Raw genomic sequence first — 104,224 nt, forward strand, 5'->3', positions numbered from 1 at the left:
AAAGCCCTCACACACTTCAACTGTTTTCAGGAGGGAAACAGATTTTCTGGATCTCAGTAAAGGTGAGTTACAGATGAAATGCCACTTGAGACCCTATCTTGTTAAGAGTCCTCATGCCAGACCTTGGCCTCACAATCAGGAATGGATAAACAAGGAGCCAGGAAAAGCTCCAGGAGTCTTCCAGCCTGGGACAAGTGCTCCCTCTGCTGGCCAGAAGAAGCACAGCGCTCGCTCTTAGGTGGTTCTTTTCTCCACCAACAGCTCCCCTGGGAACAGAACACTCATTAAGGCGCCGCATGATTTCCAGAAAAGCTGTATTTTAAAAATATTTTAAGAAGTAATATGACGGATTTGTAGGAAGCATGAAATGATAGGAAAGGAGAAGCAGAGCAGGGACACTGTGACTACAGACACCCGGGCACTGGGCCTGGAGGCCTCTTGCTAGGCCCTCGCCTCAGATCCAGGCGGCAGCTCACCTTTGAGTCCGTTGGCTTTTTAAACACTCTCTTTGTTTTCTTCTTGATCACAGGTGGTTGACCAAGGGAATTTTGGTGAACTTTACAGAAAGGATATGTTAAATTGCTTTCTGCACAGCACTGGAACTCTTAACACTGAACGGTTTTAGCTCTCAAAAAGTCCTAGGAAAGAAAAAGCACTTCCAAGGCACATTAAATGAGATCCGTGTGCATATTTACCCTAGTCAGCTGTAGAGAAGAAGGACAAGTTAGGGCAGCAGGCTTTAAAAATTAAGGGTAGAAATTGAAACAGTTCAGGTATTCAATTTCACAGCATTTTGTATTTCTTTAAATTCAGGTTATTAGAATGCCTTTTTAAAGTCTGACTCAGTGGACAAAGGCCATATAAGTCACCAAAGGAAAGAATAAGACCTAATGGTCAGGAGCTGGTGGGGGTCAGAGTTCAGCTCACAGGCCAGCCCTCCCTAAGGATGGCAGCCCTCCCAGGCAGGACAGGCTGACTTGGCAGGAATCAGTAACCCCTCTTCCTGTGCGGTGACAGAAGGGCTGGACTCTAGTTTTGGGTTTTTTTCCAGTGTTGAGAGTCACTGATAGAATGGACAAGTGTTCAAATTAGTCAAGTTATATTAACAAATCAGTGTAGATGATTTTGGGGCTCACTCTCAGGAGTGAGGCTGCCTTGTCTAAGAGCTCAGCAGGAGGCAGAGAACCATGTGATCAGGGGACCAGGACAACTTTCCACCCACCCCCAGCTAAAGCTGCATCGGGCTCCTGTGGAAGCTGAACTTCCCAAAGACTCAGATGCTTATATTTAATTATGGATTCAAAACTAAGTCTGGAATCAAGTAGAAATGAAACTAAGGCTATTTGTATATCTTGTCTAATTCAAAATAAAAATAATTGCATGTTAACTACATTATCAAATTCCATACATACTAGATGAAGGCCTAAATATTGTAGCCTTAAGTAGTGATATAGTCTAGTTCAGTTTGGGGAAATATAATAATCCTGATTTGTTTTGCTCTAAGTTGAAATGCACATGGAACCCTTGACACGGCTCGTCCACAGCAGGTAAATTCACTCTTGCTGCCATTAGAATCACAGAATTTCAGAGTGGGAAGGAGCCTTAGAGCTTGTCCAGATCCCTCATTTGTCAGATGATACAATGAGGCCCAGATGACTGTGTAACTTCCCTTAGCTCTCACCACCACCAAGGGGGTAGTGTCCCTTGGAGACAAACCACTGTACCCAGCAGTTGCTCATTGTGGCAGCCCGCCAGTGAGGAACAAGCCTCCTGCCAAACAGCCAAGGCAGTGAGTTTGGAAGTAGCCTGTGCAGCTCCAGCCGAGCTTCTGATGGCTGCAGCCCCAACTCACAGCTTGACCACAAGCTCGTGAGACACTCCGAGCCAGAAACACCCAGCTAAGCTGCTCCCAGAAGACTGACCCTCAGAAACTGGGTGAGATTATAAATACTTGTTTAAAGCTATTTTCAGGGATTTTTTTTTCAGCAATAAATAAGTAAAACAGTTATGACTAGCATATCTTTTTAAAAGCTTGGAAGGTACCCAGAGTTGAGGGCATACAGCAGAGAAAGTGATGAAAGTGTCCTCCTGTTAAAGCAGCTACTACAGCAGAGATTTCTGATGACAGGCACAACCTATTTGGACCTCTTAAAAAGGGATATGAAAGAATCTTAGAAAATGGGCCAAGGGGTCATCTCTAACATATATAAATTCTAACACAAAGAAGGCAAAGCCTTTCTAATTTTAGGGGTGCAGATTAGGAGACTAGCCACAGTTAGGAAGATTTGACATGGCTGAGTCACTTTCTGCATTGATGCAATATTGCCTCCTGCACCTTTTCAACAACCAGCTTATTATATTCTGGGACACTCTCAATGGAATAGCTCATTAATACAAACCCAGAGAGCTCAGAATCTAAAGTGCTATATTCTATTACTGACAGGAATACAAATAACAGTCAGACCATGTTTAGATGGGTTCAGCCATAAATTCCAAAGACCATTTACTCACAAGCTAAAGGCTACTTTCAATTTCGTTGAGAAGGTTCTGCACAATCAAAAGTGATTGTCAGAGGTGATCTTTCAGACTGATGTGATCTCTTTTACTACTTCTCTATCAATATCAAAAACAGCAAATGCATCCAGTAGAACCTGAAAGAAAATAGCACAGCATTTGCCAAACAATGGGAACTTAGAATACTGACAGTCGCGAACACCTTCAGAGAAAAGCCTCTTAATTGACCAGTTTGCAAAACTGTTTCACTCAGAACTGATGAGTTTGCTAAAACTGGTGATTCAAGAAGCTGGTTATCTTCCTGCTTTCGGCCAGTCCAAAGCAAACTGCTCTGCTGTATCTGATCTGTCTGCATTTCCTGAACCCTGAGCCCTCAGATAACTGCTTTATGAAGTTAACCATGTCAGAATTCTGGTTTGCATTTTTTATTCTAAGATCTTGTTGGCAAAAGAGTTGTCTTTTTCTCTTGTGTCCTCCCAGAGAATGCTTAATAACATCAAAGTTTATTTTCCAAGGACCCAAGAATTGGAAAAGTTTTCTCATGGATTGCTGAATGATAGTTTTTCCTGCCAATGGCTAAAAAAAAAATTCAGATAACAAGAAAACAAATTTCCTAAGACAGAATATATTACAGATATTTTCTTACAGTTTTGAGATATAGTCTTATGAGACTCCATCTAGTAGGTTCCAAACATATCTAAAATGCTTCAATTCAATAATAAATAGATGTTGGGTCCTGCAGTCAGTTCTAAGACAAATTGGAAACAAACTATTAAAACTATATGACTGGATTTGGTTTTAAACTTTTAGGTAAGTTCACTTTAAAAGGATTGTTGCAGACAATAAGGAAACAAAGCTTCTGGTGAATTATATGCCAGAAATCTTGGATAGATTTGAGAAAAAAGCAAATTTAAAGGCTCTCGGGCTTCATCTGGCTCTCTAGTGGAGGCTGAATGGGTGGGAGGATGAGGCCACCTTTCTTACGCAGAAGGACAATCTCTTCCTTTAAGGCCACAATCCTTTGTGCCTGGGCTTGGATCAAATCAGTGACCTTCTCTCTTGCCACAATATCTGCTTTCCTAGGGCCCTGGAAGGCATTACCCTGTTGAAAGAAAACAACTCTGCTTTAGACATCATTTGGAGCATGAAAAATTGCATCCTTATCTAATACCAATTAGGAGTACCTGCCTTACAGTCAATTTAAACAGCGATTGCTTCTTATTTTAAGGGGCTTTCAATTCCTCCACTGAAATCTCACCATTAGAAATGTGTCCTTTGGGCTAATGAACAACTCTTAAAATGTGTATCCCGTTTAGACAGTAAAACATTAAGCTAGCTATCAGTCATTTATACCCTAGAGGGTTCATCACTGGAATCATAAAAGGTGAGGTAACTCGTTTTTCTAAACAGCTCATATTTTGTTTTCCAAAAGATCTTTATTTCTTCCTCTGATTCCTTTCCCTGTCCAGCCAACTCCTGCCCATGCTTCAGGCGTCACTTTCAGGGAAGCCTCTTTGCCCCATGGATGAGGTTAGGATTTCCTGCTCTATGTCCTGTCAAAACATCCATCATATGTCATTGTAACGATCAGACAGAACCAGTGGAAATTCATGATATTTGACTGCTTTCTTAACCTAAAAATGTGAGTTTCATGTGGCTCAACCTAAATGCTTATTTTATGTAAATGCCCATTCAGGTTGAGCTTATCTTTCATATGAGATCTTGTGTCTCTTGAAGACAGGACCCAAGAGACCCAGATCTCACTACTCTACCCAATACCCTAGAGCTTGATGACATAAATAGATGCTCAGTAAAATGTGAATGTACATTAAAGGAAGGAGGTAACACTTATCTAGTATCCACTTATGCCAGGTGCTTTACATATGCTATCTCATTTAGTCCTCACAACTTTGTGGCCTAGATGGTGTTACTCTAATTGTACAGACACAGAAATTAGATTCATCAAAAGCAGCCAAGTCACTCTGTTACTAAGGAGTGGGAACAGCATCAGAACTGAGCCAAAAGTCCATGACTTGCCCATCACCCTACTCACGATGGCAGACCTTCAGAGTAAGTGGGGGTTTCTGCTACCCAATACCCTCTGCCTCTTCTCCCTTGCCTACCTTCACTTTAGAGGCTGTAGAAGCTAAACACTAACCTTACCAGTTTCTCTTCCCGCTAGGGGTGGCCAAGGGGATTTGAGCAGAAAGCATTTGCCTTGTAAAGGGACAGAAGAGGGTGGCATTCGTATGGGAAACACAGAGCTGAGGCAGCCATCTTGGGACTTTGAAGGCAACTTCAGAGAATCACTGAGAATCAAAAAGATGACGGGCCTGCTAAACCAAAACCCCTCAGAATCTCCAGACTTTCTATTAAGTGAGTAAAATGACCCCTATTTGTTTGAGCTACTTTCAGTGGGGCTTTCGGCTATCTGTAGCTCAATGCATGACCAACTCATGCCCGGTCACTCCAGCCAGTCACTTTGAAGTCACCATAACTTTTCCCTCATTTTCCTCACCATAACCTATCAAAAGTTTGCTATTCTTACTTTGAAATGTCTTTAGACACTTGCTTTTTTGTTCTTGCCATCTACATCTAAATTCATGCCTACACTGTTGGAAGATGAATAGCAATGGAGTCAGCTTTGGAAGAAGACATTGGTTTAAAAACTAACTTCATTATGCATTAGCTCTGAGCTATTTAACAACTTTAAGGGTTGGAAAGCAGTGTTTTGAGAATTAAATGAGATACCCTGTGTAAAGATACTATTTTATTACCATAAGTCTTATATTACATCAAGATACATATGCAAAGAGACATACTATTAAGTTTCTTTCCCCATCAACCAATCTACCTCCAAATTCTTTTCTCTTCAGTGTATCTGGACTTAGCACAGTACATCAAGACAACAAATACCTGCTGACTGCTTCTCTTGCTTAGGCATTAACCTTCCAGAACACTGCCTTGATTCTTCACTCAAAGATTCTTCAGTGGATAAAGGGCCCTTGGTATCCAGATTCTACCCATCTTCTCATATGGATTCTCTAAATCTCCGATTACAAACCTCCCAGATCCTCTAATTCATTCTTCCTTTTGGGCTTTTGCGTAGTGATTCTTAAACACTATCATGCATTGGAACCACCTGGCAGGCTTGTTAATATAGTTTGCTAGGACCCTCTCCCAGCACTTCTGGTTCAGTAGATCTGAAGCCCGAGAATCTGCATTTCTAACAAGTTTCCCAGGTGCTGTCAGGGGCCTGAAAACCCCTGGCGCCTGAAAACCCCTGGCTTAGACCGTTTCCAGTATGCATAAGGAAAACATCAAAAAAAGAAAACCAAGAGAAATGATGGGCATGTTTCAGATACTATTGTAAGAACACGACAAATAGTTTATAATTGCCACATATCTATTAGGTTCCTAGAGGGCAAGGCTCGAATCAGGTGAAACCTTTGTTAAACAAGTGTTATCTACTATATACTATGTATTAAGTACTATGTTAGGCTCAATAAATATTATAAGAACAAGTATTTTAATAAAGCAATGTGAGATCCCACAATTAGAGATAACCCTCTTTAAGTCAAATGAATTCACAGATATTGGAAATGGATACTTGACACCAAATTCAGGATATTGGCATTATGACTTATACCTAATAACCTTACTTCTCCAGATCCAAACAAATACCATAGACTAGTGCTTTGGCAAATTCATGTCACCCAAAAGGCATACAATAAAGCTGACCCCTCAGGCTTGCCTTAGCAGAGCTACTATCAACACAGGGGCCCTCAGGGACCCAGGTGCGTGGGAGGTGGTCCCAGATTAAGGTTTGTTTAAATGCCAGTACTTGATATTTTTGTGACCAGCTCCCTTCTCCAATTCTGAGAAAGGGTCTAAAGAAAAGGAACATACCTGTTGGTTCTGCAGCGTATTCAACTGAGAATCAAGTTTCGTCTTTTCAGTGCACAGGTCGTTCATCTGATGCAGCTTTCTGGTGTGTTCTTTTGTCTTTGTCATCAGTTCCCATTGCACTTGAGCAATCTTCTCCTGAGGGCAGGAAGACGCAAAATGGATTAAGCGAGTAAGAGAGGAAACAGAGACAAAAGATGTCCAAATTTGATCAAACTATCGGGTAAATGCAACAATATGCACATAGGAAAATATTATCAGGAGCTAATATGAAAATGCAACCAGAAGCAACTGCATTGGGTCTGGTTTGATTAGAGAAAAGATAAGAACATAAGCATGCTCAAGGGTAAAAGTCGATAAAAGACAGACATGGATATCCCCCCACTGTTGAGGAATGAAATTAGTAGGCATACTGAGTTCTGGTATTCATTACTTAAAAGAAAGAACAATGGTTTAAGGTACAAACTTTCATTTACTGCTCTTTCCCCATTCTTGGCCCAGAATCCTCAAGGTAGTGAGCTTAAATAGCCATGAATCTACTAGTGGCTTTCCTTTGTCTTACTGCTCCAAAAAATCATTTTAGATCACACATACTATCTCCAGCATTTCCCCGATAGAGACCAGTCCCATTGACATGAACACTTAAATAAGTTTGGTTCTTCCAAGTACAGTGGTGAATCGGCATAATCAAAAAGATGAGACAAAACTGCATTAGGAACCTCTCCTCCTTCCCTATCTCCTGAGGTAAGACAGGAAACTGGAGAAGTCGTAATGATTTGTGGGCTTATAATATCTTTGTAAAAGCTTCTATCTTTGAATCAGGCTGTAACTGGGATACTGCCTCATCTCATAGCTCTAGTAACGATGTAGGCATTAATATTTTCTAAGACACTATCAGCTACATAGTCCATACTTGGTTATAGAATTTTTTACTTAGAGATCCTTTTTCATTTCCAGATTGTAATAGCATGCAAAGCTGAATAGAATTAGGATCCTCATAGCACAGCAGTTCCATTTCTAACACTATTAGAGCATTTATACATTAATGGAGACCTTAAAGTGAAATCTCCCTGCAATCTTTCTTGCCATTTTGCCATCATATATACATGTACCCTGCACCCCCAAATCCAGTGCTGGTGCCTTCACATGAAGATAAATTTCCTTCAATCAAGTGAATGTTAAGGAAGTCAAGACAGGCATAGGATCATCGGGGAGCACTGTGGGGCTCACCGACTCATTTCCTCCTGCACAGATGCTTCACAGAAACCACTTACAGCTCAGCAGGATTTCTTGCCTTGACCCAGATTCAAGGTAGACCACCTGTCCTTTCATCCTTACCTCCCACATTTTCATTTCTTTTGCATTCAATAGCTCTTTTCGAAGTTTTTTGATCTTTAGTTCTTCCAGTGTTGTACTGACAGAAAGTGTCTGAAGGGCTTCTAGGTCTATCACACGGCCAAACTTGCTGATCATTAGCTGACGGACTGTTTCTTCCATTTCTAAAAGAAGACAGTCACTGTCAGGTTATTCAGTGGCTCCCATTGCTATTAAATGGACAGTACCAATAACATTCTAAGGAACTGCTTTTGCAAGAAGATGGTAAGTGATTTTATATTACCAGTTGATTTTTCCTTGTGACTTTTTACCTCCTTTCCTCACTTACAATGCCCATTCCTGTATTGTCTTTTCGTTTGCTTCAAAATCCTGTGTAAAATGGACTCAGCTTCCCTACCTGGCTTATACACTCGGATCTGCCCCTCCTCAGGCTCTTAATGGGCCTCAACTGGATTATGAACTCTTCTATTTTTTATTTTTCTAAATTACTGATCTCTACAGCATTTAGTGCTAAGAATACATCAGTCACTTAACAAAAGTGTCCATCTCACTCCCAGGAAAGCCTGCAGTCCATGTGGAGGCTCATAGGCTCTCCGTGGTCTGCCCTGCTTTGCCCCTGTTCTCTCTCCCACTTCCTTTCCCATGCCTCTCTCCTCACTAACTCCAGACATGCTGGCCTCCTTTTTGCTTCTCAAACTTCCAGGCTCTTGCCCATCTCAGTTCCCATCTGGAATATTCTTCCCCAAACAGCCACATAGCTCACTCTCCCCAGCCCATTTTCTGAAAGCAAGTTGCAAGACTGGTGAAAGATTCATTACAATACACTCAGTTCTGAAGGTATAAACCAAAAGCAGGTCTTTGTCCTCTAAATGGTATGTCATCTTTCCAGGGAGGAGTTCCTAGCCTCATACAGACCTCAGCACTGTCTTTCCCAGTCCTTCTTTAATTTTTCTTCTTAATAATTACTTCCATCTAACATGCAATATATTTTACTTCTGTTTGTCTTTCCTCAACATGAGAATATTAGAACACCAAGGGAAAATTCCATCTGTGTAGTCTAAGCTCCCCAAGAAAATGGAATTGTGTAATAAGACTTTCTCAGTCAGCAGACTGTCCCCTAAGTCAAGTCTGACAGCCTAAAGTATAATAAGATGATATAATTTGTTCCTCATTGTTATGGTTGAATTATAATGGCATAACTGTCATGGCTGCTCTTTTGCACAGTCTGGGGAGGGATGATTCATTGCTATGCTATATGAGTGGTGTCTCTGTGGATTTGTACACCGTGGTAACCATGAAAATCAGTGATGCAAACAAAAGGATGGTTAGATTACTTGAGAAACTTGACTTTCCCAGCTCATGCCCTCTCCCCTGGAGCCTTATGTACAAGGATATCACTCTGGTCCTTGCCGTTTCCCCTGTGCAGCCAGCCTAATGCCCTTCTCCTGACTTAAGGTCAGCTAGTGTCCACTGGGGACATAAAGGCTTCTGGAGCACTAACCACCCACCTTCCCCATGGCCAAGCGCTCTTCGGAGTGCAGTGAACCCACCCCTTCCCATGTTCTAGATGCTCCTCTTCTTCCGCCTTGGATACAGGGGCAGAGGAAGGGAACAAGCAGCTAGCTGTGGTGCTTCTCATCACCCGTAAGCCCTTGTTCTGTGAGCTACAGGGAAGGGGCCCACTCTGATTCTCACCTTCAGAATCAGGAGATCAGTCTTTAACCTGACTCACAACTTGCTTTCAGAAAGTGGAAAAGGAACTAAAAGTCACTGAATAAAACTTCACCACATGGAGTTATTTCTTTTAATTTCAGCTGATACTCCAAACATTTGAAAACTTCATTTCATCTTCTTCACACATTTTCCCAAATCAAGAGTTTACCCAAACTGAAGCAAGCTTCTTTCTTTGTATTCATTCTAGTTTATTCCCTGACTTAATGACTAATACTTTGAAATATAAACAACATTCACAGGCTACTGAAGCCACAGGACTGTGGAGTGCAGGAGGAACACTGGAATCTTGAGGCTTATACCTGAGAACAACTGCCTCAAATAAGTGTCATTTGAACACGGAGTCCTACCACATACTTTCTTTTTTACAATCTAGCCACCAATGAAGGCAGAACTATCAGCACTCATTGGAAACTGGCCTCTACAAATCCAAGCAAGTTGAATTGGCAGACCACTGTATTCTTCCCATTTCTTTTTCCTTTGTAAAATTTTCTTGTGGGGGAAAAAAGCTTACATTGAATTGTGGGAAAATACTCAAAATGTACCATTTAAATCATGTTTAAGTGTACAGCTTTGTGGCATTAAGGTAGATGCTACTGTATTGGTAATATTATTAAAGTTGGAATACTTCATAACTTACACATACCAAATATTACAAGAAGTATTTTAAAAGATAATTGTCTTTTTGCTATGCATCTCATACCATCTACCTCAATTCCAGGTGGATTATAAATGCAGATGTGAAGAACACTAACAAAACACAGAAAAATATCTTTATGATCTCAAAATAGGAAAGGGTTTCTTAAACAAGACACATACACACAAACAATGCACAAACCATAAATCACTGATAAAATTAACTGTATAACAGGTGAGTTACAGAAAAGCAAACACAAGGAAATGGCAAGTAAATGTATGAGAAGATGTTCAACCTCATCATCATTAAGGAAATGTGGATAAAAAACCACTGTGACACACATTCAACATCTACCAAGTTGGCAAAAATATTAAAATCTGATAGCATCAAGTATTGATGAGAATATGGAGACTGGGCAATGCTCACACTGCGAGGGTGCGGAAGGGGGTAGGTAAAATGGTACAACCACCCTGGAGAGCAACTTGTCAACATCCAGAAGAACTGAAAATGCACACATCCCCCTAGAACCCAGAGACCATTCCTGGGGACTCACCTTCTCACACACATGCACAGGGAGATGTGTACAAGAAGGGTAATATTGTAACGTTGTCTAATCAGGAAGAACTAGAAATGCCCTAAATATCTATCAATGGGAGACTGATATTCTTTAATAGTTTTATAATAGAATATTGTAGTAACAGTTTAAAATGAGTAAATTAATTATCTGTAGCAATATGAATACTTCTCAAAATTGGTTTAACAAAGCAAATTACAAAAGATGTGAACAATATAATATTACAGTGAAGAACATGTAGTTTCCTATGTCATGTGTGGGAATGTACATCTGTCTGTGTGCTCGCCTGGTAGGTGGTCCTAGGGAAGGAGGTAGACTAGCATTAGAAAGATGAAGGACTTCCATTTTATCTTCAGTGTTTTATTTCTAGGCTTTGCAATGGTTTTTACATGTTCATGGGTACATGGGTATTATATTATTCTATATCTATATCATAGAAAATTAGTTTCTATGATAAATATTTATCCTTTTAAAATATAAAGGTGATCATTGAATGGTATCAGGACAGAGAACAGGTTGGAAGATGAGACGGCATTGTTTCCTCTTCCAGTGGTTCTGCTTCTGTGATGACTCACTGTTGTCAGAGAAGGAGGCAGCTACCTGGTGGTTCCCTCTCTTATCAATAAATATTACTAGATGACCCATTGGCTTAGGTACTCACTGTTTATAGCTTTTGCCATCTCTCTCTTTTCTCGGATAAGCTTTTTACGCCTCTCCCTGTATTCCTTGTTAAGTTTTTGCTGCCTGGAATTTTCCTCATGGAGCTGTACAATTCGTTCTTGCAGCCGTCCCAAGGAGTGATTAGAAAAGACCAAAGTTCCAGAAAGATCACTAGGTAGTTCTCCAAATACCACGTGCTCCATCTATAAAAACAAAGCAAACCTCAGACTAAACGTAAGTTCATAGGAAGCAGGAGGGAAGCACTTCCGTATCTGTCTCTTGTTTAGGTCCTTGCCTTTGGACTTGGGTCTTCCGCGCCACTGATAACGGCACGGCAGGAGGCTGGCGCTTTATGCAAACCTTCCCACACAGACCATGCCTAATACCTACTGCACAAGGATGGAACAAGCATTTCAGGGTTGGCATATTAGGCGAACTTCTACATTTAGCTAATTCAGTTTGAGTCAGGTTGCACAAAATAAGTGTAAGGCTGATCTGAGGTTTTTCTTCTAAAATATAGTGTTCCCTCTTTACCTGATAAAATAGGACACGATGGGCCTTTTCTCTCACTGATATGTATCTACATTTTAATGTAAGTTGTAGTTCTCGTGGACTATGGAAATAAAGGAAGGAAAGAGAACATTCTCCTTTTGTCTTGACCTCCCTCATTAGCAAGTAGAGATTAAGGTAATTTGGGCATCATTAGTTCATGTGTATTAGTTCATGTGTGTAAGATCCAAGATTTCCACCTCCAAGCCATTCCATCCTTGGGTCATAAGCTCCTCATTTCTTCCGACCCAAGACAACTCAACTTCCAAAGTGATAATGGGCCACAGGCAAATACACGTTTTGATGTTACTCTTTTATAACAATCTGAGAATGGATAAGAAAAGTTGGGGTGTCCTTCTACAGATAGAATTCTCAGCAAAGGAGCCCACTTCTTCCCAATGGGGGCGCGGGGCAACCTCTCCACACCCAGCACCTGGTGGAGCTTGAGCGGAATCACGACCAGCAGTTCATTCAGCCGCTGCTGCTTCTCTCGTTGATAAGCCTCCAGGGCCTCCTCTGCTGCGTCCAGATTAGTGGCCACAACTTTCACCTGTGGAAAGCCCCAGGTGTGAAATGTTTACAAGACTCAGTGAACGTACACCTCAGGTCATGAACACAGGCATCTCGGGAGGAAGTGAAAGCGCTAGCTCGGTCTGCTGTGTTGGGCTGTGATTAACCAGAGGATCCCAGTTTGCAGCCCACGAGTGCATATTATTTTTTTCCTGCTAAGTCATAATCCACACTTTTTCAGTCATTCCTATGTCCCTAGAGTTGTAAAGATTCTGTGAATAAGAACTCAGAAGACATGCCCTCCCTCATCTCCCTTTTATTTTCTGCATGAAAAGCAGCTCTCAGCATGGAATGTCTGGCAGCATGCTGAAATCTCATTTGGTCAGAATGACCTCACTATATTAATGGGAAAAAGTTCTTTAAAGCAACTAAACTACTAATTACAGTATTACTAAAGCACATTCTTCAGCTCCTAAAAAGCTTAAAGCTTTTCCAAATCATTTCCTATTTGCAAGAGGAGAAGCAATTAATCAAAAATACTTGTGAAGATGAATCAAGGGATGTTGCTCTAGGAAAAAGTTCCCCTTGTTACCTAAGAAGGAAAATGAGCAGATAAGGCAGAAATCAATCAACATAATGACACCAGAGGCGTAGCTTAGTGGTCTCCAACATGGAGTACACACACCCCAGATGACCAATAAAGCTAAACTACTGGGATGCAGAAAGAAGATATCAGCATTTCTATTTCTATTTATTTTTATTTTTGATTTCTGTTTTTGAGAATGTTTAAAGTGTACAAAATAGATGAGTACAATAGTTCATGAATGTAACTTGTAAATAAATTAGCACTTATTGTAGGGACAGATGCTCCATGATTTTTTTATTTATAGAAGTATGTAATCAAAAAATTTGGAGCCCCATGCTTTAGATAAAGCAAGTCCAGTCATCAAAAGAACAACGGCCCCTACCATGACTGTGCTTGAAGAGAAAAAACTGGATGTGATGTTTGAAATGTTTCTTCTCTGGGGAAAACCCTAATGTATGTCACTGTAATGAAATGGCAATGCTACAGCTGACAGGATGTGTGGCATGTCGGGAGAGGATACGTAAGTAGGCAGACCACCATACTTTTTTGGATAATGCATCATATTCCTTTTTGAGGTTATCAGTAATTTTCTTTTCTTCAACTAAGGCCTCCTCAATGTCCAGTCTTTTCTCTCGAAGTCGAAGGGCCAGTTCAAAAAGACCCACATCACAATCTGAAAAGACAACAAAATAAAAAAGAAACCTCATTTGCTACAGAAAGTAGTAATACTAGAAGTATGGACTTTGGAGCTTCAGAATTAGTGATGTCCATTTGTGAACCCACTCTAGCAAGCTTTCACTACACTCAGGGCTCCATAATTCCAGATAGAATTCATTAATAATATTAATAATTATGATACTAGTATCAATGTTCTGAGCAGTACTCTGAGCCAAGCTTTGTGCTAACTAAGCCTTTTATGCACATTCTCTCACTTGAAGCTCATAGGTCCAGCAAGGTAGAAACTACTGTCCCCATTTTATAGATGAAGACCCTAAATCTCAGAGGTCCCGGAGCTGATATATGGCAGAATGGGATTCAAGTACAGTGTCTCCCTAATTCCACTATTCCACAACAGCCACATTTATCCTCCAAATAATAGAGAATGTGAAAATATAATAGAGTACTGCAGTGGAATTTAGGAACCTCAGTTATAAGATTTTTAAGTTCCCTTCTACTCATAAATATTATGACTTTAGGAAGACTTTCGTTTTCAAGATTAAAACAAGATTTAAACTTCATTTGAAATTAAACATTAAAAATTTTAATTTATATGAAATGCCTACAAAAATTAATTTTAGACCAAAAAGAAATTGTTCCTTCTCTACTGACTCCTTCATCTATTGAGACTGTAAGAATATTGGTTTGGCTGCTACAGACTGGTTTCACCAGTGGAAACAATGAATATAAATTGCTAAGCATCCCCAGGAAATGCCTTACAAAGCAGATTTGCACTATGAAAATCTGAATGGGTTTGTCAAAAAAGGGAGAGCTCTGTGTAAAAAAAAAAGTGTGCATGTGTGTCTGTGTGTGTGTGTATATATACATATACACACACATATACATATACATATATATAGTACGTATACATATATATACAACATAAATACATACATATACATATACACTACATACTAAATATATACTATATATATATACTATAATGTTTCTCTATAAAATGAAACTTGCTGCATAATTTATGACTTTATCAACTATAGATACAGATTATTTGTCACTCAAAATGGCTGCCTAAAGGAACTGAAATCATCCAGAGAGCTCTAAAAAGTATTCATCAGACTATACTTCATACATCTTAAACCATCCTTTCCTTAAATTTGGTTATAAGACAACTCAAAAACCATAAAAAGGACCTTCTTGGTATTGTCAATGCATGTGCACATTTCGTAGCGGACGTGTGGTTTCATCTAACATACTTTCCGGGCAGGCAGAATCATCAAAGACATCCTCCTCAGACCCGGACTCATCCTCGCCACTCTCCAAACTGGACTCCTCTTCGCTTGAGTCATCACTCTCCTCATCTCCATCTAAGAACAAAGGAAGACAATGAAGTGGAGAATTTCCTATGCTAAGCTGAATACAAGAGTTTTTTTTTTTAATGAGTTGGTAAGATAAAGCAGGAAATTACTCAGTATTTTTAGGAGAGTTTTCACTGTTAAGGAGACAGAGACCACAAACTCAAATGCCTGCAAAAGGGTGTGCAAATTAATTTCACTGCATCACATCAAAGAGGGTTGAGACCAAGCCGCCGGGCTGCTTATGCTGTGACCCAGCTCACACACACTTGGCTGTATGGGTCCACGATTCCTAAATCACAGCGCTCTGAAAAAGAGGATTTTCATAACTTATCTGAACTGAAATAATGCTATTTGTAGTCTTTATGTAACTTACTTAGTGTGAATGTTCACGTCTTGCTGCAGAAATTTTAAGGTGTTTGATTCAGAGATCCTGCTCCAATCCTGTTAGGGATGCTGACCAAAAATCTCTGCTTTGACCAAACTCGAGTCAGACTCCTCTGAGTCCTCTTTCTGACCAGTCCTTGACCTTGGGTTCTGTCCTTGGGCCTCTTAGTCCAGTTTTAGCAAGAGTCCTGCTGAGTCAGTTTAGTAAAACTCCCCCACCTTGATAGCTGACCAAATTCCTTTTCTCCTACCCTCAGTATCTTACCACTGTGGCCTGTTTTCGGGAAAAATCCTGTTGGAGCAGTTTAGAGAAGAATTACACTACCTCTTCATAATTTTCCATCCACTGGCCCTCACCCTGTTCCTTGGTTATAAATCTCCCCTTGTCCTTGTATTCAGGGCTGAGCTGATCTCTCTTCCTACAAAATTCCATTGCAATAGTTCCTGAATAAAGCATGTCCTGGTGTTCTTTAACAAGTGTCATGGGTGATTTTTTCCTTTAATAATTTCATATACAATATATTTTATAAAATGTAAAATCTTTTGAATACTAAAACACATCTGCCCCCAAGAGTTTTAAAAGATTGTAGACCTCATCCACCAATTCTGTCCCATTTTCTTTAAAATGGCTTGAGGCCATCTATGAACCATAGATCTCTGATTGGCAATTTCTATTTTACGAAACTCAACTTAGAGATAAGGGGTGGATTTCCTATTCTCTAGAAGATTTCTTAAATTTAATATCTCTTAAGATTACTTTAAATGATCTTACCACCTTATGAAATAAATCAGCCAAGTTTAAAATTAGACTTGAACATTTTAACATAGACTTCTGCTTTCAGATGGAATTGATCTACTTTTCCCTATTCCTCCTGCTAAATACAGCTAAAAACCCTGGGCATTATACATAAAACAATCATAAGACAATTCTGAAAAGTGGCGAGAAGAGAGGCCAACTATGCACCTCAGAACCTGAGGAACAACACTGAGGTGAGATCCTTGGGTCTTCTTTTCCCCTCATATGTCTCAGACTTGGAGATGAATTACATCAGCAGCCCAGAACTACCAACAGGTGCAGATACAGAAAGGCTCAGCAAGAGCCCATTCTCTCTAGCCAGACGATCAGAAGAGACAGTCTCCCAAGGCAAAAAACTTAAACAATACTCCATCCAACCAAACACCACAGAAAAAAAAAACTGTGGTCCCATGCCCACCCACATCAGCAAAGGCCAAGTGGAGAGCCTAGACATCCATCTTTGCAAAGCTGTAACTAGGCACCCCAACATCCTTATCAGGATGGTGTCAGAGAAGGCCAAGCAGGGAACCAGACGTTTGTTCCTGCTGGCTGACAGCCAGCCTCCCCTGCCGAGGTGTTTGTGGGGATCGCGAGTAACCTGGACTCCTACTCTCATCTGGCAGTAACAAGGCTCCCTTCCCTTTCCCCACAGAGGTGGTGTCTGAAGAGTTCTGTGGAGAGTCAAGACATCATTGCCCAGAGGTACCAAGGCCATCCCCACTATGCTATCAGTAGAGACTGTGCAGAAAACTGTAATTCCCATCCCCACGTAGCAGTAGCAAGAGATCCCCCTTTCTCTGAGTGACACTGAAGACTGAGTACCTCCACCTGGCATTAAGGAGTAGGCACCCACCCCTTTCTCTGGCAAAGCCATGTTTGAGAAAGCCAAGTAAAACAGAAGATTTAAATAAGATTCAGAGTCTCATTACATAATCAAAAGGTTTCCAGGTTTCAAATGAAAGTCAGTCATCATTCCAAAAGCCAGAAGATCTCCAACCGAACGAGAAAAGACAACTGATGAATTTCTACATTAATATGATAGAACGTTGAAATTACCTGACAAGGTATTTAGAATAGCCGTGATAAAAATGCCCCAGTGAGTAATTATGAACACACTTGAAGCAAATGTAAAAATACAAAGCCTTAGCAAAGAAATGAAAAGTCTCAAAAAGAAAAAAGATATAAAGAAGAACTGGTTGGAAATTTTAGAATGGAAAAATCCAATAATTAGGATAAAATCACAATGAATAGGCTCAATAGCAGAATGGAGGGGACAGAGGAAAGAATCAGCGAACTTGAAGATAGAATAATAGCCAGCTTGAACGATATAAAGAAAATGGACTAAAACACAAACTAATCCCAAATGCCAGAGCTTTAAGGACTTATGGGACTATAATGAAATATCTAAATTAATTCCATTAGTCCCATAAGGAGTGAAGAACGAGGGGACTCCCAAAACTACTTGAAGAAATAATGGCTGAAAACTTCTCAAATTGGCAAAAAAACAAAAGGCTACAGATTAAATGAGTAAACCCCCATCAGGATAAAACCAAAGAATTTACTCCAATACATATCATTGCCAAACTTCTGAAAACTAAAGATAAAAAATATTGAAGGCAGTGAGAGAAAAATGATACTTTACCTATAGGGGATAAGCCATTAGAAATATCAGAGGGTTTCTCATCAGAAACCAAGGAAGCCAGAAAGAAGTAGCACAGTATTTTTCAGGGGGCTGAGAGAAAAGAAATATGAACCTAGAATCCTATATGCAGCAAAAATGTCCTTTAGAACTAGAGGGGAAATCAAAACATTCTCAGAATAAGGGGAAATAATAAAAAATTTTATAAATTTAGGTATATCTAACTTAAAAGAATGGATAAAAGAAATTCTCTACACAGAGCAGAAACGATTTTTTAAAAAAGGAACCTTGGAACATTAGGACAGGAAAAAGAACTTAGTAAGCACAAATATGGGTAAATACAATAGGCTTTTCTCCTCGCTTTTAATGTTTAAATTATGTTTGATGGTTAAATAAAAATTATAACATTGTCTAATGTGGATGTAAATGTATGTATAGAAAATAGTCAAAACAATTACAAATGGGGAAGATAGAGGGATATAGAGGTAAATAAGGATTCTATAGTTGACTTAAACTGGTAAAATTATGATACTAGTGGACTGGGATAAATTATGTATATAAAATAATATATAGAGCACCCACTAAAATGTCATACAAAGAGATGCACTCAAAAACACTAGAGAAAATTAAAATAGAATTCTAAAAAAAATATTGAACTAATCCACATGAAGGCAGGAAAAAGGAAAAAGAAAATAGAATAAGAAAAAAAAATGGCAGACTTAAGCCCTAAATATATTAAATGTACATGGTTTAAATACACCAATAAAAGAACAAAGAATGGATGAAAAACATTACCTAACTATATGCTGTCCTACTAGAAATTCACTCCTAATATAATGATATAGTCAAGTTGAAAGTAAAAGGAGAGAAAATACATATCATGCAAATGGTAATCAAAGCCAGGCAGGAGTGGCTATGCTAATATCAGATAAAGTAGACTTCAGAGAAAAGAAAATTACCTAAGACAGAGCAAGACCTATATAGTGATAAAAGTGCCAGTTTACCAAGAATACATAACAATGCTAAATGTTTATGCATAAAACAACAGAGATACAAAATAGGTGAAGCAAAAGCTGATAGAAATGAAAGAAAAAGTAAAATCCATGATTGTATTTGGACTTCAATCCCCCCCTCTTTCATTTAATGGAACTGTACAGGAAATCAACAAGGATATAGGAGACCTGAACAGCACCAGCAATCAATGGCATTTAATGACAGTAATAGAACACTTCACCCAAAATAGCATAATATACATTCCTTGCAAGTGCCCAGAGAATGTATACCAGATAGACTATGTGTTAGATCATAAAACAAATCTCAACAACTATAAAAGAACTAAAATCATACAGAGAATGTTCTTTGACCACAATGTAATCAAACTAGAAATCAATAACAAAAAGATAACAGGAAAATCTCAAAACACTTGGACCTAAACAACACACTTCTATATAATCCAAGGCACCCAGAGGAAATCTCAATATAAAATTTAAAACTACATTAACCTGAATGAAAATGAAAATGAAAAGGCAACTTTTCAAAATTTGTGGAATACAGCTAAAGCAGTGCCAAGAGGGAAGTCTACAGCCCTAAATTAGAAAAGAACAAATGTCTTAAATCAATAATTTAAGCTACTACCTCAGAACTTAAAAACAGAATGCAAAATAAACCGAAAGCAAGCAGAAGGAAGGTAAATTATAAAGATAAGAGCAGAATCAAAAAATCAAAAGCAGAGAAAATCATTTGTACAAAGAGCCAGTTTGTTCTAAAAAAAATCAATTGAATTGATAAAACTCTTGTAAAACTGGAAAAAAATAGGAAGAAAAAATCACCAATATCAAGAATGCAACAGGTGTGAACCATTGTGTTCTACATTTGAAACCAATGTAAGACTGCATGTCAAAGATCTTTCAATGAAAAAAAGAACGTAACAGGTGTATTACTACAGACCTTGCAGATATTAAAAAGATAACAAGGAAATGCAATTAATCTCTCTAATCTGGCAATTTAGACAAAATAAACCAATTCCACACAAAAAATACAAGCTATCATGATTCACCCAATATGAAATAGATAATTTGAATAGCTCTGTAGCTATTAAGAACATTGAATTTATATTTTTTTAAAACCCCTGAAGAAATATATAGGTCCAAATAATTTTTACTGGAGAAACTCAACCAAGCAAAGAATAATTATCACCACTTCTATACAATATTTTCCAGAAAATCAAAATAGTTTTCCAGAAGATCAGAGACACTTCCGGATTTGTGTTTTGAAGCTAGTTGTTTCCTGATAGTAAAACCAGACAAAGAGAGTACCCCCACACTCCCACCAGAAAAAAAAAGCTGTGGACCATGGATTCTCATGAATATAGATACAAAATTTCTTAATAAAATATTAGCAAATAGAATCTGGCAGTATAGAAAAGAATTATACAACCATACTAAGAGGGGTTAATTTCAGGGGTGCAAATCTGGTTCAATGATCAGTAATTAGCCAATATAACCCACCATATTAACAGGCTAAAGAAAAAAAATCACATAATCATCAATCAGTACAATAAAGCAACTGACAGACTTCAATAGAACCTCATGAGAAATAGGAACAGAGAAATACAGACCACCATCTCCTTTAACTTCTTTTTTCTTCACTCGCTTAATCTTCTTCTTTAGGACCTTCATAAGGAAGCTAGCAAATTTATTGTTTTCTCCTAGGGCTGCTTGGAAACCAGTATAGAGAGCCTTTTCTTGGTCCTGGAGCTTGGCGATTTCATGCTTTTTCTCTTCCATCTCTTTGAGAGTTTCATTTATTCTCCACTAAAGGAACAAAAACAAGAATGAATGATAAATAAAATATTTCTGATGAACCAGGTTCAGAGAATAATATGCATTACAATGTCAGGTTATAGTCTACAAGCATTGTTTAAAGCTTCTTAATAGAATTTTACACTTCTGATGTTTATGGAGCCACCCATTTATTTAGTTAAAATTGTATAGTTCCTCAGTGAACATCATTTACATTCAGAATCAGATAAGATCAGCTTTTTAATGTTTAGCTTCCACAAAAAATCTCAGTTAAATAAATGGAAAATTTTACTGTGGATGTCAAGTAACATTTTTGGATGTATGCTCCTGAAAATCGATTTTTTTTCACATCAGTATGTGATAACTAAGACAAAAAGACACATATGTCATCTCTCAGTGAATCTGATATACCTAAAAAGTGTTATCACTATCAGTAGTAATACTTATTTAAGAGAATCCTTTTTCCTTTAAGATAAGGATAGGTAGTATAATCTATCTCTTTAAATTTAACATAAACAAATTTAATTTCCTATGATGAATCCAATTATATATTACTCTGAAATTAGCTATCATATATATATTTTTTTATTGAGGTATCATTGATATACACTCTTATGAGGGCTTCACAAGAAAAACAATGTGGTCATTACATTTACCCTTATTATTGAGTCCCCCACATACCCCATTGCAGTCACTATCCATCAGTGTAGTAAGATGCCACAGAGTCCCTATGCCTTCTCTGAGCTACACTGTCTTCCCCATTACGCCACACACCATGTGCACCAATCATGATACCCCACAATCCCCTTTTCCCTCCCTCCTCACCCACCCTTCCCCACCACTCCCCTTCGGTAACTACTAGTCCCTTCTTGGAGTCCGTGAGTCTACTGCTATTTTGTTCCTTCAGTTTTCCTTCATTGTTATACTCCACAAATGAGGGAAATCATTTTGTATTTGTCTTTCTCTGCCTGACTTACTTCACTGAGCGTAATACCCTCTAGCTCCATTCGTGTTTTTGCAAATGGTAGGATTTGTTTCTTTCTTATGGCAGAATACTACTACATTGTGTATACGTACCACCTCTTCTTTATCCATTCATCTACTGATGGACACTTAGGTTGCTTCCATTTCTTGGCTTTTATAAATTGTGCTGTGATAAACATAAGGGTGCATATGTCTTTTTGAATCTGAGAGCTTGTTTTCTTTGAGTAAATTCCTAGGAGTGGAGTTCCCAAGTCAAACAGTATTTCTATTTTTAGTTTTTTGAGAAACCTCCACATTGCTTTCCACAATGGTTGAACTAGCTTACATTCCCACCAGCAGTGTAGGAGGATTCCCCTTTCTCCGCATCCTCACCAGCATTTGATGTTCCTTGTCTTACAGATGTGGGCCATCCTAACTGGTGTGAGTGATATCTCATTGTGGTTTTAATTTGCATTTCCCTGATAATTAGTGATGTGGAGCATTTTTTCATGTGCCTGTTGGCCATCTGAATTTCTTCTTTGGAGAATTGTCTCTTCATATCCTCTGCCCATTTTTTAATAGGGTTATTTGCTTTTTGGGCATTGAGGCATGTGAGTTCCTTATATATTTTGGATGTTAACCCCTTGTCAGATATGTAATTTACAAATATATTATCCCATACTGTAGGATGCCTTTTTTCTGCTGTAGTGTACTTTGCTGTACAGAAGCTTTTTGGCATAATGTAATCCCATGTGTTCATTTTTTTTTGGTATCATTAATGTACAGTTACTTGAAAAACATTATGGTTACTAGATACCCCCATTATCAAGTCCCCACCACATACCCCATTACAGTCACTGTCCATCAGCGCAGTAAGGTGCTATAGAATCATTACTTGTTTTCTCTGTGTATACTACCTTCCCCGTGTCCCCCCCCCCGCTAAATTATGTGTGCTAATCATAATGTGCCTTTTTCCCCTTTATCCCTCCCACCCAATCCATCCTCCCCAGTCCCTTTCCCTTTGGTAACTGTTAGTCCATTCTTGGGTTCTGTGAGTCTGCTACTGTTTTATTCCTTCAGTTTTTGCTTTGTTCTTATACTCCACAGATGAGTGAAATCATTTGATACTTGTCTTTCTCCGCCTGGCTTATTTCATTGAGCATAATACCCTCTAGCTCCATCCATGTTGTTGCAAATGGTAGGATTTGTTTTCTTCTTATAGCTGAGTAATATTCCATTCTGTGTATGTACCACATCATCTTTATCCATTCATCTACTGATGGACACTTAGGTTGCTTCCATTTCTTGGCTATTGTAAATAGTGCAGCAATAAACATAGGGGTGCATCTGTCTTTTTCAAACTGGGATCCTGCATTCTTAGGATAAATTCCTAGGAGTGGAATTCCTGGGTCAAATGGTATTTCTATTTTGAGTTTTCTGGGGAACCTCCATACTGCTTTCTACAATGGTTGAACTAATTTACATTCCCACCAGCAGTGTAGGAAGGTTCCCCTTTCTCCACATCATCACCAGCATTTGTAGTTGTTTGTCTTTTGGATGTTGGCCATCCTTACTGGTGTGAGGTGATATCTCATTGTGCTTTTAATTTGTATTTCTCTGATGATTAGGGATGTGGAGCATCTTTTCAGGTACGTGTTGGCCATCTGAATTTCTTCTTTGGAGAAGTGTCTGTTCAACTCCTCTGCCCATTTTTTAATTGGGTTATTTGCTTTTTGTTTGTTGAGGTGCATGAGCTCTTTATATAATTTGGATGTCAACCCCTTATCAGATATGTCATTTATGAATATCTTCCCCCATACTGTAGGATGTCTTTTTGTTCTACTGATGGTGTCCTTTGCTGTACAGAAGTTTTGTAGTTTGATATAGTCCCACTTGTTCATTTTTGCTTTTGTTTCCCTTGCCCAGGGAGATATGTTCATGAAGAAGTTGCTCATTTTTTAGTTTACTTTTGTGTGTGGGGTTAGACAATAGTCCAGTTTCATTCTCCTGCATGTAGCTGTCCAGTTTTGCCAACACTAGTTGTTGAAGAGGCTGTCACTTTCCCACTGTATGTCCATGGCAACTTTATCGTATATTAATTGACCTAGATGCTTGGGTTTATATCTGGGCTCTCTAGTCTATTCCATTGATCTATGGGGCTGCTCTTGTGCAGTACCAAATTGTTTTGATTACTAAGGCTTTGTAGTAGAGCTTGAAGTCAGGGAGCGTAATTCCCCAAGCATTATTCTTCCTTCTCAGGATTGCTTTGGCTACTCAGGGTCTTTTGTTGTTCCATATGAATTTTAGAACTATTTGCTCTAATTTGTTAAAGAATCCTGTTGGCATTTTGACAGGGGTTGCATTGAATCTGTAGATTGCTTTAGGCTGGATGGCCATTTTGACAATATTAATTCTTCCTACCCATGAGCATGGGATGTGTTTCCATTTATTGGTATCTTCTTTAATTTCTCTCATGAGTGTCTTATACTTTTTCAAGGTATAGGTCTTTCACTTCCTTGGTTAGGTTTATTCCTGGGTATTTTATTCTTTTTGATGCAATTGTGAAGGGAATTGTTTTCCTGATTTCTCTTTCTGCTAGTTCATTGTTAGTGTATAAGAATACAACAGATTTCTGTGTATTAATTTTGTATCCTGCAACTTTGCTGAATTCAGATATTAGATCTAGTAGTTTTGGAGTGGATTCTTTAGGGCTTTTTATGTACAATACCATGTCATCTGCAAATAGGGACAGTTTAACTTCTTCCTTGCCAGTCTGGATGCCTTTTATTTCTTTGTGTTCTCTGATTTCCATGACTAGGACCTCCAGAACTATACTGAATAAAAGTGGGGAGAATGGGCATCCTTGTCTTGTTCCTGATCTTAAAGGAAAAGCTTTAAGCTTCTCACTGTTAAATACGATGTTGGCTGTGGGTTTGTCATATATGGCCTTTATTATGTTGAGGTACTTGCCCTCTGTACCCATTTTGTTGAGAGTTCTTATCATGAATGGATGTTGAATTTTGTTGAATGCTTTTTTAGCATCTATGGAGATGATCATGTAGTTATTATCCTTCTTTTTGTTGATGTGGTAGATGATGTTGATGGATTTTCAAATGTACCATCCTTGCATCCCTGTAATAAATCCTACTTGGTCGTGATGGATGATCTTTTTGATGTATTTTTGAATTAGGTTTGCTAATATTTTGTTGAGTATTGCATCTATGTTCATCAGGGATATTGGTCTGTAATTTTCTTTTTGTGTGGTGTCTTTGCTTGTTTTGGTATTGGAGTGATTCTGTCCTCATAGAATGAGTTTGGGAGTATTCCCTTCTCTTCTACTTTTTGGAAAACTTTAAGGAGGATGGGTATTAGGGCTTCACTAAATGTTTGATAAAATTCAGTGGTGAAACCATCTCATACAGGGTTTTGTTCTTAAGTCATTTTTTGATTACCAATTCAATCTCCTTGCTGGTACTTGGTCTATTCAGATTTTCTGTTTCTTCCTGGGTCAGCCTTGGAAGGTTGTATTTTTCTAGAAAGTTGTCCATTTCTTCTAGGTTATCCAGTTTGTTAGCATATAATTTTTCATAGTATTCTCTAATAATTCTTTGTATTTCTGTGGTGTCTGTAGTGATTTTTCCTTTCTCATTTCTGTGTCTGTTTATGTGTGTAGACTCTTTTTCCTTATAAGTCTGGCTAGGGGTTTACCTATTTTGTTTATTTTCTCAAAGAACAAACTCCTGCTTTAATTGATTCTATTTTATTCTTCTTGATTTTATTTATTTATGATCTAATCTTTATTATGTCCCTCTTTCTACTGACTTTGGGTCTCATTTGTTCTTCTTTCTCTAGTTTCATTAATTGTGAATTTAAAGTGTTCATTTGGGATTGTTCTTCTTTCCTGAAATAGTCCTGCATTGCAATATACTTCCCACTTAGCATGGTCTTTGCTGTGTTCCACAGATTTTGTGGTGTTGAATTATTGTTGCCATTTGTCTCCATATATTGCTTGATCTCTGTTTTTATTTGGTCATTGATCCATTGATTATTTAGGAGCATGTTATTAAGCCTCAATGTGTTTGTGGGCTTTTTCATTTTCTTTGTGTAGTTTATTTCCTGTTTCAGGTATACTTCCATCTATAGCAGTCCCTCCAAAATACGCTGTAGAGATGGTTTGTGGGAGCTAAATTCTCTCAGCTTTTGCTTATCTGTAAATTGTTTAATCCTTCCTTCAAATTTAAACGATAATCTTGCCGGATAACTTATTCTTGGTTCGAGGTCCTTCTGCTTCATTGCATTAAATATATCATGCCACTCTCTTCTGGTCTGTAAGGTTTCTGTTGAGAATTCTGATGATAGCTTGATGGGTTTTCCTTTGTATGTGATCTTTTTTCTCTCTCTAGCTGCTTTTAAAAGTATGTCCTTATCTTTGATCTTTGCCATTTTAATTATTATATGTCTTGGTGTTGTCTTCCTTGGGTCCCTTGTGTTGGGAAATCTGTGTACTTCCATGGCTTGAGAGATTATCTCATTCCCCAGATTGGGGAAGTTTTCAGCAATTACCTCCACAAAGGCTCTTTCTATCTATTTTTCTCTCTCTACTTCTTCTGGTACCCCTATAATGTGAATATTGTTCCATTTGGTTTGGTCACAGTTTTCTCAACATTCTTTCATTCTTAGAGATCCTTTTTTCTCTCTGTGCCTCAGCTTCTTTGTATTACTCTTCTCTAATTTCTATTCCTTTTGCTGTCTCTTCTACTACATCTAATCTGCTTTTAAATCCCTCCATTGCATGTTTCATTTCAGATATGAAATTTCTTAATGATTGAATCCCCATCCTAAATTCGTCCCTGAGCTTTTGAATACTTTTCTGTACCTCCATGAGCAGGTTTATTATTTTTATTTTGAACTCTCTTTCAGGAAGATTGGTGAATTCAGTTTCATTTGGCCCTTTCTCTGGTGTTTGTGAGATTTTGGTTTGAACCAGGTTCCTTTGACATTTCATATTTGTATGTGGCGCCCTCTAGTGCCTAGAAGCTCTAGTCTCTGGAGCTTCTCAGCCCCTGGAGTGATGTCGGGGGTAGCAGAGGAGTGGCGCTGGTGCCTGGAGGGAGGAAAGAGCTACTTCCTACTTCCCAGCTGCAGTGCCTGTCTCCACTGTCAGACCAGTGGGCCAAGCACACAGGTGTAAGCCGCTGTGCTTTGCATCTGTAGCTGCCACAGGTGGGGCCTCCCTCTGGCTGGCCTGAAGTCAGGGCAGGGACTGCCAATTTGTGAGCCGTGCCAGCAGGCCAGGCAGAAGGCACAACAAGCTGTGTATCACTGTGGGGGCCCTGGAGCTGAGTAACCAGCCAGGGTGATGGAGTGCCTGAGGTTCCTGGAAGTTCCCAACCTGCTGTGCAGAGCATGCCCAGACAGCCTTGTTCACCTATCCTTTTTCCCATGCAACAAGCTCTGTACAAACCCTGCTCCTTCAGCAGCCCTCTGCTGCTAGGAAGCCTGTCAGACCCCTTGCCTTTCCTTTGTCCCAGAGCAGCTGGATGTGGATCCCTGTCCTCCACAAATGGTTAGAATCTATCTCTCCAAGTATTCCACCTGTCTTAGCTTTCCAACCCCACTTATCTCCAGAGCACCATGCAATGTAGGTTTGTGAGAAATTAGCTATCATATTTAAGAAACTTGCTGACTTGTTTTTCAAGTATGCCCATATAGATAATATACAGTCAAAACTCAACTTCATACAATAGTGACAACACAAATAGAGACTTTTGAAATCCACAGATAAACTAAAGCTTGCTTTTGAAAATTTTATTTTCTTGCCTTATAAAATATCAGATAAAATTCACTAAAAAATCTGATTTAGTTCTCTGACCAAGGATACCAAAAACAGAAGGCAAGTAGGAATAATAGGGAAAAGGAGGAGGGAGAGAAGACAAGACCAAGATAAGGACTAAAACAAGGGCAGAAATTAAGGTGAGAAGAAAAGAAGAATTGAGTCCCCTCCACAACCAGGTGTGCAGCCAGTGAACCTTTTCCTTCCTGTTCATACCTGTAGGTCCTGTTGCTCTTCATCTAACAAATTAACACGCTCTTGAAGTATGTTCTCCTGTTTTTCAAAGTTCTTGAGGAGAAGCATTTCTTGAAATAAGGTGACATGGTGCAGGTCAGATAATTTCATCTGCGTATCCAGTTTCAGTTTCTGATGTCTCAGAAGACGAAGTTCTGCATCAAAAGTGACAATCAGTTCTTTGATCTGAGGAAGAAAAAAGATTTGAGGATGTTAGATGTTAGAAGTTAAAAATAGATGACTATATTTTCAAAACTAACTAACAATAATAATTTGTTTGGGTAAAAGCATTTTCTCATTATGCCCTTATTATAGATGGGGAATTATATCTGTGTGTATGTGTTTGTTCATATAAATCAATTCATATATGTATGTGATGGAAAGCCTCAACTGTTAAAAGCCTGTAATAGGTGGAGGCTCAGCTGAGGCTGAGAATGAGGAAGAGATCTGTGGGTTTGGGGCAGTGAAAGTGCTAGAGATTTTCAGAGCTAAAAGAAAATGCACATAAAGAAAAGAAAAAATTAAGCTTTTAACTATGGATGTCTACAGACTAAGTGGGCCCTCCTTTAATGTTTGTTCAACAAATTTGCATTATTTTAAAATATCTTTGAAGGCAGGACTATATTTTCTTTAGAGCAATACCATTCTGAAACTGTACCATAAAGGTGGGCAAATCTACAAGGGTTACACGTACTCAATTCTTACTTGCCCTTGATAGCCAGAAAATTTTATGAAGTTAGAGAATCAGTCTAGTTTGGATATTGTTGCATCCCTACTAGCTAGCACTTCCTCTGTGCATTGACTGTCCAATAAAATTAATTAGTTGAAATCAAATCAATCAAAACTTTTTACTGAATATCTACTATATGTCTGGCATTGTCCTAAACACTGTGGAGGAGTCAGAAGAGGTGTATGTGACCTTTCCCTCAAGAACTGTGTAATTTAATTTGCAAGACAAAACTCACACACATTAAACAAGAAAAATAAATGCAAAACATGACGTGCTGATTATAGGTACAACTGAAGTTTAGAAAAAAGGAGAATATATAATGTGCGTAGAAGGTTCTGGAGAGAGTTTGGAATTGGACTGAGTTTTGAATGATTACTCAGGCTTGGAAGGAAGTCCTTGCAGTGGGAGGAAATAGCAAAGGAAAGAGCAGAGACATAAAACTCAGAATGACAGCGGAGAAGGGAGTGGAGAGAAGCAGGAAGAGTGAGAAAATAGGGCTGGATGAAGCACAGAGAAGGCATGAAGGGTGAGATTGGAAGCTCTAGGTCATGTCTTCACAGGTAGAGCTGGAAAAGACACAGGGAGGAAGGGGACTCTATATGGCTGGCAGCAGGAAGTTATCTATCCAGGAAAGATCAATTTCTTTCCACAATTGGAGCCACCTACTGCACAATTGGCCCCAGCCTTGTCCTGATTTTCCTAGAAATAAAAATAGGCCATTCCAGCTCCACAAATAATTTTGAAACCAGTCATCACCATGAACACTAACTATTGGAACAAATCACACCTTAGAAAAAGAGGAGGGTGTAAAAAGCAGAGGGTGCCCCATTCTCTCTGAAAGATTTTTAATTATGTTCCACCCATCATCTGAAAGCTTCTCCATCACTTGCTCTTGACTATGACTTCAGCTATATGCCAGTTGACATGAATTTGCCCTTAATTCTTAGCTCTCCAAAAAGAAAAACAGTTATAAAGCTGCAAAGTTCAGGGCAGAGTGCAATGATTTTTCAGGAGACCAGGGCTGGGGAGGAAGCCAAGTCATCAGTGAGTTGAAGACTGGTTGAGATTTGGAGAAGGTTAATGCAGAGAAATTTTAAATAAGTTAGAAATTAGACCTAGTTCTTCCCTGCCCTCCTCTCTTCCAGCCCTCAGTAGGCAGTCCCCCCTTACCCTGCTGATCAAATACTGTTGCGTGTACAGGTGTTTAATCTCATCTCTCTTCATAATCTCCAGTTCCACATCAGTTGGTTCTGCTTTTTCAAATTTCGTGAACTTTGGAGTATCTAGACTGAATGTGCATGCCTTTGATGATCTAGACAATGAATCTCGTGCTGTCAAATCCCCATCCTTTCCAGAAGAGAGTCTGAGGAATCCTCCACCTAAGCCTGAAGATCCCACCTGTTCCACATGGGGAGCCTTTTCATCCTCACTTTTCATCTGTTGTCGCCTAAAAGCCAGGAGAGTTTCCTCATCGTACTGAAACCTCTTCTCTGGAATTTCTTCTGGGTGTATCTGAGGGATCTGGGGGATGGGAACATGCTTGGAAATGGGCAGAGTCAACTGAATGTTCTTCAGTTCTTGTACCAGGCACTGTATTTCCTCAACAACAGCCATTTTAAGGTCTCGAAGAGACAGAATGCACTTGTTCATGTGACTTTTCTTTGAATGGGTCTAATGAAAACAACAGGAAGGAAACAAATGATAATGCCCTCACAAAAGACAGTTCAAAATTTGCTTTTGTCCTTTGACTGGTATGCTAGCAAAAATTCAAGATAAAAATTTGTCTGATCATTCCAATTCACTACTAAGTTACTCTTTTCTCTTGCTTCTTCCCATTTAGCCTCTCCAAAAGAGGGAGAGAGTCTGGATGTGACCTCTTGTATCCCTTAGCTGGCTGAGTTCCTCAGCCTTCTCCCACCACCCAGTGGAAGTCCTTCCTGAAGCCTTGTACCCAGCCAGATCCCAGGGAGGGGAAGGTCAGACTTTGGTCAGGAGTGCACAAGTAACTGCCCTTCCCTGATGTAAACTCAAATCCCATTGGCTTTGACTCACTTAGGGTCACCTGCCTAGGGCCAAACTACACGTTAGCCTATTTTTCTTTCTGTATTTTGGCCACATTATCATTTTTACTCTTCATACAGGCAAGGTCATGATCCTGAATTTCAGTATCATGTCACACCAAGAAATTGCAGGACACTTCTTTAGCTCCTTCTCCATTTATCTGAGCCAAGCTGTGCCCCCTGCCTCCAACCACAGGTACCATGTGGGCCCACTATGCCCTCTCACACTGGTCTATGTTTCCTAAATGCCTTACCAGAACCTATGGGCACACACAGCCCTACTCCTATGTGCAATTAGGCGACTAGATAGTCCAAAGACTATTAAGAGTTACTTTGCATAAATACACAAGTTAAAAAAAAAAGATCAAAAGGCACTTCTCCAGACAGTCTTACAAAACTTACCTAGGTATTTACTATCTATGAGGCAAAAACACTCTAACAAAATAAAGGAGATGCTTTACATACTTAAGGACAAACCTTTACAGCACTAAGGTTTAAACTCAAGCACTTGGGTGAATAGGGGGACCATTTCTAGGGTATCTGGAAGATTGGGAATTAAGCTTAAAAAAACAAATCCAAACCAGTTTAATGGCTATAAGGCAAACCTCTTTGAAAAACTCTCTTTACATACCAGCCCTTTCTAGTCTTCCGAATATTACACATACCTAAACACCACCACAGGACAGGAAGTGTATAATACACCATTTCTAAAATGCTTGACACTTTCATGATTTTTAACTTAACGTTACAACACTGACCATTTATTGACTTTGACCATTACATTAACCCTATGAGGTAGACTAGACATGTCTTATTGTTAATTGGTATTAATACCCTTTTACACATGATATAACTGAGCCTTAGGAGATAACAAAGTTCGCATGGCTACTAAGTTGCAGAGATGGTAAGAGAACTCTATCTTCCAACTTGTAGAATAGTGTGCTGTACATTATTTTATGCTGTCATTTTAATAAAATAGATTTCAGTTCAATTGTAACATAATTCAGTTCAAGACATAACACCTGTCCATCATCTCTAGCTACACTGTGAAATTTCAGGTTTGATGACACATTATGGTCAAAAGAATATTTCTGTGATGGATGGAGCATGATAGATGTAACAAGACTTACCTTAGATGAACAGCTAGAAAAGCAATCCAAGTGGTCACTAATAAAATGTTCAAAATGTCTATTTAAACAGAAAGGCATCATTTTGAGCTATAAAATTTTGTTTGTGCATATGAATTGCCATAGCAGGAGCCTAGTACTGCTGGCATAGAGAGCACCTTTGCTGGAATGGAAAAAGATCCTTTTCTTAAAGCACTTTGTCAGAATATTATAAAATATTCAAATATACTGTACCTGTGTGATGCCTTCAAATGCAATCTGCATAGGCATACTAGGTAGCCATGTACTGAATTCTCCTAAAAATGATAGCTTAGATGCCTTCTGAGACTCTAAATGCAAAAGGTCATTTGTCAATTTGAATTAAGGAATTCCTATGACAGGGAGTGGAGAATTTGGTAAGAAAATGGGGATGAGAAATCAGGATGATTGGAATCAGTCAGTTTGGAAGAATGAAGAGAGAATCAAAAATGAATATATTAATTAGTTAGTATTGAGTCACCTACAAAACTTTGGAAGTCCTCAGTTAATATATGAAAAAGGAGCCATTAATATACAGTGGGGAAAAGACAGCCTCTTCAGTAACTAGTGTTGGGAAAACTGGACAGCTACATGCAAGAGAATGAAACTGGATTGCAGCCTAACTCCATACATAAAAGTAAACTCAAAATGGATTAAAGACCTAAATATAAGACATGAAATCATACAACTCTTAGAAGAAAACATAGGCAAAAATTTCTTGAACATAAGTGTGAACAATTTTTTCCTGGACACATCTCCTCAGGCAAGGGAAACAAAATCAAAAGTGAACAAGTGGGACTACATCAAATTAAAAAGCCATGTACAGCAAAAGACATCATCAGCAGAATAAAAAGGCAACCTACAGTATGGCAGAATATATTCACAAACAATTTATCCAATAAGGGGTTATTGGATTCAAATATATAATGAACTCACACGTTTCAAAACAAATAACCCGGTTAAAAAATGGGCAGAGGTGCTGACATTTCTCCAAAGAAGAAATACAGATGGCCAACAGCACTTGGAAAGATGCTCCACATCATTAATCATCAGGGAAATGCAAATCAAAACTACAATGAGATATCACCTCACACCAGTTAGTACAGCCACTATGCAAAAGAGAAGAAATAACAAGTGCTAGAGAGGATCTGGAGAAATGGGAACCCTCCAACAACTTTGGTGGGAATGTAAATTGGTACAGCCACTGTGAAAAGCAGTATGGAGATTCCTCAAAAACTAAAATTAGAAATACTATTCAACCCAGTAATTCCACTTCTAGGAATTTACCCAAAGAAAACAAATCCCTGATTCAAAAAGATACACACAAACCTATAGTTTATCACTGCATTATTTACAATAGCGAAGATATGGAAGCAACTTAAGTCCATCAATGGATGGACTGAATGATTAAAGAATATATAGTACATTACAAATGGAATATTATTCAGCCATAAAAAAGAAATCCTGCCACTTATAACAACATGGATAGATCTAGAGGGTATTATGTTAAGTGAAATAAGCCAGGCAAAGAAAGACAAATACCATATGATTTCACTTATTTGTGGAATATAAAAACAAATCAAAACCAAATGAACAAAATAGCAGTAGACTCATAGACACTGAGAAGAGACTGGTGGTTCCCACGGGGGAGGGGTTGGGATGGGCGGGTGGGGTGAGGGAGTAAAGGGGTACAAAAATTCTCAATCATAATATAAGTCGGTCATGGGGATAGTAGTACAGCATGCAGAATATAGCCAAAGGTTCTGTAACATCTTCCTATATTGACAGGTAGTAACTGCACTAGTGGGGGTGTGGATTAAATAATTTGAGTAACTGTGGAACCACTGTAATGTATATTTGTAACTAACAAAAGATTGTACATCAACAATACTTCATTTAAAAAAAACAACTTTGAAAGTCCCACAAAGAAAAGCTAAGCAATGGCCTTTTTCCTAAGCCTTTGCCACCCGTGGCAGCTAAAAACTGTATCTGATGAGGATGTGTTTGAGTTTCAGAGGTTCAAAGACTATAAAACATAATGCTGTCACCCACAAAACTGGTGCCGAGCTACGTAATTAATCAGAAGGCTGCTTCTGCCATATTAGCTAAATATTCATTGACAAACCTCTTGTCCTCCCTAGGCCTCAGTTTCTCCATCTGTAAAAAAAGGGGCATGATTCTAGACATTCATGAAGGTCTTTTCCAGTTCCAAAGTTCTATGACCATATGCCCTTATAGATGAGTTAAGGAAATGGGTGGTTTTAGCAGAATTAAAAACCCAGGGTGCCTCATTGTCATGAAAGTCATGGGTAAGTACCAGAGTGTCTAGGTGTTCCAGTTCCTCTTCCTTCTTGGCAGCGTTTATTCTCATGTGCTCAGGTATCTTGTAGTCTGGGGCTGTCTTCAGATTGAAGTCTCCCATACATAACTGGGCCTCTTTAATGGCTTGAACATATTTGGGATCTTCATAGTCATCATCAGGTTTACTCTTGTACCTATCAGAAAAACAGGCAACCCACCCACAAATAGAACAATAAACTAATTTGTCTAGTACATGTACCTAATCAAATGCAATCATGGAGCAAAAGTATAATTGAGTCTGTGACACTTTATAGAACCCAAGCCTTTTTCTTAAGCTAAGTACTACAAATATTCCTTGATTATGGACCATCCCAAAAAACCCATCATAAGGTGTCAATATCATAGGTTGAAAGTGCATTTAATACAGTGAACCTACTGAACATCACAGCTTAATAACCTAGTCTACCTTAAATATGCTTGGAACACTTACATCAGCCTATAGTTGGACAGAATTACCTAACACAAAGCCTGTTTTTTAATAAAGTGTTGACTACCCCATGTAATTTATTCCATACCATACTGAAAGTGCAAAACAGAATGGTTATATAGGTACAGAATGGTTGTAAGTGTAACAGCTGTTTATCTTTGTGATCATGTGGCTGACTGGGAGCTGTGGCTCACTACCACTGCCCAGCATCATGAGAGAGTCTGGTACTGAATACTGCTAGCCCAAGAAAATATCAAAATTCAAAATTCAAAACATAGTTCCTACTGAATGCATATTGCTTTTGCACCATTGCAAAATCAAAAAATCATAAGTCGAACTGTTGTAAGCCAAGGTCAGTCTGTATTTTTAAAGCATCCCATACAAAATAAGAAAAGTAAATAAAAAGCAATCAATCACCAGGCAGTGCTGAAATAATCTGAATCCTTCTTAGACTTTGGTTCACTTCTAAGTAATTTACACTCACATTGTTATTTATTTCCTCAATAGAAATTAAGCCATTCCTAGCCACGGCAATCAGACAAAACAAAGAAATACAAGGAATCCAGATTGGTAAAGAAGAAGTTAAACTGTCACTATTTGCAGATGACATGATACTGTACATAAAAAACCCTAAAGACTCCACCCCAAAACTACTAGAACTGATATCGGAATACAGCAAAGTTGCAGGATACAAAATCAACACACAGAAATCTGTGGCTTTCCTATATACTAACAATGAACCAACAGAAAGAGAAATCAGGAAAACAACTCCATTCACAATTGCATCAAAGAAAATAAAATACCTAGGAATAAACCTAACCAAGGAAGTGAAAGACTTATACTCTGAAAACTACAAGTCACTCTTAAGAGAAATTAAAGGGGACACTAACAGATGGAAACTCATCCCATGCTCGTGGCTAGGAAGAATTAATATCGTCAAAATGGCCATCCTGCCCAAAGCAATATACAGATTTGATGCAATCCCTATGAAACTACCAGCAACATTCTTCAATGAACTGGAACAAATAATTCAAAAATTCATATGGAAACACCAAAGAACCCGAATAGCCAAAGCAATCCTGAGAAAGAAGAATAAAGTAGGGGGGATCTCACTCCCCAACTTCAAGCTCTACTATAAAGCCACAGTAATCAAGACAATTTGGTACTGACACAAGAGCAGAGCCACAGACCAATGGAACAGACTAGAGAATCCAGACATTAACCCAGACATATATGGTCAATTAATATTTGATAAAGGAGCCATGGACATACAATGGCGAAATGACAGTCTCTTCAACAGGTGGTGCTGGCAAAACTGGACAGCTACATGTAGGAGAATGAAACTGGACCATTGTCTAACCCCATATACAAAAGTAAACTCAAAATGGATCAAAGACCTGAATGTAAGCCATGAAACCATTAAACTCTTGGAAGAAAACATAGGCAAAAACCTCTTAGACATAAACATGAGTGACCTCTTCTTGAACATATTTCCCCGGGCAAGGAAAACAACAGCAAAAATGAGTAAGTGGGACTATATTAAGCTGAAAAGCTTCTGTACAGCAAAAGACACCATCAATAGAACAAAAAGGATCCCTACAGTATGGGAGAATATATTTGAAAATGACACATCCGATAAAGGCTTGACGTCCAGAATATATAAAGAGCTCACACGCCTCAACAAACAAAAAACAAATAACCCAATTAAAAAATGGGCAGAGGAACTGAACAGACAGTTCTCCAAAAAAGAAATACAGATGGCCAACAGACACATGAAAAGATGCTCCACATCGCTAATTATCAGAGAAATGCAAATTAAAAGTACAATGAGGTATCACCTCACACCAGTAAGGATGGCTGCCATCCAAAAGACAAACAACAACAAATGTTGGCGAGGCTGTGGAGAAAGGGGAACCCTCCTACACTGCTGGTGGGAATGTAAGTTAGTTCAACCACTGTGGAAAGCAGTATGGAGGTACATCAAAATGCTCAAAACAGACTTACCATTTGACCCAGGAATTGCACTCCTAGGAATTTACCCTAAGAATGCAGCAATCAAGTATGAGAAAGATCAGTGCACCCCTATGTTTATCGCAGCACTATTTGCAATAGCCAAGAATTGGAAGCAACCTAAATGTCCATCGATAGATGAATGGATAAAGAAGATGTGGTACATATACACAATGGAATACTACTCAGCCATAAGAAAAGGGCAAATCCAATCATTTGCAGCAACATGGATGGAGCTGGAGGGTATTATGCTCAGTGAAACAAGCCAAGCGGAGAAAGGGAAATACCAAATGATTTCACTTATCTGTGGAATATAAGAACAAAGGAAAAACTGAAGGAACAAAACAGCACCAGAATCACAGAACTCAAGAATGGACTAACAGGTACCAAAGGGAAAGGGACCGGGGAGGATGGGTGGGTAGGGAGGGATAAGGGGGGGAGAAGTAGGGGGGTATTAAGATTAACATCCATGGGGGGGGGGTAGGAGAAAAGGGAGGGCTGTACAACACAGAGAAGGCAAGTAGTGATTCTACAACATTTTGCTATGCTGATGGACAGTGACTGTAAAGGGGTTTATAGGGGAGACCTGGTATAGGGGAGAGCCTAGTAAACATAATATTCGTCATGTAAGTGTAGATTAGTGATACCAAAAACAAAACAAAACAAAACAAAAAAAAGGGTAGTTCCTGTGTGGTAACCTCCAATGAGTTCTACACAAGGGTATAAAGGGCATATAAAAGTGTAGGCAAAGGGTCTGTTTGTGTTTATACAGAGGATCAAAGCCTAATTGGGCTACCCCGAAAATGAACTAAGATACGATATGAAAAAGAACTTCCAACATCAGCACTCTCTGGAAGACTCATGCCAGAAGATGATCATCAAAAAACCCCAACAAAGATCCACGCACTGCTACAGCTGTAGATGCACTCATCCCACCAGCTCCTGGACTTGCCATGGGAATGAAGGAGATATCTAAGCTGGCCTGTGCATACAGTAAAACAACAAATTTGACTGGATCTATGCTGTTGGAACTCAACCAAGAATTAGGAGAAGTGCAAATTGTAGTGCTCCAAAATCTTACAACTACAGACTATTTACTGTTAAAAGAACATAAGGGATGTGAACATTCCCCAGGAATGGGTTGTTTTAATTTGTCTGATTTCTCTCAGACCGTTCAAGTTCAGTTGGACAATATCCACCATATCATAGATAAGTTTTCACAAATGCCTAAGGTGCCTAACTGGTTTTCTTGGTTTCACTGGAGATGGCTGGTAATTACAGATATGCTTTGGTTATGTAACTATACTCCTATTATGTTAATGTGTGTGCGCAATTTAAGTAGTAGCTTAAAACCTACACATGCTGAAGTTACTCTACAAGAAGATATGTCAAAGAAATAATCAATCTTCCCATGTTTTCTGCTGCCTGCTACTTCTATAGCTTTTCTTCTTCCTTCCTAATTACAACCCTTAAATAGAATTCGTGCCTCATATCAAATTTACCGAGTATCATAATTCTTCCAAGTGGTAAAGATACCTCAAGACAAATGCTGGGCATAGAAGCTACAGGGCATAAATATGCAAAGAAATAAAAAGCTAACCATTTCAAACAATAAGGCTTCTCTCTCACTTACCAACTTTACATTTCCCTGTATGGCCCCGGAAGATGACTGGTTAGCCAGAGACGGGTAAGATTCCTCAAGGGAGGAACAACCTAAGACAGGCACAGTCGCAGGGGGGCCATCAGGTGAGAAATTGGGGATCAACAGAGGTGAGGCTTAGAACCTCACCCCCCTGTTCTGAGAGAAATCTTCTGCATATGTGGATGTTTTATTGCCCTGGTCTAGCTTGGATTAACACATAGTCTACAGGCACACACCTGATCATCTACATTTGCTCTCTTACAACACTAAACTATGTTTTCTACCTTTATCTTGTATCTACCTACCACTTCAGCATTTTATTAAAAATAATAATAATAAAGAGAGAAATGTGGTATCCACATATAAATCAAGTATAAAAACCAAATGAGTATTCATATTGGAACTGTTTATAGTTCATAATGCATGAGCAAAACTGAAAGTTTCTGTGATGACTGCCCTTGTACTGTTCACTATGTAACTTATTCATTATGTAAGAACTTGTTCTCCATGTAAGAACTTGTTTGTTATGTCTCAGAAGATTGGAGACTGGCGAAAATTAGGCTTGGTGTGGGTTAATGATTGTGCATTGAGCATTGACTCCCCTATACAGAATTTTATTATTGTTGACAACCATTTGATCAATAAATATGAGAGATGCCCTCACAAAAAAAAAAAAAAAAAAGTACAGACTTCCAATGGTAAAATAAATAAGTAACTGGGATGTAATGTATAGCATAAGGAATATAGTCAAGATATTGTAACAGCTTGGTAGGGTGATAGCTGGAACCTAGAATTATGTATATAAATGTTTTATCACTGTGTTGTACACTTGAAACTAATGTAATGTAATACTGTGCGTCAACTACCCTTCAATAAAAAATAATTATCTAAAAAAAAAAAAAAAAGAAATTAAGCCATAAAGCTGGAGTGAGGTTTTTTTTCAATCACTAAAAAGTTAATTAAATTTTTCTTATGACATAAGCAATTGTCATAAAATTTGTCATTGTTATTTTCAAAAAAGGGATCTAGTTAAGATTATCCTGAGTATATGTATTTGCTTCCCCCTCTGCCTCCAGATTCCATGGAAATGATGATCTAAGGGTATTAAAGGGAATGAATCATTAGGAAAACTGAGAATGGGATAGAAAGCCATGAGCAAACCAATGGCAGGGATAGATTTCTAGAAGACAGAGAAAAGATGAAATTGTTTTAATGGATAAGGCATACCAGAGAAAATTGAAGCCCAGAATACCACCAGGGCAAGACTATAAAAAAGGACTGGATATGGTCTTCCTGGTAGAGTGCCTAGGAGACTCCAAGCACAGAGAGGGCAGGTATGGAGCACGGAATGGAATGCTAAACATTATTTAGCAAAATTAATTAAGTGATTGAAAAGGAATGCCTGAACCATTACGGCCCTCCCAGCTTTTTCATCTCTGCACATAAACAGCAGTACCAACCTTTATACTTAGGCTAAAACTGAAGAACTGCTCTCTATGGAAACTGACCTCTCTGCTTGGGAACCACTGAGGCATCTAGGATACGGGGTTGGCAACCTGCTGTAGGGATCTCCACTGGGAGACCTCAGTCTACTAATTCTTTAAAATGAAGCCTGTCAGTCAACATGAACATGTACATACAGCTTTCAGTCAGCCCTTTAGGAAAGCAAACATGCAATAGCAGAGGAAACACATGTCATCTAATGTATTAATTGACAATCATTGCTTTGTGCATGATAGCACTAAAAGGAAGGTTCATATTTTAAAGAGAAAGGGAAGGGAACAAAAAGGAAGGGAAGAAAAGGGAAGTGAGTAAAACAGGAAAGAAAGGGAGAGAGAAAGAGAAAGAAGATAATTCTGATTCTGCTCTGGCCAAGGGAGAAACAAGGCCCAGAATTATATTCATGCTATAAATAACTAGAAAACTGAACAAAAATTATGAAACAGCTATATTCAAACATTGAATGATAGGTAGCACAGGGCTGTGATTCATGAGAAAAGTGAAACAAAATAATCCTTACTATCTCCTGGTGTCTGCATGAAGGAAATTACTGGAATGTGGAGTAGGGTTGGGATCCCACATATTAGACCAGTGATCTCAATGAGAGAGGAGAGAGAGATCAGAGTTCAGAAAGGTCAAGGTGGTAAGAATTCCATGGAAAAGAAAATCAGAGCTACACAAAGAAATACCTCCAGAAATCTATATAAGGCTCTCAGGGTTTTGACTGAGTATTAATGTGTAGATGTGTAATGTGAAACACCATAAAAGTTAGGCAAAGAACAACATCTGGAGAAAGTACAATTATTGGGAAGCTGTAAGACAAATAATTTTCATAATTCGCATCTGGCTGGGAATCATGTGCAATCCCACCAGCTGGAGAGACCTCAGTAAATGGAAGGGTCATCAGTAGACACCCTAAAAGAGTCATGCCTTCAAAGTGGGAAAAACATAAGATCTTGACAATATTATCAACCACCTTGCCCTGACATTTATAGAACACTATACCCAAGAATGCAAGAATACACATTCTTTTTCAAGTACACACTGGACTTTCACTGAGATAACATATGCAGGCCTATGTAATTCCCAATAAATTTAAAAGAATTTAAATAATTCAGACTATTTTCTATGACCACAAAAAATTAAATTAGACATCAAGTACAAAAATATTTTTTAAAACCCCAAAATATTTGGAAACTAAACAGTATACTTTAAACCATAAGTGAAGACAGTAATCACAAGGGACATTAAAAAGTATTTTGGACTGAATGAAAATAAAAATACATCAAAACTTGTGAAATGCAACTCAGGGCCTAGGGAAATTTGTACTTTAAGTGCTTATTAGAAAAGAAGAAAAGTGCAAAATGAAAACTTACACTTAAAACTTAAATCTCAAGAGGAGACTTAATTAAACCCAGATTAACTAGGATGAAGGAAATTATATAGAAATCAATGACATAGAAAGCAGACAAACAGCATTTTAAAATATCTATGACCAAAAGCTAGTTCCTTAAAAAGGTCAATAAAATTGATAAGCCTCTTGCTGGAATGATCAAGAAAAAGAGAAGATACAGAGTAATAATATCCAGAATAAAGCAGGGGAAAACAAAAACAGATACTACAGAAATTAAAATAAGGAAGCAGTATGAACTATTTTATACCAATAAATTTGATAATCTAGACGAAATGCACAAATTCCTTGAAAGACACAAATTACCAAAACTGACCCAAGAACAAATAGAAAATCTGAATAACATTATAACAATCAAAAATTTGAATTTTTATTTATAAAAGTCTCCCAAAGAACACTCTAGGTCTAGATGACTTCATTTATAAATTCTGTCCAATATTTAAGGAAGAAATAATGCCAAGCCTATGCAAAGTCTTTCAGAAATCAGAAGAGGGAGGAAAACTTCTCATTTTATGAAACCAATATTATCATAACAACCCAGAAAAGATACTACATAAATATAAAACAAGAGACTAATATTCTTCATTTAAAAAGATAAAAAAGTCCTTAACAAAATCCTAGCAAGTCAAATCCAGCAATATTACATATTTTTGGAAAATATCAAAAGCCTGTTTTATTTTTTTTACAGATTTGTTGAGATATAATTGACATATAATATTGTATTAATTTGAGGTGTAGAACATAATGATTTGGTAATATATATGTGGCAAAATGTTTACCACAATAAGTTTAATCAAATCCATCACCACACAGTTATAAATTTTTGTTTCATTTAGTATAATGCCTTTAAGGTCCATCTGTGTTGTCAGAAATGACAGGGTTTCCTTCTTTCATGGATGAATAATATTCCATTTCATATATGTATCACAACAACTTTATTCATCCACCGATAGAAGCTTAAGTTGTTTCCATGTCTTGGTTATTGTAAACAATGCTGCAATGAACATGGGGTGATATCTCTTTGAGATAGTGATTTCATTTCCTTTGGATAAATAACCAGAGGTAGAATTGCTGTCTCATAGGGTAGTTCTATTATTAATTTTTGAGAAATCTCCATACTGTTTTCCATAGTGGCTATACTGATTTATGTTCCCACCAAAACTGCAAAAGAGTTCCCTACTCTTCACGTCTTTATCAACAATTCTCATCTCTTGTCCTTTTGATGACAGCCATTCTAGCAAGTGTGAGCTTAGAACTGAAGTTTTCATTTGCATTTCCTTATGATTAGTGATGTTGAGCCCTTTAATATATCTACTGGCCATCTGTATATCTTCTTCAGAAAATGTCCATTCAGTTCCACTCTCATTTCTTAATGAGAAAAGACAATTGCCAATGCCAGCCACAATATAAAAGAGATGTCAGAATAATCTGACAAGATTTAAAGCAGCCATCATAAAGAGCTTCAACAAATAATTAGGAAGATGCTTGAAATAAATGAAAAATAGGAAGTCTCAGAAGGAAATGGAAGACACAAAGAACAAAATGGAAAGTTTACAACTGAAAAATATATTAACCAAAGCAAAACTTAATGGATGGGCTCAACACCAGAATGGATTAGACAGAGCAAAGATCAATGAACTTGAAGACAGAATAATAGATATTACCCCATCTGAACAACAGGGGAAAAAAGTAGTAACAAAGAAAAAAAGACAACAACAAAAATACACAGAGCTTCAGGCATTTAACATTTTTGTCATTGGAGTACCAGAAGGAGAGGAAAGAGGACAGGGCTTCAAAATAACTATAAGAAATAATGGCTGAAAGTTCCCCAAATTTGGCAAGAAACACAAGCATACAGATTCAAGAAGTTTAATAAATCCCAAGAAGGATAAATTCACCAACGTGCCAAGTGACATCATAGTCAAACTTCTGAAAACTAAAGACAAAAATCTTGAAAGGAGCAAGAGAAAAATATCACCTTATGTATAGGAGGAAAACAATTTGAATAGTAGCAGATTGAACATAGAAACCATGAGGCCAGCAGGAGGAAGCACAATATTTTTCACATGCTAAAAAAAGAGAACTGTCAACACAAAATTCTTTGAACAGTAAGAATATCCTTTAGGAGTGAAGGGGAAACCAAACCATTCTTAGAGGAAAGATACTAAGAAAATTTGTCACCAGCATGCCTACCATAAAAGAATGGCTAAAGGAAGTTCTCTAAATGGAAATGAAATGATAGAAGAGACCTTGGAACATCAGGAAGGAAGAAATTAAATATTAATAGTAAAAATATGGGCAAATATATTTTACTTCTATTGTCTAAGTTATGTTTGATGGGTGAAGAAAAAACTATAACACTCTCTGATATTGTTCTAAAATATGTGTAAATATACAATTATAAACAGGAAAAATGAGAAACAGGGTAAAGGGACATGGAGGCAGGTAAGGTGTCTACACTTCATTCAAGCTAATAAAATGTCAATTCCAGTAGACTGTGGTAAGTTGTGCATACATAATGTAATATTTAGAGCAAACATTTAAAAAGCTATACAAAATGATACACTCAAAAACATTATAGACTAATCAAATATGCCACAAATCAAATTTATCAAGTAAACCACAGGAAACAAAGAAAAACAAAAACAGAAAAAACATTCAACAAAATATAAAACAGCATATATAAGCCCTAAATATCAATAATTACATTAACTATAAATTACCTAAATATATAAATTGAAGAACTGAGATTAACAAAGTAGATTAAGAAACATAACCTAACTATATGCTGTCAATAAAACACTGACTTCAAATACAGCAGTATATATAGATAGGTTGAAATAAAAGGATAAGAACAGTTATACCATTTAAATAATGTTTCCCCCTAGAGAAAATAATCTTATTTGAACATGGGCAAGAAACATGAAGAGATCTTTCACCAAAGATACAGGTGGCAAATAAACAAATGAAAAGATGTGCTTATTAAATAAAAGTACTCCATACCAGATTTTTTTAAAGCCAGCTTCAGATAATTAAAGACCTAAAAGTGAAAGTCAAAACTACAAGATGTTAGAAGAACATCTTCTAGATGTTGGGAAAGAAAAGAATTTCTTAATCCTTAAAAATCATTCTGAGTATATTAGTAAAATGGAATTTCTGAATGGGAAACTCTAAGGATCATATTAATTCTACCAAATTATCACTACCCAGAAAGATTCAGCTGATGTATCTTCAATATCTCCATCTCTGTGTCTATTTCAAGTGATATTTTGAGACTCTTATTAAAATGAAAGAGTTTACGTAGAAAACTTACAGTTCCTCCCATTCTTTTTTTCGCTGTTGAATCTTAAGTTGGGCCCTTTCTGCTTTTAATTTAAGTTTCCTTGCTTTCTCAATTTGATTATCCACCATAATTTCACTTAGGGTTTTAGGCCGAAATTTCTTCCCTTTTTCTATAATTGGTTCTTCTGGCATGCCAACACTCCTACCTGTATGGAAAGTCAACATTTTTTTCCAATCTTTTTGAAACATCAAAATGAAATTCTCAAATATTGTTTTTAACCTGCCACATTAAAAAAAAAACAGAGAATATAATGAATCTGTAAATCACAGTATTAAACAACTACCATAAATTCAACCCCATAACAAGTATTTTAGAGTACCAAAATAAAGATATCTAAGTTACAATATTTGCTCTTAAGGAACTTATTGAAAAGTTGGCAATATATGACATATATTAAACAACTGCAGAACAAGACAAATAATGATGGACCACTGACATATATTGGGAATCTGAGAAGCAGTGCTTGTGATATGATGATGGAGTGTGAAAGCAAGTGAGTCTTAATCTGACATGTGTAATTTTAGGTGACATACACAACTGCAGTGGTCTGCGGCCGATTAAAAAACTGGCCGGAAACACAAATGTATGATTCTTAAATTATTGGCTTTATGAATTAAAAAGTATCTAGTAGCACAAATTACTCAACTCATGTTCTAGCTGCATACATAGTGAGATGCACTTTTGAGATGCATGAAGAAAAGTTACATGATAATATGGGATGACCACATAGCTATAACTCAGCATTTCATATTTCACATGTCAAATATATGCTAGCACTAAAAAGGAAGAATTTAATGTGGCCTGGGTGGTCATGGAAAAACTTTACAACAAAAATGTAATTTGATCTGGATCCCCAAGAACCAGTAGAATTCAGAGGGAAGAGTGAATTGGTCACTCCAGCAGGAGCCTTGGGTATGGGAGGATCAGGCATTATTAGAACACACTATTAATAGGAACAGAATAGGGATATGTTGTGGAAGGATTAAGTGCTTGGATTGTGGTTTCCTACAGGCAGAAAGAAAACTATTAAAGGTTTCTCAATGAAGAGGATGAGGCAGCATTAACATCAGTACTGTACCAAGTGGGCTCTCGCCCAGAGCTAGCCAGGCTGCAGTGCCCTGTATTTATTCTTGAGTGGGTTCTCCAAGCCGTTGCCAGAGTCTTCCTGTGGGCAGTTACAAGAGGCAGACTACAAGGATTAGAGGCACTATGTTCACATCTGTATTTTCAGCTCCCCCTCCTGCTGGAAGCATGTGCTCTCAGAAAATAGTTTGGAATGTCATGTCCTAGCCCCATACTGTGAGGTGGGGTGCAAGAATCTGGGAAGAAACACTGCCTTGAAACTAATACAGGAGAGATCCTAGATTTAAGAATAGTTGAATGTAGGAAGTAAGAAATCAGCTGCACTGAGCACCCATCCACTTTCAGCCACATAACCAGGGTGGATTTGCTTTAGCAGCCTGCCTCAAAGAAGAAAGCTGGTGTGGGACATTTGCTGAAGAAACATAGCCTTTTATTCTCAGCCATACCACACACCCCTTCCTATTTTAATTTTTTATTCTAAGGGAATAAAAGAAGGGAGACAAGACATTGAGCTAAGCCATCAAAAAGGATTCAGAGATCCTGCCCACAAAAAGACGATTCAGTATGAAATTGTAGTGAGCAAGGATCTAAAAGCCTTCTTGTCATTTAGGCTACCTGTATCTCTCAGGCTATCCTTTCTTCCAGCTCCTTCTTTTTCAAACCTCTCCAGTTTGCTTGGTCTCCTATCTGACTGGCTTGGCCGTTTGGACTTGGAGTACTGAGAAGGCTTCACAAGCCTATAGGAGGAGATCTTGTGGTCACTTTGTATGGCATGAACCACGATAGTATCACTTTCCAATGAATCACGAAATCTGAAAAAACAAGTATTTGCAATAGTAACCATTTCAATCATTTAATTGCACCATTTTAATCATTATGCATGACTACTAAATAATAAAATAAGACCACAGTATACTATACCTATAAATAATACCATTATATTGTGCTGGATTCAAAATTTAACCACACACATACTAACAAGGGTGTGATAGAAGTTGGAGAGGACTTGATTAAAGAACAAGTAGCATTTTCTTTCTAATAAAAATACTAAAAAACTCATTATTAGTCAGCATAATATAGTATCTTGCAATTATGTAAAAAAAATGAAAAATTTTCAGGCAGACTTAAGTTTAATGATAAATGGATCATATCAAACTCTGAGGAAATGTAATCCACCTCTCCACCTATTATCTCTCTATATTATATTATATTTTATAACATTTACTATCTCTATAGTAAATATATTATCTATGTATAAATATGCACATAATATATAAGCTATATGATATATAGTGTACACAAAATGTTTATTACAATACACAATAAATGTATATGATATATATATTTGTAATGTGTAATATATAATGTATATAACATATGTATATTACATACATACAGACATATTATAGAGATATATAAATATATACTATATATTATATACATTTTTATATTATATATTTCATAATTATATTTTATAATCATATATAAAATATAATCTACTTATATATTACACATTATAGAATATATATTGTCTCCCTAGATTATCTATTATATAAGTATATATTACACGATATATATGAGATAATAGACAATGGCAACAAGTACATATCTATCAATAATCACCCTAAATGTAAATGGACTGAATGCACCAATCAAAAGACACAGAGTAATAGAATGGATAAAAAAGCAAGACCCATCTATATGCTGCTTACAAGAGACTCACTTTAAACCCAAAGATATACACAGACTAAAAGTGAAGGAATGGAAAAAGATATTTCCTGCAAACAATAGGGAGAAAAAAGCAGGTGTTGCAGTACTTATATCAGACAAAATAGACTTCAAAACAAAGAAAGTAACAAGAGATAAAGAAGGACATTACATAATGATAAAGGGATCAGTCTAACAAGAGGGTATAACCATTATAAATATATATGGACGCAACACAGGAGCACCAACATATGTGAAACAAATACTAACAGAATTAAAGGAAGAAATACAATGCAATGCATTCATTTTAGGACGCTTCAACACACCACTCACTCCAAAGGACAGATCCACCAGACAGAAAATAAGTAAGGACACAGAGGCACTGAACAACGCACTAGAACAGATGGACCTAATAGACATCTACAGAACTCTACACCCAAAAGCAGCAGGATACACATTCTTCTCAAGTGCACATGGAACATTTTCCAGAATAGACCACATACTAGGACACAAAAAGAACCTCAGTAAATTCAAAAAGATTGAAATTCTACCAACCAACTTCTCAGATCACAAAGGTATAAAACTATAAATAAAATGAGGTAATAGAGAGGTGGAATAAATATATATCTCATATGTCATATGCATTATATTGCCCTATTTGCATCTACTAAAAAAAGTACATAATTACCAATAGCTCAGGAATTCATACTAATCTCTAGTTCACCTTTCTTTATACAGATCAGAGAAGAAGCTCTTCATCAGTTAAAATTGTTGCTGTATTTTGGTACTGGTCTATAATTATTCCCTCATCTTTTAATTTTATAATTTAACTCATTTATGAATATAGCAATTATTCCTAACTTGTTTGCCTTTCTTACTATTTTTCTAACTCAATCCTTTTAATTTTATTATCCTTTCAAAATGGCTTACTATTTCTTTTACTTTTCCCTTTTCTCTCATAGCATAGTCTCTTTCTCATCTCTGTAAGACTTACTCCCTTTATCTTCTTACCCATGGAGTTTTACTCTTTAAATTTTAGTCTTTCCATGAGACCCAGATAGTATGAAGGAAATGTGGATGGTTTTGAGCACATCAAAATTTCAAACTTCTGCATGGTTAGAAAAATATGAACAAAGTTTAAGGCAAATGGCAGACTAAGAGAAAGCATTTACTGCATGCATAATAAAGGCAAATATTTACAATATAGAAATAGAGACTAAAGCTACAAGAAAGGCAGAAAATAAATAATACATCAACAGTAGAATGGATAAATAGGTGGTAGTATAACCACTTAACAGAATATTACAAAGCCATGAAAAAGAATGAACTACTGCTATCTGCAACAATGTGGATAATCGTAAGCATGGTGCTAAGTAAAAGAAGCCACATACTAAAGAGTTCATACTGTAAAATACCATTTATATGAAGTTAACAGATAAAACTAATCTATGCTGATAACATTCGTCTTTGGAGGGTGGATATTTACTGGTAGGGGACATGAAGGAACTTTCTGGAGTACTATAAATATTCTTAATTTGGTTGGTGGATATATGTGTTTATATATATGTAAACATTTATCAAGCTGTTCAATTAAGATTTATGTACTTTACTATATGTCAATTATACCTCAAAAAGACAAAAAAAGCAATTTCCTCTATGAAGTCATATTGGTGCATGAGAAGGATTGGACAGGAAGTGGTTGTCTATTATTTTAAGCCCTTTGGTTCTATTTTTGATTTTTTAATATGTACATGTTCATGTATTAACTAGATATAAAATGAATTACCAAAAACAAAAAATATATACCCATTACATAATTTGGCTTGTAAAAAATCAGTTGTTAAATAAATTTCCCAGATTTAAATGAGGAAGGAGTGAGCAGAAGCCTCAGGAAGACACCAGTAGCAGGGACCAGAGGGCTCCTTGTGATACTGAGTTAGTGGGTATGTCAGGAAACCTCCTATCTGACCGCTTTGATTAAGCCCCTGTGAACTACTGTATTCAAATAGATGCCCTCAAAAGCCCTAACTTCTAGGAAACTTGGATCCTACCTATGCTGTAGCTTCATTAGGCCAAGCTGATGTTTCTCTTTTTCCCAAGCTAATTCCTTTTCCACTTGTTGAATTTTATAAGCTGTTTTTCTGTGAATCTCGGCACGAATTTTGGAATCTATGCCAAAATCCTGCAAATAAGTATATTTTCTCATCAAAATGGGTACTTTTATCAGTGTGCTTCATTAGTCCTATTTCATACATAGATACAGATTTTTAAGTTTTGTACTCAATTTTATGTTGCATCATAACTCTCTCCCAAACATCATAAACTCTCCATCCTAGAAAGAAATAGCATACTTTTGATCTTACTTCCACAAAATATGCAGAAAAGTTCTCAGAATTAACAATAATGCAAATAAGGTTGCATATTAAAGCATTTTCTCCCAGAGTAAGAATAATGAATGCTGACAGAATATTTGGAGAGTGTACAAATTTTTTTTTTAATGCTCCCACATCCCAAAGCCACTACTATCACAAATCCTCTGGGCATAGTGTAGAAGTTCATGACAGGTGATCACTAGCTGAATGTCCCCTCCCACGTGACCGCCCCCAGGAAAGATAACAAAATCTTCAGTGTCTTCTTGGCATCATCAAACATGGCTGAATGTCCTTCACCAAGGGGGCCATTTTTCGTGTAAGGAGACTTAGAGGCCTCACGTTTGTGACCTTCACTCCTGGAAAAATATCAGGGGCTTCATTCACACTAAGTTGTAAGTAGTAATTATTCTTTCCAGAGGTGCGTGTGTTTTAAGTAATGGTGAATATAAATGCGTAGCCACAGAACCTGCCTTTGGTTGTTGTTTATTTTGAATTATGTTATCTGTACTCTGTGTCAACCTTTTTCTTAGTAAAATAGCATAAACATCTTTTAATCATTTTGAGTTGGTCTATTAACCAATACAGTGAGTTAACCATTATAATTCCACCAAAGCATTTCTCATGTGAAAATGGCTAAGTGCTTGTAGAGTTACAGGACTTAGCAAACCACAGGTATAGTAGCATGAGAAATTCTGGGTTTTTATTTGACTAGGCTCTTCACAGAAATTCCATTTAGGAAGAAATACAAAATTTAAAAAAATTAATCACTAGCAGGTAGATGAGGCTTTGCAATAAGTCACACACAAAAATTAATATAAAATTAGCTTAATTGAGTGATTGTCCCCGTAACTACAACTATACTAAGTCATATTTTAGAAACTTTGTGGATCAACCAGGTACTATCTTTTCAATAGATCTGATGAATTATAGAAATAGGATCACAGAGAATCAAATTATATACACACCTATCCAAAAGTTATATATCTTGGCTACATATGGTAAGGGAAGATAACCAGATTCAAACCTGTACTTACATCTTAGGTTGTTACATAAAACAAATGAGGAGCTAAATACAGAAATAAACTTTATATTATGTAAAGAGGTTCACCCGTATCCAAACCAAATTGTGCGTCAGGTTGTACAACACTTTAATTGCTGCTGGCACACTGACAGGCCAGATAAAGCGAAGCCTAAAGGTGAGTTTAAATGTTCCTAGTTGTTGGCAAAATAGTAGTCTTGACCCAAAAATAGTATATGTTAAAATTTAAGATCAAATTTGTTCTAGGCTTACTGTCCGTTTAAACTGCATATGCTTTGGCAATTCTTCATTCATTTCTAGTAATTTACAAAATTCATTCCTCAAAGCTTTGAGTTGCTCTCTCTTCCCAGCCTTTATTTCTTCTACTTCTTCCATTAACTTGTCATGTTCTCTTTTTCTTCTAGCATTCTCAATGCTGAAAACAGAAATTTAAAGGATAATAGTTGAGGATGCAGAAATAGCAGAAGAGAAAATTAGTATTTAATCATTTGAAAACCAACATGGTCAACTTCCATAAAATGTTGATTCGTTTTGCAAAAGCTCAGGCCCAGTCAGTTATTTATCAAAAATTCTCATACCTGTAGGCTTTGGGATCTTCAATGTCTTCTGGAATTGGCTCTGTTTCAATTCCAAACTGTGGAAGGGGAATAAAAGGTAGCCATTTTAAACTTCATATTTCTCTTAAAATATCTAGTAAGTAGCAAATTGAGTAGTTTTTCTCCTTACCAATTTTAACAACTGTAGGCTTACAAAGTACTTTCACAAAAAATAAACTAAGGAAAAATTTTCAGTTGACTAAACTTATTTGTTTCTGCTTCATTTAAAGGGATACATAGAAAAGTCTTAAAACCTAATATGAATGTTAAATGTCAACATCACTATAACTCCTTTCTAAAATGTGACATACTAGTATTATGTGTTTTTAATAAAGAAAACATATAAAAATTTTCTAGGTCATTTATTTTAAAATGCTGTTACTTAACATACATACATAATTTCCCCCAAATACCTCATGAGTATACTAGGAAGAGTTTTAAAAATATGTATGTATATATTTCTTATATATATAAATATATATAATATTTTAACTAAGTATTCACTTGGCCTTATCAAAAGAAGGCTACAGTGGGAAATGCACAGAATAATGTAACTCCCCTCCTTGAGAAAGAAAGGTGTGAAATAAGAAATAGGAATCTCCCTTTAGAAAGGAAACCAATTTAAATTAAGGGGAACTGTAAAGTAAATCACTTAAAAATACTCTGTTTATTCAGGTGCTGTGCTGTAAAATTCTTAGGCTGTTAAGGAAGAAGAATTATGACCTGGTGAACTAAACAGAGTCCCATCTAATCAGCTGTTAAGTAAAACTGAACTTGTTTATTGTCTATTCTCTTTCATAACAGATAGCTCTCTGTTTTGCTGTCATGCATTGTAGAGCAATAAAGACTGTCTTTTGACCAAGTTGTTTTATTACTATATTAGTCTTTATACATATGAAATGTAACTACAAGTATGTTTGTAAGACAAGGTTTATGATTTTAGTAAAGGTGAAGTCCTAAAACATGACCAATGCATGAGACAGTGATGGCTAATACATTGTAGTTACTGTTAATCACTTAGCATGTAACTTGATTGAATTTTATTTTATTTTTTACTTTTGTGTTGCCCAGAGCTAAGCCCCTTTGTTCTCTAATAGCAGTGTGATTTCCAAGATTTGGCACTGATACTCAGTCAACTATCTCCTGGCCTCAGCTGTTTACAGTATGTTTGAGTTAAAACAACGGTGCTTCCAACAGTCTCAAAATACATGCCAATTGTTCTCAATCCTCACTGCATGTAGTATCACAGGGGCAGGGGGAGGAAGAGAGATGTTTTATAAGATACTGAAGCCTGGGCCTCACCTTCAGAAATTCTGACTTACTTGATCTTGGGTAGGACTCAGACAGCTGTACTTTTGAGGGCTCCCCAGTTGATAATAAAGAATAGTAAGTACTGTAAGTACAGTAAGAAGCTTTGACCTATGCAGAGCTTAGCCCTTGTTTATTCAGTTCTTTTTATTTTGCCTTCTTAAAAGCAGACTCTGCTTCAGTGGCTTAAGAAATGTTGATTATGACTGAGAAGGAAGAATAAAGCAGGGGGGATCTCTCATCCCAACTTCAAGCTCTACTACAAAGCCACAGTAACCAAGACAATTTGGTACTGGCACAAGAACAGGCCCATAGACCAGTGAAACAGAATAGAGAGTCCAGATATTAACCCAAGCATATATGGTCAATTAATAATGATAAGGAGCCATGGATATGCAATGGGGAAATGACAGTCTCTTCACCAGCTGTTGTTGGCAAAACTGGACATCTACATGTAAGAGAAGGAAACTGGATTACCGTCTAACTCCATACACAAAAGTAAACTTGAAATGGATCAAAGACCTGAATGTAAGTCATGAAACCATAAAACTCTTAGAAGAAAACATAGGTAAAACTCTCTTCAATATAAACATGAGCAACTTCTTCATGAACATATCTTCCAGGGGAAGGGAAACAAAAACAAAAATGAACAAGTGGGACTATATCAAGCTGAAAAGCTTCTGTACAGCAAAGGACACCATCAGCAGAACAAAAAGGTATCCTACAGTATGGGAGAACATATTCATAAATGACATATCCAATAAGGGGTTGACATCCAAAATATACAAAGAGCTCATGCACCTCAACAAACAAAAAGCAAATAATCCAATTAAAAAATGGGCAGAGGATCTGAGCAGACACTTCTCCAAAGAAGAAATTCAGATAGCCAACAGACACATGAAAAGATGCTCCACATCACTAATCATCAGAGAAATGCAAATTAAAAGCACAATGAGATATCACCTCACACCAGTTAGGATGGCCAACACCCAAAAGACAAACAACAACAAATGTTGGTGTGGATGTGGAGAAAGGGGAACCCCTCCTACACTGCTGGTGGGAATGTAAATTAGTTCAACCATTGTGGAAAGCAGTATGGAGGTCCCTCAAAAAACTCAAAATAGAAATACCATTTGACCCAGGAATTCCACTCCTAGGAATTTACCCTAAGAATGCAGGAGCCCAGTTTGAAAAAGAAAGATGCACCCCTATGTTTATCGCAGCACTATTTACAATAGCCAAGAAATGGAAGCAACCTAAGTGTCCATCAGTAGATATGGTCCATATACACAAATATTATTCAGCCATAAAAAGAAAACAAATCCTACCATTTGCAACAACATGGATGGAGCTAAAGGGTATTACGTTCAGTGAAATAAGCCAGGCAGAGAAAGACAAGTACCAAATGATTTCACTCAACTGTGGAGTATAAGAACAAAGAAAAAAACTGAAGGAACAAAACAGCAGCAGTCTCACAGAACCCAAGAACGGACCAGCAGTTACCAAAGGGAAAGGGACTGGGAAGGATGGGTGGGAAGGGAGGGAGAAGGGAGAGAAGGGGCATTATGATTACCACACATAATGTAGTGGGTGGGAGGCACGGAGAAGGCAGTATAGCACAGAGAAGACAAGTAATGACTCTATAGCATCTTACTATGCTGATGGACAGTGACTAATGGGGTATGTGTTGGGGACTTGATAATGGGGGGAATCTAGTAACCACAATGTTGTTGATGTAAGTGTATATTAATGACCCCCCAAAAATAAAAATAAACATTGATTATGGTCATAAATGAACAAATGTGTAATGGATTTTTTCTATCCCATATGGGTTTCCATAGAGAGAGCTGGCACTAGGTAGAAAGATATTCTTCTTGTTTATATACCTTGCCTTCTGTAATTCTTATTCCTCAACTGGACCTCTTTAGACAACTGTCCATTCTCCAAATTTTGCTGCTATTTATGACAATCTACCTGCTCAAATTTTCCCTATGTTCTTTGTATGTTCTTTTGAAGTTGGCTACCTGTTAAATAAGCCAATGTGCTCATAGGAATTTTAATTTTGGTCTTCTTAATGTAAGTCTTCATTCTTTGGGAACAATTCTAATAATTGTTAATGACTTTTCTCCAAAGAAACCACTTTGATCATAGAATTTCAGATCCTGTGACAGGGCAAAAGATATAATTTGGGGCTCTGAACCCTCAATCATCATTACAAAGCCAATAATGTATTCTTCCTAAGAACAGAATAATTTACCTATAATATTTGATCATGATCCACATAGTCATTTTCTAATACTAAAGACAATATTTTTACAACTCTTTCAAAGGCACAAATTATTGTGTACATTCCATATATGCCCTTTCAATAAATGAATAAATGAAAAACACTATATATTTGAAAAAAATTGTATTTTGAAAATAAAAACTTTGATCAAGAAAGTGATTGATACAGGAAAATTAACTCAGTCTTTTTAATCTGGGGACTTCTATGTTTTTATTAATAAGGGGAATTCAACACCTTTAATATTTGAAAATAGAGGTATCAGAAAGTCAAAATTATTGTACTGGTAGGAAGAGTAGAATATAAGGTAAATGTGTCTAAATAATTTTCAATTTTTAAAGGATATGAGCAATTATAACATCACAACTTTAAAATAAAGTGTTTTTTGTTATATAAGTTGGTTACCTACCCTGGGAGACGGTACTTTGGCTTTGATGCCTTTCTTTAACTCAAATTCAGAAATAATGCTGAAAACAAAGATATTACTATCTGCCCCAACAGTCACTAAGAAACGGTCATCAAAGCTAGTAGAGATGCCTTTAATACATCCATAATTATTGTCATGCATATTGCAGTTCCAGTAGCCCACCATATGATTCAGTGAAAGATCATTCTGACTTAGGATGTAGATGCGAATTGCTCCATTCTGCATTCCACAAAACATCATATCTTGATTAATGCTGTAAAACAAAAAAAGTCAATTGTTCTTCATATTAATCTGAAATGTTATTTTTAAATTAATTGACAAATGTCTAAATTTTTACTAACAAATGTGTTGTGAATTAATTATGTCCCCCACAAATTCATACACTGAAGCCCTAGCAAACTAATATAAAAGGATAGAAGGGAAAAGGCCAACAATTCAATAGAATTACTATATATGCTTAACTTTCAATTATTAAAGGTCTAATAATTCAATTTATGATTTCTCTAGAATCATTCTAACCCTAAACCATCACTATCTGACAGCAAAGTAGTATCCGCCTAAGTAATAGGAAGTAAATCCATACGGTTGTGCAATAAGCAAAAATTCTGACATAATATTTGATACAGGGGATTGAAATATAGTTTCAGAATTACCTTTGATTCTATTTGTTCATTTGATTTAGTTAACTAAAGTTTCAGTAACCCTCCATTTGGACAGATCCTTAAAAATTAGTAATATTCATGATGGACAAAACCTGGACACTAACTGGATATAGTTTTTTTAAAGCATTCTGAAATTCTGTTCACCTGAAAGTGATAGTTTGGATGGGATTATCCTCTGTATCCTCAAGAAGACGAAAATCAAAAGGCTCATCTTTTTCTTCTGTAAAATCACAGTTTTCGTTATATGGGGGGAACTGACAGTGATATAGAAAACCAGAATCATAGCCACCCTGGAAAGAGATAAATAACATAGAAGGTGATGCTTGATTATAAGATATGAATGACTACATGAGGATTATTTTATTATTTTGAATTTTAAAACATAAGATATATATATTAAAGCAGCTATTTTGATATGATTTCTCTGATAGGTTTAATAAAGCATCTCCATTGTACATTTATATGCAACTATATAATAAAATGCTTGGTGATGATTTGTTCATACTTAATAGTCAATGCAAGAGAGCTTACCTCTGACTACCTACTAAATTCCATTTTATTTCAAGTATTATTCTGAATAAGCAGTGCTTAATGGAAGAGTTTTGTGGGTGTTGGCTTACAGAGATGGTTTTCAGTCTCAGCCATTGTTTTCTACTTGAGGCAACTTCAATCCTGAATGTTTCAGCTAAGAAGCTAAGCTCAGCAGAACTATTTGTAGTCTCACTGGCTTAGAGAGAGGGAAAGAATCCCAGGGCCCTCTCCAAGGAGGAGATGACATAACACTTCCACTGGGCTTTCTATTGCAACTCTGGAGCACTATCCCCTATATGCATGAGTAAACTAAAAAATACACTGGATCTCACAGAAAGTAAAGCCTAATTTCAAGTCATCTTAATCACTGACTAGATGAAATGATTTATTTTTGGTTCTGAAAAGCAGCTAAAAATCCTAAATCTCTAGGGGACAGTGGCAACATACAGAGACTCAAGCCGGTGTTACTGTTTTCCAAATTAGGCATACTAGGGAAGACAGACTTGATAAAAAATTTTAAAAAACAGACTAATTCTCAAAGAAATATTAGCAAACCAAACTCAAAAATACATTAAAAGGATCATTCACTACAACAGTGGGATTTAATCCACAAATCAATCAAAGGAAGAATAAAAACCATATAGTCATCTCCATGGATGCTGAAAAAGCATTTGACAAAATTCAGCGTTCATTCGTGATAAAAACTCTCAACAAAGTGGATATAAAGGGCACATACCTTAATATCATAAAGGCCATATATGACAAACCCACAACCAACATCATGCTCAGTAGTGAAAAGGTAAAAGCTTTTCCTTTAAGATCAGGAAAAAGAAAGGATCTCCACTCTCACCATTTTTATTCAACATAATACTGGAAGCCCTAGCCATTTCAATCAGGTAAGAAAAAGAAATAAAAGGCATCCAAGTTGGTAAGGAAGAAGCAAAATTTTTGCTATATGCAGATGACATGATACTGAATATAGAAAACCTTAAAGACTATAGTAAAAAACTACTAGAACATATGAATTCAGTGAACTCATAGGATACAAAATCAATATACAGATATCTGTTGTTTTTCTATATACAAATAATGAACTGACAGAAAGAGAAATTAAGAAATCAATCCTATTTACAACAATCAAAAAGAATTAAGTACCTAGGAATAAATTTAACTGAGGAGGTAAAAGATCTATATTCTGATAAGATGTTGATGAAATAAATTGAAGAAGGCATAAATAAAAGTTATTCCATGCTCATGGATAGGAAGAATTAACACTGTTAAAATGACCATACTACCCAAAGCAATCTGCAGTTTCAGTGCAATCCCTATCAAAATACAAAAGGCATTTTTAACTGAACTAGAGCAAATAATTCTAAAATTTGTGTGGAACCACAATTATGAATAACCCCAGCAGTTTTGAGAAAGAACAACAAGGCTGAGTGTATCACACTCCCTGATTTCAAACTCTATTACAAAGCTATAGTAGTATGGCACTGGCACAGAAACAGATACATAGACCAATGAAACAGAATGGAGAGCCCAGAAAGAAAGCCATACCTATATGGCCAATTAATATATGACAAAGGAGGTGAGAACATACAATGGGAAAAGGTAGTCTCTTTAATAAATGTTGTGAAAACTGGACAGTTACATGAGAAAGAATGAAACTGGATCACTGTCTTACACCATACACAAAAACTCAAAATGGACTAAAGACCTAAATATAAGTCCTAAATATAAAACCATAAGAAGAAAACATAGGCAGTAAACTCTTGAACATCAGCATTAGTAACTTTTTTGTGGATATGTCTCCTGAGGCAAGGGAAAAAAAAAGCAAAATAAACCATTGGGACTTCATCAAACTAAAAAGCTACTGCACAGCAAAGGAAACCATCAACAAAACAAAATGTCAACCTTTTGTATTGGAGAATATATTTGCAAATGGTATATCTAATAGGGGGCTAATATCCAAAACATATAAATAACACACAACTTAAGACCAAAAAATAATAATAATCTGATTAAAAAATTGGCAGAGGGCCTAAACAGACATTTTTTTCCAAAAAAAGATATACAGATGGCCAACAGATACATGAAAAGTTACTTCACACCACTAATCATCAGGGAAATAAAAATTAATCAAAACCACACCTTACACCAGTGATAATGGCTAATATCACCAAGATAAGAAATAACAAGTGCTGGCAAGAATGTGGAGACAAGAGAACCCTCATACACTGTCGGTGGAATTGCAAATTGGCGTAGCCCCTATGAGTAGTAGTATGAAGGTTTCTCAAAAAATAAAAATAAAAATATCATATCACCCAGTAATTCCAGTTCTTGGAATTTACTTGAAGAAAACAAAATTGCTAATCCAAAAAGATATATGTACCCCTATGTTTATCACAGCATTACTTTCAATAGCCAAAACAACATATTGATAGATGAGTAGATAAAAGAGATGTGATATATACAACAGAATATTACCCAGCCATAAAAAAGAATGAAATATTGCCCTTTGTGACAACATGGATGAACCTAGAGAGTTTTATGCTAAGTGAAATAAGTCAGAGAAAGATAAATACCATATGATTTCATTTATATGTGGAATCTAAAAAACAAAACAAAATTAAAATGGACTCAAACACAGAACAAACTAGTGGCTGCCACAGGGGAGGGAGGTGGATGAAACAGGTGAAGAGGAAAAGAAGGAACAGATCAAAGAAAAAAATCACAAAACATATCAATAGTGGTGTTTTCTAAAAGGACTTAAATTACTATGATTAATATATTTAAGGATTTTGAAGGCAATATAGAAAATTTTAGAAGTCAACTGGAATCTTTAGAAAAGTAAATAATGGAAAAAATGAAAATTCTAGAACTGAAAAATAAAATTATGGAAATAAAAAATTCAACAGATTGTTTAAAAGCAACTAAATACAGCTAGAATTATGAAGCTGGCACAGAGATCAGAAAAAAATAGTCTAAATCAGGAGAGAGAAAAGAAGGATTGGAAATACAAAAAGAAAAAAATAGGAACGTAAGATACTTATCGGCCGTATGATAAGGGTTAATATATGTAAAACTGGACTCCCAGAAGAAGGAAGCAAAAAGGTGGGCCAGAAGCAAGACGGTAGTAGATAATGGCTGAGCATTTTCCAAAACTGAATAAAAATATGTTGGAATTCAAGAAATGCTATGAACCACAAGCAGGATAATTATGAAGAAATTACACCTTTTAACACAAAATCTTAAAAGGAACCAGAGAAAAAAGATATGTTAGGTTTCAAAGAAATGACAATGAAAAGATGCAGCTGGCAGAATAGAAGACAAAAGCTGATAAAAAGGTATCAAAGTTGTGAAAAGAAAATATGCTGCAAAAATGTAATTTTATAAAGGCAAAATAAAGACACTTCAAAACCAAAAATATAAGAACCCCAAAACTGAGAGAATTTGTCATCAGCAGACCTACACTAAAGAAAATATTAAAGACAATTTTTTAGGTAGAAGTTTTAATTACAAAGATATAGACAGGAATTAGCATGAAAATGGGTAAGCCAAAATGCTATCAACGATATAAAACAGTTGCAAAATGCCTTTTGGAGATACAAATGGTTATATAAACAGGGAATGGGGAGGGAAGGATCCATAGCATTAAAGTATGTAATGTGCTCAAAGATCTCTTTTTCTCTGGAACTAGTAAAATAATAAATTTACATCAAATTGTATTAATATAGTATGATCTGTAAGATCATCTGTAAAAGGAGGGGAAGGAAAGTGGTTAAGGAAAATATTTTAAGATGATCTGTACTAGAGCATATGCTGATGGTAAGAACTGAGTAAACAGAGAGAAGCTGATGATACAGGTGGTTTATTTCAGCATCAAAATCTTTGGAAGTGAGAGAGGTCTTTTGGAACAGTGTCTGGAAAGATGCAGGGGACCATTCCCCAGTTCTAACAATAGGCAAAGCAGACATGGATCCCTCGTGGTAGATGGTTGGATCTGATTGAGGCAAGATAAGGAAATTCCATCTGATTGCTTTAGTTTGTTTTCTCAGTGAAACGTGAGATAGAAAATGAGGGAAAGTGCAAAATGTTTGAAGGGAGAAGAATGAATTAATGTGATAATTTTTTAAGTGAGGAAGTGAAAGTGGCTGGAGGAAGTGACCTGCCTGCAGTATGAGTACTGATTTGAGAACTGTGCTCATGACTCTAAACAAAGACTGGTTTCCTGCAGCATCCGCTTGGTTGCGGGCAGACATCTGGATCAAGCAGAGTTAGTGTCAGGGTCTCTGTCAGCTATTTAATTTCCCCATGCCTTGGTTTCTTCTTATATGAAATGCAAATTATAAAAGCACTTATTTTACAGGGTGGTTATCAAATTACTTAGAAGAGTGCCTGGTACAGGATAAGCAGGTTTCCATATTTAGCAAATAAAAGTTCAAGATGCCCAATTACATCTGAATTTCAGACAGACAATAAATACATTTTAGTTTAAGTATGTCCCATGTAATATTTATCCAGCAACCCTAAGCCCTAAGTATGTTTGTTAAGTAAGCCATCTGTGTGTGTATGTTTCCAGACACTAGACCTCTATCACACTGTATTGCAGCTGTTCCTACGCCTCTCTCCCTCATGGTATGAGGAAACCCATCTTTTCATCCCTTCATCCCTTGAGCCCCATACAACAGCAGCCATCAATAATGGTTTCAAAAAGCAGAGTAGACAAAGGGTAAAGGCATGAATAAATGGAGTTGTAAGGTGAGGTTCTATCCCTCTTGCTACTTGCCTTCTTACAAGTTGCTATCAAAGATATATTTCTAGGACAAGCTCGAGAGGAAAGGAGTTAATGCTCATCACAACCACCCTTCACTAGTCTGTGTCCTGGACTGGCCAAAGATCTGGGGCCAGATATGAATTAGTGATAATCTTTTACATATGCTTTTGTCAGTTACTGCTTTTTTGGTGAATGGAGCTGAAGTTTGCAACTAATTTATAATGAAGGAAATCTTGCTTTGCAATAAATCAATACAATGTTTTATAAGGGCAGAAAATATATAATTAGAGGATATAATTGTCACAACATTATGACAGTTCCTGAAATTTGTCTCCTTAATACCTACTCTTCTCTTCTTCCTTATTAGCCAAGTTCCAGTTTTGTTCAGGGTGGCAACATGACTATGTAGAAATGTTATCTTCCCAGACTTCCATATGACCACACAACATAGTTGTGGATAGAAAATGTAAGCAAAATTCTACTGGATAGTGCTACCATTATTTTCAAAATTCCAATTATTTTCAAAACTGAAAAACAACAGACTTGGCTGGGAAACCCCTTAGCTTTTGCCCTTCTACCTTTGATTCTTCCTCCCTTTGACTTCCTGGAACATGTATGAATGTCACAGATGGTAATAGAGATAAGCAGACATAAAAGAGATATTACAATATGAAAACAACTGTAACTCATTCATTCATCAAAATTCACACTTTCAAAAGCAGTAAGTGAAGTCTTACCATAAAAGCAAGACAGTAAGAATGTATTGGAAAATAATGACTACAAGCTATATTAGATTAGGGCTGAGATAAAAATTATGTATTATATGTTTACTCACCAAAGAAACCCAGAACTTCCCTGGCTCTGAGTAGAATCCACAGAGAATCTGACAGGGTGTGGATGGGATAAAAATTTCAGGTAATGGCTCATCTTCCTCTTCTTCCCCCTCCTCCTCCATCTGGAATTCCTTCCCTTCATCTGCTTCCATCTGTGCTTCTAGCTGCTTCTTCCTTAGTTCCTTCTCCTGCTCCTTCAACTCCTTTTGTTTCTTTCTCTTTTCAATTTCTATTAACCTCTTTTGCAAAAGAGATACCAAGAAGATATAGAAGCAACTGTAACTCATTCATTCATTTGCACTATTTGGGAAGACAAGGAAAGCAGAAAAAAGATAGAACCCCAGAAAAACTCACAGCTCTGATGTAACAATGTCATGTAAAAATAATTATCAATTTGGGGATAATTTTTATGATTAAAATTTTCAAGTCATTGAAATGACTGCATTTCTGTATTACCCCCATTGATCCTGGTTTTATAGAAATTCTGTCACTTTTTTTTCTTAACAGAGGAGCTAAAACAGTTTCTCTCAGAGTCTATCACTGATGGCCCATGAATTGGGTGGATGAGAAATAGTCCGGGAGGGAAGTTGTTTCTATCTTTAGTAATATTGTGATTCAGGCCCTCAGCATCTATCTGCCAAAAGCCTCCTAACACTGGCATCCCTATATCCCATGTTTTATCTCTTTATTCTTTTTATCTCTTTATTCTTTTTATCCCTCAGAATTACTTTTCTAATTTATATGATCTCATCATATCAATTCCCTCCTCAAAATCTCACAATGGATCCAATGGTGTAAGAATTAAATCAGAACATCTCTGGTGATATTTAAGGAGCCCCATGCTTTGGTCACAGACTCCTGGCATATCCCTCCACAAATGGTATTCCTCTGTTTCACAGGCATTTCCTGAAAACATCTGAAACTCTTACAACTCTGCCTTCCCTCAGGATGTTCTCCCAGCTTTCATTGCCTTCCTCCTCACTGTCATCTCTCAAGTCCTTCCCCTCCTTTAGGTGCCAAGTGTCACCTCCATGCTGATCTCCCCTCACTTCTTCATCAAAACCATATAAGTCTCCCCGCTGCACACCCCAACATTGTTTTCTTTGCACTCTGACATAGTATCTATTCACTACTGCCTTTCATACAGGTAGCTGCTATCTACCAGGTTCTAAGCTCCTTAAAGTCAGGATCCATGTCAGCTTCTTTGTTGTTTCCCAAGAATTTAACATAGGACATTTTATATGCTAAGAAAGAAAAAATATTAGAAGATAATGCTTCAAGGATATCTCATACCAGAATCTTAGATTTGACACTTGAGAAATGGAAACATTTTATGCGCATGTCTGTGATTTCATAGGAAACTACATCATGATCTTCCTCTTCCTCCTTTATGGTTGGAAATGGAGCTTCAAGAACATAGCCATTCTCACACATAATCAGTAAAGTACTATCAGGCTGAAACAAGAAAGAGTAATCATTTACATTTAGGCAAAATTTTTAAAGCATTATTTGAAAAGATTATAAACCAATGAAAATATAATCTCTATGTATATCAACCATTTTAAAAAGATACTAATTCCTCATTACATTTATTGTTCAAAATAAGCCAATCTTATTAATCACCAAATATATTTATTAAGGCCAATTATTTTATTAAGTCATTATTAATTAATAAATGTTTAAACTAGATTTAGATATGTTTCCCCTTATAGAAATGCAGTTGGGAAATATGAAATATACTCAAAAGGCAGAATAATAAAATGAGGCCTGCCAAGGAAATGTGCAGTGTGAGGATGGTGTACACAGTCTCTGCTTCCTTTAAGGAATCTCTGTCGACCTGAGTTCATTAAATGTGGATGTTCCCAAGGTTTTTGTCCTCTTCCCTCTTCTCCTCTCTCCATAAACACTCCCTGGGAAATCTCACAGCTAACCCAAGGCTTCATTATCACTCACATGCAATTGATTCCAAATTAATCTCTCTAGCCCCGACTTTTCTCTTGAGGTCCAAAATCATGTAATTTAACCATGTATAGGAAGTCCCCATCTTGATATTCCATAGACAAATTATTAAATATGTTTACTCAGTCATTTCATTCTATATTTTCTATGCACTACTACATACCTGACAGTTTGTAAAGTGCTGGGGTAAAATTATAAGAATAGGTACAGTCTCTGTCATTATGCAGTTTACTTCCAATGGGAAAGCCCTTCATTTAACAAATAAAAAAAAAATACATGTAAATTTTAACTGCAACAAGAGGTGCCACAAGAGCAAAGGAGACTGTGCAAGCCTTCCTGAGAAGGAGCTACCTAAGCTTCAGGGTGAAGAATGAGAAGAAAATTACATGAGCGAGCATGCTATGTAAGGGAAATACCATGTGCAAATATCCTGTGATTCAGGATAAGGAAGTTATCTTGGGCTTTTAAGGAAGTTGCGGGCCCAGATGGTACCGCCGGGTCCAGAGAACAGAGTGAGAACAGGTACTGGGCCAGAGCCTTTATAAAACTGCACAACATGTAACAGCTTGGTAGGGTGATAGCCGGAACCTCGAATTATGTATATAAATGTTCTACCACTGTGTTGTACACTTGAAACTAATGTAATGTAATACTGTGCGTCAACTACCCTTCAATAAAAAAATAATTATTTAAAAAAAAAAAAAACTGCACAACAGCTGCATGAGGGAGACTGGGAAGGAGCAACAAGATGTTGAAGGAACCAGTGAGTATATTGTCACAAAAGTCCAAGGGAGATCGTATTTCAAAGAAGAAAAAAGCATCAACAGGGTCAAGTGAAGCAAAGAGGTCAAGAAAGATAAGAACTAAAATGCCAAATGGATATAAAAATTGGTGTCTTTAGAAGAGCTGATTTGGTGGAATGAGACTAGAAACTAGTGACAGCAGGTACAGGAGGGAATGGATGTAACGAAATGGAGCCCATGGGAATAATCAATCCTCTTAAAAAAATCAGGAGGTGGAAGATGGGATACTACCTGGAGGAGAACATGAGGTCAAGGAACTTTTTTTTTCTAAGTGGGAGAGACTTGAATATTTTTAAATACTGATGGAAATGATCCAGGTAAAATTTATATGACAGAAAACAGAAAACAAATAGTGTGAAATCTTGAAATAAAGTGGGAGAAAAGAATCCAAAGGACCAGAGGTAGAACTGGCCTCAAGGAAGCAGGGAGGCAGCACCTCTATTGTAAAGGCAGGAAGAGGACCAGGTGGGTGCAGAGGTCACAGGATTTTATGTTTGGCAGTGGGAAGGTGAAGGGGTCCTGCCTGTGGGATCTTTGTTTTTCAATGAATTAAGTGACGCTAACAGTGGGCATGGGAGGCTTGCAGCTTCGAGAAGAGGAAAAGTTTTAAAATGGTCACTGTGGGTGAAAGGGAGTTGATAAGAGCAACATCACGCAGTTGTTGAGCCCTCACCCCCACCCGCGGGGCTTGTATTGAGGCTGTTTAAATCACTCAGTTACGGAGGAGCTAATTTTCCCTGATGTATTATCTCCAGCTGCCCTTGGCTAAACACTGCGGGCAAATAAACATCAGCTGGGAGCACTCAGGGATGGAATACAAAGAAAAAAGGACACAAAAGTAAGCAGTAAATAAGGTGGTAGATTTAGTCCAGATTATAAAAGTGATTACATATGATTGTTTAATACAAATTATAACAGTGATTATAAACGAATTAAAGGCTTCAGCTAAAAGACAAAGATTATCTGGTCGGTGATTTTTAAACCTCCCACTGTTTACAAAAGAGGCACCTAAAATGGAAACATTACTGTAGGCAAACAAGTCACTTCATAATAACAAAATGTTTAATTCATCAGAAAATTGATAATTTAAATTTATATTTATCTGGAACCTTGGTCTCAAAATATATACAGCAAAGAGTGACAAAACCACAGGGAAAAAATACGCAATCAAAACAAAAGATTTTAAAACATCTCTCTCAGTAACAAGCAAATAGAAAATCAAAATCAGACAATTTAGCTATGCAGTTAAAAACTTGAGCTAATAGACAAATGCAAAAACTACAAAGTTTTAAGAATACATATTCTTTTCAAGCACATGAAAAGCATGTATTAAATTTGTCTCAACCAACTTCAAAGAATTAAATTAAAATAGTTTGTTCTCCAGCTAAAATGCAATTAAGCAAGAAATCAATAATAAAATGATAACTAGAAATTCTGCATGTTTACAAATTAAGTAAATACTTCTAAATGGCCCATAGGTCAAAGACACTAAGAAAATATTTTGAACAAAATAATGATGAAAATACTACATTATCCAAACTTTTGGGACACAGCTGAAACCTACAGCTTTATAAAGGTGCATGTAAAGACACATACACAGAAGATTAATAATTAATAGAGTATAAATGTCCATCTTATAAAATTAGGGGAAAAAAAAACAAATAAACCCTAAGTATATGTAGAAACATAATAGAAGAACTTAGCTAGTGAAATAAAAAACATAAAATAAAGTCAAAAGTTCTTTGAAAACACTAATACTATTGACAAACCTCCAGCAAAATTAATTAACAAGAGGGAGGGAGAGAAGGAACAAATAGCAAACATAAAAAGCAAGAACAGCATATCACTACAGATCCTGTGACATTCAGGTATTATGAGAGGTACGGACAATACATCTGAAAATTCAAAAGAAACAATATTTTTAGGGGAAAAAATGTGCTTACAAAAACTGAATTAAGAGCTAGAGTTGAATATTACTATAATCACTGAAGACACTGAATTGGTTCTTTAAAATGTCCTTAAGAAAAAAGAAACCAAAATTCCATGCTGAGGTGACTCCATTAACAAAGTCTTGCAAACGTTCAAAATTCTAATATAATACAATCTCTTCAAGGAAATGGAAAATGAAGAATATTTGCTAACTCATCTTTGGAGAATAACCTTAATAACAAACATGATGAGAACTTTGAGAACAGAAATAACCACCCTACCTCATTTATGAACATAGATGCAAACATCCTAATACAATGTTAGTAAACTGAATTCAGTACCATATGAAGTTTGCTAAAACAGCTAGTGCAAGACATTAGAGAGAAACCAGTGCAGCCATGAGCCTAAGGGCCAAGATCCCAGAGAGAAGGGAAGCTAAGTGAAGTGAGCTGGATGTTCTCTGCAACTTTTTCTTCTAAGGACATATGCCAAATTACTGCTTGGGACCTAGAAGCCAAACAGAATGCAATGTCCTAGAGCTTTAGGCATTCTCTCCAAGATGATGAGACAGAAGTTGAAGCTCAAAGCTACAAGAAAGTTAGGACTTGAGGGGACAAGATCTCAGAGAAAAGGAAAATGCAGAAACATGAGCCTGACATTCTGCAAAGCAGGTACACAACCCTAACCTGTGGAGGAACACAATTTGTTCATTTCCTCCAAATGGTCACATTATTGTTTATTGTTTACTTTACTTTTGAAAGATACTAACCACTGTGTATAAAATTGTGAGTTGGAAGTTATCTTCTGTTAGCACTTTATAGACCTACATCTATTGAAAAAATTTAATTCATTATTAAAAATCCTCCTATGTAGAACAATTCAGGTCCAAAGAATAGAAATGACCTTTTTTTATGAAAAATACTTTTATTCCAAAACTGTCAAGGATATTACAAATGGGAAAATTATCATTCTATTATGAACATAGATGCAAAAATCCTTAATAAAATATTAGCAACTTGTGTGTGTGAAAAAATAATGAATTGATATATGCCAAGATAAGAAGAGTCATTTTAGGCAGAAAATATCAGGTTCACAGCATAGTGCATGAAATGTGAGAACCCAAAAGGACATAGAGGAAACAGATTGAAGAGATGTGTAGGATGCATCATCATCAATATGACTGGGCGAACCACTGAAGGGCAGGGTGCTTAGGGCTCGGGAAGCGACTAGAATGACTCTCAAGATTTTCTAGTTGGGTAGCAGGGAGAATGGTAGTCCCAGAATAATGCAGAAGAATGTGTCTCAAGAAACTCTAATGAGTTCCATTTAGATATCTCAAAATTATCCCCAGAAATTCAAAAGATCACCAAGTGCTGTCAGTTCTACTTGCTATATGTATCTTGTCCACATAGTCGTTCAAACCCTGGGTCATGTCTTATCTGGAACACAGCTGCCCAACAGATCCACCTGCCTCTCATCTGACTCCCTTGTAAATTCTCCACACTGCTGCCAAAGTGATCATGGTAGTGACCATGGAAAGCACAATGTTTCTGTGTGTATATGTGCTGAACCCTTATTGCAAATACAAAACAATGGGCAGAAGCTTCAGTGATTTCAGGAAGGCAGGAGGTCTGACATTGAGTTGATGGGGGCTAACAGACACTGCTATTTGGAGAATCAAAGTGTGCAGCATATAGTTACATATGGCAATTTAATTTTTCCTCCAGCTTTACTGAGATGTAATTTAAATACAACAGTGTATAAGTAAGGTATAAAACTGTGATGATTTGATACAAGTATATATCATGAAATGAGGGTAACTTACTTTGACACTGGTACTTTCCAGATAATATTAGAAATATAAAACCTAGTTGGTAACATTGCCTGAAATGATTTTTGACTTATGTTGGGGGCTTTTAGTCTCTAATGTCTACTATTTTTTTAAACTTACTTTTAAATAATTATTGATTCCCAGCAAGTTGCAAAGATAGTACAGATACATATCATGTGCCCTTCACCCAGTTTCTCCCGTTGGTTACCTCTCATGCCATATCAAAACTAGGAAATTGACAATAGCATGTAATGCGTATATAGTTCTATGTGATTTTATCACATGTGTAGATCCAGCAATCAAGATGTAAAACTATCCCTTCACCACAAAGATCTCCCTGGAGCTGCCCTTTTATAGGCACACCCACCCCCTTCCCTAACCCCTGGAAATGACTTCGTACCTAGGGAAATGACTAAGGGGATGCACATAATATTACATGCTATGGTCACGCTTTAACACAACATATGCTTACTTCCCCCTTTCTTGATATGTCTCTGCTCTACATTCCCAGCATATATGGTCTATACCACTGATATTTTAGTCACCAATTCCCTTGTGAAATCTTGTATTGTTATGATAGTTGTTTAACTTCTTAAATGTGTATTTTTTTCTCCTTCAGAAGAGACTGTTTTCTAATATTTAGTGAATCCATCACCAGTACCTAGCAAAGATGAAAATAATGAGTATTTAAATTTTTTTCTAGATACTACTGTATTTTCATAGCCCTTTTCTTTAGAAGGGCTTAAAGTAGATTTCAGATGTTACCCCAAAAATCCTGACAACCCTTTCTGCAGTTCATCAGTATTATTATTATTATCCTAGAACCTAGTACAGCACCTGGTTTAGACATTCAATAAATATTCAGATGACTGATTTACCCTATGCTCAAATTTAGGGAAATTGGTGGCATTGACTGAGATTAGTGATCAATACTGAATCACTAACTGTTGTCAGAATTTAAGCAATGAAAGTTAAGAACAGAAAATGGAGGTGGAATGAGGGCAGAAGAGAGGAGATAAGTAGATGAGGACAAGCACACTCAGGTCCTAGAACTGGACTTCTGAATGTCAAAGGGACTGACAGACCCAAATCAATACATTCTGACATATGTATTTGGCCAAGTCACCATTGTTGAAACAAAGCCTGATATAACTCAGGGTTTTGAGAGAGAGTCATGGCCAATTAACCAGCGTATGGAAGCGAGACAAAATAGAGCTCCTGAGTGGTGCTCTGCTGGCCAAGCTGTGTGGCATCCTCAGCCCCTCACTGCAGGACCCAGGTAGGGAGCTAATAATTCCACCTGCTAGTCTCCATCTTCCAGATCATTTCGTTACGTAGCAATTGAGATTTAAGCATGAAGATAAATAATAATAACTTACATGAGAGACTGAAGACCACATTAACTGGCAAACAGGTCCAGGAGTAGTAATATAACCAACTGGCTTATAATCCTTTTCCACATCAAAAAAGAAGACGGTTTTATCTTTACTCTAAGAAAAAGATAAATACCTGCTAAATATTTGAAATCTATTCCATGGAGTAAACAGAAACATGTAATAGCCATAGTATACTGACTGTGTACTTATACCTGCAGTGACCACATATCCCAGATTATCCTGAGAAAATTCTTATTTCAAATACTTGCTTCATTTTCTCCATGAGAACATTTGACAAACCATTTGTTCTAGCATGTGATTACGAAAAAATGATCACCAGACTTGTACATAGGTGAACTCACAAAAAATTCCACAAAGCATATGCTCACCTACTAATGCATTAACATTTGCATGCTACTCTCTGTAGTTATGGCAATTCTCTATAAGAATATAGCCATGCTATAAAATATTGATTATACATAAGACATAATGTGTGCTTCCCAGTCAAAATTTTCTATTCTCAAAATAAGCATTAGAACTTGATTTATAAGAATATTTTTAAATGCCATGCAAAAACTACACTGAAAGAATATGGGCACAAAGAAAACAAAACATGGGTATATCCTCAAAAATTAACATTAGCAAATAAGGCATCATCAAAAATTAGGCAAGATTAGATGGACAGTGACTGTGAAGGGGTATGTGGGAGGGACTTGGTGAAGGGGGGAACCTAGTAAACATAATGTTCTTTCTGTAATTGTAGATTAATGATACCAAATAAAATAATAAAATAAAAATAAAAATAAATAAATAAATAAGGCAAGATTATTATAATAAATATAATATAATATAGTAATCTTGCCTTATAATAAGGTTCAATAGGAAACAAAGGAAATCTACTAACTTACCCCTGTGGCTAGAATTTCTCCATCACGTTCATAAGCTAAAGCAGTGATAGGAGCAGTGTGGGGTTTGAAAACCTGTTTCAAATGAATATCTGCCTCTGAAATTTTCTTGCGTCCTGCAAAAATTGTGAGTCTCTTTGGATCATAAAGTTCAAGAATTCGAACAACCCCATCTTCAAATCCTGCAACAATCTGTGCTCCAGTGTAGCTTACCTTGACAAAAATTAAATGTAAGGGACCTGAAATTAGTTAAATAATAAAGTACTACATAACAAACTCTTATTTAGGCTTAAGTAATTTAACATTGACCACTGACAACTCCTTATTCCACTTCCCGGTAACCTCTGTGTAGGACAGTTCCTTATCTCTGCTGACCTTGAGAAGGGTTGTCAATGGCAATTCAAACAATGAACAAATGTTGGTGGAGTGTTTATCTCATGTCAGGAGCCTATCACCAGCAACCCAAGTGTGAGCTTAAACAGTTTCAGTCCCTGGTTTCATAGAAGGTGTGGTCTAGTGGAGAGGACAGACATCAGTCACACCAATGAGGGTGGAATTATGAACTGAAATAAACGCTAAAGGAAAGAAACATATTCTCTGAGAGCATAATACAAAGTAAGCTGACCAAGACTGAGGACTTCCTTAAGGAAGAGATGGTGGAGCTGAGATCTGAAGGATGCCCAGGAACTAAGTAAGCACAGGAAGGTAGGAGAAGCACTCCTGGGAGAGGATATGGCTTGTGCAAAGGCCATGATGCAGGAAAGAATGTAACTCAGGAAAAAGTTATAGTTTGACTGGAGCAGATTGAGTAAGGGCACATTGCTTCCACAAGAGGCTGGAGAAGGAGAGAAGCAGGCGCCAGGTCACAAAGCGGCTTACATGTCCATTAAGGATAATTTTCATCCTAAGAGCAGTGGGAAGTCATTAAAAGGTTTTTAGTTGGGAATCTGGGGACAGTAGTGACACGACTCAATTTGCTATTTCAGAAAACTCGTCCTAGCTGCAGTGTGGAAAACAGAGCTGGGATGGCCAAATAGGATGCAGAGAGAGACCTTTGAAGATGCGGCTGCCTTGCTCCAGGACAGCGACTGTGCTCCAGCGGCCTAAGGTGGTTCAGTGGGGATGAGGCATGTGGACACAGTTTAGAGAGGGGTATAACGGCCCTAACTGGTGGTGACGTTAGGATGAGGCAGAGGGAGGTGTCAAGGATGACTGGGACAGGCTGAGACAGGAAACACTGGGAGACAGGGGTGGCTTGTTGTCACCATTATGTTTTGCAGGGAGACGTGGCTGGGGCCAACTGAAGATCATGAATTTTGTCTTGTCCGGGTTGAATTTGAGATCTCAAAATGGAGATGACATAGTATGCAGCTTAGAGAAGTCTGGGCTGGAAATACAAATCTAGCAATGTCTGATGTACTAAATCTGCTGTTTTGGAAACCACCAGGAGAAAGACGAGCACCCTGGTATTTTACAGAGCAGTGATCATCCCTGAGGCCAGTAGTTATGAAAATCTTGGGCATAAGAACCCTGTACTCTCTCCAACTCCAGCTGAATGCTGTTCATTCATCAAACATCCTTACTGCATCTAAATGCACCAGTAACTGTAGAGCAGAGGCACTGGAAGTGCAAAGAATATAGTATGGTGACAAAGAACATAGTACGAAGAACAGTCTGGTGGGATAAACAGACAATAACGAGAATCATGATGTTTGACCTAAGCTGAGTTTAAAAGAATGTTGTGGAGTTTTCCAGAAAGGCAAGGGGGTATAAAGAAGGGATGTTTCAATTCTGCCGTACTATCCAGTGACCACCACTTGGATATAAGGCTGAAAAGGGAAACTTCTGCAGGCACTGCACAACACAGGAGAAGTGTTCAATTACATGGCTGTATCTGAAAGATTCAGGTAAGAGTGTAAATAGATTAGGACAAAGAATGAGCCACATTTGGTAATAATCTAAACACACTGTGGCTTCTAACTGTTCTAGCCTCATCATTCTGCCTCCATTCCCTGGCCTGAATTGTCCTTCTGGTTGTCCCATCATGAAATTCCCCTCCTTCCCAGCCATGTCCACTTCTATTTTAGGCCTGGAACATATTCTCTTTGATTTCAACTGAAAACAGTAAGGTTAAGACATTCCCCAAGAACTCCCATGACATTTTTAAAACATGGATACAAATTCTTTGATATGCATCCCATGGAGAGATGGGGTTTAAGCCCCTTCCCCCTTGAATCTGGGTGGGGCTCATGACTGCTTCACCTAATCGAGTGTGGTACAAGTGACATTATGTGATTTCCTAGGCTGGGTCCTGAAAGACTAGCAGTCTTGCCTGTTTCTTGAAACACTGGATCTTAGAGCCCTGAGTTGCCATGTAAGAAGTGTGTAACTGCTCTGAGGTCATCATGCTGTGAGGAAGCCCAAGCCACATGGAGACACTATTGGGTAAGCACTCCTGTTGACATCCCAGTTTAACCCAGGCGTCAAGCCAGGTGTCAAACTTGTGGAGAAGCTTTTAAATGATTCTGGGCCCCAACCATTCAAGCCTTCCCAGCTGGGGCCCCAGTCACTATGAAGCAGAGATAATCCATCCCTGTCCACCTGTCTGAATTCCCAGTCCACAGAGTATATGAGCAAAATAAAATGATTGCTTTTTTTGTTGCTACATTTTGAGGTAGTTTAATACACAGCAATGGATAACTAGAACAACTCCCTATCTCTGCCTAATCTTTTTCCATAGCTCTTATTATTATTATCTAACATATCACATATTTTACTTATTTTGTTTATTGTCTATCTCTGCCTCCTGTCTCCACTAGAGTATAAGAATTATGAGAGCAAGTATTTTTGTCTTTTTGTTCATTGCTATATTCCCAGAATATAGAACAAGACCCAGCACATTATAGGCATACTGGAAATATAAATAGAATGAATGAAATCAGAATCAGACAGATAGAGGATACCCAAAGTTCTGTTGGGTAATTAGTTTGCAATATGGAACTATTACTAATCAGCAGGTGGCATGAAAATCGATTTAATTAAAATGGGACCAAAACCACAATAGCAAAGTCATGATAGTTTATTCTCTTAGAACATGATGGAAATCCTAAATTAAAATGTTTATTCTTCTCTAAAACCCAGAGTCAGAAAATATCTGCATTTCCAAAAAAAATTGGCACTGATATATCATATTGACCAATAGATTCTAGTACAAGTTCGTTTATAATAACAGACTCACCAGTTGGGGTACCCAAGTGAGGGCCGTACCTCCTTGTTTGAATTTCATTTGAGCCAAAGGAGTTTTGCTAGCAAAATCATAGATTCGAACAGAACCTATAGAAAGACAGTTTTAAAATAAACTAATTATATACATAGCATCTTTTAAATAACTTTGGCTCACTTTACATGTTGAGCAATAGAACAAGAAATTTCACAAATGATCAACTAATGATCTAGGAGCCTTTCTAATATCTTTGGTGACAGATGGTAACTACACATATCATGTTGAGTATTTACTATGTAAATCATTATCAAATCACTAGGTTGTATAACTGAAACCAATATAGTATTGTATATCAACCACATTTCAGTAAAAACAAATAGAAAAAATAATGTATCCATTTACCCTCAACCAGGTAGTTTGTAAACATTGAAGAATAAAGAAAACAACTGATGACTGACTGGATCAGTTCCCCCCCTGCACAGTCCACACAGATTCATGGTAAATGGAGGAGAGAGGAGTTGGAAAGAAAAGGAAGGCACGGCTGTGGATAATACCAAAATGAGCAGCGTTTTCTTGAGTAACTACTGGTGTGTCCTTCCTCTCAGTACACAGGGTTGTGGTATTTTGGGTTCTCTCCCCTGTGACCCTCTGAAAAAACTTACCTCCCTGGCATCAAGAGGCTTCCCTTTTGGAGAAATTCTCAAATGCTTTTAATCAAACACTTATAAAAAATTGTATTTGAACACAAAAGAAAAAGTGCCAGATACATTTTCATTAAGAGTTCCTACTCACAGTCCAAGGCAGTAGTGGCCATGAGGTAAGTGTGCGGAGAGACAGCCACAGCTTCAATGGCTCCAGAGTGGAAGGAGAAGAGGCATTCTGGATCTTGGGTCTGATAATAAAAGACAGAGGTCCTTAGATCTCAAAGATAAGTTGACATAGAATTAAGGTCAAATTTAACTAGACACGAATAGCACCCTATAACACATGTGATATTATATCTGAATATACATTGAAATACATATATTTCACCGAATATACACTGAATGTAAGAAAAAGCATAATAGGTTCAAAGAGTGCTGGACTTTGGAATTAGGAGAAACAGAGTAGTAGCCTTTCATTTGGCTGTGTGATTTGGCACAAGTCACTTCGAAGGCCAATTTCATTTCTTCCTCAGAGAGATGATGGCAGCTGCCTGCCTGCTAAGCAGGGCAGGTCTGAGGGTCACACGAGATAAACATAAATGGAAATGCCATTTGTCTATGAAAACTGTAATGCACTATACAGTGTTAGGCATTGCACTGTCACTTTTCTGGCAGGTTTTCCTATGAGATAGGCCTTTTCCTGTAAAATCACAAACAGGAGGGAGGTAGGAGGAAAGAATTCTCAGGAGCAGGACTCAGGGATTTGATGGGAACAGTGATCAAATATGGAGAAAAAAAAAGTTTCTTTTAAAGAAGAATAATGGATTTTATTATGAAAATTAGGAAAAAATAAGGAAAACAAGCAACTTACAATATTTGAAAAACTAAGGTCAAGCTTCCATATTGCTCCACTGGCATCCTAAAATTAAAATTAAATACATAATAATACATTCTTTTACTTTGAACTCTCATCAGATTGAAAGACCTTTCTTCCTATGATCTAGTTAAAGTAAGGACAATTATACCAAAAGCTTACATATATTTTAAAGTCAGATTGAAATTTAACAAAAGCAACTTCTATACAGCTTAGAACACACCTGCACAATAAACGGAGCAATCTCATGATACTTTTAGTCAATCTAATATTTAAAAAATACCCCTAGGTGGTTATCTGTACACGAAATACAGGTCTATTAAATACCAAAATTCAGGAACTCTTCTTTGAAGTATCAATAGTAGTCTTAATAGTAAAATGGACTTTTAGTGACAATAAATTATAGTATGAATCTAATTTTATGTCCAGCCAGTTTTAAAGAGCCAAGAGAGGAGTGTGACTTACCTGAGCCAACCAAAAGTTATTTCCAGTTTCATTCATTTTTATCATAGAGAAGAGTTTGACATTCTTGTCTACTTGAAGTTCATTAATGGGCTCGATCTCTAACAATCCAGTATCATCTGTAGTGTCAGCAGTGTCTATTGTCTCAAAATCCCATATCTTAAAAAATTAATAAGAAAATACTTTAATCAATCTCCAGCTTCTGAATTTATATTTTCTAAGCCAGAAAATGCACCCATTTTTTTCAAAAGTCCTTTCTTTTTCTTTCATGAAAATTAATAATGAGTAAGCATAGGACACCAGCCAACAGTCAACCCCTGGGATTTTGTTCTGAGCTGGGGGATAATAAATTATCACAGTTGCCCTTGTATTAAAGGAGATTAGTGAGGAAATACAACAGACTTTGTAAAGGGAGGCAAGCTTAGAAATTAGCAGTGTTCAGGAAAGTATCCTCTGTGAAATATCTGTTTTTCTCTTGAGGTTTTCCTCCACCTGGTATTTTGACTTTTAGGGTTACATGTATCTTGGAAGGATAGTGAATATACTGTATAACAAAATAAAGGACATAAGCACCTCCCAGAGCAATGAGTAAAATCTAACAAGATTAAATTTAATATGGTAAATGTAAAATTGTATACTTTAGTTCAAAAAGCTAATGGTAAGAGGACAGACTGTGGGAGATATGGCTTAAACAATTATTAGAAATAGTGAGCTCAGTAGGTATCGAAGTGACCAGACTGTTTAAAAACAATACACAGTCTGCTAATAATACTTCCTAAAGAATGTTCAGAACATACTACCACTGTCTCATGAAAGGCCCCCCCTAGGAATGCATAGCAAGGGGAACACAAGGCAAATCACAGAACTCCAGGCTTGCTAGCAAGAGCAGGGAACAACCACATGGGTGGGTGGGAGAAGAGGTGTGACAGCAAGGGAACAACAGGGGAACTCAGATGCTGGAGCAGTGGTCCCACACTTTGGACAGGAGAGTATTGAAGGTGAGAACGAGAGAGCTCACTGGTGTAAGGAGCAAGGGGTGGGAAGCATCTACAGGCAAACCTATCGGCTCACCTTTGAGTGTATTTCTAATTTGCAAACTCAATAAAAAATAGCTCACAAATGTTTGGGTTTTTTGTCCCTAGAAATGACCTATTCATACCAGGCATTTTGGAAGAACACCTGTGTCCACTATTTATATTGTGCTTATGTGGGTTTTCATTTTCTGAAGCTACTATTTCAACAGTGGGATCAAAACTACAAAAGTTCCCCTCAGAAGCTTTCAGTGCTGAGATGCTGTAAATTTTGACTAGAATTTAAGGGTTTACCACAAGAGAAGCATTATTAAAGTGAGCTGACCCTGGGAGTCATTAATGGGCTTGATCTCCTTCATAAAGTGAACTTTGTGAGAAATAAAAATTTGATAGAGCCAGTAGGGTGATCTGCAAGGGTCTGTGGTGCTACTGTCCAAGTGTCCAAGAGCACTCACCCGGACCCATCCATCGGACCCAGCGGTGATAACCTCGCCCTCATCCAGCATGATCTGGTTAATGGGGCCCTGGTGACAGGATTTCTTTTCAGCTCGACAGAGCTCAGCTTTGATGAGGCCGCCTTCCCAAACCAGCATGTTGCCCCACTCTGACCCTGACAGCACCTAGCAGGTACGTGGAAAGGAGGGAATGTGCATTAAAACAGACACATGTATATTTCTGCCTCAAATAGGAGAAGACAATTATTTTTTAAATATTACTTAAAATTTTTACTTTCATAATCAAGAAAAATAATACAGTAGTGAAAACTCATTACCTCAGAAACTACCGCTAAACACATTTTAGTATATTTCCTCCTAATGTTGTACATAGTTTTACAACATTGTGACTAGACTGATGCAGCTGGTAATTTTTCAAGTGTATCTGTAACAGATTTCTTTGTACATCTCTTAGAGGCACAGAACAGGAATGCAATTACTGGGTTAGAAGTCAGAGACATGTTTAAAGTTTTTGACAGAGAAGATTCTACTTTTTAAGAATGATAATATCAAATGTTACAATACGTTTGATGAGCTGTGATGCCTTTACTGAACTCAGATTACAGAATAACAGTATCCAGTTTCAAACAAGAATAATCATTTGAAACCATTCCATTAATTAAATATTAATACATTTAATCCTGTACCTCCCAAAGTAAGCACTGAGAAACACGAGTTCTTAGGATGTTTACCTGGTATTCCACAATAAGTAATCTAATGGGGTGAAGACTCTGTGCCAAGCACCGCTTGAGCACTTCACATACATTAAGTTATTTAATACTAAAAACCATATTAACTGGACACATTTATTGGGGATACAACGTACAGTTGTGCGGGTTGGGTACTTTATTTTCCCAGAAGACAGTTTTTCTCATTCACACAAAGGAACCATATGGGCCAATGGGAGCCCTGACTATTATCCCCATTTTACAAAGGAAAAAACTAAATTACACAACAGTTAAGTAGCTTGCTCAAAATTACCCTGAGGAGTCAGGATTCTAAACCAGGCACTGTGACTTAAAATTTCTATTCTAACTAACACTGCCTCAGAGACATATGCTATGATAAAGTCAAACAAGTTTATTTTCTCTAGGACCCCATGGGAGCTTTAATGCAGAAATGTTCATTGGTAATCACCAAAAGGAATTTCCAAATACAAAGGAATTTGACTAGGGAAGTCTTATTTTCATAGGGCTTCTGTGCAGGCTAATGTTCCATGAAATGCCCTTTGGGAAACTGATCTAATCCTTGTCTGGCCCTGCTCTGGGATTCCATACCCTCATTTCCCACTCACCTAGAGTAACTTAGACCTTACCCAGTCTTTCCTACCTCTTCAGCTTACCTGTTCATATTTATTTTACCTATTCTTAAGCCTCAGCCCACTTGTGATAATCTTTAGACTTGTCTTCCTCCGCCCAGTAACTAAAGCCACCAAAAATCGCTACAGCTTATAAAATACTCCTTTCTGCATTCCATTCATATCTAGCTTTCCATTTCCACTTGTCCTGAAAAAGTCTAGACCCTCATGACCACTTCTTAGATGAAAACAACATCTTCCTCCTAACTCATTTCCTTGACTGCAGAATTTCCCTTCCTGTAATTTGCTTGGCATTTTGTGACCAAAAGTATATACAATTTCTCTCATTTGCAACTCTACCATTGTATGATAGTTCTGTGTGGCTGTTAGACTCCTCATACACTAGGACCCAACCGTACTTCTCAAGCTAATTTTCCCACTCTTTCCCAACTTGAATGTGTTATTCTAATTGGCCCTCTAAATATGATATTTATTTTGAACTCTAAAGATTTCCTTTTGTGACTGTCTCACTTAAGATAGCTTTTCTCCCCTTTTTGAGATGTATCTCATACCATGTTTTTGATCTTCTTTATATTAGCTTAATTCTTACAGTATTCAGAATTTGAAGCTGGAATGATTTGATCATCTTCTAGGTTTAGATATGTAATTCAGCCAGCACCTGAGGCTTTTTATTTCCTCCCATTTACTGTGATTTTGAATAGAGAATGTTCCACTACGTAGATACAAACCATTTGGTTCCTCAGAGTAGTATCTATATGCTGGCATTTACTTATTATTGGGATGATCACAACACTATTTAACTCATCCTAATAGGAAGCCAAGTACAATATTAATAGAAAACTCCTACAGGAAACATGCCTATAAATTTTGTCAGAGGAAGAGAGGAAATAAACTAACTCTGTTAAAGAATAAACTAACAGATTAAAGTTAGTGTTGCAGATGCTGCAGCAAAGTGACTCAGTCTTCCTAAATAATAATCTAACAATAAAAACCAAAGCCACAAGACTGTATATAACCTTTGACCCAGCAAGTCCTCTTGGAGCATCATGGCAAAGAAAAGAGAGGGAAAAGACAAACATTATAAACATAGCAACTCCATGACATAATTAAAAGTGACAAGTGTATCACTATGTTAATATAGTTAAAATTCTTGCATAGTTTATATATCTGTAGATAATATTTAGTAAAAACTGAAAATGATATGTACATATGGATTATAATTTCACAGAAATACATTAAAATTGATAATCTGAGGCTAAATTAAATGTTTATTTATGATTGTGGTATCTGTTATTACTAACATTGGCAGTGCTTTTGAGAATGTATAATGCGCTTCCATATTATAACCGAAGAATGACAAGGTCACTTGAAAACAAAACTTTATTATGTAGAATAGCAGATACTCACCTTCCTATGTGGGAGCTCCATGTAACCTTCTATATCAGTAGTGACTGTTTTGCCAAATCTACCTAGTGAACCTTGAAGCTTGAGACCAGTGAATGTTAGAGCCATTTCCCAGAACCTGCAAACAAACAAGAAGGAGACTTAATACACCTCAAAGAAGTTGTATCTCCCATGTATCTACATATGTCATAGTATTTGTTTATTCATTTATTCATTCATCTGAACAATATGTATTAAGTATCACTGATCTGTCAGGCAAAATACTAGGCAATATGAATCAGCATTGGGCAAAACAGACAAAAAAGAAATACCCTGTCTTGTGACTCTTATATTTTAGAGTTGTGTTGTGCTATGCGGTAGCCACTAGCCAAGTTTGACTATTGTAATTTAGATTTAAAGTAATTAACATTAAATAATATTTAAATACCAGTGTTTTCATCACACCAGCCTGTCTTGAATACTCAACAGCTACATGTGGCAAGTGTCTACTAGACTGGACAGCACAGAACATTCAACCCTGGCAGAAAGTTCTATTACATAGTACTATGTAAGAGGATATAAAAGTTTCCCCGAAGATTTAAATTTATTTGCTGTGTAACTTCGAGTGACTTCCTTGATCACACTGTGCCTTCATTCTCTCACATACAAAATGAGAATGTTAGTAATACACACCTAGTAGAATTACTGAAAGACTCTTAGAATGGTACCTAGCACATAGAATCCATAAATGTTAGTTATTATTAATAGTTTCTTATTAATAGTTTAAATGAATGAATAGTCACAATGATGAAAACCATGTAGAGAAAAGAGTCTGGCCTATTGACTGGATGTAAAATATATAATGAATGGTATCAGAAGCATTGTTCGAACTGTAACCAAAGTCTCAATGACCAACATCCTCCTCTGAGGCTATGATATGTCCCATGATCATGTGTTTCCACATGCTCTGTGTTTTTATTATAGCACTTCACACATGAAATTGGTCAGTGCCTACCTTTCACCAAAGATAGAGTCCGTAGAAAAATGCACTTTACTATATGATGGGAAAATGTAAGGAACTGGACATTTGTAGCCTATAGCTAGCATAGAATATTATATTTGATAATTCCTCCAAGATTACATTTAAGAATCTGTTCAATTATTATGTATTTCTAATGAACGAATAAGAAAAGGACCAGGTTTAAAATGGAATCAGATGAATTTAGGATAGGTAAAAAACATCTTTCTCATAAAGAGACGCTAGGAATCAAGTTATGGGCAGCTTGAGGAGAGTGGTAGAAGGTTGTTAAATAAATGCATAAGACAGGGTAGAACAAAAATAGAGAGAGACAGAATCATTCCATCCTGGATATAGACCAGAGTATGATATATTGAAAAAATATAGAAGTTAGAGTCAGAGACCTGAGCTCAAGAGTAGGGTTGGCTATCATTTAGTACTGAAGGTCCTGTGTCAAAAATGATTTTGTTATAATTCTTGTTTTACAGGTAAAGACTGAATTCACAGACATCAAGATGACTTGTCCATGATACAATACTGCTACAACAAATTTTACAGTGGGTCTGAGAGCTTAATGTGAATTTGGAAACACCATGCCAATATTAGTAAGACACACAAACTCTTTAAGGAGATGAAGCCTACTAGAAGGTAGCAGGCTAAATTTAAAAGCCCTTTTTAAATCTATGCTGTCTTCAGTAATAAAATCCCCATGTCTAATTAGGAAAGCTGCAGTACAATTTTGAAAATAGCACATTTAAAAATTATCCTAATGTTAACATCATCAGAAAAAACATCTTTAGCTGGTTGATCCTCCTAGAAAACACGCTTATGATAATCTACTAGCACCTTGATTGGTCACACAACCTACTTGATGTGGCCTGATCCACATGTAGTAAGCTGCTCTTCATTGTCAGGATTGAAAGTAACCTTAAAAACTTCCTGGGAAAAAGCTTTTGTCCTCAGTATGGGCTGCTCCTCTTTCCAGTTCCAGATGGTCAGTGTGTAATCAGGGTTGCCACCAACAGAAGCCAGCAAGTTGCCACTGCTGTTAAAGTCCACATAAGCATAGCTCAGCTCAGTCCCATCTGAAAGGATGAATGGAAATCTAATGAACAGGGACAACATTTCATTTTCAAAAGTATATTATTTTTTTAAAAGAGAGAAAGAGAGAGAGCCCTTGGTGATATATATTGGTGGGATAATTCCAAGAATGCCCTAAAGAAACAATTCCAAAATCAAAATTGTCTCTCACCCTTGGCTTTAGAATGAATGACACAATATGAGAGGGGAGGGTGAAGAAATATTAATCACATTTTGGATGAGGAAAAACTGAGAACATATTCCATTTTATGAAGTGGGGAAAGGAGGACACAGAAGTGTGATAGATAGCAGAAAGAAATATCTACAACTTAAAATTTGCCAGCAAAAAAATCACAAAGAAAAAACAGGTTTCCAGGTATGTATGCATGTAAGAAGTTTGGAAGTCACCTAAACAACAAATCAACCTAACAACATGTAAAAAGCTTAACAGATTGAAAAATAATCAATAACTCTTTCTGAATCCACAAGAGAGGGGAGGACACAGGGCAGACCACAACCCCCAAGACTGGAGAGACAAACAGGTGAATAAAGAGATTTACAGCTGTCTTGCCAATGGGTTTCAGCCCCAGGCAAGTTCACTATGGATTCAATGTGACCAAAGAAATGACAGTAGAACGTTCTTGGGGTGAAAGGGTTATACCCAACTTTATTCCCACAGTGGCAGGTCAATCATTAAAGCCCCATTCACTCAGAGTGAGTCTGCATGCAGCAAGCTGGTCTCTGCCTCTGAGCCTCTCTACCTGCACAGCCATCCTCTGGCTCTGTCCTTGAGGCTCCTGCCGCTCCAGACTCTGCTCTCCTGCAGCCTTGCAGCCGTGCCACTCAGAGCACTGGGCAGGGCTCTTTATAGAGAGTCAATAACAACTCATTGCCCACACGTGTGTAGTGAGCCAGCCAACCAGGGCCAGGTGAGAATCCTGGCCACAGGAACCTTCACTTTATCCACAGCAGCTTACCAGAGCAGAGGCTCAGGAACAGGAAGAGTGGAGGGAACCACTGCCGCTTGTAAATCCTGAACTATAACTGACAAAATTGCTGGAGACTCAGGGTACACAACTCTGAGTTAAAAACTCCAGGGGGGCCCAGTCATAAGGTGGCCCCCAAAATATTGTGAGATTTACCCAGTAGCTTGACCAGGTTCCCCAAGTAAATATCTGGAAAATACCCTCAAGCATGAGGCATGGGAAAGGGAAAAAGAAACATTTGAAATACATGAGAGCACATGGCTCTTCCTAATAAAGTCTGCCAGCAGGGGAAACTAGTTATCCAGAGCCCATCGGCTGAAGCATTATCAGAGCCTAGCTAACCTGGGTATGGATAAAGTGAAGGTTTCTGTGGCCAGGATTCTCACCTGGCCCTGGTTGGCTAACTCACTACACACCTGTGGGCAATATGTTGCTAGTGACTCTATATAAAGAGCTCTGCCCAGTGCTCTGGGTGACACTGTGGCATGGCTGCATGGCTGCAAAGCTGAAGGAGAGCAGAGACTGGAGTGGTGGCAGTGCCAAGGATAGAGACTGGGACAGCTGTGATGGCAGAGAGGCCCAGACAGCTTGCTGAATGCAGACTTTCTCTGAAATGGACAGGATTCTAGTGATGGACCTGCCATGTTGGGAATAAAGGGATATAAACCCTTTCACCCCAAGAACGTTCCATTGTCATTTTCCAATCTCATTGAATCCATAGTGAATTTGCCTGTGGCTGAAACCCATTGGCAAGACACTGGGGAAAGGAAACATACAACTCCAGCACACTCCAGGCATCCTGTCCCACCAAAGGGGGGGAAATGCTGATGAGGTTCACAATCCAGAGGCACAGTCTCACTAAAAATCTTGGACCTAATCACAGTACTAAGAATGCTTCCCCTTCCCCAACACCTTAATAGCATGTCACTGAAGTCCTACTTACAGCAGTTCTTTTTACTCAGTACATCATGTCTGGCTATCAAGAAAAAATTACAAGACATACCAAAAGGCAGAAAGCAGATTGAAAAGACAAGAGCGAGCATCAGAAGCAGTTATGGCAGGGATGTTGGAATCACCAGACTGCTAATTTAAAACAACTATGATTAATAAGCTAAGGACTCTAACAGATGAGATAGACATCATGCAAGAACAGAGAGACAATGTAAGCAAAGAGATGGAAATCCTGACAAGGAACAAAAAGAAATGCTAGAGATAAAAAAACATGGAAACAGAAACGAAGAATGTCTTTGATGGGCTCATTAAAAGATTGAACACACTTGGGGAAAGAATCTCTGAGCTACAGAATGTATCAACAGAATCCTCAAAAATCAAAAAGCAAAGAGAACAAAGACTGATAAAAACAGAACAGAATATCCAAGGATTGTGGTACAACTACAAAAAGATGTAACTTATGTATAATGGGAATACAGGTAGAAAAGAGAAAGAAAGGAACAGAAGAAATACGGGAAACAATGATGACTGAGAATTTCCCTCAAATTAATGTCAGACACCAAATGACAGATTCAGGAATCTCAGAGAACACCAACCAGGAAAAGAGTCCAAAAAACTACAGAATACAAGAGGTAAAGAAAAACTCCTGAAAAAAGCCAGAGGGAACTTTGTGAAATTATCCTTCAAAAGTGACAAAGACCTCCTCAGACAAACACTGAAGCAAATAAGCATGTGAAAAGATGTGCCACATTGCATGTCATTAGAGAAATGCAAATTAAAACAAGATACCACTGTACACATATTAGAATGGCCAAAAGCCAGAAAACTGACAGCATTAAATGCTGGTGAGGATGTGGAGCAACAGGAACTCTCTCCCATTCATTGCTGATGGGGATGCAAAATGGTGCAGCCATTTTGGAAGACAGTTTGGCAGTTTCTTACAAACCTAAACATATTCTTATGATAGGGTACAGCAATTATGATCCTTGGTATTTAAACAAAGGAGTTGAAAATGTATGCCTACACAAAAATCTGCACTCAGATGTTTATAGCAGCTTTATTCATAATTGCCAAAATTTGGAAGCAACAAAGATGTCCCTCAATAGGTGAATAGATAAATAAAAGTGGTACATCCAGACAATGGAATGTTACTCATCATTAACAAGAAATGGGCTGTTAAGCCATGAAAAGACATGGAGAAACCTTAAATGCATATATCCAAGGAAAAGCAGCCATTCTGAGTAGGCCAAATACTGTACAATTCCAACTATATAACATTTTGGAAAAGACAAAACTATGGAGACAATACAAAGATCCATAGTTGTCAAGGGAAGGTGTGTATGAATAGCTGAGGCACAGATGATTTTTAGGAGAGTGAAAATACTCTGTATAGCCTTATAATGATGGACCTATCTCATTATACATTTGTGTAAACCCATAGGAAAAACAACACAAAGAGGGAACACTAAGGGAAACTAAGGACTTTGGGTGATCATATTGTACTAATGTGAGCTCATCCTCAGTGACGAATGCTCCACTCTGATGAGTGATGTTGCTAGTGAAGAGTCTATGCTGGTGTGGGGGTACAGTGTATATGGGAAATCCCTCAACCTTCCCCTCAATTTTAGTGTAAACCTAAAACTGCTCTGAAAAAAAGAAGTCTTTTTTAAAAACCTGACTATTGAAATTAATTATTACATGGAAAACAGAATTGTAAGATAATTGTGATGGTTACTTTTTTTCTATTCAACATTAATATAGATGTTGCAAAGGTGTTTTGTAGGTGCAGTCAGCATCTATAGTCAGGTGACTTTAAGTAAAGGACATTATCCTTGATAATCTGGGTGGGTCTCATCCAGTCAGTTCAAAGTCATCAAAAGCAAAACTGAGGTTTCCCTGAGGAAGAAATTTCTGCCTGAAGATGTAGCACCAACTCCAGCCTTAGAATTTCCAGGCTGCCAGCCTGTCCTACGAACTTCTGGCTTGCCAGCTCCCATAACTGCATCAGCCAATTCCTGTAAATAAATACACTTCTTTCTCTCTCCCATGAGTTCTGTTTCTCTGGAGGACCCTCACTGCTACAACAGTGCTACATCTTCTTCAGACGGCTGTCAACCTGGATCATGGGATGTTAAAGATTCCTGGACTCACCTTGAAGGATTCTGTAGGGCCTCAAAGAAGGATATTCATAGATGATAATCTTTGGAAAAATTCCTTTTTCAGCTACTGTGAAGTACGTTTGATCAGGGTGAACCTATAAAAAAATAAAGTCTCACTAAAATATTAAAAGGAAGATTTTTATGTAAATAGTCCTATTAATGAAATACTTAGCATCTGTTATTTTATAATTTGTTTTTTGGAATCTGCTCCAATAGAATACTGAAAAAATGGACATCTGATAAATACTTGATGATGGATATCATTTTAATGGAAAACTAGAAGAACACTAATTTGAATTTTACTTTTATTAATAGAGTCATTTCAAACTACAACTTTTTAAATTGCCAACAGAAAAGCTAGAACAGTGGTTCTTAATCTTTAGTGTCCATCAGAATCCCCGGGAGGGCTTATTAAAGCACACATTGCAAACCCCACCACCAGAGTTTCTGACTCAGTAAACCAGGGCTGGAACCTGAGAATGTGCATCTATATTTCTAACAAGTTCCCAGGTGGTGTTGCTGTTCGACCCAGGGAGCACTCTTTGAGAACAGTTATGTTAGATGAATTGTTTCCCCTGCATATAAATCAACCTAGGTTTTTGTATAGAAAAATCCATGTTTCCAGAGTAGGTTATATTTAAAATTTTTCACCTTGGACAAACTTACCACCTATGAATGTAAACTTATTATAAGTGAGAAAGACAATATTTCCAAGCCAGATGCAGAGAAAAATATACTAAATATTCCCTGGGTAAACTATTTATGTCAGCATTTCAAATGATAGCCATATAAATTGGATAGAATCGTATGTTCAGTCCTGTTTTTTTGTTCATTGGTAAAAAAGCAGCCAAAAAATACAAACAAAAATAAAAATAGGCTGTTATAAATATAAACTATTTAAAACACATTTTGTACTTTTAGAAATTCTGTTTGTTACTGTTTCACAACTCCTGATTACATACCCAGGAGAAAGGAGCTTTCCTTGGATATAAAAAGCCCTGGAAGTCCTGGTACCCAAGGTAAGTAGCACTTTTTCCCTCCGCACATGGGGCCATCAGATCTATGATAGACTGGACTCCTGCTGAAAAATTTCCTTTAATTCTTCCATTCAAGTAAATACCCATCACTTCAACTCAAAACAAGGCTTCCATTTATAGGATGGACACTCAGTGAGATAATGATAATGCGGAGCACAGCTAACATTTACTGAGTGCTTACTATGTGCCAGACACTAAGTTTCATATTGATTAATTCTCTTAAGTCTCACATCAACCTCCTGAGCTCAGATACCATTATCATTTCCATGACTGGGAAACTGACATGGAGATGTTAAGTAACTTGCAGTTATACAGCTGATATGTATGAGAGAGAAGACTCAAGCCAGGTGTTGAAGCCAAGAAGAAAATGGAACTAGAAAATAGTAAATCCCAAGGACTTAGAGGGAAATGGGTAAAGACTGTATCTCTCTAGATCCCTATTTAAAAGGAATGTTGTGTAGGACATGTGGTCACAGAAATCTGAATGGGAATTCAGGCAAATCTTTCATCTGTCTAGATCTTGTCTATAATAATTAAAAAATTTTTTCTGCCCTTTCCAGAAGCTGCTGTGGGGTCAAGTTCAGTGTTTTGCTGTATTTTCAGTGGAGACCTGGAACTAGCAAGTCATTTACTTTACACTCTGTATTTTCTGGAGGATAGCTTATATGACCTAAAACACATTTCTCACAGGCTTCTCACAGCCATGCAAGAGTTTTTCTCATACATGAAAGGATAACTGTTTCAGAAAAAATGAAGTGATGTGGGCAATGTGAAAAGGCCCCGCCATTATCCAGGCACCAACAGCCCCAGGGCCCATGGGGAATAGCTCCCATGCACACACAGCTGCTCAGAGTCCAGCTGAATGAGGATTGGGTTAGCATTCCTGACCACATTACACCTCTAATTACTGATTACAAACCAAATCATTATACAACAGGGTAGAAAAAGAGAAATTTTTCAAAACGGTTATGGGCTTTAATGTGATAAGAAATAAGTGAGAGTTGGGTGTTGCCAGTAATGTGGGTCTGGACCCAGGGCTCATGATACCCCATGACTTCCCTCTGCAGGGTCTATGACCCTCACATTGGACCCATGGACATTTGCACACAGCTGGAGCCACACAGTATCATGTGCTTGTATATATGGGTTTTGCTCTTTAATATGGGCCTCATCTCTTTAGATGGATTTTAAACTATTTGAATTCATAGAAGTCATGAACTCTTCACCATTTAAATCCCTGCATGTTGAGTAGTGTTGGACACACGTTATATAATAAATTCTTGCTGAATTAAGTAGTCTTATAACAAAAGCCCCTGACAATAGGGACTTTATCATGTACACATGCTATATATAGATAGATGTTCAAGAAAGAAACAAGCATGAGATTACCCACTCTTCCATCTCACCATATCCTGTTTCTAAGTTCTCTTTGTGGGTCTCAGATTCTCCTTACCTTCTCCATTCTCCCTGCCATTCCTGCTTCACTCCTCAGATCAAGAATCCCCAGAACCTCCTCACTCACCTCCACTTCTAATCTAAATGCCCCTGTCAGGTCCCAGCTAAACTAATCAAAAGTATTTCCCACTACTCCCTGCTGATGTGGCCCAGTGTCTCTGTAGGAGCCCATCAGCCTTTCCGCTGGAAGCCCTCCTCCTCAGCAGGGTGCGGTGAGGTGGGCCCAGAAGCTTCTAGTTCCCTCTGGTCTGCTCACACCCAGCAGGAAGGACAAGAGCAGGACACACTTGTGTTTGGATCATGGTCCTTCTAGAAACCCTCTTGGGCATCTCATATAGAACTGCTGCTTGTATGAACCCCAAATCCTTCCCCTCACTCTCTCACTAGCCTCATCTGAGCAGATGCCCCTCACGTGACACCAAAGAGAGGTGTCCCTCAGGCTGTTTGTGACTGGTAGAACACCTAACTTTAAGGAGAACAAGGTAGGAAAACAACCAAGGGGCAAGGTCAGGCCAACTGGTATAGAGAGGTCAGGTAAGACATAGTTAGAAAGGGTTCTAATCAAATTCCTCACATTTGGCTACTAGCAGGGCCACCAGCCACCTTAGTAAGGGTGACTTCAGCAAGGGACAAAGACAGCAGAAGCCTAACCTTAAAGGGAAGATCAGAACTCACTGGGTGAAGACAATGCATGGTTAGAGAGGGCCTTTTAACCAGAGAACAAGTCGCCTTAGCATGTGTTACACTGACGGTGAAAAGCTGAAGCAAGTAGAGGCAGAAGATATAAGAGAGAAGGCAACTGACAGGAGCAAAAGCCTGGGGAGAAAGGAAGAGACAGGCTCCACATCACACCAAAGCCTTTGTCGACTGTTTGAAGTGACCGAATGTGCAATCTATACTTCATCTCCTAATGTTCAATTATATACTTACATCGTATCTGGCACTTACCTTGAATTATTATTTTAATTATCACTTGTGTTTTTCAGCTCAGTATTTCATCAGAACAGCAACAGAGTGTCTGATGTGAAAAAAACCTGCCTGACTTTGGGGGAGTCACTTAACTTCTATTAGCCCCAGTTTCCTCATACACAAAATGAGATAACAATATTAGTAATATAATACTACAATATTGCATGGAGATTATGGCAGTGAGACTAATAGTGGTAATTACTGAATTGAAGATGCTTTAGAACAGACTGCCGTGCACCACATGTAATCCCACAATACCGTGCCAGGTGTTGGCACCTAACAGTCTGGCTGGTGCACAGAGCAAACCGCCAAAACAGTGCATTTTTTTCTAAGTTACCGAAGGCATACCCCAATGACACCAATCCCTCTGTTGCTGCTACTTCGCAGGTAGCTCTGTTCCTTGGTTTTCAAATTCAGAAGGATCAGCTGGTTCCCAGCTATGTACATCACAGTATTGCTGTCCAGAAGTTGTAGGTTGGCCCGCTTTCTACAGTCATAACCAAAGGAATGTCTGCGGGAAAGCTGCTAAGGAAAAGCAGTGAAACAAAGTAACCACCCTAGAGACAGGAAAAGCAAGGAACTAAGTATGTTTTTTAAATCCACACCCTAAGATAAAGATTCAAGGAGGAAGTAGTTGAATTTTACTCCGAAATGCAGAGGGTTTTTTTTTAATGTATTAATAATGCAACTTTGTTTTTAAATTAGACGAAAATTCTCATACTCTGAGTTACTCAATATTTTAATTTTCCTAGGGAAATCCTAAAAGCCCATTTTGTTTACAGAAAAACTTTCAATTGGGGTACTATAGAGCAAACTTGTCACCTAAATAATTTCATTTTCCTCTATCCTGCTAAAACAAAATCACACTATAATGTGTGAAGAAGTCTGGGTCTTTGTTAGCTTTGCACTAATAGGGCCTGCTCGGTTGCTGACTGAATATAGTAAAAGTATCCTATGTGCCTCTTCCTTGATGCTGAAAGATAAGATGTTTAAAATTCTGACATGTTTGTGAAATTCAGGGATAATGTGACTACTGTAATAAATTCACATAAATATAATGGAAATTAAATTCATAGAGTAAATTATGAAAAGTGACTAATGAACAGTATATAAAAATACATGTAATGAATAGGCTAACATTTCTCTTCTGAGCTCATTAATGTGTATGGGTGTGGAGATGAGTGTATGTATATGTGGGTATGCATTTATGCTATAGAGTAAGACCACTAATTCAAAATAGAGGTTAAAACGTCTGAGTTCTGAAACATCTTTTAAATGTACATTGTTACTACATTCACATTCAAATTAATACAACCCAAGATATAAATATAATAGGTAAATAAATGAGATCAACCTATTAAAAAACTATGGCCTGCAAATGAAATATATTACAGAGTATATCTTTAATAACTAGATTCTTATTTTCCAAGAATCAATTGCTGAACACAAAAGTTGAAGGATCAGTGGAGAAATTTTTATTTCTTGAGTCTCTGTTTAAAAAAATTCTGATTGCAGACAAGTCCCCTTATTCATAAGTATTTTCAGAGAAAGAAATTATGTGGACTTCTTTACAAGAAGAATATGTAGAATGTAAAAAAGAAAAGAAAAATTTAATGCCATTGTGAACTCTATACAAATTATAAGCAACTATATGTAACTATACCTATCTCATTGATTAATAGTTAAAACTGAAAGAGAGAAAACATTACATGGCATTTGATCTGTTCAAGAAAGAGGAATTTTATAAACTTTAAAGACATAAATGCCTAAAACTGAATTTTATATAGAAATGTGAATGAATCTGTGATCTGAAGAGCTAGATGAAGCTGTTCATAGAAGAGTACATAGGGGATACACGACAGCTCCTCTCTGGAGCTTCTCCAAGAAACAGAGATTATAATTGTTCCAACTCTAGAGAGTAGACTAAGTCATTACAGAGAGGCAGATTTTGGATCAAGGCCTGTAAGAGCTCTCTAATTCTGTAAGCTATCCAAAAATGGAATAAGCTACACACTGTGACTTCCTTGGTTTTGGAAGTGGTTAAGAACAGTCTGTAGCTTATATAACCACTCATCTGACAGGAGGAGAAAGGATTCATATATCGAGGCAAAAGTCAAGGTCCCTCTGACTCTATTATTTAGGATCTAGGCATACCTCTCTAATACAGAGATCCTTGAAACCTGGAGCAGCAGGTCCCTACTGCTGGGGACTGCGGAAGGCACCACATCAAAACTACTGGGGAAGCTTTTTCCAAGTACAGATGCTCCCAAGCCCCTCTCCACACAGAAATAATGCAGTAGGTCCGGAAATGTAACATAGCACTTGTACTTTAAGTAATGCTTTCGGTGACTTGGATAAACCACCTCACTGGAAAAAAAAAAGACTAGAAAAAAGCATAACTTTTATGAGTAATGCGTCCAAAAACCATACACACATACACACATAAGCCCTCAAGAGAGAAACTCCAAGTTTCAAGATTCAGGGTGAATTCATTTTAGTTACACCTGGAATTGAAACAGAGTCAGAAGCTATAATAATAATAATAATGTGTTTATTTTTATATAAAAAGTAAAATTGAGTCAGAAATACACTGTCCTATCTCTGTAAGCACACCTTTTATGAAAGGCCAGCCAGTGGTCATAACCACAGCCCCTCTGAAGTAGGCGCACTAAATTGCTAGCCAAGGGCCTTCGTGGAGACTAACTACTCACCTTACGAACCTAACACTGTCAAGTGATGGCAAACCATAAATCCCCATGCTAACCTAACCATCGCCACCTTCACACTTATTCATAGACTTTTATTCTCTAGACCAATTAAAACTTATTATCTTGTGCCCTACCTCCTCAAGGCTGTCTTCCCTGATAACTCATCTGATAAATAATGTGAAAATACTAAAGCCTAAGTATGGCCACATCAGTGTTTAAAGAAGGACAATCAATCAATGATTTTAAGTTGACAGGCATTGAAAAAGGGATGCCAGGCTGGTAGAGGAGGTAAACAGGGTTAAGAGGCCTTCGGTTCCCTTCACATCATGCTTCATGGAAGGACAGCCAGCAAAGCATAATTTCTCTTTATGGTTATTTGGCATCAAACAAAAGCTTAGTTTAAGTTAAGATCATGCATTTTTATCTCAACTTCTCTAAGGGCCAAGCTTCTTAGAATCACCTAAAACAGGGGTTGGCAAACTTTTATGTGAAGGGCCAGCTAGTAAATATTTCAGGCTTTGTGTCCCAGCTGGTCTCTGTTATAACTACTTAATTCTGCCCTTACAGAGTGATGGTCATCACTGACAAAATGTAAATGAATGAGCATTGCCATGTTCCAATAAAACTTTATTTAGGAAAACAAGCCAAAGGCCAGATTTGGTTCATGGGCTGTAGTTTGCCAATCCCTGACCTAAGAAGCTAAAATCCCAAAATTATACATATGCAACCAGGGTGGATACACAAGTGTGAGAAGATCCAGTGGTATGTTCAAATTCGGAGTCACAAAAGGCATCGAAACTAGCTCCATATAATCGTAGAAGAAGATATCAGGTATTTTCTTCTTAACTTCCTCCTCTGCCTCTTCTGTAGCTGGGACAGAGGTTTCCACATACTGAGATTCTAAAAAAATTATACATTTTAACTAAGAAGAGCATGTTGGTGAATCCTAAAATTGTTATTTCACAATGGCAGGAGCAGTGTATCCTGACTGCAATGCTCCAGCAGTTAGGACCACTTCTGGCCCAAACTGAGGATGCCACCCACCAGCGCAAGTGCGAGGACGGGCCCGCCTGCATGCTGAGCTCCGGTCACGGTGTCGGCGGCCTCAAAGAGAGACTCCCAGCCGGTTTCAAGGAAGACGTATTCCTCCTAATGTGGGTAGAGCGTTCTTTTGACCATCTGCTTGCCAGGAGACCGAGTGTGAGAGCTCTGTATGTGCTCCTCAGAAATGGACTATACAAATCCAGAGCTGTGAAACCACCCATCAAATATATAAAACGCTTTCCCTCTTATCACCCCCACAGATCCTGCAAAATTTTCTTTCTATGGATTTACAGCTGTTCAATTGGGGTGATTCGTCTTTAAAACAGAGATAATTACTACTAGAAAACTAATAGAAAATAAAATAAAAATTACTAATAGAAAATACTAACACTTACCTCCAGTGCTTTGCACATAATCATCTTGAGATGAACTTCTTTCCAAAGGTTCCTCATGTGAGTCATCGCCCGCTAAATATGATTCTTCCCCTTCAGTAAACGTTTCATCTGTGGTATCTTCTAAAGCTGTATCTTCTTTCTCAGTGACTGCTAAAATAATTTGTTTTAATAATTTCTAGGTTTTGAATTAAGCGCTGACTTATTTTCAAAGTAGCTCATACTTCCAATTTGTGCTGTAAATTGAATGAATTTTAATACTCAAAAATTCCTAGAAAAATAATTTTATTTGGTCACCATGTAACTTTAACTCACAGGAAGGGCTTTTTATTTATTTCTGTAATCTCCATTATCATTTCATTTCTAAAATATTTCCTATCACTGTATACTGACAAGGAAGAAAAGATAAAGACAGATTGGTTAGTATGCTGCTATCATTTTTTCAATTCAGTTTGATTTCACCAACATTTGTTATTTGTTAATGACCTTTTATGTCGAAATAAATTATGCTTATTGGGAATAATGTTCTCTGAGTATGACTATTTCACTCTGAATGATATCCCAGGAATAAACTAAAATATTTGCTTCAGGACAAGCTGGAAGAAAAAGAGAACTGGAATAGGAGTAGAATGGCCCTGTGCATAAGTTAACCTTCAGATCAAGTCTAAACATGGCTACAACACACTGTGTCAAGCAGGTGAAAGGGTTGTGTGAACTTTCAAAAGGACAAGACAGAAATGGCAAGTATACGAGAATCAAGTAAAACCACCTAGTAGAACTGAGATGAAGGTAAAAGAAGGCCAATATGAATGAAGTGGGAAACCTGGGCAAAGCCAATTACCTGGACAAGAGCACAGGGTTCTGTAGGATTCATGCATTTGGATGGACAGAAAATAATCCCGGGTACCTAAATGGGTCACACTGCCTGACGTCCCCCAGGGGGGAATCCTACTCCCCAACAATACCATTTAACAGTATCTTAGCTCTGTCTTGTCGAAGACTACTTCCCCATCTTGAGATAAAATAAGTTTAACACTCCATCTGCCGGCCTCCCCCTGGGAAAGAACTTAAAGCTGCCGTTAGACGAGGTAGGTCTCCATCCAGAATGGCGGCGCGTCGTTAAAGGACTGGTAACATAGGAATGGGAGTGAGTACAGATGAAGGAAGTAAAAAAAAAGAAGAATGAAAAAAGAAGGGATATTCTGAGCCTGGTAGAAGGGTTGTGGCCTTGATCGAAAAAGTGTAGTTTGGGGGGGAAAAAAACTAACTTGGCAAGGAGTAGGCACATTAAATCAGACTGGCAAAGCGGCAGATCCAGGCAATATGATGATGACTGAGGATTTCTATGATTTTTAATCCCAAAACAGACTGATGGAAAGCGTATGGGCTGAAGTGTAAATCAGTGTTTAGCTTTCTATTCTTTGAAATGATTTAGAAACAACACTGACAATGAAAGCCAAAATCACAAACTCCATTTTCTATAGAACTAGAAGCCAGTAAAACCTGGATGGCAGGGCCAGCCAGTAGAAGAGCTGACAGACTAATGGAGACAGAACAAGGATGGGGGCAGGAGGAAGCACAGTGTGGGGACCAAGGAGGGGGGCACGGCAGCTGCAATTCCAGAGAAATGCCAACTGGAATTTCTGTTTTATGACCCAGCATTTTATACATGAGCTTCTGTTTCTTCTTCCCTTTATCCAATGGACCTGATCTGCTCTAGGTGAATAATTAAAATTACATCATATGTGTGTGTATATACATATTTATATAATATTATATATTATACAATATAAACTATATTTAGGATTAGAGCTAAAAAAGGCAAGGTTCCATTAAGAGACCTAGCACCATGATGCCCAGTTAGACAAAACTAGTCATCTCTTAAAAATCCTATTACAAAATCCCTCACCTTTCCTGCTATTTGCAGTCTATGATATCCTTCCACAAATGATCTAATGTAATCCTAAGACAGCTCACACTTATCATTTTAATGGGTGAGAAAATTGAGGCTCAGAGAGATGAAATAATTTACCCAAGATCAAGCATCTTTAAGTGGCAGACCCAGGGCTGAAAACCAATGTCCCTCCCTTCCCACTCCACTGTATTAGAAAAGTCCATTCAGCACTTTGTAGACCTCACAGGAGAGAGCAGAACCAGATATGCAGATAGGTCATTATCAACACAGAGATGGTGCAAGTGCTATGGGCCAGGAACTGGAGGTAAAACAATTAAAACACAGACTCCGCTCTTAAAGAACTTAGAGTTTAGTAAGGGAATTAAACAACCATTTTTGTTGTATAAACTTAGATATGCACCCTCTAAAAATTATTTTACCTAACTTTAATGAAAACCCTACATGTATATTATACTTTTTACTTACATCTTGATGCGGATTTAGAGGACCCCTGAGACTGTTTTCCATCATCCTTTGACCTATCTGATTTCCCCCCATCAGTATCCTGATCATCTGGTTCCTTCATTTCATCTGTAAGGGAAAAATTGAGACAGAGAAAGGGGTAAAGCTGTAGATCAGACATCATTAACGTATTTTCCCCCCCTAACAAACTCTAGAAGCTACAAATACCATATGTCAATAATTGTGTGTTTGCACAGTTATCTGAGATGACATCACCAGCAGGAGGGTACAGCCACCACGAGAGACCTCTGCAGTATGGCAAAATATAGTCAAACAGTCCCTTTCTCCAGGCAAACTAGTCATCGTGGTTTTCCAGAGGTCCACAGTGAAACACCACCCACATCCACCTTTTCCCTAAAAGTGTCACCATTAAAATTAACCCTCTGCCGAAGGCAAATAGTAAATCTGTGGCATCTTACTACACTGACGGACAGTGACTGCATTGGGGTATGGGTGGGGGCTTGACAATATGGGTAAATGTAGTAACCACATTGTTTTTTCATGTGAAAGCTTCATAAAAGTGTATATCAATAATACCTTAATAAAACACTTTTTAAAAATTAAAGAAAAAAATTAACTCTCTGCCATCCTTCCATGAACACTGCTCATCCCCACCTCTTCCTCTTTCTCTTCCCATCACCAAATTCCCCCGGTGTTACTAATCATTTCCAGTTTTAAAATATTTGTTGAGGCCACCTACTGTTTCAAGTCTTATGTTCAGCACTAAATTACAGTCCTGAACTAGAGAGATATGATGCTGCATTTTGTGTTGTTGTTGTTTAGATAGATATTAAACAGTTAAGGTGTAATAGTGCTACAAAAAGGAAAGTATAGCAAGAACATTAAACCATGCTTTGTGGTTAAGAAGAGCTGTTGGAGACACAGGTGATGGATAGAGGCACAGAATGGGGAAGTGTGTATTAAGCAGAGGGAACTCCAGAGAGGGCAGTGGCTGTGAAGGGTTGAAAGCATCTACTGCCTAGAGTAGGAGAGCGAAATGGGTATTGAAAATGAGGCAGGAGTGGATCCTAAAATTGTCTCTAAACTGTGCTCAGGAGTTTAGAGTTTATTTCTGTGGCAACTGAAAGCATGGAAGGGTGTTAAGGAGGGGAGTGATACACAGGTTCTCTCCGTCCTCTCTCTCTATTGCAGCTCTTCCTATCTTTGAAAATACCTACTGTATCTTCCTTCTAAGTCTTCACTTCTCCACACCAAACACCCCAATATTTCCTTGACATTCTTCAGCGGCATGGCTGGCAGGCAGAATATAATGGTAGTTCTATCTGAATCAGATTGGTGGTTGCATTCAGGTTTGAATCCCAGTCTTGCACATAACTAGCTAATTAAATTTTATATCAATTCTTCAAATACAAAGTGGAAATGAAGAAAAAACTACTTACAAGGCTGCTATGATAATTCATTAAACTAGTGCATTATTATATCTTCCTGGTCTCTGGAGAAAATCTAGTGTGCCAAAAGCAGATACAACATACAATACATGATCAGTGGGGAATGCAGTATGACTGCTACTCCAGTTCCCTGGACATTAGGGCTCATTCTATCTGTTTCCTTGCAGTGACATCATAATGATACTCTCATTTGGGGGACAATAGTACAATATCTCAATGTTTTTCCTATAAGCTATTATCAAGGAAAACTCAGGTTATTTAATTCTGTGGTTAGTACTTTGAAGTCATTTTTGGGAGTTACCAAGATGATGTTTTATTTTTAAAAGTGTGTGTGTGTGTGTGTGATGTGTTTTCTTTTCCTTTTAGTAGTTGTTCTTCCCTTCCTTCCTTCCTTCCTCTCACCTGATTGTAAAATATATGCCACTGGGGTTGGGGGGTAAATAGGAATTAAATAACAGAAAAATGTTAATAGCAAGATGTCTTAAAATCTAAATTCTATCATCAGTGCATTTACAAATTTCTGCCAGTTTGGACACACAGGCTTGCTTTCTATGTTTACACAAGTCAGTGATTTTTAAATAATTGAATAATTAACTTAAATAATTAAAATAATTGGCATTGCTTTGCAATATCATTTATTATAGCTTGGTTGCAGATTATCACATACTATGAATAAACTCATTCAGATAACTACGAATATACAAAAATTGTCATTTTTCAAGGTTCTTCATAATTTAAATCAATCCAATTTTTAAAGCTATTGAGTATACTTACACACAAATGGCATTATGCTAGGCATTGCAGAGGATATAAAGATGAGCAATATAGAGCCCCTGACCTCAAATCGTTTACAATCTAAGAAGAAATGGACAATTCTCCTTTAAGATAGTCTCAGAATAAACTTCTCTTCTAAATCACTGATTCAGTTCCATCTGAGGCTGAGCCCAACTAGGACAGTCTGATAGCCAGGATTGAAGTGGCAATTGTAGATAAAGCTTTTCTTGATAAAAATCAACATTTAAGGTACGGAAGGAAACTAAACTACTCTCTAAGTTGTCTGCTGCAGGCCCCAGATAAGTAGAGATAAGGCAGTCATTGGGTTTGCCAACAGAACTAAACTGATACTCTATTATTGCTAATCAATTAAGATCTAAATGAAAATTTTAATCTGCAAGCTTAACACTTTAGTCTATAAATAGGCATTGTTTTGGTTTTCTGTTACAGTCATACAAATTTAGCAGCTTAAAATAACACCCATGTATTATCTCCCAGTTTTGTGAATCAGAAATCCAGGCACAGCTGTGACTCTGCTGGATCTCTGCTTGGAGTCCCACAAGGACGAAATCAAAGCACTGGCAGAGCTGCCTGCACTTCTGAAGGCTCTGGGAAGAATCTATTTCCCGGCTCCTTCCGGTGTTGGCAGAATGCAGTTCCACGTGGTTGTAGGACTGCTTTCTTGCTGCCTGTAGGCTGGGGGTTGTTCTGAGCTTCCAGAGGCCACCTGCATTCCCTGACTTATGGCTGCCTTCAGAGCCAGCAGTGGTAGGGCAAGTACTTCTCAATGATTTAAACTCACAGTTTTTTTTTCCTGCTTCCAACCAATAAAAGCTTCATGATCATTTTCCACCCTTTATTTTTCTCTTTTCTAAATACATTTATTTTTAGCATACTATAACTGAATGTTAACTGGATATATATTCTATGAAAGAGCCTGTTAAATTTACTCAAGTTAATCATAAAGTGGGTAAGAAACAATTATGGTAACAAGCACTCTGTGAACAAAGGATTTGAACCACAACAAGACATAAATTGGTGTCAAGACAAAAGGACCACACTTCATCCTGTGCTATCATAAATAATACATTCCTCAGAGGGCTAATACTACCATGCAATAAACTTCAATATCACAAACCTAGTTAATGTCAAGTTGTGCACAGTGTGAAAGAAAGTACTGGAACCCAAGGAGTGTGTCCCATGTTCTGAACCAGCAATAGCAACACTGGGGGGAAAGAATACTGAGATCCTCTCTTAGCTTTTTTGGGTCGTAAAAGGCCACTGAAGAACCTATGAGAAGCAGTCCAACAGGCCAAGTAGCCAGGCTCCCATCTCCTGGAGATAAGCAATATAATCGGTGATATGGAATAGAGGGTTTCTGTTTGATTTTTGTTTTTGTTTTTTTAGAATAACAGGATTGGGAAATTGTGTGTAACCTACTGAGGCTTTGGAGCCAGACTTGGGTTTTGGCCAAGGAAAAAGGTTAACTTAGCCAAGTCCCTAGGGTCTCTTGGTCTTTTTATTTGTAAAATAGGGGTGATAGGTTGTCTGGCAGACCTATTGTAAGTATTAAATGAGATCTTTTATTTCCATAGTTCTCTGTGGCTGCATTTTAGGATCCCCTGGAAAAAATTTTACAACATACCATTCTCAGGGTCTCACTCTCTTTGTAATTCTTTTGTGCAGCCAGGGATAAGAATCCGGGTCAAGAACCATGGGTTTATATAAAGCACCTAGTAGGTACTGGAAAATGGCTTTTACTATAATTACTCCGTATTCTCTTAAACACAGCGGAGGCTCAGTGAATATGATATGGGATCTTCAGAGCTGAAGATGTCCGGATTGGCCTACCCTCCCACCAGACCCCTGCTCCCGGCGTGGCCGCCCCTAACTGGCTCTCCAGCTCGCGGCTCCCTTCCGCCCCGGCGGGACTGTGAGCTCCTTGCAGGTAGGAACCGAGTCCACTTTGTGCCCACTGTGTCTGAGTCCACGCATGCGCACGCTAGTCATCCTGCTGCCCTGACCGCAGGAAGAACAAGGAACCTGTGTCAGTAAAGCCTGGAGAACACTCGTTCAGCCTAAGATAAGACTAAGTGGGGCTCACTGCTCCCTGACTCGCTAACAGATTTGAGGGCGAGGTTGTGGGAACTGCCCGGCTGCCGGGTCCAAACTTACCGAAAGGACGGGCCGGCCCCCAGACACAGCAGCAGCCGGAGGTCTCCGTTTACTGCGGTTACCACGGCAACGCCACCCCGCCTCCCTATGGGCGGAGACTGACGGGCCGTGGGGCGCATGCGGCCTCCCCGCCTCCCGAGCTGCCTGTGAGGAAATCCCCACGCGGTGCCACTGGGACCCTCAGCCTCACTCACCGTTTGGTCCGGTCTTGTTCGTGGCCCAGGTCCCAGATTCAAAGCCAAACACAGAAAAGCCTAACATTCTACTGGTTTACTATCCTAGCTTAATTTTTATATCCAGTTTGTTATTGTTATAATTATAATTATCCTAATTATGTTATCTTGATAGTTAAACGAAATGTCTTTTGAATACTTTTGAAGATACCTGCCCACTAAAGTATAGGCTTAGCTTGAGAGAGTTGTGGGTTTAGCAGTTTGCTCTGCAGCTGCTCTGCGGTGCACAACCAAAGCTCATGCTGATTGTTAAATACCTAATGTTACTGGCTACAAAACACTGTTTTAAAATGGCTACAACACCGCAGTAATATGTGACAAAGCACCTTGTATCCAGAATATAAAGGACTCATAATTCAGTAAGAAAAAAAAGGAGCAACCTAAATTTTTAAATGGACAAAGGACTTTGAATACTGCACCACATCTGATATGTGAGTGGTCGATAAACACATGACAAAAAGATGCATAACGATAGTTCCCAGGGAGATGAACACACACTCCACTCCCACTGGAATGGATAAAATTTTTTAAACTGCTGGCACAGAATGTGTAAGGATGTGGAGTGACTGGAACTCTCATATACTGCTCTTGGGTATGTAAAAGGTCACAAGCACTTTGGGAAACCGTTTGGCAGTTTCTTTAATAGTGAAACATTTATCAGGCCATTCCATGTCCAAGGTATAAACCCAAGAGAAACAAAAACTTACATTCATACAAAACCTTGTATATGTGAATGTTCACAGCAGCTATATGCACAAGGGCCAAAAACTGTAAACAATCCAAATGGCCATGGACAGGTGAACGAAATAAATAGGCTCTGCAATGTAAAACTACTCGTAAGTAAAAAGGAAGAAATTGATACAACATGGATGACTCTCAACAATGGTGAAAGGAGGCAAATACAAAATAGCACATGGTATATGATTCCATTTATGTAAAATGCAAACAAAACTGGTGACTGAAACCGGATCAGTGGTTGCCTAGCCCTGGAGCAAAGGGATGTATGCCCCGCGAAGAGACAAGAGAAATCTTTTGGAAGTGATAGAAATGTGTTTTAATTGCCATGGCAGTTTTGTGTGTATATATACAACTGCCAAGAATTGTGCTCTTTAAATGGATGTTGTCTATTACATGTAAATTATTTCTTAATAAAATTGATTTTAAAAGTGGCTGTTATATTTTATTGGTTTCCATGATGTTATGCAACAGTTTTGTGTGTACATAGGATAAACTTGTTTTTAAACAGCATGTTAGTTACATTTTCAAATAATATTCTCCGTATGTTCTCTTTCAACCTCCAAACATCTCTTCAGGTGAAATTCCTCTAAATGTAAAGCACTGGGTCGAACTGTTAATCTAAGAAAAACACAATAAATTCGCTACAGAATGTCCTTAACATCTGGAAACACAGAAGAAATGGTGTATTTATTTGTACACTGAAAAACTGGCAGTCATCATCACTCAATGCTGATTGTGAGTCAGGTCCTGTTCTTAACATACTTACATATATTTACCTCACTAATCCTTACAGCCCCGTAAGGATATATTACTAAATCTAACTTTCAGAAGGGAAAGATGAGATTAATTTGCCCAAGGGACACAGCTCAGAGTCAGAGATGGCACCTGAATCCAAGCTTTCTGATGGCAATACTTACTCCTAGCCACTGTGCTATATGTTATTTCTTATAAATAAGGAAAAGTCCAGTAAGTATTTTTTAAAGGGCTTCAAGTCCTGGCTTTATTTCTTATAAGTACTCAGACATTGGCAACTTACTTCACCTCTAGGACTTAATTTCCTCATCTGCAAAGGGAGGTGGGTGGCATTTAAGCATGCTTAACTCGGGTTTACTGTGAGATTTAAATGAGATCATAAGGATACTGCATCTTAGCACAGAGTCTGCCACAGGCACGGCTCAATAAAGGAGACCTATTACTATCATGGTGCTGCCGTGCCCCACACACTGTAAGAGGGCAGCACAGCCTGCTTTGGAGGAAGACTGCCTATGCTCCCATGCCAGGGCCACCACTCCCTAGTGTGTGACCTTGAGAGAGAACTTACCCGCTTGTACCTCAGTTTCCTCATCTGTAAAATAATACCCCACAGTGGTGTTATGAAGTCATGTGAAGTGGCTAAACAGTGCTTTGTCCTCAGTAAACGCTAAATTATCATTAAATTCTACTAACCCAAGTGATTTGGCTGTAAAATGTAAGAATAGTTATATCATAACTATGGGTTTAACTGTCAGTCTGTTTTCTCTGCCAAGCTGCAGTTGGGAGAACTGTAAATCTTATTAAAGTTCAGCAAGTGATTAGCAGCTTTCTGGGGCAGATTGGAGAAGTCATGTTACGTAAAACCTTGAGTTTAAACACAAAGAAACAGAAGTCCTGATTTAGGACAGTTAAAAATAAATGTAAATGTAGTGCATCACAGCCAGACAGCAGGGCTCACCCCTCTGCAGTGCTACAGATCAGTGGTTCCCAAACTTGCGCATGGATCAGAGTCACATGAAGGGCTTGTTAAACCAGACACCAGAGTTTCTGATCAGTAGGTCTGGGAGGGGGCTTAGAATGTTCCTTTCTAGCCATCACCCCCGTGGTGTTCTTGCTGCTGGTCAGGGCTCACACTCTCAGACCCACTGGTTCTCTTGGCTCTGAAAGCTATGAACGAGGGCCCAAGACAGTTTAACTGGTAATTAAAGCCAAACATGAACACATTTATGACTTGGGGACAATGAATATCTTTAAAAGGATGTTTTCCAGTGTTGACTCCAAACTAGAATCATCTGAGGGGCTTCTTTTAAAATATTGATGTTGGTGTCCTTCCACTAGAGATTCTAATTTAATTGGTCTGGGGTGAGACCCTGGCACTGAGAATTTTAGAAGGCCCCCAGATGACTCTAAATGGCAGCCAAAGTTGAGAAGCACTGCTTTACAAGGCTAAGAAAGAAAGGCTCTTTTCTCTACATCTATCATTCTCGGGGTTTTCATCTATTTTGTATCTTATCAGGAAAAAGAAATATTAACAGGATGGGTACTTAAATGCCAGTTATGCTGGGTGCCAATGTGCTAGTGGTAAAAGGTTTTGCGATGGTTCCTCACTCTGGCTTCACGTTACATCTCCTTCAGCAGCTTTTTAAAATGCCATGCCAAGGGCTCACTCCCCAGGAAGTTCACTTTGGTATTTTTTTCAGTTCTCCCAAAGTTGAGAATCATGGCTTTTGGGGTTTTTAAAGGAGGATAGAGGAGAAAAATA

The 104,224-nt window shown here is 37.6% G+C and overlaps 1 protein-coding gene across 3 annotated transcripts; it reads right to left on the bottom strand.

The window, feature by feature from the left end:
* Nucleotides 1-3,152: 3,152 nt before the first annotated feature.
* Nucleotides 3,153-102,033, bottom strand: CFAP44 (cilia and flagella associated protein 44). Of its 3 annotated transcripts, none has more exons than XM_057502638.1 (35): nt 100,739-102,033; nt 96,345-96,449; nt 93,968-94,114; nt 93,269-93,428; nt 90,169-90,331; nt 86,352-86,454; nt 82,052-82,268; nt 80,190-80,304; nt 77,426-77,590; nt 75,943-76,098; nt 75,475-75,522; nt 74,752-74,851; nt 73,975-74,069; nt 70,740-70,949; nt 69,835-69,945; nt 63,227-63,388; nt 61,936-62,172; nt 55,937-56,082; nt 55,113-55,383; nt 51,094-51,149; nt 50,768-50,930; nt 49,156-49,286; nt 46,013-46,209; nt 44,285-44,459; nt 33,938-34,115; nt 29,586-30,086; nt 27,668-27,871; nt 20,472-20,667; nt 14,934-15,044; nt 13,545-13,675; nt 12,340-12,456; nt 11,359-11,560; nt 7,759-7,919; nt 6,424-6,558; nt 3,153-3,616 (listed from the first exon to the last, which is right to left on the bottom strand). In XM_057502638.1, the coding sequence occupies exons 2-35, from the start codon at nt 96,442-96,444 to the stop codon at nt 3,425-3,427; spliced, it is 5,556 nt and encodes a 1,851-aa protein (XP_057358621.1). In that variant the 5' UTR covers nt 96,445-96,449; nt 100,739-102,033; the 3' UTR covers nt 3,153-3,424. The 3 variants fall into 3 exon arrangements, with proteins under 3 accessions (XP_057358621.1, XP_057358612.1, XP_057358624.1); XM_057502629.1 differs by having other exon boundaries at nt 93,968-94,117; XM_057502641.1 differs by lacking the exons at nt 55,113-55,383; nt 55,937-56,082 and having other exon boundaries at nt 93,968-94,117.
* Nucleotides 102,034-104,224: the final 2,191 nt, after the last annotated feature.

Source organism: Manis pentadactyla, chromosome 1 (genome assembly GCF_030020395.1).
Source record: "Manis pentadactyla isolate mManPen7 chromosome 1, mManPen7.hap1, whole genome shotgun sequence".
Classification (NCBI taxonomy): domain Eukaryota; kingdom Metazoa; phylum Chordata; class Mammalia; order Pholidota; family Manidae; genus Manis; species Manis pentadactyla.

Excerpts from the sequence above, each read along its gene's own strand:
- CFAP44 (XM_057502629.1), bottom strand. The coding sequence starts at position 96,444 with ATGAAGGAACCAGATGATCAGGATACTGATGGGGGGAAATCAGATAGG. Across the intron at positions 76,099-77,425 it reads GGTCCGATGGATGGGTCCGG|ATATGGGATTTTGAGACAAT; the intron begins GTGAGTGCTCTT and ends TAATTTTTTAAG. Across the intron at positions 6,559-7,758 it reads AAGAAATGAAAATGTGGGAG|GAGAAGATTGCTCAAGTGCA; the intron begins GTAAGGATGAAA and ends TCCTGCCCTCAG.